At 32.8% G+C, this 143,616-nt stretch overlaps 12 protein-coding genes and 4 long non-coding RNA genes across 29 annotated transcripts; 9 read left to right on the forward strand and 7 right to left on the reverse strand.

The window, feature by feature from the left end:
- Positions 1 to 14,987: 14,987 nt before the first annotated feature.
- LOC121225696 (phytosulfokines 3) lies at positions 14,988 to 15,651 on the reverse strand. Its single transcript, XM_041110102.1, has 2 exons — positions 15,410 to 15,651; positions 14,988 to 15,280 (listed from the first exon to the last, which is right to left on the reverse strand). Exons 1-2 carry the CDS (start codon positions 15,554 to 15,556, stop codon positions 15,146 to 15,148), a joined length of 282 nt encoding a protein of 93 aa, XP_040966036.1. The 5' UTR covers positions 15,557 to 15,651; the 3' UTR covers positions 14,988 to 15,145.
- Positions 15,652 to 20,478: 4,827 nt separating this feature from the next.
- LOC121225697 (uncharacterized) lies at positions 20,479 to 22,285 on the forward strand. The gene is made up of 3 exons (XM_041110103.1): positions 20,479 to 21,048; positions 21,140 to 21,212; positions 21,619 to 22,285. Exons 1-3 carry the CDS (start codon positions 20,677 to 20,679, stop codon positions 22,110 to 22,112), a joined length of 939 nt encoding a protein of 312 aa, XP_040966037.1. The 5' UTR covers positions 20,479 to 20,676; the 3' UTR covers positions 22,113 to 22,285.
- Positions 22,286 to 30,114: 7,829 nt separating this feature from the next.
- LOC121225698 (F-box protein SKIP22) lies at positions 30,115 to 31,856 on the forward strand. Its single transcript, XM_041110104.1, has 2 exons — positions 30,115 to 30,840; positions 30,958 to 31,856. Exons 1-2 carry the CDS (start codon positions 30,203 to 30,205, stop codon positions 31,622 to 31,624), a joined length of 1,305 nt encoding a protein of 434 aa, XP_040966038.1. The 5' UTR covers positions 30,115 to 30,202; the 3' UTR covers positions 31,625 to 31,856.
- Positions 31,857 to 45,603: 13,747 nt separating this feature from the next.
- Positions 45,604 to 49,257, forward strand: LOC121225699 (uncharacterized). Its single transcript, XR_005923565.1, has 3 exons — positions 45,604 to 45,847; positions 45,918 to 48,598; positions 48,687 to 49,257. It is a non-coding gene; the product is annotated as an uncharacterized lncRNA (long non-coding RNA).
- Positions 49,258 to 56,712: 7,455 nt separating this feature from the next.
- LOC121203169 (uncharacterized) lies at positions 56,713 to 59,823 on the reverse strand. Its single transcript, XM_041110105.1, has 3 exons — positions 59,450 to 59,823; positions 57,128 to 58,755; positions 56,713 to 57,026 (listed from the first exon to the last, which is right to left on the reverse strand). The coding sequence occupies exons 1-3, from the start codon at positions 59,628 to 59,630 to the stop codon at positions 56,949 to 56,951; spliced, it is 1,887 nt and encodes a 628-aa protein (XP_040966039.1). The 5' UTR covers positions 59,631 to 59,823; the 3' UTR covers positions 56,713 to 56,948.
- Positions 59,824 to 62,354: 2,531 nt separating this feature from the next.
- Positions 62,355 to 66,402, forward strand: LOC121225701 (4-hydroxy-3-methylbut-2-enyl diphosphate reductase, chloroplastic). Its single transcript, XM_041110106.1, has 10 exons — positions 62,355 to 62,745; positions 62,877 to 63,073; positions 64,202 to 64,381; positions 64,486 to 64,617; positions 64,708 to 64,782; positions 64,858 to 64,963; positions 65,056 to 65,150; positions 65,281 to 65,466; positions 65,555 to 65,641; positions 66,155 to 66,402. The coding sequence occupies exons 1-10, from the start codon at positions 62,490 to 62,492 to the stop codon at positions 66,218 to 66,220; spliced, it is 1,380 nt and encodes a 459-aa protein (XP_040966040.1). The 5' UTR covers positions 62,355 to 62,489; the 3' UTR covers positions 66,221 to 66,402.
- Positions 66,403 to 68,408: 2,006 nt separating this feature from the next.
- On the forward strand, positions 68,409 to 71,660 carry LOC107894195 (probable 1-acyl-sn-glycerol-3-phosphate acyltransferase 5). Of its 6 annotated transcripts, XM_016819427.2 has the most exons (5): positions 68,461 to 68,546; positions 69,259 to 69,959; positions 70,139 to 70,269; positions 70,893 to 71,134; positions 71,358 to 71,660. In XM_016819427.2, exons 2-5 carry the CDS (start codon positions 69,397 to 69,399, stop codon positions 71,457 to 71,459), a joined length of 1,038 nt encoding a protein of 345 aa, XP_016674916.2. In that variant the 5' UTR covers positions 68,461 to 68,546; positions 69,259 to 69,396; the 3' UTR covers positions 71,460 to 71,660. The 6 variants fall into 6 exon arrangements, with proteins under 6 accessions (XP_016674913.2, XP_016674916.2, XP_040966042.1 ...); XM_016819424.2 differs by having other exon boundaries at positions 68,409 to 68,546; positions 70,893 to 71,660; XM_041110108.1 differs by having other exon boundaries at positions 68,461 to 69,959; positions 70,893 to 71,177.
- Positions 71,661 to 72,672: 1,012 nt separating this feature from the next.
- On the reverse strand, positions 72,673 to 74,628 carry LOC107894194 (UPF0496 protein At4g34320). Its single transcript, XM_016819423.2, has one exon. It carries the CDS (start codon positions 74,051 to 74,053, stop codon positions 72,881 to 72,883), a length of 1,173 nt encoding a protein of 390 aa, XP_016674912.2. The 5' UTR covers positions 74,054 to 74,628; the 3' UTR covers positions 72,673 to 72,880.
- An 11,644-nt stretch (positions 74,629 to 86,272) lies between these two features.
- On the forward strand, positions 86,273 to 86,593 carry LOC121225484 (putative lipid-transfer protein DIR1). The gene has a single exon (XM_041109799.1). It carries the CDS (start codon positions 86,273 to 86,275, stop codon positions 86,591 to 86,593), a length of 321 nt encoding a protein of 106 aa, XP_040965733.1.
- Positions 86,594 to 90,090: 3,497 nt separating this feature from the next.
- Positions 90,091 to 93,821, reverse strand: LOC107894192 (dolichyl-diphosphooligosaccharide--protein glycosyltransferase 48 kDa subunit). The gene is made up of 13 exons (XM_016819421.2): positions 93,405 to 93,821; positions 93,163 to 93,299; positions 92,942 to 93,067; positions 92,609 to 92,662; positions 92,391 to 92,504; positions 92,191 to 92,246; positions 92,032 to 92,073; positions 91,638 to 91,713; positions 91,462 to 91,533; positions 91,248 to 91,373; positions 91,044 to 91,148; positions 90,709 to 90,792; positions 90,091 to 90,418 (listed from the first exon to the last, which is right to left on the reverse strand). Exons 1-13 carry the CDS (start codon positions 93,676 to 93,678, stop codon positions 90,371 to 90,373), a joined length of 1,314 nt encoding a protein of 437 aa, XP_016674910.2. The 5' UTR covers positions 93,679 to 93,821; the 3' UTR covers positions 90,091 to 90,370.
- A 1,511-nt stretch (positions 93,822 to 95,332) lies between these two features.
- LOC121203070 (deSI-like protein At4g17486) lies at positions 95,333 to 97,633 on the reverse strand. Of its 4 annotated transcripts, none has more exons than XM_041110110.1 (6): positions 97,421 to 97,622; positions 97,235 to 97,299; positions 96,823 to 96,899; positions 96,422 to 96,666; positions 96,055 to 96,342; positions 95,333 to 95,882 (listed from the first exon to the last, which is right to left on the reverse strand). In XM_041110110.1, exons 4-6 carry the CDS (start codon positions 96,624 to 96,626, stop codon positions 95,641 to 95,643), a joined length of 735 nt encoding a protein of 244 aa, XP_040966044.1. In that variant the 5' UTR covers positions 96,627 to 96,666; positions 96,823 to 96,899; positions 97,235 to 97,299; positions 97,421 to 97,622; the 3' UTR covers positions 95,333 to 95,640. The 4 variants fall into 4 exon arrangements, with proteins under 4 accessions (XP_040966044.1, XP_040966045.1, XP_040966043.1 ...); XM_041110111.1 differs by having other exon boundaries at positions 97,387 to 97,616; XM_041110109.1 differs by lacking the exon at positions 96,823 to 96,899 and having other exon boundaries at positions 97,421 to 97,633.
- A 10,118-nt stretch (positions 97,634 to 107,751) lies between these two features.
- LOC121225703 (uncharacterized) lies at positions 107,752 to 108,697 on the forward strand. Its single transcript, XR_005923568.1, has 2 exons — positions 107,752 to 108,104; positions 108,393 to 108,697. It is a non-coding gene; the product is annotated as an uncharacterized lncRNA (long non-coding RNA).
- Positions 108,698 to 109,973: 1,276 nt separating this feature from the next.
- On the reverse strand, positions 109,974 to 110,963 carry LOC121225704 (uncharacterized). The gene is made up of 2 exons (XR_005923569.1): positions 110,610 to 110,963; positions 109,974 to 110,417 (listed from the first exon to the last, which is right to left on the reverse strand). It is a non-coding gene; the product is annotated as an uncharacterized lncRNA (long non-coding RNA).
- Positions 110,964 to 113,328: 2,365 nt separating this feature from the next.
- LOC121225705 (dehydrodolichyl diphosphate synthase complex subunit nus1) lies at positions 113,329 to 117,096 on the forward strand. Of its 4 annotated transcripts, none has more exons than XM_041110114.1 (9): positions 113,329 to 113,584; positions 113,680 to 113,733; positions 114,478 to 114,745; positions 114,839 to 114,900; positions 115,347 to 115,536; positions 115,633 to 115,729; positions 116,066 to 116,148; positions 116,240 to 116,344; positions 116,873 to 117,096. In XM_041110114.1, exons 2-9 carry the CDS (start codon positions 113,686 to 113,688, stop codon positions 116,878 to 116,880), a joined length of 861 nt encoding a protein of 286 aa, XP_040966048.1. In that variant the 5' UTR covers positions 113,329 to 113,584; positions 113,680 to 113,685; the 3' UTR covers positions 116,881 to 117,096. The 4 variants fall into 4 exon arrangements, with proteins under 4 accessions (XP_040966048.1, XP_040966050.1, XP_040966047.1 ...); XM_041110113.1 differs by having other exon boundaries at positions 113,382 to 113,584; positions 115,630 to 115,729; XM_041110116.1 differs by lacking the exon at positions 116,240 to 116,344 and having other exon boundaries at positions 113,376 to 113,584.
- A 10,819-nt stretch (positions 117,097 to 127,915) lies between these two features.
- On the reverse strand, positions 127,916 to 129,094 carry LOC121225707 (BURP domain protein USPL1). Of its 2 annotated transcripts, none has more exons than XM_041110117.1 (2): positions 128,891 to 129,094; positions 127,916 to 128,803 (listed from the first exon to the last, which is right to left on the reverse strand). In XM_041110117.1, exons 1-2 carry the CDS (start codon positions 128,939 to 128,941, stop codon positions 128,021 to 128,023), a joined length of 834 nt encoding a protein of 277 aa, XP_040966051.1. In that variant the 5' UTR covers positions 128,942 to 129,094; the 3' UTR covers positions 127,916 to 128,020. The 2 variants fall into 2 exon arrangements, with proteins under 2 accessions (XP_040966051.1, XP_040966052.1); XM_041110118.1 differs by having other exon boundaries at positions 127,916 to 128,800; positions 128,891 to 129,062.
- Positions 129,095 to 135,257: 6,163 nt separating this feature from the next.
- On the forward strand, positions 135,258 to 137,710 carry LOC121225708 (uncharacterized). Of its 2 annotated transcripts, XR_005923572.1 has the most exons (4): positions 135,258 to 135,905; positions 136,779 to 137,067; positions 137,162 to 137,361; positions 137,492 to 137,705. It is a non-coding gene; the product is annotated as an uncharacterized lncRNA (long non-coding RNA). The 2 variants fall into 2 exon arrangements; XR_005923571.1 differs by lacking the exon at positions 135,258 to 135,905 and having other exon boundaries at positions 136,324 to 137,067; positions 137,492 to 137,710.
- Positions 137,711 to 143,616: the final 5,906 nt, after the last annotated feature.

Raw genomic sequence — 143,616 nt, forward strand, 5'->3', positions numbered from 1 at the left:
TGTGCTTTTAATTGATTATGAATTTATGGGTTGCTTCATTTTTAATATGGTTGTTTGTATAATATGATTAAAATCAATATTTGTGTTTGCTTATTATTTGTTTAATTGCTTCTAGTTTAAGTTCAAATTGTTATTTATCTTTTTACACTATATGTATTGTCATTCAATCATGTTCGTAAGCGTCTAATCTTATTAAAGCTTCATAATCGTTTTATTCCATAATCCTTAAAAAGGCTTGGCGTTCATAGGTTCTCGAGAATCGTGCTCTAACTTACCGAGCTTCGATTCTTCTCGATGAATTTAGATAATCAAGTGCCCATTTTATTAAAACCATGCAATTATTGAATAAATTTCCTAAGATTTCCAAATGTTTGATCCTAACTTATTGGATACGACATTTCGATTTCGAAATAAAGGCAATGTTGGTTGTTTAAGAATTTCGAGAGATCAAACCCTAACTTATTGGGTTCGAATTTCTCAATTGACTTAAATAAGCAAATCTCCTTTTTAAATCACGTGATTTTCTTAAAAAAGGAACAAATCTAATTTCGAAGATTGAATTGTTGCACCCTAACTCACTGGGTGTAGCGATTTATTTCTGCGAAATGAGTGCACCTTATCATCCAATATAGTTTATTCAAGTTTTCTCATTAAAGGATAGTATTTTAAAATCCTTTCAAAATTTCGACATTAAGACACTAAACAATCAATTCGGTACCAATTTTGGGCGTCACGAGGGTGCTAACCCTTCCTCGTGCGTAACCGACTCCCGAACCTGTCTTCTCAAAATTTGCAGACCTAAAATTATTTTCAAGGTGATCCGATCACGCCTCAATAAAAGATCGGTGGCGACTCCCCTTTTTTTTATTTTTTTAAAGTCGATCCTCGTTTTTTTTCCAAATTTAAAAATGGTTTCGACAATCGACACGTAAAATATGTACTTGACCTAACTATTTATAAAAAGAATAATGAGAGTCTAAACAGAATAAAAAAAATACCGATAAATAATATTTTAATAAAAAACACTACTCGTATTCTTATCACTATTGTACAAGCCCAAATATGCCCAGGCCCAAGAAAATAAATAGGCCCAAACATGCCCAACCCACTAAACCTAGCCCAAATAAAAGCAAAATAACAGAAACCCTAGGAGCCTATTTGCTTCAACGCCGCCGCCGCTCGTCCTCGCACGCCGCCGCGAATCTCGCACCACGACCCTCCCAGCGTGCGCCGTTTCATGCCACGTTGTACCTGCAACAACAAACAACACAGCAAAGAAGAGAAAGCAGAACAGAATAGCAAAAATCGGGCAATATAATGCCAACAAATAACATAATAGATTTGGTGGGATTTTCTATTTCGACTATAAAAGTCCGATTTTAATCTGTAAAAGGGGGCTTTTTTTTCAGGGTAAAAGATATACGAAAACAGAGAGAAATCTTTTGAATACTAAAGGTGAATTTTTTGTTTTCGTTTTATTCTTGGGTGTTCATTATTCCTAGGAAGGATTTTCTTTTTATTTTTTTATTTCTTTTCGGTTAAAATATAAAAAAGGGAAGAGGATCTTACCTGGTGCCGTCGCGGTGTCCCCTCTTCGTCGCAATCGGAGGCCGGGGCGTCGTCGGAGGCCGTGGGATGGCTTGAGTGGCGGCGGTGGCATAAAAAGGGAGAAACCCTAGCAGAGGGTTTCTCTGCTATTTAGAATGGAAAAGAAAAAATGAATTTTGAAAGGAAATTTTTGATTTTATAACAAGACCAAAACGGCGCCGTATAGGGCCATACCCAAGTGTGTGACCCGACCCGCCTGCGGATCCGCGCATTTCCACTCGGAATGGGATATTTTTTCAATCAGTCCCCCTGATTTTGATTCGTTTCCAAAATTGTTATTTCAAATATTTGCAATTTTAGACACGTTGTTTCTCTTCCGTTTTAATTTGGTCCATTAACCATGCGCATGGGCTTCACTGGTACGACGCCGTTCAACTGGAATGGGAATATTTCCCTTCTGGTCCTCCTTTCACGCGCGTTGTGAATCTGCCATCGTTTTTTTTTTTCATTTTGATTTTGGCCCTAAAACTTTGTGTAGTTTTCGGTTTAGTCCCCAATTTGTTATCTGTTATTTTTCAACTAATTATTTTATTATTGTCCTTGTTATTATATAATATCATTACTATAGTATTATTATTTTGTTATAATCATTACATTTGTGCATTTTTTACAATGTATGCGTATACATTTTTATATATATATTCATATGTATTTTATAGTATATATACATTTCATAATATTTATACATTTTCTATAATATACATACATTTTTATATCTTTTAAAATTATTATAAATATTTTTTTTATTTTATATATCTCATTATTTTATATACATATTGTACATATATATATATGTATTAGAATATATACGTATGCGAATTTTCATGATTTACCTATGTATATATACTTATACATTTTTTTTCCTATTCTGTAAATATATACACATACGCATATCTTTATACTTTTATTTCATTTTTACGATTTTCATATACATTTTAAATTAAAGTATTTGTATCATATTGTACATTAATTTTTAACATACCCTTTGAAAAATAAATTTTGGTTTTTTTTCGATAAATCAAAACCATTTTTCTTGATTCAAGGTTTATTTTGAATAAAAACAATATTCGAAGTTTGGGATTTTCGAGGAAATTGAGCCCTAGAGGAAATTGAGCCCTAACGTATTGGGTTCTGATTTTCTTTGTTAATCTTAAATAACTGAGGATATTCTTTATTCAAAATGCATGAGTATAAAAATCATTTTTGGGAATTTAACTTGTTGTGCCCTAACGCATTGGGTGTGGCATGCTACTTTCTCAAAATGAAGATTTTCACACAAAATAAAAGTGATATTCAAAGTTCGGGGATTATGAGGAATTGTACCCTAACGTATTGGGACTCGATTTCTTTACATGACTTGAACAATTGATTATCCTTTTTCAAATTTCATCATTTGAGTTGAATTTAAAATCTTTTTAACCTTCGACACTAAGACATTAAATGATCAATTTGGTACCGATTTTGGGCGTCACGAGGGTGCTAACCCTTCCTCGTGCGTAACTGACTCCCGAAACTGTTTTCAAAATTCGCAGACCAAAATAATTTTTAAGGTGGGCCGGTCACACCTTAATAAAGGATCGGTGGCGACTTCAGTTTTATTTTTAAAAAGTCGACAACTAAATTTTTGTTTTCAAAAAGCGGTTTCGACAGCTTGGCGACTCCACTAGGGACTTTAGAGAGTCGAGCCATAAACTGATTATATTTGTCTTTGTGTCGAAAATCAAAAGTTTTTTAAAAATTCATGAGTTCCCTTCGCATTCATTGATGTTTTATCATGGTATTTTGGCAACATTGCATTTGCATTTTACATTACATGGTCAGTTTTACCCTTTAAGTGGGAGCGAGAAACTAGTCCTTCGTGAGGTTTTCACCTCCGTGCAAGGTAGTGGACCGCTTCCGGGATACATCCGTACCTATGTCTTCGTGAGATTTTCATCTCCGTGCAGCCATAGGGAAATGTATTCCCCTGAACTTAACTCGATCCATATGAGCCTATAATAGGTGAAGATCGAGGACTCTGCTGGTTCGGGTACCCTTACTCTAGAAACTAAGCCTCATATAGTGAGCTTTAGGAACTTGCCCTAGGTAGAGCTATACCAAACCCTAATGGATTCCTGAATAAATGTTCTTGCTATTTTATGTTTGTATTGGATTATATCTTTTTGGTGTGATACTAACTTGGGTTTATTTTGTTTTGATTGCATGGCATCATGATTGCATTGCATTTTCATCATAAAAAGAGGTGTTGATTCACGTTCGGTTGTTAAATAGAATGCTTGTCATAAGGAAATGGGTTTCTTGATAAAGTGAAAAATAATACGGTTGCCCGAATATGTTCCGAGAAAACACAACAAGAGAAAGATAATAGTTTAATGGAGGACTACACAACCATTGCTTCGTTGCCCGAAGACTCAAGCTGACGAAGATTATTCGAGAGCCGCTGAACTTTTTTTTAAAGGGAAGCCAACGAGCATCAAGACGATAAAAGAGCAACGAGTCACGACCCGGATCAAGTAAAAAGGAGATAGAAGAGACATCCCATTTGAAGAGTTCGTGAGATTTATCTTAATGCTTGAATGAAGAAGAGGATTGAATGACTCTGCCTATAAGGGCAAAATCGTATATATATCTACTTTATGTAAAGAGATTTGTTTTCTAGTAAAGTTTTTCTAATAGAATTGATCCAAGAATCAACGTCTCTTTTTTCATTCACTTCATGCATTTGCATTACACAACATTACGTGCATTAAGGACCATTAAAAGACCCTAATTGAGTAAATTTATTTCAGCTAAAAAACCAACATTCCTGCGGTACCCAAACAGAAACTAAAAGAATGGACCAAAGGTTGGAGAGATTAGAGCTGATGCAATTACATATGCTAGAGCAATTGACCAAATTTCAACAAGATATGAAGGATCAGATGCTAGAAATCCAAAGAAATTTGATGAGCTAGTTAACCCAGTTATTGGATATGAGGTTAGGAAAAGGAAAAAACCCAGTGGTCCACTTTGGGAATGATAATGAAGGCCCTGTATATCTTTCAGGCTTTACCCCAACAAACATCCAAGCACAACCAAACACATATCCACAAAGGGTAACTGTTAACATTCGACCACAGTACCAGACCAATACCTTGACACCGGTGAATTTCGCGACAGACTCAGGTTCCAATCTTAGGGGCAATCTAACTAATCCTGTTGTCCTCGATGATCTAGCAGAAACAAAACATGCGAAAGTAGAGTTTTCAAAACAATTTGAAGATCGTTGCAAACAGAATGGGCAAGAGTGGAACTCCCAAGACAATACTTCAAAAGTCTTGAGGAAGAGGAAAAATGAGGTGAATAATGTGGGTAAGAATAACGAGAGTTATTCAAAGCCGATTACCGCAAACCAGCCAAAGACAGTTACTATTGGCCATCAAATTACCCCAAGACAAGAATTTGGCACAAAGCAAAACATTAAGAAGTCTCAATTTGCACCAATCCCAATGTCGTACCAGGAGCTGTATCAAAGTTTATTTGACGCACATGTTGTCTCCCCTTTCTACTTGAAGCCTTTACAACCTCCGTACCCCAAATGGTACGACACAAATGTGCAATGTGACTATCATGGGAATTACGGGGCATTCTATAGAAAATTGCACTGCCTTTAGAAAGTTGGTCGAAAGGTTTATCAATATTAGCATTGTCAAATTTGAGGATTCATTCAGTACAGAAAACCCGCTACTCAATCATACGGATAATGAAGGGACTGCGATGAATGAAGAAATGTTGGGAAACGTTCACATCAGTGCCGAACACGAAGAAACAACTGGAGAAGAGATCTTGTTAGATGTTCGCCCTTTATAAACCTGGGAATGTTCTAAATAGTTGGACTGCAGAGGAAACCCTGTAGTATTTAGAGTCTGTTAGAGTAATGTTCAGAACACACTTGTTGCTTTCAGTCTAGAAGCAATAAGAATTTCTTTGTGAGATAGGCTCACGTCTAAACATTATTATTTTAATGAAATACATTATTGCAATCATCTTTGAGCAAATGTTCTTTCATTCTTTATGTTTTTTTTCCATTCTTTCAAATTTTTTCTGCCAAATTATTCATTCATTTATTCATATTATTCATACATTCTTTTGTATATTCTTTGGTACCCACTATGGGTCCCCAAATATCAATGACATGAGTGACACTGTTACAGACCCAGAATCTCCTTTTGAGTGAGACATGTGTTTAGAGGGATCTCATAATTTTGAAGATAACATGGATTGTAGCTTATTTCTGGACTTATTAAGGATGGTAGAGCAGGAAGGAAATTTTACCTCATGAGGAGACAATAGAAACTGTGACCTTGAGGGAACATGCATGATCGAAAAAACAAAGCAAGACGTTGCTGCATTACTTCAAGCATTCAAAGATGCCTTCGCATGGTCATACCAGGATGTACCCAGTTTAAGCGCTATCATTGCAATTTGAACAATAGCCCGATATCAGAAATTTGCAGTATGTTCAAGGTGAATATCATGGTGCAGTGAAAACCCTACCGGGGCAATGCCACTCTTTTTAGTTTATCACATTTTTTTCATTAAGGTTGAAATTCCTTCTCTTCGAGTTTTGACTGAGCTGAAGTAGGATAAAGATCCAATCCCGACACGATTAGTTGAACTTAATTGAAGAAAAAGGCTAGAAACTATTCATCAGGGTCAGATGTACCAAGAAATGAATGATGCGAGCCTATAGCAAAAGGTTTGTCCCAGAGAATTCCACGATGGCAACCTAATGCTGAAGAAGATCCTCACTCTACAAAAAAATATAATGGATGCCAAATTGGGAAAAACATTATGTTATAGAGAAGGTATTTTCCAAAGGAGCTTTGATTTTGAGCGAGATGGATGATAAACCTGCAAAGTCCTGTAAACTCAGGTTTAGTCAGGAAATACTCCGCTTAAAGAATGAGATGACCAAGGTGAAAACCCACAAAGGGTGCTTTGAGTCCAAAAAAATAAAAATCAAAAAAGAGAAAAAGAGGAAAATGGAGAGGCTAACGTGAAAACCCGCAAAGGGCGCCTTAGACCAAAGGGGATTCGAGTTGAAAACCCGAAAAGGGCGGCTCAAATATTGATTATAATGGGGCATGAGATTATCGGAGTAGCTCAAATACTGATCAGAATGGGGCATGCAATGGTCTTACTATACCTGAATCAATAGGAAAGGGTAAGCGACATCTTGGGGCATCGACGAAGTATTGTAGATCTCCTAAACACATGTTAAACTCAGAATGGTCTTCAGAAAGTCTGTACAGAGAAGTTCAAGCTACGATATTTGGGGCACCTAATCCTTATGCTATTTTTGTTATTCTTGGAACACTTTATTCATTTCCAAGATACGCATTCCTAAATCAATGTCTTTGTTATTCATCTTTATTATCTCTGATAATTTATTCATTTCAAGTTATGCTCAGAACCAATTCAATTTTATCTATCATTTTGTTCTCTTTGCAAGTGTGTTGCATTAGAGTAATGATTAATAGACTAATAAAACTTTCACAAGGGAAGTTTTGCATATTACTCTAGAAGTTTCTAAATAATATAGGAACCTTAAACAGGACTATTGTTTAAAACGCACCAAGTTCAAAGGTTGAAAATCTAATAAAGAAGAGTCTAAATTAAGACTATCCCTTTGAATTTTGTTCTCTAAAACATCGATTGAACAAAATGGCAATATGTCGTGTTGGTGACAAAGCTTAGATGAACAAGCAAGCAATGATCACCGAATAATAATAAGAAGTTGTTCTTGGAGAAGAAAATTCTTCATTTGTGCATGAGCATTTGGTAGGACACCCTGGGAATGATGTAAGAGACCAAAGAGTTTCACATCCTGTATCATTGAATTGTGATAACAGAGGATTGAGAAAAGGCCAAATCTTTTTACTCTTGGGTTACAACGGGAGAAAGATGGTACAAATTTTGCGCCCCAATAGATCAAACTTGGAGGTTTACAGTGGGGGGCAATCTGGTCAAGTGTTTCTTTAGAGACACCAACCGAGCAAGAAGACACTATAGCACATTAGCGATGAAACTTTAACTTTGAGTAATGATAACCTAAGTGATAAAGAAGGATCATTCTCAAAACATGACATTCTACATTCATTCAAATGTCATTCATACATGTCTAGTTAGGAGCATTTGATTCATTCTGATCATGACATCCTAATCACTAGGCATAATTAGGTTCATAAAGTTTATTATACAGGTCATGTTCCCCAGAGAACAGATCAGTGATGATAACAGATCTTGCCTTCCTGCATCGATAGTGGAGCAGGTCAAAGATGACAGATTTTACCTCCCTGTGGTTACAGTGGAGTACATTGAAGCCAGTAATTCTACTTCCCTGGTCAGCAGTGGAATAGATTGAAGATTTTAGATCTTGCCTCCCTAAGCAGTAGTGGAGCAGATCGAAGATGGCGGATTTTACCTCCCTAAAGTTGCAGTGTAGTACATTGAAGCCAGTAATTCTACTTCCTTGGGCAGCAGCGGAATAGATTGAAGATTTCAGATCTTGCCTCCCTAAGCAGTAGTGGAGCAGATCGAAGATGGCGGATTTTACCTCCCTGAAGTTGCAGTAGAGTACATTGAAGCCAGTAATTCTACTTTCCTGGGTAGCAGCGGAATAGATTGAAGATTTCAGATCTTGCCTCCCTAAGCAGTAGTGGAGCAGATCGAAGATGGCGAATTTTACCTCCCTGAAGTTGCAGTGGAGTACATTGAAGCCAGTAATTCTACTTCCCTGGGCAGCAGTGGAATAGATTGAAGATTTCAGATCTTGTCTCCTTAAGCAGTAGTGGAGCAGATCAAAGATGGTGAATTTTACCTCCTTGTGGTTACAGTGGAGTACATTAAAGCCAATAATTCTACTTCCCTGGGTAGCAGTGGAATAGTTTGAAGATTTCATATATTGTCTCCCTAAGCAGTAGTAGAGTAGACTGAAGATGGCGGATTTTACCTCCCTGAGGTTACAGTGGAATAGATTGAAGCCACCAATCCTATCTCTCTGACATTGCAATGGAGTAGATTGAAGCACTAATTCCTATACCTATAAAGATGCAGTAGGAAGGAATAAGGCTACCTGAAGAAGAAAAGCACTGAAGAAGCCGAAGTTTAGTAAAATTTGGCACAATTGGGCTTTTAGTCTTTGCTATGTTCCCGTTACACGACAACGAGCAAAGAGGGGCAGCTGTACAAGCCCAAATATGCCCAGGCCCAAGAAAATAAATAGGCCCAAACATGCCCAACCCACTAAACCTAGCCCAAATAAAAGCAAAATAACAGAAACCCTAGGAGCCAATTTGCTTCAACGCCGCCGCCACTCGTCCTCGCACGCCGCCGCGAATCTCGCACCACGACCCTCCCAGCGTGCGCTGTTTCATGCCACGTTGTACCTGCAACAACAAACAACACAGCAAAGAAGAGAAAGCAGAACAGAATAGCAAAAATCGGGCAATATAATGCCAACAAATAACAGAATAGATTTGGTGGGATTTTCTATTTCGGCTATAAAAGTCCGATTTTAATCTGTAAAAGGGGGATTTTTTTCAGGGTAAAAGATATACGAAAACAGAGAGAAATCTTTTGAATACTAAAGGTGAATTTTTTGTTTTCGTTTTATTCTTGGGTGTTCATTATTCCTAGGAAGGATTTTCTTTTTTCTTTTTATTTTTTTATTTCTTTTCGGATAAAATATAAAAAAGGGAAGAGGATCTTACCTGGTGCCGTCGCGGTGTCCCCTCTCCGTCGCAATCGGAGGCCGAGGCGTCGTCGGAGGCCGTGGGATGGCTTGAGTGGCGGCGGCGGCATAAAAAGGGAGAAACCCTAGCAGAGGGTTTCTCTGCCATTTAGAATGGAAAAGAAAAAATGAATTTTGAAAGGAAATTTTTGATTTTATAACAAGACCAAAACGGCGCCGTATAGGGCCATACCCAAGTGTGTGACCCGACCCGCCTGCGGATCCGAGCATTTCCACTCGGAATGGGATATTTTTTCAATCAGTCCCCCTGATTTTGATTCGTTTCCAAAATTGCTATTTCAAATATTTGCAATTTTAGACACGTTGTTTCTCTTCCGTTTTAATTTGGTCCATTAACCATGCGCATGGGCCTCACTGGTACGACACCGTTCAACTGGAATGGGAATATTTCCCTTCTGGTCCTCCTTTCACGCGCGTTGTGAATCTGCCATCGTTTTTTTCATTTTGATTTTGGCCCTAAAACTTTGCGTAGTTTTCGGTTTAGTCCCCAATTTGTTATCTGTTATTTTTCAACTAATTATTTTATTATTGTCCTTGTTATTATATAATATCATTACTACAGTGTTATTATTTTGTTATAATCATTACATTTGTGCATTTTTTTTACAATGTATGCGTATACATTTTTATATATATATTCATATGTATTTTATAGTATATATACATTTCATAATATTTATACATTTTCTATAATATACATACATTTTTATATCTTTTAAAATTATTATAAATATTTTTTTATTTTATATATCTCATTATTTTATATACATATTGTACATATATATATGTATTTGAATATATACGTATGCGAATTTTCATGATTTACCTATGTATATATACTTATACATTTTTTTCCTATTTTGTAAATATATACACATACGCATATCTTTATACTTTTATTTCATTTTTACGATTTTCATATACATTTTAAATTAAAGTATTTGTATCATATTGTACATTAATTTTTAACATACCCTTTGGAAAATAAATTTTGGTTTTTTTCGATAAATCAAAACCATTTTTTCTTGATTCAAGGTTTATTTTGAATAAAAACAATATTCGAAGTTTGGGATTTTCGAGGAAATTGAGCCCTAGAGGAAATTGAGCCCTAACGTATTGGGTTCTGATTTTCTTTGTTAATCTTAAATAACTGAGGATATTCTTTATTCAAAATGCATGAGTATAAAAATCATTTTTGGGAACTTAACTTGTTGTGCCCTAACGCATTGGGTGTGGCATGCTACTTTCTCAAAATGAAGATTTTCACACAAAATAAAAGTGATATTCAAAGTTCGGGGATTATGAGGAATTGTACCCTAACGTATTGGGACTCGATTTCTTTACATGACTTGAACAATTGATTATCCTTTTTCAAATTTCATCATTTGAGTTGAATTTAAAATCTTTTTAACCTTCGACACTAAGACATTAAATGATCAGTTTGGTACCGATTTTGGGCGTCACGAGGGTGCTAACCCTTCCTCGTGCGTAACTGACTCCCGAACCTGTTTTCAAAATTCGCAGACCAAAATAATTTTTAAGGTGGGCCGGTCACACCTTAATAAAGGATCGGTGGCGACTCCAGTTTTATTTTTAAAAAGTCGACAACTAAATTTTTGTTTTCAAAAAGCGGTTTCGACAACTATGATAGCTTACTTTCTGGAATTGAGTATTTCATTGGGTAAGTAAGATACAGATACTATGATTTGAACTCTTCATCTCTTTGATGTGATTGTATAAGTCAAATGACATAATTAATGATCTTTATAATTCTCTGCTACCTCAATACCCTTACGGAACTGTTTCTTGATGAGTTAATGATAGAAATTTAATTTGAAAAAATTGAAAAAAAAGTTCGAATTTCGAGTTAATCGAATTGATTTATTCGAGTTAACTCAAAATAAGTGTTCGAATTTTGAGTTTAAGTCGAGTTGAATTTTATAATTCGATTAACTTAAATAATTCGAATAATAGATTGGTGTAAAGACCCCTTTGGTTCCTATCAATTTTGAAAATGAGCAAATTGTTCTCCCTCAACAAAAATTACAAAAAAAAATTCAAAATATATTTTAAATTTTTAAATATTTATAAAAATTCCAAAATTTATAATTTTTTTAAAAATTATAAAAATTTTAATTAATTAATTTTGAGATCTAAATAAGTTAATTAATTATTCAAGTTTATCATATAAAAGTATGGTTTCAAATTTATGTGCTATAACATGGAATTAGATATACTTTAACAAGATTTTAATTTAACATGTTTAATTTTTAATTTAACTCAAACAATTTCACTCGATCTGATTCGACTCAACTTGACTCGAATTTTGTTTCACTTGACTCGATTCGAAAAAAATTCAAATCGAGTTAGAATGATAAAATCAGACTTGTCAACTCGATTAGCTCGAAATTTTTTTACTTTATTCGATCGAACACTCACCCTAAGCATACCCTTCATTAATATTAATTTAATGGTTTTGTTGAAATTTTAAAAATTTTGAGATTTTGATTAGGAATATATAATTTTTTTTCCAAAATTTGTTCTGATTAATTAATTAGAATAATTGAGTTAATTATTGAGTAAATTATTCAATTTAGTGTTTATAATGATAAATTAATTAATTAATTAATTAGAATTGAGTTAACTATTCATTCCGATACTTATAATGATTGATTCTACTAGAATTAGTGCAACTTAAAAGAAAACATAAAAGCATACTATTTAAATTATATTCGGTAATTGGACGGGTTGAGCTAATTTTGAATTGAGTCAATTTAAATATGTTATTTTTAGGTTTTATAATTTTTGAGTTTTAAAATTTTTAGATTCGGATTATTTTATAGGTTTAGCTCAGGATATATTTTAGGTCATTTTTAGTTTGGACAATTAGGGTATGGGTCAATCGGACTTTTTATTCAGGTTTTTATATCGAATGATCTCGAGTTTAGGTCAAGTTAGGTCTTTTTTGGTCATTTCATATTTGAGTCATGTTGGGTATGAGCCATTTCAAGTTTGGATAATTTCTGATTTGATTTACTTTCAAGTCGAGTTGAATGAGTTTAAGTTGTTGACTTTTTATGATTAAATAGTGTTAGATTAGATTTGAATCCGAGTTTATTAGATCAAATTTTTAAATTTGAGCAAGAACCAACCGAATTAATTTAAATAAAGAGAAAAAATAAAAGTTATCTAATTATCAAACTCGAAACTAATATCAACCCACCTTACTACTATACCCGTAAACCAATCCAGGAATTAATAAAACTAATTTGAATGAGTGAATTTCATCCATTCCCTAACAGCTCCCACCATCCCCACTAGCCCCTCTTGGAACCATGCAATATTAACATCCCCATTCTACAAGACATCAGCAGTACCACATATAAAAAAGACAAAAAAATTGTGACTTGTCATTCCTTTATTTCATTACTAGAAATGGTTAGAGATTATGCTATTCGAATTCCGTAATTTGTTAAAGAAATAAATACAGTGATAAAATAAGGGAATCTATGGGAGCGAAGGGCTGAGGGCCGAACCCTCATGGTACGGACCATACTGCACAAGTTGAATCCGTATAGAACTATTCTTTTTCTATTTGACTTTGATTATTACAATATTTTTCAACCCTTAAATAGATGTAGTCGAAACAATTCTTGTATCATTTATTTTTCAATATTAGTGAATTTCTCCTCCTTTGCCCATGTTTTTTCTCGAAAAGATTTCCAATGTAAAATCTGTATATATATTTTTTCCTTATTACCTTGCGATCATTCTACCGCAATTATCAGTGTTTAATATAATAGATATGATATTTTTTCCTCAAAGGCAAGCATGCTAAAGAAGGTTAAAATTACTACCACCCACTTTATGGTTCATGTTATGTCCCAATTCAACATTAATTTCGATTTGCCAATTGATCACATAGATAGAAACAAAACCTTGAAGCACTTGAGGCTATGGTTGAAGCAGAAGCTAGCAAGGTTTCGGTTGTACGGCACTGCTCTCTCTTTGATATTAGATCTGCCCATTATTTTCGACGCTCTAATTTCGGTTTTAGTTATTTTATAATATTAAAATTGGAGATTTAATTTCTTTAATTTGACATAATTTCATCTCTCCGCTTTTATATGGTCATTAGTAGGTCCAAATTGATAGCACTGTTATTTGTTGTCAATTTTTTACTATTGTTTAATTACTTACTCAAGCTCATATGAAAGTACAGTTAACCATTCAATCAATGATAAATTTATATGTCACCCAGATACTTTAATTTTACTTTAAAAGAATTTTCACGCCATCCTTTTTTTATTGGTATAACCAATGTATCTTTCATGTCAACTTTACAGTCTATGGAGATTAATTTTTTCGGGATTTATGGCAATACCTCCCAATAATATCATCGTTCGAATTTAAATTTTATCCTTAGATGTGTAATGTGTCTTACCACTCTACTTAATTTTAACAACCATCACCACTCCGATCAAAAGTTTCTATCATTACAAATTTGGGAATACAGGTGTTAAGATTTAAATCTTGGCCATTAATGGTATCAACAAATATTCTTATCATTATCGCTGCTGTTTATTTAGGCGATTAGATGATGTCAAATTAGATTTTAAATTTTAACTGAAATTAAAAATAAAATAGATAAAAGAGAGATAATAGAGGTAGGTGTAGGCATGAAACATACTAGGAGTAAGAGGATGTGCAACTGCATTTATTATTTTGGTCAGTAAAACAAAGATTTAATTATGACAACGGTCCACCATAAATTCACATATAGATTGGTCATATTAATCTATTTATATTGTATATATGGTGTAGTCTTTGTTCTGGTGGAGCCCTTGAAATTGCCATCGTGGTGGCCATGAATCATGAAATTTTAATATTATATAACAAACATAATGTTGTTGCACCCAATTTGAAGTTTATTTTTGGGTTAATTGCAATAATGTATTTTTTTATTTAATGTAATCTGATTAATTAATTAATAGGATAAACAAATATTTAGTTTTTGAATTATATTTTTTATATTATTATCGATAGGATAAACAAAAATAACATTGAATGTGTGGAATTATATTTAAATAATTAATAGGGTAAACAAAAATAACAACTAATATCATTATCGATATAATACCATTTTACATTTACATATTAAATACACAAATAATTATATTTATCTAATATAAAAATAAATTTAAATATGTGGAATTAAATCAAAATCAAAAGTTTACGTATAGAATTGAACTGAAATCAAAATTTAATGTATATAATTTCACAAAATGAAAATGTATCAAATTGCACATTGAATCAAAATTCATGTATAGCTTTAATATTTATCCCTTACATTTAATTTTTATATTGTAAGTGTGATAAAATCTAAGGAAGGTGATTGACCAAATTGTTTGAATTTTATTACTAAATATTTGCATTTGAAGTTTTCTATTATTGTAATATTGTTAATTATTTTAATATATTTTAATTATATATTAACTGTTTAAATAGTATTATTTTAAATTAACTAAACGATATTAAAATATTTTATTTTAATAAATTAAAAGATAACTACATAAAATCATAATTAATAGAAATTTCACTAGTATTTAAATAAGACAGATATGTTACAGAACTGGTTTTATAACCAGAAAAAAAAAATTCTCCTGCATGAAAATATATTTGAAGGAAGATGATAGAAAGGAAGACACAAGTTTGTAAATATATATATATATATATTATAATTCAAGGTTTGGTTTTCTGGGTATAGATGTAATCAATATGAGCTGCAAGTGTTCTTCTCATCAAGCATTCTTCTTCTTCTACAATTCCCTCGCAGCTATCCTCCAACTCAACCTTCTGATCTGCTTCACCTTCACCCTGAAATAATATTTTCAATATAAAAAATAATAAGACCCTTTACTAATTTTTTAATGATAATTAAGAACAGAAGGTGAAAAGGATTTTAAGTTTTGGAGAAAATTCAATTAAGTACTGGAATAAGCATACCAGATGTACTTGAGTTATGATTGGAGTATTCTTAGAATGTTGAACTGAAGAATCAGGTTCTGGGAGACCAACAGCAAAGGGAGAAGATAATATGAAGAAGAGGAGGAACATGGTGATCATGCAAGAGAAGATGACCTTACAATACATTTTTCTGCTTCTTTTTTATTTTTTGGGGTTGAGAGATTTGGCAAATTAAGAGATGGTTGGGAGGCAATGAGTGTGCAAGGTGAGTGGTTCAATTTATAGAGATTGCCAAGATTCGAGGGAAATTATAAATTGTTTTTTAAATTTATGAACTGAAGATTTTTGGGAGATAATATTTGATGCATACTGATTACATAAGTTTTATGTACCATTAATGAATAATGGATGATTCGTAAAATAAAAAAAAAACTTGAGAAATTATTTTATGCACTCTTCCCACTATATTATTCATAGTCACTTTTCAATTACATAATGACATTTCAATTTTTTTTTCCATATTATTGACATATAATTTTGATAATCTTTTTACCTTGAACCTGGAACTTGGAACCTCAAACCCTTAACTCGAGTTTATGATTCAAGATTTAGGATTCAAGGTTTAAAGTTTAGGGTTTGATGTTCAGAGTTAAGGATTCAAGGTTTAAGGTTTTGGTTTCTTCGAGGTTCAGTGTTTGGTGTTCATGGTTCGAGTTCGAGGTTTAGGGTTCATGGTTCAAGGTTCGGGTTTGAGATTCGAGATTTGAGTTTAGGGCTTGAGATTTGGGGTTAAAGATTCAAGGTTCAAGGTTTTGGTTTTGGGTTCGAGGTTCGATGTTTAGGGTTCGAGTTCAAGGTTTAGGGTTCTTGGTTCAAGGTTTGGCTTCGAGATTTGGGTTCAGGATTCGAGGTAAAAAAATTACCAAATTTATGTATCAGTGACATGGAAAAATTGCTGAAATGTCATTATGTAATTGGAAATGGACCATGGATGATGTAGTGCGAAGGGTTCATAAAATAATTTCTCCCAATAAATTTATTTAAATATAATTCATATTTATAATCATTACATATTTTTTCGGGTTTTAGATTTCAAATCTATGTTTAAATAAAGTATGAATATAATATCATGTTATTGTTTAATAATATTGCATTAAATATTCATCCTATAAGTAAACGTGACTAATGAACCTTGGCTTGACGGTAACAAAGAGGTCTCAAATTTTAGTTTCGAAATTATAATTATTTGAATATGTCGTAATATTTATATATATATTTATTATAATTATCCAAAAGTATGGATTCAAATTACAAATTGCAATTTAATTTTAATTTCTTCTAAAAAGAATAATTAATAGGGTAGATATTTAATAAACTAACAAGGTATAAAAAAAATTATCATTTTATTTTATTTTATAGGGGATAAGATGATGAGGCAGTCATTAAAAATGAAGTCACTTGGATTTAATTTTAAAATATTTTGTTGAATTTTATATCATTATTTGGTTCAATTATTATAAATAGTGCATCAAATTTAAATAATTAAATATTAATAAAAATTCAGATAAAAATATATGACCTTAACCCATTCTTAATTAGTTTTAAAATTTTTCCAAAAGTAGCTATAGAAAGTGGAATTTTCTTTTCATTTCTTTTTTATAAATACTTGGTACATTAATGGGTTTGAATTAAAGGTAATAGTTTTATCAAATTAAAATTATTTATTTAGTTCTTTTTAACTCCACAAGTAAAGTTAAGAAATCATCATTTGTTTTATTTATTTAGTTTCTAAATTTTTCAATATCAACACATTATAGTTTTTAATTCCGCATATGGAGTTGAAAATTCCATTGCCTGTGTATCAAATAAGATATATATATGTATATATATTATATAATACTGTTGACTGAGTTGGTTTCATGAATTAAGAGATATGATAGAATTTACACAAATAAATAATCAAAACTAGGCATATATAACATGCGTAGGGATTGAATCCATATTTAACGTATAATATTTCCTCTCATCAAATTTGTGATTTCTACACACATATGCATGTGTTAAGATTTCTAGCATAAAGAAATTTTTTGGTACAAAGTCAAGTTGCAAATTAAGAAAAAAAGAATTACATCAACAAAATTTGAACCTTGATCGTTGAGGTATTAATAAGCCATAACCGGTGCTCCTTTATTAATATTTATTTATTTGGGTGGAGTATTATTTTCTTTTTCACATGTTTTAGTCATTGGTTAGCTATAAACTAATCATAATTGGTAACTTTTAGTAACTCACATGACTTGTTTGTGGCAAAGAGAAGGAGAACTTTTCGCTTATTTTAAAGAGGTCTTTTTTTATAGGAGTTTTTACTCATATTTCTAATTGCATGTTTAAATTTGCACTAATTATTCTTTATTTTATGCATAATGACTCATTTGACCCTCAAACTTTACAAAAAAAATCATTTTAGCCCTCCATTTAATTTTTCGCCTCTTTTAGCCCTTAAACTTGCGTTGTTTGTCAAATATTCCAAAATGGATGGAAAACTTAACGTCTATTAGCTTTGTTGATGTGGCATCCATGTGGCAGTCCACGTGTACGTCACATCAGCAATTAATTAATTTGTTAGATTTTAAAAAATATATATTTTTATAATTTTCAATAATTTTAATTTTAAAATTTTAAATTTTTAACAAATTGATTAATTGTTGACGTAACATACACAGGTATGTCACGCTAACAACGTTCGTTCATTAACTTTTCCATCCATTTTGGAGTAATTTGACAAACAACGCAAGTTTAAGGGTTAAAAGAGACGAAAATATTTTAAATGGAATGGTCCAAAATATTATTATATAACCCGAAATAAATTAACACCATGAAATTAGTATATCTTCATCTTTATATATAGATATATAGATATAGATAGATATCCTATAAACTTAGAATCCTTTAGAAAAAATACAATGTTGTCATAATGTATATCAATCCTTAGCAAATTTAGTAAAAATCTTGATAGGTTATTTTGAAGAAATGAAATAATGTAGTGAATAAAATTCAAGGAACCAACTTTGTAATGCAAATTTATCATGACTTATGGCATACACCATCCTTATTAATTTGTTCCCACCCAACGTAAGATCATTATAATGAAAGGGTGGACCATGTAATAATAAAAATTAAAATTAAAAAGAAAAATATGAGTGGACCATTCTCCTTTTTCTTTTTTTCTTTTTTCTCACAATAAATAAAAGGTGGTGTGGAATGGGTTGGAGTGGATAGCTAATAAATGCATAAAAATAAGTAAATTAAAGATAAAAAGTAAGAATATCTAAGCATGCATGAATGACAATCAATTAAGAAAGTATCAATAAATATAAAAAAAATATATAGAGAAATTATCAATGTTGTTCGTATCGATTGGTAAAAAATTTAATGTCTCTTAAATAAAGTCTTGAGTTCAAGTCTTGTGAATAGAGAAAACAACATTAAGAGAACTTTACTCGTTTAAGAGTCCAACCTAACTCGACTGGAGTTCAATGTTATTACCGGATGTCAGTTCACGATCCAAATCTATTTTATTTTTTAAAATCTTCACAAGTTTCTTCTTGCAAAGGACCACCGTGTTGGTTATTTTCATCTCTCTCACACCTACAAATTGCAGTTGAGCGTCCTGTGTTTGCATTGCATACGTATATAAATATTTGAGGTGGGTATATTTTGAAATAGTTGACTAATGCTCAAGGTGACAGGTGACAGTTGAATTGAGGAAAAGATGTTATTAATACAATATTGATATTTTGATGATAATAGTTTCAAGTTCAGAATAATATTACGATCGAGGATGAATGGTTGAATTAACCAGAATTTTTATTTATTGGGTTCTGGGGTTGATGGATTAATTGGAGATGATGAAATGGTGACTAAGTAGGGATTGGATGTTGGTATAAGGAGAGCAAGAGTTGATAGGTGAATTCAAGTTTTCCATTACAAAAGCTTAATGATTAAAGACCATTCATACCGTTAGATAGTAAATGGTGAGAGTAAAAGGATGTATCTCACGTACATATATATATATAAATATCAAGAATTGCTAAAGCATGATTTTCATTACATATGGCTCCATTTTCTTACCTCCACTTATTTTTCCTTCACTTCATGTTTGTTTTGGACCAGACATGATGATCGATTTGTTCAACATTCATGCATGGAAACAGGCAAAACCGGATAATAACCAAACAAAAGTTACCCCCTCTTTTTTCATTCATTATAGCTATGGCTAAAGACCACTCTCATTTATAACATACAAAATCATTAGTTAACGTATACACACACACCACATCTAACTCATACATGGTATTCTGGTTTTGAGTTTGACCAATCTTGACGTAATTGAGTAGACCTGTCAATTAGGAAGGTTGAGTTAATTTTGGATAAAATTATTCCGATTTAAGTAACTTTGGGTAAGAAAAATACAATGATGTTTATTTATAATTATTTTACTTAATAATATTATTTCTAGAGTAGGAACATAAACGCATCTCATTGTACAGCCACCAATTTGGAATATGAAACAGCATTTCAATTCATAAATAGTATTCCAAATTGGGAATATTTATGGTATGTGACTGGTAAGATATGCCAAATATTAATACATATTTTATTTGCAGGCGAAATATCATTGTCAGCTTCTTGCTGCATTGCAATTAGCATATACATATTTTTCATGAAACATTGAATTTCATTCTAAAATTGGTCTCCCTTAATGTCTCCCATGCACCTGCTTTGCTCCAAGAAACAAGATTATATTCTTCCATAGGGACCTACCCACATGCCACATGATTATAATTCCCATTATTTAATTAAAGTTTTACCATAATAAATTAGATGATAACACATTACTAAAAGTTTTATAAGATAATTTATAACAATTTTGTTTTTAATTAAGTATTATTATCTGATTCACTCACGACATATAAAATTATACATTAGGGTGGGAGAAAGAGATTATAAAACTTAATAATAAAGAGAATGCTGTGGATATTTTGATTCAAATCTTATGCTGTAAAACTTTAATCAGTCCCAAAATTTAATGTAATTTAAGCTTTTGAGATTGTAGGGTTCATCAATCAATAAGAAGATAGCACTGTTTAAAAGTTTCCAAGTTGTCCCCAATATCACAAATGATTGCCTGTTGGAGCCTATATGCTTGCCTTTCACTCTAACAAAAAGAAAAAAAAAAATCTCCTTTCAATTTTTTTTATCTATCTGTTTCCAATCATCAACTTCCCCTCCATCCCTTTACTTACATGTGCTCTCAAAATTTGCAGACTCCATTAATGGCTTCTTCTCCTGTAACATCAAAACAACTCAAAGAGCATCTTAAAGACAAACAAGAGCCTTTCACTTTAAGCATATACCTTTCTGAGAGAGGGTATTTGGTTAAATGCTCGAGCTCTAATGGTCGAAATGGTTGCTGCAGCAGTCAAATGAATTTGTTTAAGAACCTGTGGAACAAGAAGATGGTTTTGGTTCCAACAAGGGTGGTTAAGTCTAAGCTGCATAAACTTGTTTCTGGTAATAATGGTAGCTTAGAGCTTTCTTGTTGCAATAATGGCAATGAAGATGGGTTTCAGAGTACAGATTCTTCATCAAGAACTTGTAATGTGGAACCAGAAAAGGTACATAAATAATCTATGTTCTTTTAGCTGTTTTTTGTCGGATAATTACAGCATTAATAAAACACTTGTTGTATTGAAACATTGGTTGCAGCGGGAAAGGAAATGCATTGAAGATAAGCAACTTGACCTTATGTCAATGTTAAATAAATTGTCATCCGATGAAGGTTAGTATTTCTTTTTTCATTTTCAGTAACCCATGCAATTCTACCAACTTTAGCATACAGTAATTTTTTAACATTTTAATTTCAAGGACTAAATTTTAATTTTTTATCAAAGTATAACTATTAATAAAAAAATTTGATTCTTTATTTAGGTTAATTATATCATACATCTCCAAATTATGGTCTATATTTTAAATTGATCCCTATACTGCAAAAAATTTCTACTTAATTTTTCAATATATTAGTATTGTAACGATTAGGCTCTTCCATCAATTTATAATCCCAGCTTAAACATTAAATGCCAACTTGAACTATTAAAAATCTAGGTCATAGTTTAAGGACTTCTGTTTAAATTAACCCTTTTGTCCCCTCCTCTTCAATATATCAACCCTTTGTTTCTCGCATGAAGTGCATCACATCATAACAAGACAAGAAAGGCCAACATGTAAGAACTCCATTGATCCGACCGAAAATGTCAAAGCCAATAATTTCGTGTTGGCAAATTTTCCATGGAAGTTGCTTGGAAGATCACTAATGGAGAGATACACACTCATTGGCTTCAAAGAAGCAAAGGGTTCCATGATAACCGGACCTTGCACCCTTCAGTGGCGAAGCAACCAGCAGTTTGGGCATCAAAGGGAGCCTCTAATGAACCTATCGGCAATAAAATCCATGAAAAACAATGATGGAACCAATGTCAGAACCAAACAGAGCTATGTTCATTGGTTCATTGGGCTGAAAAATCTAGGGAACCTAATGCACGCATGCAGGAAAAGTATAGGTTTTTTTGACACATTTGAAGAATGGGATTATTGTAAATTGCAGAGGAAAATTGGGTTTGACATAGGAGATACAATCATGGATGAGATTATTGAGGAAGCAATTGATTTACTCTTACAGTGAAAAATAGGTCCAATTCTATAGAAGGGTCCGTATATTATGTGTTTTTAGCGGATTAGTCCCTCTACTGTAAAGTTTCCCTTGTATACACCTGAATACAAGTTAATGTATGTATGTGTGAACTTTCTCTTATTCTAAACTTGAACACAGCAAAAATAATACAAACTTGTTTTTCCATCCTTTTTATTTTTTATTTTTTTTTATGTTACATGATTTCAATCAAAATCAATTATTACAAGTACTAAATTAAATAACTAAAATAAATATAGGAAAACCCACACATTTATAGAGGATGAAACTACACACATAATTGAACAACACGGCCTGGCCACGTTATTTTTCTATTTGTTTCGAATTAGTCCATACTTGTTTTCAAATTGATTTTAGAGTTTCAGAACCTTGATTTAAGTCTTGTTTTTGAATGAACAATATGTTTATTGAATGTTTATCTATTAATGAATGATTAAATTGAATTTTTGGATTGAAATTACATATTCTTGACTGTTTATTTATCGTAGCATCTCGTAACCCTAATTCGAAGACGAAGATGGACGAAGGATGTTATCTTTAGTTTTTTAATTTATAGTTATCACAAACTCAATTTAATTATTAGTTATGGGTTAATTTTGTATATGCTTTATAACTAAACTTGTTAAGCATAAATCCTAAATAAATAGATTTAGATTTTTTTGGGTTAATTAGGTCAAACTTGAAAATTACCATTATATCATTTTAATTTTTGTCATTATATTTATAAACTAAAGATAAAAGTTACCATTATACTCTAATTTTATATTGAATTTGTTACTTTAACTTTGTTATTGATTGAATTTTCCACTAAAATTTGCTTTTTTACTTAATTTTGTTATTCAATTTTAATTTAAAATGATTTAAAAATAATTTAATAATTTTTTTTATATATTTTATTTTAGTACCGTTATTTAGGGCTATCGTTTGGCATTACGATTAGAGGTGGAAATGTATTTTTCAACCCCAAAAGTAATGCCAAACAATTGATTTTTAAAGTTAAAAGTAAGATAAAACAAAATGTTTTTCCATCCAAACATAAAAGTTGGGGTTTAAGTGCTTTGGTTTTTGCATTTAGTTTGATGATAAATTATATACATGACTTAGAGACACAGAACAGTTTCGAAAACAACCTTTATTTTCGGGTTTTTTTCTAGTTTTAGTTAAGTTTTCATGTTAGATTCACACACCTGATGATAGTTTTGATCAACCACACAACAACGCACTCCGAAACCTACATAAGGTATCAAATTGCATTGATTAACAAACTCGACTTAACCCAAAATTTCACTTAAATACACCCTATTTCCAAAAGAAATCAATCCCTAAAATCAGCATACGAGCACTTACTTCATAGAATAATAGTGTCGAAACAACAACTACTCCACCGGAGGATCTCGAATTTCGCACCCTTCGCCTAATCAAAAACCACCAGAATGCTTAACACAACGAAAAATGAGAATAAACACTAACAACTCACCTTGCTCAAAGAACGAATTAAACCTTAAAATCAAAAAATAAATCGACATTACTTACCTTTACTTGGATTTACGATCGCAAACGAAGAATCAAAAGTTAATCCTCAATAACTCAATGGCAGCAAGTAGGAAACAAAACAAAAGAAAGAAAGATGGAAAACTCAAGAAAAAGAAAGGAAAGAAGAGGAAAAAGAACCTGACAAAAGAGGGGGAGAAACAAAAGAGAAGAAATGTGAAAAGAGAGAGCGGGAAAAGTTGGGCGATAAAAAGGGAAGTGATTTTAGGGATGTGATAAATCTAAAATAATAAAAAAAAATAGATATTCTACTAAAATCCTAACCCACCATATTTTTAGAATTCAAATTAAACTCCATTTCCAACACATAGCAAGAAACAAAAAGTTTTCCACATTTGCGCACAAAAAATTCAAACATAAAACCTAGGGGTAAGTTGAAGCCTTACCACTGAACTAATAGACTCATCATTGTCAAAAAACCACAAAATCAAAAGATAAGTCCTAAGACTCTTAAAGCAAACATTTATGGCACTCAATCATCATACCAAATCAAATTACATGACAAAATTTAACAATCCAAACCTAAAAAATTTTTGGGCGTTACAGTATTAATGTAAATTATAAATAATTTTATTAAGTAATTTATTCGAATAATTACAAGTGTACTTAAACAAAAATACCACACTTAGGGCATCAGATCCAACAATTTTTTACACCACCTCCATCCTCAAGAGCATATTACATGCCATTGCCGTAAAAAATACCAATGTATTTGCCATTGCCTACAATTCTAGCATTCTATCCACAATTGGGTTATTCAACACCATATATTTCTCCACGAATAGTGTCGCAAACACCCTCAACATCAATGTTCTTTGGAGGTGGGTCATTTTCGCAACCACCTATTAATATCATCGACGATATAGGATGGATACCTAGAATGCAAATGGATACCTAGAATGCAAATGCATTCTAGCACGGGAGAACAATATGAGGATGAAGACAATGTTGGAGATGAAGATGAAGATCAAGATCAAGATGGAGGTGGAGGTGGAGGTGGAGGTGGAGATAGGATAATATGGAGGTGAAGATGAAGATGAAGATGAAGAGCCGGAACCCCAACACGACAAAATCCTCCTCGTAACCGACACCCACTAAGTTGTGGCATGCATTCGGGCCGAAGACGGAAATATTTTTTTCTTTTTAATTTTTCTAATGTAAATAATCATTTAGTTTGTATTAAACTTTTCCATCCACAAAATACTTACTCACATTTTATCAAAAAAACGTTTGTTTATTTTTTACATCAATAATATACTTATTTACAATTTACCCAAAAATGAATAAATGAATAAAATTTTTAATTCAATCATCTCCTTAATGTTCCCTCAAAGTGTGGACAAGTTGTCCTACCATGCAAATGATTCCTACAATAACTGCATAACCTCGGTTGGTCTATCTTCTCCTGAATATTCATATTGTTGTGTATCTGACTAGAATTTGGTCAACTTTTTGGCTTGTGACGCAACATAACATCCAGTAGCAACTCGAATGGAGCGCTCAAAACAGACAACCACATATTTCATTTGGAACTGGTGGGATTCAAATTTCTATACTTTATATATGTGTTTTAGTTTGTACACTTCATCAACATAGCTTATTCAATCCAGATTTGCCGAGGCACATGCAACAATTTCATATGCACATGCAACATAGGTCCTCAGTCTCAGTTATACACGGTACGATCCCCCGACAATACCTTTGTCGAGTCTAGGGAACTTCATAACCCAAAATATTTGATTTGGACGTGAGTTACACACTATAAACATGAAGTTTGCTCTTTCTGCATTTTTTGTAATATTTTGCTCTTTTCGCTCGCTTTGGAAACAATGTTGATAAGCGAAAATATGTTTCTTTGACCACCAAGGTTATCGATAAATGACACATCCCCTTCAATATGGAATTTATGTATTCCATTAGGTTGTTGTCATGTGTCCGTACCGTAAACCTTCATCATATGATTGAGTCTACTGTTCCTTGGGTATCCTATTGAGGTATTTCATATTGTTTTCATTTATAGCCCATAAGTTCTCCATGTAAAACCCAAATTCTGCCCGGGCCCGCACGCACAAAATAAACCAATAAAAATAATAAAAATGTCAGTCCATTTATAAAAGTCCAATTATATCAGCCCAAATAGCAAACCCAATAGCCCAATAAAAAACCCTAAGCCTAAACCCAATATTTTCAACAGCAAAGAAAAACCCTAGGCAGCAACTAGGCCTCAACCGCCGCACGCCCCAATGGCAGCCAAGCGCGCCCCGCCACCACGTGTGCCGCCATGTCACTGTACCTGCAAAATAGCCTAGAAGAATCTAAAAGCAAAAAAAAAGAAGAGGAAAAATAGTTTGTAAAATATGATTTTTGGGGCTATAAAAACCTCGTTTCTGTATTCTAAATTTACTTGCGAATGAATAAAAAAACAGAGAAAAATCAATTCAAATACAAACCATTTTCGAAGGTAGATCTTGTTTACTTTCTGATTTATTTATTTATTTATTTTCCTTTACTTGATTTTTTTAGAAGAAAACCGAAAATAAAAGGATAAAAATTGTACATTTTTGCGAAGGAGGTGCCGATTCTGATAAAAATTGATATTTTTGAGTCGGGGAGTCGAAAAAACCCAAAAAATGAGCTTTTTTTTAATTTTTTGGCCACTGTGGAAGGCAACGCCGTCGTCGGCGACCGGCGGCCGCCATGGTGATTCGGCACTAGAGCCATGGCCAGATTTTGGGAGAGGGAGAGGACTTTGAAAGGTTTTTGAAAGTTTTTTTTCTGAAGTAAAGAATAAAATGAATTTTTGGTAAAAAAGTTTGACTTATAAAGCTTTACAAAACGACGTCGTTTTGATTTAAAACACTAGGCGCAAAACAGCGCCGTTTCAGGCCCTTGACCCGCGCGTGACCCCACCCGAGGGGGGATCCGCGTGTTTTCAACAAAGGGTATATTTGCGCAAAAAGTCCTCCCACTTCTTCCACCTGTTTTAATTAGATCCTTTTTGTTTTTTTAATTCAGCCTGATAATTTTTTTCATCACATTTTAGTCCCTGATGGAACTGTGCGTTTTGGAGGGGAAGGGAGAATTTCCCTTTTAATCCCTCCATGTTATTCGTGTGTTCAAATAGGTCCTCTCATTTACCTTTTTATTTTAGATTTCCCCAAATTTCTGTTTTAAGACTCAAATTAGTCCCCTTTTATTATTTTTGCTACTTTATTAATTAGTTTAGTGTGGTTATTACTATAATTATATTTTCTTTTTATGCTTATTTATTTATTATTATATCATAACATCATTAATTTTGTATTATTATTACTGTCACTATTATATTTCTATTTACATTTATCTACCTAAATTTTTAAATATATTTTGTTTTATTATATATTATCATTATTTATTTGCTTATATCTTTTTTTTAACTTTAGATTATTTGCTATATTATTATTATTTACTTATTTATACCCTTTTTATAATTTCAAATTTTATTATTTTTGTTATTATTAATATTTTTTAGCCGTTTTATATACCATTTATTTACGTATTCGTTTACTATCGTTTTTAACCTAGTTTTAGCTTCTACTTGTTTTTTTATTTATTATCATCTTTTATTTATTTTGTTTTCGCCTTTATTAATATCGTTCATATCATCGCATCTATTATTTTGTGCATATTAACACTGTGGTTTATGTTTACGTTTTACTACAAAATCGCGTTACATTTTATCCAATACATTGAAAACGTTGTTCTATATAAGCAATATTTCGTATTTTGGAATTCGAAAAGGGCGTTCCCTAACTTATAGGGTCTCGATTTTTTTTCGATAAATCCAAATATACGAACCATTTTTCAAAAACACAATTTTAAAATTATCTCGGGAATTAAAAGAATCGTATTCTAACTTACGGAATATGATTTCTTTTCTAAAACTGAGATAATCAAAAATTTCAATAAAATAAATAATATTTTCGGTGTTTACTCTCGTTTTGAGATTTAAGATATGGTGTCCTAACTCACGGGATATAATTTTTTCTCGATTGACGTGAAATACGCCCTTTTTAAAATTTTTAAGTGATTTTGACAAAAGAATTGTTTTTTAAATCCCTTCAAAATTTTCAACTTTCGACAATAAGACATTAATTAATCAATTAGGTACCAATTTTGGGTGTGACGAGGGTGCTAATCCTTCCTCGCACATAATCGACTCCCAAACCCGTTTTCTCAAATTTCGTAGACCAAAATCATTGTTTTAGTAAAATCAAAACATTTTATTAAAACAATCAAATTGCGAGGTGATCTGATCACACCTAATAAAAAAGATTGGTGGCGACTCCAATGTTTTTTAAATAAAAAGTTGACCCCTTTTTGTCAAAAAATGGTTTCGACACTCCAACATTTCATAGAATTGATGTTGGACGAACTCATACCCTGTCGAAGAAAATAAAAAGTATATTTATGAATGTAAACAATGTATATGTTAAAGAATGATATAGAAAATAATATTTACTACGTACCCATGTTAATAGCATGTCGTTGCTTAGTAACCTTATGAAATTGGCCTATGTAATTTGACGCGATATAACATATACAATTCCTATGGTATGCACGATCCTATAGGCTTCCACGTTGATCAATTGCAACTTGTATTTCGGGTGCCTTATCAAAAATGATGCATATATCGAAAGGTGGTAAGCCTTTATCCAGGTAGCTTTCTTTGGACATAGTATGTGCATGTGTGGTGTGTAGAGATATTCATGGGCTGGGTTTAGCCTAAGCATGATATTAACACACTTTATGCTTGCCCAAGCCTGGCCTAACCCGAAATATGAGTCTAAAATTTTGCCTAAGCTCTCCCAGATTTGCAATGGTTAATCCAAGCCCATTCTAGGCCCACACATATTATTTTTTAAAAAAATATATATTTGTATTATATTAATTTACTATTTAATAAATTTTCATGTTTATTAAAATTTTATATATAATTATCTTAATATTTTTAGTGTTTACATATATTAGTATTATATATGGGCGGACTGAGCTCGAGCCTTGAATGTTCAAGCTCAAGCTTGACCTATATTTTGAATTGGCCTAATTTTTTTGCTCAAACTCATTTTTCGAACCAAATATTTTTGTCCAAACCCTCTTGAATTTCGGGAAGACCTTCGGCCCTAGACTGATAACCCGACCTATGAACATGCGTAATGTGGGTTTGCCCCTGGGTACTAACCTTAAAATTGTAGAGTACCAAAAAATAAACCAAATTTGAGTACTGAAATTAGCCACAACTTATGTATGATTCAGAGGCTAATAGTAAAATTTTGCCTATAATACAGAATTATTTAAATATATATATAAGGTAAGTTACAAGCTTAATCATTTATATATGCTTAAAATTAAGTTTTAGTCATTAAAGTTTTTTTTTTAAGATAGTCATTGAGTTTATTATGTTATGGCTACTGAATCGTTAATGATCCGAAGTGGCATGTTAACTTCACCTTTAGGATTTTAATTTTAGGTTAAATTGTTCATCTAATCCCTGTACTATTCCAATTATTTTTCATTTACCTTTTTTTCTTCTTCTTTTTCTTTTCTTTGTTCTCCTTTTAATTCTTTATTCCCCTTCACATTCTTTTTAAAATACTTGATACTTTGATGTCTGGTATGACCAAGTAGTCTGTGGTGGTGAGATTTGAGTGTGGGATTTTCTTGAATGAGCTATTTGTGTTCTTTATTTTGCAATGCTTGGTTAATTTCTACCATTCAAACCACAATTTTGAACATGAAAACCTTTTTCTTTTTCCTCTTCAAAAGCAGAAAAAATTAATGAGTACAGGGACTAGCTGCACAATTTGATCTGAAATTAAAAGGAATAAAGCAATACTTAGTCCCTGAACTTGGTAATTTTTTCCACCTTAGTCTTTGAACTTTTTTTTGTCTATATTAGTCTGGGAACTTGGCATTTTTCTCAATTTGGTCCATTAACTTAGATTGTGTCACGTCATCACTTAAAAATTTTTTTTTATTTTTTTATAATTTTAATAATTTTTAGATTTTATTTTATTTTTTAATTTTCAAGTAATAATAGAAATTTTGGGAGTGTGCCACATCATGATATATTAATAGAATCCAAGTTCAAGGATCAAATTGAGAAAAATTATCAAATTTAAGACCTAAATATTACTTTATCCCAAATAAAAACCTATAGGTGAAGTTAGCATGCCACCCCAAATTGTTGTAACACGATTAAAACAATTAACCGCTAAGTAACTATAACATAAAAATTAATAACATTATTAAGCATATGGTAATTTTTAAAACTTTGAAGAGAAAAAGATAATTTTAAGCAAACATAAATGACTAAACTTGCAATTTACCCATATGTATATACAGACAGAATCACAGGACAGGGGCATCTTGTGTTGCTTATCATCCAAGATAATCAAAATCCCCTTTTTCTTTGCAGCCTTTAGCATAATCTGGAGTATTTTCGAACCAAAAAAAAAGAAAGTATAACAACAATGAAACTGAGACTGAGAAATCATGAATCCAGAGAAACCCTGAGAATCCAACTCCCATCTCCTTGTTCTTTTCTTCAACTCCAGGAAACCCTTTCTCTCTCCCTCCCTCCGCCCCATCCTCCTCCCTCTTCCCTCCGTTTTTACCTCAACGACAACGATTTGCTCCTACCGCCCTCCCCTCACTCTTCCCTCCATTCCCTTGGCGTCGTCGCCGGCGACCTTCTCTATTTCTCCTCCAACCCCACCGCTTTTTCCGCTGTTTCAGTAACCCAAATGGATGACCCCAATCGGGTGCCGGACAACAACAACAATCAAGAGACCCAAATGCAAGAATTGCCTCAATTTGAAGAACCCATGTCGCAAGATCCCGAATTTTCTCCAGAAACTATGGACATCGATGCCTCTGCCCTTAGCGAAAGGTTGTCGGAGCCCTACTTCTTGAGGAAGGTTTTGGGGGAAGAGCTGGGTGATAATGGCTGCATTCACAAGCTGTTGGCGATTTCGGTCCACGCCGTTTTACTCGAGTCGGGTTTCGTGGGGATCGATCCAATTTCGGGGCTCCGAACCGATCGGTTTCATTGGCCAGATGAGTTTCCTTCTCCTGTCTCATTTCACTATTCCCTGCCTGAACTGTTGAGGTCTAATTTGACTGATTATGTAGTTTTAAAGTTTCAGACTTTAGGCCATTTCTTTCAGGTTTATGGGTCTTTGTTTAAGGGTTCAAGTTTATATAAATTGTCTCTGGATGAAACTAGGTTTGCTCCAACTCTGAATTTGGTGTGGGAAAATTGTGATAAAAATGTTGCTATGGATGATAAGAAAGATGGGTCTTTTGTTTCGTATCCTGAGAGTGAAGTTTTCGAGTTTTGGAAGATTGTTAAAGATGGGCTTGCATTGCCATTGTTAATAGATCTCTGTGATAAGACTGGTTTGGCCCTTCCGGTTTGTTTGATTCGTCTCCCAGCCGAGTTAAAGGTGAAGATCCTGGAGTCGTTACCCGGTGCCGATATTGCGAGGATGGAATGCGTTTGCTTGGAGATGCGATACCTGGCTTCCAACAATGATCTGTGGAAGCAGAAATTTAAAGAAGAGTTTGGGTGTACGTCAGGAACTGTAGCAACGGGGAACTGGAAAAAGATGTTTATTTCATGCTGGGAGAGTAGGAAGAAGCGAAATCCGGCGATTACAAGGTGGCAAGGGTTTGCTCGTGTTGATAATAGACCGCTATACTTCCCAATTTGGAGAGATCCCAATCCATTCTTTCCTTCATTCGGAGTTCCTCACATAATTGGAGGTGAGCACGATGCATCACCATTTGTTGCTCCTCATCCTTACATGCCCTGTGTTCATCAACATCCATTTCGAGGGCGACAGAATTTCAGACATCACTGCAATCACGGAGAAAGACAGAATGATGCATAGTAGCCAGTGACTACTTTACCACCTATCCCTTGTCGAGAAATCGAGATGTGATTTAGGTAAAAATCATAGAAAGATCATGTTTAAATATATGTTTCTTGCATTTGAGAACCAAGTCTTTAGCTAGAAAGGGAAGAAGCAAAATGTGAGTGTGCCAGGTTCTTCAGTTTGGTTTTGATGCTTGTAAGGTACCATGACTGATGTTACCAGCTAACTAAGCTACTTTGTTTGATGATATCTGTACAAGCCCAAATTTTCCCGGGGGCCCAAATAACCCTTACAATGGCCCAAACCCAATAATCCAAACCCAATACAACACAACCCAAACAAATTTAACCCTAAGCCCAAATGGCCCAAAAAAAAACTTAGGCCAATTTCCAGCTAAGGGAAAACCCTAGGTGCGCCGCACCTAGGTCTTCAGCCTCCAGCGCCGCAAGTCACGGCCACCTGCCCTTCTGACGTCGCTCCACCTGCTCCACCTGCAAAGAGAGAAACAAACACGTAACAAGGAGAAAAAGAAGCAGACAACACAAAACAATGGAAAATATTGAATCTTTTTCTTTCTTTTTGTTCTTTGGCTATAAAAGCCGAACATATTTCAAAAAAGAAAGGGGGGAGCCCTTTTGAAAAGAAAAACAAAGAAATAAAAGGTGACCCTTTTGGTATCCGAATCTTTCTCTGTTTATTTTATTGTTTATTTTTTATCTCCTACACTAAATAACAAACGAAAAAATCAAAAAAACCTTACCTGCGCCGCACCGGAGGAGAGAAGACGAGCGGTTTCCCCTCGATCTTCGGGTCTCCGGCTTCTTTTTCGGGGATTTGGCCTTAGATCCGTACCCTAGGGACGCTAGGCTTAAAAAGGGGACCGAAAAGGTCCGATTTTGGACCTCCGGCCGCCACACACGGTGGCTCTACGGCGGAGACTCGCCGGAAGCCTTGGCCGGGCCATCTCCGGAATCGGAGCCTGAGAAAATGAAAAAAAGAGAGAGTTTTCTCTCTGTTCTTCAACAAAATGATGAAACCGTTTTATTTTTAGCCTTTTTTTTATATTTATATTAATTATAAAACGGCGCCGTTTTGGTGGGGGTGGATCCGCGCGTCGACCCGACCCATTACCAGGAGGATCCGCGTGTTTTCCATTTTGGGGATATTTGCGCAGATGGTCCTCCCCTTTTTGTAGCGCGTTCAAATCAATTTTTTTATTTCTAATTTTCGCCCTTTAATTTGATGTCCGCTTCATTTCGGTCCTCGTCATAACGCTGCGTTTTGGAGGGTGGGAAATATTACCCTTTTAGTCCCCCATGTCATTCGCGCTTTTTAATTCGGACCTTCCCTTTTATTTATTTTAGATTTTTTCCTTTAATTTCAGCTTTGGTGTCAATTTGATCCTCTGTTTCATTATTATTACTAATTTTGTTTAGTTTATTATCTTTACTATTGTTAACATTAGTTTTATTATTTATATGTTTATTTATCTATGTACACGTATTATAATTTTATTATTTATATTATTACTTTGAGTATTATTATATCAATGGTTAATTTCATCACGTATTTTTAATGTAGTATTATTTTATATAATAAATAAAATAGTATTAACACTTTGGGTTTATTATACATTCGTTTCAAAAATTATTATGTATTATTGTTTAATCTTCATTATGTATACGTGCACATATATATATATATTATTTAATGTGTTGTGACTTATTCCTTATATAATATTTACTTTAAAACCTATTTGGACACTATTATTCTATGTAGTATTTATTTTAAACCATATTTTTAATTCCTTTCAAATATTCATTTATATATTATTTATCTAAAATGTAAATATAATTTCATTTTTATATATTTTTTAGTTATTTCAAAACTCATACATTGGGTCCGTATTTGCCTTAATTGACTCGTTTTCTTTTAGTTTTTGAATGTAGATATTGATATTAGCATAATGTACAATAGAGATTATTGTTGCTATGTTTGTTAGTATTAATTCATTATTTGTTCATTATTCTTTGATATGCATTTGAACTATATATTATCTTTTACGTCATACATCATTTTTCAATCATGTCATATTTGTAAAAATCGTGTTTTATCAGAGCACTACAATCACCCTATTTCATAATTTTCAAAAAAGCCTCGTTCTCATAGTTCTCGAGAATTGTGTCCTCACTTACTGGGCTTCAAATTTTTCGATGAACTTAGATAACCGAGCATCCTTTTTAATCAAAACCCATAAGTAAAAAGCTCGTTCTCGGGAATTCGACACGTTGTATCCTAACGCATTGAATATGACATGTTATTTTCTCGAGACGAGGATTTTAAAAATAAAGGCAATGCTCGATATTTAGAAATTTTGTGAAATCGAACCCTAACTTACTGGGTTTTGATTTTCTCATTTGACTCAGATAATCGGATATCCTTCTTAAAATGCATAGGTTTTAAAAGACGAAGAATAAGCTTAATTTTGAGGATTTGAAACGTTGCACTCTAACTTACTCAGTGTAACAATTTATTTCTTTAAAATAAATGAGCTTTATCTTCCAATTCATTTTATTCAAAAAGAAAGGATCGTATTTAAAATTTCGACATTAAGACATTAAGTAACCAACTAGGTACCAATTTTGGGCGTATCGAGGGTGCTAATCCTTCCTCGTGCGTAACCGACTCCCGAACCCATTTTTCTGAATTTCATGGACCAAACTTGTTGTTTTAATAAAATCAAACCGTTTATTAAAAACAACCACTTTTCGAGGTGACCCGATCACACCTCATCTAAAAAGATCGGTGGCGACTCCCATTTTTTTGTTTTCGTCAAAACCCAAGTCGACCCCGTTTTCATCCAAAAAAATGGTGTCAACAGCTTGGCGACTCCGCTGGGGACAAACACGAGAGTCAAGCCATGAGTTGATTACTTTTTGTCTTTTTGTCAAAAATCAAAAACCTAGTTTAAATATACGATCCTTTCATTGTATTTTTATTTATCTTTATTATGATCTTCGTCATTGTGATTCATAATTGCTGTGTTTAAGTTCAGATTTATTTTTGCACATTGCATTGCATGACCGTTGGTCATACCCTTTTAAGTGGGAGTGAGAAGCTACGCCTTCATGAGGTTTTCACCTCCGCATGGGATAGTGAATCGCTTTCGGGATACATCCGTACCTATGTCTTCGTGAGATTTTCATCTCCGCATGGCCATAGGGAAATGTATTCCCCTGAACTGAACTCAGTCCGTATGAGCCTATAATGGGTGAGGATCGAGGAATCTGCTGGTTCGGGTACCCTTACTTTAGAACCAACCCTCATATGGTAGACTTAGGAACTTAACCTAGGTAGAGCCACTCCAAACCCCTAGTATCTACCTGATTAGGTACTTTTTGTTTTCCTTGTTTGCTTCTGTTTTTTTTTACTAACCGATCTTGTTTTGTTTTGATTATGATTGCATTGCATTTGCATTTTAGGAAAGAGATATGGATTCAAATCCAATTACTAAATTAGAAAGCTTGTCATGGAATACGAATTCCTTGATAAAGTGGAAAACAATACGACTTCCCAAACATATTCTGAGAAACACAAGAATGGCGAGGGAAGAGTTCGTGACCGTGCTTGGTGGCCTGGGGATTCGAGACGATTGTCCAAAAGCCTTCAACAAGCTAACAAGCCTTATGAAGATGGGCAGATGATGGATCGCGACCAAGATCAAGAAAATGAGCTAGCAATGGCATCCATTGGTGAGATTACCTCAAACATGCGGAAAAAAAATCGATATTGTTTCTTGGAATATGAGGGTGAGGTCGTACATGTATCCGTTTTATGTAACGGAATTTGCTTTCTAGAAAAGTTTCCTAAATGTAATTGAATCAGAATCAACGTCTCTTTAGGCATTCATTTCATGCATTTGCATTACATCGCATCATATGCATTAGATTTTCACGAAGTGACCCTAATTATGTAAAATTATTTCAGCTAATCTGGAAAACCAATCAACCAAACATCCTTACAGTACTCGTCGCAAAGCCAAAGAAATGGATCAAAGATTAGAGAAACTGGAGCAAACGCAAAAAGAGATGCAAGACCAGTTACAGGTGCAAATGAAAGAACATATGGAAAAGATCCAGAAAGACATGGCACAAAAGATGAAGGAGTCTCAGGATGAACTAATGACTAAATTGACGCAATTAATAACCAAGGGAGTGGATAAAGGGAAAAATCATGTGGTTTGCGATGAAGAAGGAAACAATGATGAGCCACTTTTTTCTCCAGGATACACGCCTCCGCAAGCGCAAATTCAGATTGAACCACATCCACGAAGATCTTCTGTTTCGATTAGGCCTCAGCACTTTCAAGGTAACGCTTCAATATCGAAGAACCTTCAGGGCTGATCTGGTTCTAGTCCTGACGATAATCTGGTTGTCCCGGACTTCGATGAAGTAGCGGAGAAAGACAAGATGAAGGAGGAGTTACCAAAGCAGTTTGAGGAGAAATGGAAATGGATTGAAGAGAAGTTTAGGGCGATAGAAAGTATCGACGGCTATCATGGAATAGATGCGAAAGATCTGAGTTTAGTTCCGGATTTGGTATTTCCTTACAAATTTAAGATGCCGGAATTCGAGAAATATAATGGGACCAGCTGCCCAGAAACTCATATTACTATGTTCTGTAGGCGTATGGCCGGATACGTCAACAACGACCAACTGCTCATACACTGCTTTCAAGATAGCCTCACAGGGGCAGCGTCTAAGTGGTACAATCAATTGACGCGTATCCAGATTAGCTCTTGGAGGGATTTAGCACAAGCCTTTATGAAACAATACAGTCATGTAGCTGATATGGTCCTTGACAGAATTACCCTTCAAAATATGGAGAAAAAGCCTAATGAAAGTTTTAGGCAATACGCACAAAGGTGGAGGGAGGTCGCTATTCAAGTTCAGCCGCCACTCCTGGAGAAAGAAATGACGATGCTCTTCATCCACACATTGAAGGCCCCGTTCATCACTCACATGTTGGGAAATGCTTCGATGAGTTTTTTAGACATAGTCATGAGCGGTGAAATGATTGAAAGTGCCGTGAGAAGTGGAAAGATTGATGCTGGGGAGAATAATAGAAGGTCAGACTTAAAGAAGAAGGAAAATGATGTGAGCAATGTGAACACCTACAACAAATCGATTACACAGCCAAGAAAGGTGATTACTAGTCAGCAAGGTTCATCTAGACAAGAATCGTATGTGAAGCAAGGCACTGAGAACCTTCAATTCACGCCAATTCCGATGGCATATAAGGAGTTGTATCAAAGCTTATTCAACGCACGTGTTGTCGCCCCTCTCTACACGAAACCTCCACAGCCACCGTACCCCAAATGGCACGATGCGAATGCACATTGCGAATATCATGCGGGAAATACGGGGCATTCCATAGAGAACTGCATAGCCTTCAAGAAACTGGTTGAAAAGCTCATCAACATGGGTGTCGTCAAGTTTGGTGACTCATCTAATGCAGAAAATTCGCCACCCAATCATGATTAACAATGGGGTGAACGCAATATATGAGAAAGTGTTGGGAAGTTTTCACATCAATACCATATATGAAGGCATAATTGAAAGGGGATCTTATTAGATGTTCGCCCTTATAAACCTGGGAGTGTTCTAAAGAAACCTTTGTAGTATTTAGAGCTTACTCAGAGTAATATTCAAAACACACTTGTTGCTTTCAGCCTAGAGCAACAAGAAGTCTTTTGTGAAAAAGGCTTATGTCTGAACGTCATTATTCTAATGGAATGCATCTTTGCGATCTTTTGAACTAATATTTTTTTCATTGATCATTCTTTTATTCTTCCATCCAAATCATTCTTTCGTTCATTCATAATCATACTGTGCAGATACTTATTCTTAAATTCATACATTCTTTATATATTATTTTGTACCTACAATAGGTCCCTGGATATCAACGACATGAATGACACTGCTACAGACTTAGAACCTCCTTTTGAGCGAGATATGTGTTTTGAGGGATCTCATGACTTTGAAGATGACACAGATCGTAGATTATCTCCAAACTTGTTGAGGATGGTAGAACAAAAGGATAAACAGATCCTACCTCTCAGTGAATCATTAGAAATTGTGAGCTCGATGAAGACTAGAATTGACCTGCCTACAGAGACGAAAAATTCGAAGATGTCTTTGTATGATCATACCAGGGTATGCCTCGATTCTTATAATAAAACCTGCACAACAGCACGATGTCAGAAATTTACAGTGCGAACGATGCAATTCTTTGCCGGGGCAATACCGTTCTCGTCAATTCAGCATAGCTTTGCCCGTTTGAAGTCGAGTTTCTATTCCTTCAAGATGTTGCTGGATTTTATCCCGATGGGAGAAGAAGATCAAGAGTTTCCAGTTGTAGTTTTACCCTAAAAGGCTCTATAAAGGAAATTCGATATCAGAGAAGATCCTTTGAAGGGGATAACAAGGACTTGTCTAATCCCAAGAGTTTAGATCTGATTCAAAAACAAGGGAAAAGGAAAAGAAAAAACAAAATAAAAATCAAAATAAAAAATAAAAAGAAAAAGAGAAATCAATCAAAGTCAAAATAAAAATATGAAAAGCAAAGAAAAGAAAAGAAGAGGCCAAGGCAAAAACCAAAAAGGGCGCTTTGTGACCAAAAGTGGTTTTGAGTTGAAAACCCAAAAAGGGTGACTCAAATTTTGAGCAAAATGGGGTATGGACATCACCATTATCGAAGACTTCTAATGGGCATTGCTTCACTATTGAGATCATTAATTACTTCATCAAATGGATAAAGGCTACAGCATGCGTCAATGTCATCATATGCCAATATAGAATTCCAGAGACGATGGTATGGGAAAATGTATTGAACTGGAATGACAACATGATAGTTGAGGGCTGTAATCGGTTCAAAATCAGACATCATAGTTTGTCACAGTATTGTAAGACAATGAAGTTCAAAAAAAAAAAAAGATGAAGAATGAAAATGGAAAATGAAAAGAGTAAAAATGGAGAGGCTAAGGGGAAAACCCGCAAAGGGCACCTTAGGCCAAAGGGGATTTGAGTTGAAAACCCGAAAGGGGCGGCTCAAATATTGATCAAAATGGGGCATGAGGTGATATAAGCTGCTCAAGTTTTGTTCATATTGAGGCATGTGTTGATCTTGCCATGCCTGGATCAACAGGAAAGGATAGGCGACATCTTGGGGGCATCGACAGAGCATTGTAGATCTCCTAAACACATGTCCAACTCAAAAGGGTCTTCAGAAAGTTTGTATAGAGAAGTTCAAGCTGTGATATCTGGGGCACCCAATTCTCATGTTATTTGTTGTTCTTGGAATACTTTTTCTTTCTTTCCAAGATATACATTCCCAATTAATTCTTTTGTTGTCCTTCTTCACTATTTTCGATAATTTGTTCTTTCGAGCTATGCTCAGAACCAACTTTATTCTTATCCATTGTTATGACCTTTTTGCAAGCATTGGAATAATGATTAATGGACTAATAAAACTTTCACAAAGGAAGTTTTGCATATTACTCTGAAAAGTTTCTAAATAATACAGGAACCTGAAACAGGACTATTGTTTAGAACATGCCAAATTTGAAGGTTGGAAATTTGAGAAGGAAGAGTCTAAGTTTGGACTTTCTCTTTGGATTTTGTTGACAAATGCAGTGATTGAACAAAATGACAAGATGTCGTGTCAATGAAAAAGCTTAAATAAACAAGCAAGCAATGATCACTAGGCAATAGGAAGAGGTTACCTCGGAGAAGAGAGCCTTCATTTGTGCATGAGTCTTTGAAACGACACCCTGGAAATGGTGTAAGGGGGACCAGAAAGATTAAGATCCTATATCCTTGAATTGTGATAAAAGAGGATTGAGGAAAAACCATATTTCTACCCTTGGATTGTAGTGGGAGAATGATGGTACAAATTTTGTGCCCTAATAGATTAAACTTTAAGGTTTACAGTGGGAGGCAACCAGATTAAGTGTTTCTTTGGATATACCAGACGAGCAAAAAGGCGTTGTAGTACGTCAGTGATAAAACCTTAATAAGTTTTTACATGATGTTAACCTAAGCATTAAGGAATCATCTTCATGACATTTTGCATTCATTCAAATGTTATTCCTTCACATCTAGTTAGGAGTATTGGATTCATTTTGATCATGCCATCCTAATCATTAGGCATAATTATACAGGTCATGTTCCTTAGAGAACAGATCAGTGAAGACAGCAGATCTTGCCTTCCCGCGTTAACAGCGAAGTAGATCGAAAACAAAACCTTGCCTCTCTCGGTGGTAATGGAGCTGGTTGAAGACAAAAGATCTTGCCTTCCTGTATTGACAGCGAAGCAGGTCGAAAACACAAACCTTTCCTCTCTCGGTTGTGATGGAGCTGGTTGAAGACAATAGATCTTGCCTTCCTGCATTGACAGCGAAGCAGATCGAAGACACAAACCTTTCCTCTCTCGGTTGTGATGGAGCTGGTTGAAGACAATAGATCTTGCCTTCCTGCATTGACAGCGAAGCAGATCGAAGACACAAACCTTTCCTCTCTCGGTTGTGATGGAGCTGGTTGAAGACAATAGATCTTGCCTTCCTGCATTGACAGCGAAGCAGATCGAAGACACAAACCTTTCCTCTCTCGGTTGTGATGGAGCTGGTTGAAGACAATAGATCTTGCCTTCCTGCATTGACAGCGAAGCAGATCGAAGACACAAACCTTTCCTCTCTCGGTTGTGATGGAGCTGGTTGAAGACAAAAGATCTTGCCTTCCTATATTGATAGCGAAGCAGGTCCAAGACACAAACCTTGCCTCTCGGTGGTGATGGAGCTGGTTGAAGACAAAAGATTTTGCCTTCCTGTAATGACAGCGGAGCAAACTAAAGATAACAGATATTGCCTTCCTACGTTGACAGCGAAGCAGATTGAAGACACAAACCTTGCCTCTCTCGGTTGTAGTAAAGCTGGTTGAAGATAACAGATCTTGCCTTCTTGCCTTGACAGCGAAGCAGATCGAAGACACAAATCTTGCCTCTCTCGGTTACAGTGGAACATATTGAAACCAGAGATCTTATCTCCCTGAGATTACAGCGGAGTAGATTGAAGCTAGTAATCCTATCTCTCTGAAGTTACAGTGGAGCGGATTAAAATAAAGGATCTCATTACTCTGAAGTTACAGTAGAGTAGATCGCATCAGGATTTACCTCCCTGTGGTTACAGTGGAGTACATTGAAGCCGATAATTCTATCTCCCTGGTTGGCAGTGGAATAGATTGAAGATCGAAGATGACAGATTTTACCTCTTTGTGGTTACAGTGGAGTACATTGAAGCCAGTAATTCTATCTCCCCGACATGGCGGAGTGGGTCGAAGCGCCAATACCTATACTTCTGAAGTTGCAGTAGAGCAGATCGCATCAAATCTTATCTCCCTGACGTAGCAGTGGAGCAGACTAAAACCACAAATATCGTCCTCTTAAAGTTGTCGCGAAGAAGATTGAAACTGCAAGTCAGAACACTCTGAAGTGCAGTGGAGTGGATCGAAGCAACAAGACATAGTGGACTGGAAGGAGGCTACTTGAAGAAGAGAAGCGTCAAGAGAAGTCAAGACTCGACGAGACCGGACAAATTTGGTCTTTCTTAGTCTTTGCTCTGTTCTCGTTACACGACAACGAGCAAAGAGGGGCAGCTGTACAAGCCCAAATTTTCCCGGGGGCCCAAATAACCCTTACAATGGCCCAAACCCAATAATCCAAACCCAATACAACACAACCCAAACAAATTTAACCCTAAGCCCAAATGGCCCAAAAAAAAAACTTAGGCCAATTTCCAGCTAAGGGAAAACCCTAGGTGCGCCGCACCTAGGTCTTCAGCCTCCAGCGCCGCAAGTCACGGCCACCTGCCCTTCTGACGTCGCTCCACCTGCTCCACCTGCAAAGAGAGAAACAAACACGTAACAAGGAGAAAAAGAAGCAGACAACACAAAACAATGGAAAATATTGAATCTTTTTCTTTCTTTTTGTTCTTTGGCTATAAAAGCCGAACATATTTCAAAAAAGAAAGAGGGGAGCCCTTTTGAAAAGAAAAACAAAGAAATAAAAGGTGACCCTTTTGGTATCCGAATCTTTCTCTGTTTATTTTATTGTTTATTTTTTATCTCCTACACTAAATAACAAACGAAAAAACCAAAAAAACCTTACCTGCGCCGCACCGGAGGAGAGAAGACGAGCGGTTTCCCCTCGATCTTCGGGTCTCCGGCTTCTTTTTCGGGGATTTGGCCTTAGATCCGTACCCTAGGGACGCTAGGCTTAAAAAGGGGACCGAAAAGGTCCGATTTTGGACCTCCGGCCGCCACACACGGTGGCTCTACGGCGGAGACTCGCCGGAAGCCTTGGCCGGGCCATCTCCGGAATCGGAGCCTGAGAAAATGAAAAAAAGAGAGAGTTTTCTCTCTGTTCTTCAACAAAATGATGAAACCGTTTTATTTTTAGCCTTTTTTTTATATTTATATTAATTATAAAACGGCGCCGTTTTGGTGGGGGTGGATCCGCGCGTCGACCCGACCCATTACCAGGAGGATCCGCGTGTTTTCCATTTTGGGGATATTTGCGCAGATGGTCCTCCCCTTTTTGTAGCGCGTTCAAATCAATTTTTTTATTTCTAATTTTCGCCCTTTAATTTGATGTCCGCTTCATTTCGGTCCTCGTCATAACGCTGCGTTTTGGAGGGTGGGAAATATTACCCTTTTAGTCCCCCATGTCATTCGCGCTTTTTAATTCGGACCTTCCCTTTTATTTATTTTAGATTTTTTCCTTTAATTTCAGCTTTGGTGTCAATTTGATCCTCTGTTTCATTATTATTACTAATTTTGTTTAGTTTATTATCTTTACTATTGTTAACATTAGTTTTATTATTTATATGTTTATTTATCTATGTACACGTATTATAATTTTATTATTTATATTATTACTTTGAGTATTATTATATCAATGGTTAATTTCATCACGTATTTTTAATGTAGTATTATTTTATATAATAAATAAAATAGTATTAACACTTTGGGTTTATTATACATTCGTTTCAAAAATTATTATGTATTATTGTTTAATCTTCATTATGTATACGTGCACATATATATATATATTATTTAATGTGTTGTGACTTATTCCTTATATAATATTTACTTTAAAACCTATTTGGACACTATTATTCTATGTAGTATTTATTTTAAACCATATTTTTAATTCCTTTCAAATATTCATTTATATATTATTTATCTAAAATGTAAATATAATTTCATTTTTATATATTTTTTAGTTATTTCAAAACTCATACATTGGGTCCGTATTTGCCTTAATTGACTCGTTTTCTTTTAGTTTTTGAATGTAGATATTGATATTAGCATAATGTACAATAGAGATTATTGTTGCTATGTTTGTTAGTATTAATTCATTATTTGTTCATTATTCTTTGATATGCATTTGAACTATATATTATCTTTTACGTCATACATCACTTTTCAATCATGTCATATTTGTAAAAATCGTGTTTTATCAGAGCACTACAATCACCCTATTTCATAATTTTCAAAAAAGCCTCGTTCTCATAGTTCTCGAGAATTGTGTCCTCACTTACTGGGCTTCAAATTTTTCGATGAACTTAGATAACCGAGCATCCTTTTTAATCAAAACCCATAAGTAAAAAGCTCGTTCTCGGGAATTCGACACGTTGTATCCTAACGCATTGAATATGACATGTTATTTTCTCGAGACGAGGATTTTAAAAATAAAGGCAATGCTCGATATTTAGAAATTTTGTGAAATCGAACCCTAACTTACTGGGTTTTGATTTTCTCATTTGACTCAGATAATCGGATATCCTTCTTAAAATGCATAGGTTTTAAAAGACGAAGAATAAGCTTAATTTTGAGGATTTGAAACGTTGCACTCTAACTTACTCAGTGTAACAATTTATTTCTTTAAAATAAATGAGCTTTATCTTCCAATTCATTTTATTCAAAAAGAAAGGATCGTATTTAAAATTTCGACATTAAGACATTAAGTAACCAACTAGGTACCAATTTTGGGCGTATCGAGGGTGCTAATCCTTCCTCGTGCGTAACCGACTCCCGAACCCATTTTTCTGAATTTCATGGACCAAACTTGTTGTTTTAATAAAATCAAACCGTTTATTAAAAACAACCACTTTTCGAGGTGACCCGATCACACCTCATCTAAAAAGATCGGTGGCGACTCCCATTTTGTTGTTTTCGTCAAAACCCAAGTCGACCCCGTTTTCATCCAAAAAAATGGTGTCAACAATATCCTTTGGATTTTAATAATAATGAAAGGGATGCTTATGCTTTTGTAAATCTGGTAATGTGTTTTTGTTGTTAGTATTGTACATGATTTTGGCAATTTTATTTTTAATGTTGTTTTCTTCATATCCTTAGTAGTGCTGTCGGCAAAATTGGGTTGGCTTTTAATCTTAACATTCATCGGTAGCTTCAGGTATATAATCCTTAGTAGTACCTTTTTTTTAGTTTTTTTTTTGTTTAGATTTTATTCTAGTTTAAGTTCCATTATGTGTGGAGATTTATAATGTAATGGATGATTAGTACATATAATTGTTATTACACCTAGAATCTAAGCTATTGTGAGGGTACCATACGTATACGTATAGATATAATTAGAGTTTTTTTCCAAGTGCTTTCATGTTCGATGTTATATATCCTCGTATCTATATGTGTTAGACCCGAATGTTTAAGAAAAATGTTTTTGTGAAAGAAAGGGGAACTAAATTTTATTACACATAAATTTAAAAAGTTGTTCAATACATAACATACACTTGCTTATCAGCTACTACTAGGGGACACACCCTTGCTTATCAGCTGCTACTAGGGAAGGAGAAATCACCCAAGGGCGAGGTGGATTAGAAGGTGCTTCCTAACTAAACTAATGCATTTGCAGCAAACGTTCGCTTCCAACATCTTGCACTCATCGATTAAAGTGAATGATAATTGCAGTATCAACTTCAATCTCTTAATTGTTAACCGAAGTCCACAACTCAGCTTTCATGCTAGTTGATTTGAGGATATGTCTATAAGTTCTCATAGTGGTCGCGAATTAAAATTTTCATTTCTACTTTTTTCAGATTACCCAAGGATGATTCCTATTTTGTTTACATTCCTAGGAGGTGATTTCTAAGATATTGGAGTCACTATACTTTCAACTTCAATACTAATCACAAGGATCAATTTCTATAACTAGTTGGTGGATGGATTAAGTTTTTTAAAAATACATTTATGGGAGTGTCTTATTGTTTAGAGTATGGGTTTTTTTGTTCTTTAATTTGTTGAATACTACTTTTTTATTATTTGTAAAATTTATTAATAAGTATTTATATACCTATAAATAAAAAGAAGGTCGATCTTCCTCACGTGATACACATTTATCATGTATCCTTTTGCATTTTATAAAAATGATTGATTTTCAGTTTTTGGTCCTTTTAATATGCTTAAATTTGAGATTTAATCTTTATATTTTAATTTTTAACATAGTTTGGTCTCTATAATTTTACCAATTAGTTAAAATAGTTAATAGCGTTAACTTTTTAATTAAGAGATTACATGTAAGGGCGAAGCCATAAAATTTTGAAGGGGCCAAAATTGAATTACAAATTTTTGAGATGTCGAATATAAATTTTATCGCGTATTAATTTAGAAATAATTTGAAGTTCACCCTCAACATTTTGGGGTTTTTTTTCACTTCAGCCCTTAACGTTTGTTTGTATTTCAATCTCACCCATAACATTACAGAAAAATTGAAATAAGTCAACATTTTGTGGCACATGGCATGACACTTCAATTTGTGACATGGCTGAGGTGGCATGACACATCATCAATCATGTGATTTATTTTTTAGTTAAAATATTAAATATAGAAAAAAAAGTTCCCCCCCTAATTACCTGTAGCCGCCTAATTACATTGTTATATGTAACTAGAAAGTGGATCTTTATTTCGTTAGTAAAAACAAAAACAAAAAAACCATGGCTCATACATGTCTGGCCGCCATGGTGTCCTCCGTCACAGTCTCACTGCCCTATCTGACCACCACCTCCTACGCCAAACCGCCGTCTTACTTCTTCAGCAACCTCAAAATCCTCCTTCTCAAAGCACCCCTTTCAGCTTCCCGACGAAGAACCCCCAATATCACTAGGTATAATATGTAATTACGAGTTCCTGTTTTCTTGTGTTTATGATCGAGCTAGCTTCTGTATTTTATTCAGGTGACTGATAACCTTGTGGATGGCCCCATAATTGGAGCCTTTCGATCACTGTGAATTGCTACAACGATCAAGTAGTAGACGAGGATGAAGATGAAGAATAGGATCGGAGTTTGGATCTGTTAGTTAGATTTGTTCAAAACGTATTTAGAAAGATTTCTAAACGAGCAAGGAAAGCCGCTCGATCGGTTTTGCCTGTCTTCATCCCTAGGAATCTGGTAGGTATCCTTCAATCGATTTTATATTCCTTTTTTTTCCTTATGTAATTTATGAAGGATCCCTAGGTGGGATTATCCGTTAATGGTGTCCTGATACTGCCATTGTTGTGGGTTTTAACGGCATTTCTTGAGGTAATTCATCATTTGATCCACCTGTGTTTAAATCGAGTAGTTAGTCACTTTACACTTTCTACTTAATTCGCTAGCTTGGATATCAGCAATTCGACTATTTATACAAAAGTAATTAGCAAAAATCAGCAGCGTTTCAAATATTTATAAGCAACAAATTAGCAATTCATGTTCATGTGTTTACCAGCAACTAAACTAACTTTTCAGTTTTTGTGAAGTATATTTTGATAAACTAATGGGATTAGCTGCTTAGTTTTCATAAAGTAGAGGGATAGGATAAACTAATGTGCAGCTGTAATTACTTATATGGAAAATATTGATTTTAATAGTGTTAGAGTCGGATAATGTTAGACTGAAATGAAATGGAATAGGATAAACTAAGTTATAAACCAAAAGGGATGATTGGTTCAGTAGACTGAAATGAAATACTGTTAAACTGATAGAATAAATCTACAGCTATTGGTGGAAAACCTTGGCTGTTCTGGCTGGGAATTCAATATGCTTTCTTAAGTTTTTGTGTTCAAAATTTTTATTCTGGGTTGGTCTGGTTATTAGTGCTGTTAACTTGGTTGGAAATTTGGGCTTTTAGTTATTTACAGTAGGGATGTTTTGCGAACCAATCAGCAACTTTCAGTTAGTTATATACAGTGGGAGGGTGGATATGGTCTCCCTGATAGCTTTGAGGTAATATTAATTTTCAAGACAAAGAACAACCTTTTATAGATAAATATCCTAAGAAAATGTACATAAAAAGACATTAAGAAACAGAGTTGAAAGGTTCATATGTACTGAGATCCTTGACAATTGTAGCAATGGAGCCAGCCGCTGCAAGAACTGATACAATCAGGCAAAGCAACACCAAGAAGTTTAACCATATCCATTTCCAACTAAAGGCTCGGATCTGTTCTCTCGATATGTGCATTTGGATTGGGAAATACACTGTCAGTGGCCAAAACGAAGCGGCACCCAGGAGGCCGAGGATTGCATTGAAGAACGGTAGAAGCATCGCCAGCACGATGGTCAGTATCACGTAACCTGTTCGCCATACAACCCTGAAAACACTGAAATTGTAAACCCCAAACAATGGAAGCTTAATTGGTGGACTTTCTTTGATGAAACTGCTGTTTGGCCATCGGTTGAAGCACCTGTCTTCCACCTGTTTGAAAATTGGCTGACAGAATACCTATGAAGAAAACCATCAAGATTTTGCTGAAGATATGGGGATATTTTATTGTGTGTTGTTTGTAGGTGATGGTAATGGGGTGTTTTTACCTGGTAAGCTCCTATAAGATGTACAATGATGAATACATTAGCCATGTCGATAAGCCAGTACGGTTCGTAAAAGCCAAACCCTGTTAGGAAATTGCCTGGTGCATTGTTGCCGAATGCTGCGTAACCCAGAGCACCACATGAAACGTAGAATACGGTGGTGACCGAGACGCCCACCAAGGTTGCCTTCTTCATTGATTCATTTTCTGGTGGATTTGGTTTCAGTGTATCCTGCAATTCCATGCCAATTACATGAATCGAAGTCTTTCCTTTTCCCAATTCCATGCCAATTACATGAATGGAAGTCTTTTCTTTTATTGGAAAGGAAAAGGGTACCATTGAAACCAGGAGGACTTGCCTGTATCTCGACGAGTACAGTGGAGAAAGCAAAAGCGAAGGCGATGTCACCGATGGCTTCGAAGCAGTTCCAAGTCTTCTGCCAGCTGGTCACGTCAACTCCCACGGTTGTTCCTGTCAAGCTTGTCCTAGCCTGATTCCCTCCTACAGCTTTGGCTATCGAGAGGCCGAGGCCGATGGTAGAGTACCCGAAAGACATAACCGCGGCGACCGCGGAAAGCCACGAGAGCTCATGGAAGTTTGGGATTTGGCTTAATATGATCTCTATGATGCCAAAGATGATCATAAACTTGTTGTTTTTGACATGGCAGCCTACATTATGGCCCTCCTTGTGAAAGCAACCTGATCTTTCTATTGCCCTGGTTAATCAAAGGTACACAAGAGTTAAACCAGGGGATATATATTCCTACAAAAACATCAGCTTTAGCATATAAACCATAAATCCTTACGCCATACTAATAGCTGAAGTGATTGAATATCCAATTGTTATCCCTACAAGATTCACATATTGTGCTAATCCACAAAACTTGTTACTGATTCCTCCTGTTAGAAAAAAAAACCCAGGAACCATTAGCATTGGGGTTCCATGTCCTTGAAAGAACCAGTAGACATTCATATCGGACACTTGGATATGGAGATATGATTTTCAAAAATCCTCTAAATACATAAAAAAAACCGAACATCTGACAGTCACACCCCAAATCGAGTAAGGTAGGTTCAAGGTAGTAGAGTGGATTTTAGTCACCTAAATTAGATTTTACAGCATCCATGTAACAGCTACATCTTTTTCCTGAAACAGGGTCCCTGCAACTATCAGCTAGTAGAGTGGATGTAAACCAAGTGATGATAGAGAAGATTACAAGGGCCATGGGACCAGCAATCCACCCTAACTGAGCAATGGCCCATGAAAGAGATAAGACCCCTGAACCTATAACTGCTGTTATTATATGTGCACTTGCAGTCACCCAAGTTCCTGCAACAAAAAAACACAGATTTTTAACTTCAAAAAAAAAAAATGATGAAATTTGAAACCTCTCTTTGCAGAAGAAAAAAAAAACCCAGAGTTGAATATGGCTTGCCTGTTCTTTTTGAGCTACCATCATCACCATATCGGTTGCTAGCTTCCAGTTCCATGGCATGTAAAGATTGATCCTTGCTTTCTCTCTGTACTGGAAAGATGTTAGATTTGTGTCAAATTAAAGCCAAACTCCTTAAAACTTTAACTCTCAACCTAGACTGTTACGAATGGGAAGATTCTCTCAAATAAATGTAAAATCACCCCATTTGGCAATTCCAAACTGTGTTCCTTTATTATTCCAATACCAACTCAGAAAATTAATCTAATTAAGGTAGCTATTTATAATTCTATATATGCACAAAATTTAGTAAATCTGTCATTTTTTTATTAGAAATAGGTAATTTATGTTTCAATTTTTTGGATAAAATTATCGTTGATAATGTAGTAACCTTCCTGTTACTACTAGTAAATATTTATATAAAAATTATTTTCTACAGAAATCTTTGTAATTGGACATATTAGAGCTGGAGGAATGAAAAATTGTAATAAGAGGTTTACCTGTTGTTTGGACTCAGTCATTTTCCTTGAAATATTTACATCTGATATATAAATATGAGGATATGATTTTTAAAATTTCTTTAAATATATGAACAAAATTTAAAAAATATAACCATACCCATGTTGTATATATATTCATGTTCAACACTCACGCAAGAATGTGAGTAGAATAAGATTTAGCTATAGATTGAATGCCATAAAAGGGACTAAAGATGGAGTTTTTTTTTTTTTTGAACTTTCAGTTTCTTCAGAGTATGATTTCATTAAAATTTATGGATAGACATGAAAAAGGTGGCATTATAAGCGGAAAGGACAAACATTTGCCTTTTCACTCGCGGCAAGGAAAAAAAAGGGGTAAATTATACCTTCTCTCATTAAAATATTAGTAAATTTATGTTTGGATTACTTAACTTTAAAAAATTATAAAATAATCACTTAACTCTTCGAAATTTTTTATTTAAGTCACGAACTACTCGGAAGTTTTTATTGAAGTCATTGGATTTTTAAGTTTTATTTTAAAAAAGTCTAGCTAGCTATTCGAGGCGATGATTTGACGATTGGTACAATGGACCAATACTTATCGAAAAGTAGAAGAACATACCTTAGATCAAAATCGATTTGATGATCAGTGTCAAAAATCGAAGAAGAAAGTTATTTGGATTTTGGTTTGCAAATTGATGACGTTCAAAGCTGTTTCATAAAAAAATAGATTATAGAAGAGAAAGGGAATGAGAACTTTCGGTTAGTGCGGGTGGTGTGAACATATAATGCCATATAGTAGAGATTTTAACAACCCAATGACTTAAATGAAAACTTTCAAATAGTTCATTACCATTTTTGTAGCTTTTTGAAGTTGAGTGATCAAAACATAAATTTATTAATAATTTAATGACTTTTGATGCAAATTACCCAAAAAAAGCATATACATATTTATTATTGTGTAAATTCTAATATTTTAGCTTTACAAATAAAATAAAAATATTGTTGTGTTTTGAGTTTTAATTTAATTGATATTGTAGTTGTTGCAATAATTTAGAGAATGTGAGTTCAATCATCTTTAAGTGGGTTTAGGGGGATTATGAGTAGTTTAAGAAATGAATTTTTAAAAAAAATTGTTAATATAATTTTCATGGTTGTTAGAACCAGACCAAATCGATTGGTCAAACTAGTTGGACTGAGAATCAGTCGGCATACCAATCCGGACAAAGAGTTGAATCGACTTTTGAGTGAACCGTTCAAAATCGATTGAACCAATTTTCTCTATTTTAAAATAAATTTTAATTTTTTTATAATTTTTAATAATTTATTTAATTAAAACCGAACAATTCAGTGGAATAAAAAATTTGTGGTTTGATGAATTTAACCACATGTCTATTTTTAAAAATTTTGGTATTTTTTTGATACCATTAAGCCCCAAAAAATATATTTTAAACTTTACAAACATGATTCAAAAGGTGACACAAATCCCAAGATGTGCATGAGTCTCTGATTGGGGTCTTTGTGAGTCCAGTTTCCTCTGGTCTGTCCAACTGCGCTATGTATTTTTTGAATAAAAGAGAATATCTGTACTACAAATCCCAAGATGTGATTGCCTCCAGCGTGACCATACACGAGAATGTTAGTTCGGCATTCGCAGCATGTTTAGAAGCAGTAAGATTGGGGTTAGAAATGAAAGAGCATAGAATCTATGTTGAAGGGGACTTGATCTGAGTAAGAAGAAAATGAATCACAAATTTGCTCCATCGAACAGCAAACACTTTGGCAGACATCATAGCCACTGAAAGTCTGAAGCAAAGGAGCGGCACCAAGGTATGCAGTCAAAACACTAGAGGACGAATGGGTCAGAGAACCAGACTAAAGTTTTTGTGAGGAAAATGAAGGTTTGGTCCATGAAATCATAACATGTTTTGAAAAGATGATTCTTGGGAGCGTTGCTTTGAATGGGAAACGGCAATAGGATTTTATTTCCTATTTTTTCACAGGTTTCCCGAGAAAGTGGATTTTGTTTTTTTCATTTTGATGTCATAAGTTCATTTTATTCAAAAATATATATATTAATATAATATTTTAAAATAACAAAAATTCACTTATAATTATGTAATTTTAAAAAATAGGATGAAAATGAATTTAATAAAATAATTATAAAATTATAATTAAATCATCTATAGATAAAATTTTTCAAGTTCCTAAATTACAATATCTTTTGTATTGGAAAAGTTCCTCTTAATTTATTATGTTTTATGGATTTTATTTCCATTTTTAAGAAAAATATTTTTTTATTCTTTTTAAAAATTGAAAAACATGTTTAATAAATTAAAATAGAATTTTCTTTTCAATAATGAAATGATAGAAACGTGAGAAATAAAATAAAAAAATCATACATTTATTTATATGGATTCAAACTAAGGTACCCAATATAATATTTGAAAAACTATTGAAAAAAACGTTTTTGCATATATATATATATATATATGAATTTGAACAAGGATCAATTGATTTAACGTTAAAAACCGTTGTTTTCATCATTTTCAATTTTGCAAAACATTTTTAATGAAAATAATTAAGACAACTTTTTATTGTTTTTTTAATTTTCACATATTTTAATCTTCATTTTTCAAAAATCATTTTAAAAAATTTCAACCAAACACGTGCAATGTTTGGAAAGTCAATTAATAATTGGATTTTGGTGTAATTGCTTATAATTACATAAGGGTGACATGTTTGGTTAACCATTGTAATTGGTAGGTCTTATTGAATTGAGTGTAATTGAAGCATCCAAATTACGTTTTCCAATTTTTAGGGGGAATGTGAGAATTGAAGTAATTACGCAGGTAATTACACTCATATCCAATTTTTAAAAAAATTGTTTTTGTAACACCTCATTACCCGACCCGATCGTCAATTCCGAGTTACAAGGTGTTACATTCGTTGCTGGATCAACTACAATCAAACTAAATTCTATTTATACTATTAAATGATTAATTTCAACCAATACATGCATACAATACGATATACAACTGTTATCGGGTCTTAAACAAGTTTATGAAAGAGCTAAAGCTAACTCGAGGTCGAATTAGGACCAAATTGTAAAAATTTCAAAACACCAGGTTGACGTCGCAGCGTCAAGGGGTTCCTCGTCGTAACACAACATACTAAGTAGGCCTCATCACAGTGATCAATACTCGGCATTGCGTCATGGCATGGCAACTTGGTCTCATCACGACAACAAACGTTCGACATCGTGACTTGACATACTGTTTCTAAATGGTACCATTTTGACACCATCAAGCTCCACCTAAAAACAAGCCCAATTCAAATGCATACCATTTCAACTCAATTTTACCATTCTCAATTCTACATTTCTAACATATCTTACTATTCATTAGGACTCAAAAACACATGCCAAAGCTTTACACTTTTGACAATTCTTAACATCTACCACATTTACTTATTCATTCATTTATATAGATTACTAATAGAGCAACATTTTGAGCAATTTCATTAAGTACCAATCTCTAGTACAAGAATTCAAACCAATATGACATTCTCAAGTTACCATTCAAAACATCAAACATTCACAACTTCACATTTTATACCAAAACTGACTCCACCTAGGTACATGTTGTATAACGAACAAAAAGAGACTTTACGAACATTGATGAGTCAGAGATCTCTGGCTGGATGCTAGAGTCACTGTTCGGGACCTCAAGATGTACCTAAACCTATGCACGAGAAACAAACCGTACGTTGAGCAATAAAACTCGGTGATATTTCTATGATTCAAATCAATATAACATAGATCATAATCAACTGCATACAATTTATATGATTTCTAATGTCAACTAATACAAGTTCATCATATGCCACAATTATACCAAATGTTTCATATGAATCACCTATACATTACTTGAATTAGTCAAGCTAAATGATTATATTATAACAACATTTCAATGCCAATGAAATTCACACAACTATTCAATTTGCAACATTTGATCATACCACATTTCCTTACCAAATCAAATAAAATCATTTGTATTCTTACCATACCAGCCCTTAAGCTCGTTAACTAGTTCGCATGGTCTTTCATATGCAATTGATAATAAAAAATCGTATATAAGTACCTATAGTACAACTTCATGACATTTAATTCTTTTCAAATATCATTCAATCAATTCAAAATTTATATCTCCTATTAGCATGACTCAGACTCGAATGGATATACGGATCCCAACCAACACACCAATTTGGCACCTAGTGACTCATCGAAACATTCGAAGTAAATAGATTGCACCCAATGCTCATCGGTATAACCGACGTAAAAGTTTTGTCCTGCACTAATAAAAAACGTCCAAAGAAAAATGCACTCAACGCTCATCGATATATAGCCGAAGTAATCCGTACTCAATCTATCTTATGGCATGCCAATTATATTTGATTTTGCCCGAATAATTTATAGGGTAACCAATTTTCCGAATTCATTATATACCTCAATTAACAATCTATCAATCTCAATTTATTGTCAATTCATGAGTATGCAATAATTAAATTGATCTAAATCATAAAAATACAAACCGAAAACTTGAGTTACTTGTCGTCAGCTCTTACCTTTCTTTTCCCTCTCGACGGTCCTACGTTGTCTTTAGCTACAAATAATAATTTAACAATAGAAAATATCAAATTCCATATCAAATCACATTCAATTACAAAGTCACACATATTTTTATATTTATTCAATTTAGTCCCTAAACCTAAGACAAGCATAACTTTCAATCTAGACCTTGGGATTAAAATCCGATTCCACATATATTTATTAGAGACCTTCTACTTTCTATTCCTACCAAAATTTCATGACAATTTTTCATTTTATTTAGTTTGGTCCTTAATATACAAAATCAATAATTAAGTTTTACAATTTAGTCATTTTCTTAAACTAAACTTAATTTCTATCAAGTTCACACCTAAATCTTTAAGAAATCAATGATGACAACTTTCTAGAACTTTAACAGTATCACAACTTGATACATGGGTTAGCTAAATCAAACTCTCATGACCTAAAAGTTATATAAAAAAGAAAAAAGAAAAATGGCTAGAGACTTGAATTTTTGGTTGAAAGTTAAGAAATATTGAAGCTTTCTTTGTTTCCTTAGCTATGGAGGATGACAAGGAAGAAGATAAAATGTTTTCGTCTTTCCTTCCACTTTCTTTAGTTTATATGTTAGGATTATAACTTAATTAATCATGTTTTTATCTTAATTAATCAAAATATAACATTACCATCCACTATCTCTTATTCATTAAGGGTTTAATTACCATTTAGACCTTTTTATAATTGTAATTTAAGTCCCCAAACCATTTTCTGATTAAAAATCTATAGCGGTTTGGACTTTTACAATTTAGTCTTTAGGCATTAATTAACTATAATTAAAGCTAAATTACTTATCTAAATTTCAATTTGTTTATACGCTAACTCCATAAATATTCTTATTTAATATTTACAGAATCAATTTATGAAAATGAAGTCCTAAAACCATATTTTTTGACACCACTAGAAACTGGGTCGTTATAATTTTTATACAAGTTATAAAAATTATATTATAAGCATGAACATGTATCAGTGTTTGGATTGGTTATGACAAAAAAATTATATTATAAATCCTAAAAATATTGTTTTATAAAAGTAATCTGTGTATTTTATAAAGTTATAAATAAATCATATTATTTAAATCCTAAAAAATTTCTAAAATTATGGTCGAAATATTTATTAAGAAAAATAAGTTACGTATCGTAAAAGTGTTATAATATATTTATTTATAAAAAGTTATGGTCAAGAAGTATGAACATAACTTATTTATGTGTCCGTGCAATATATTATAAAAATAATATATTTATCCATAAAAATGTTATTATTATTTTATTTATAATTTATTTATAAAAAATAACTTTCTAAAGTTATGACAAAATATATATATTATTTATAAAAAGTGTTACAAAAGTTTTGTACAATTTATAAAAGTTATATGTTATAATTTTTTACTTAATTTACGTATTATAAAAAATAATATGATCTAGCATAATTCTTTCTCCAAATTAAATTTATACAAGCCTTTTTTATTAAAAATAAAATATAGACTATTTGGACTATGAACTCAAATATTATAAGGTTGATGCTAATTGTACAAATAGAAAAATTTTCTTGAACTATATTGTGAGGTATGATACTATTTAAGAGAATGGTACCAAACACAAGCACCATCGACAATTTGTAAACTTTTTAATTTGAGACAGTCAAGGCTTCAGAATATGGTTGAGAAGACATTTGTTGTTCTAAAAAAATATTTCTCATATTAACAATATCACCTTAGTATTAAAAAAAAAAAGGTTGGATTATATTAGCATATTGCATATTTCATAACTTCAATTATAGGATTGAGATGATTCATATTTCGAAGACCATATGGAAGAAGAAAATGTTAATAATATTAATGATTCAAATTCAAATGATGACAAACTCGATCAATGACTAACATATGATGATATGTTGAACATTAAAAAGGGAATAACCCGAATAAATATGCACTAAAACAATTAGATAAAATTACATATGATGCTTATTTTTCTTGATAATTTTATTAATAATCGTATTATCAACTATTTTTTAAACTAACATAATACATATAATAATTTTATTTCAATTTTATTACTTATTTAATATAGATATTCTATTATTATATTACAAATATGTCTATTATTATATTACAAATTATAAAATGATTATTTTATAAATAAATACTTAAGTTTGAGTCTTAGCTCAAACGCCATAGACATTGTTGTTAGTATAAGAGGGCTCGGGTTGAGTGCGCTGAAGATAGCCAATCTGACGTAATCATCCGATTCGATTAAATGAATTATTAAAAAAATTCATAAAAAGTAATTTAAAATACATGATTCAATTGGTTCATACCAATTTTCAAATCAATCGATTTAACATCACTCTCTAAATCAATACCCTAATCGATTCTTAGTTCAATTGATTGGTCTGGTTCAAACAACGATGACCGTAATATAAAAGTATAGGATAATGTATATTAAGTTCCTCTATCATAAATTGATCTATTAGTAAAATTTGATCTTATCCTTATAATAGGACCTGTTAAGCAATTTCACCTAAAAATAAAACAAAATATTAAAGTCTATAACCATCTATATTTGAAGCCAATTTGGCAAGGAAATATGGTATAGAAACCTGTAATTTCAGACCAACCAATTTTGTTATCCTTCAAATTGCACTCACTAAAAAACTGTAGAAGATTACACATAAAAAAGATTTCATATTAAGAAAGAAAAGAAAAAAAAGGAAATTAGATTAGATTGGTAAGAATCAGAGTTGATGAAGCACTACCCTGTGTCAACAACCTTCCCAAGAACAGTGGTTCATTGCACAGCAGTGCAAATTGTAACAACTAACTACACAAGCTCTTTCCATCATCATGGAGAAGTCATGACTTGGTTTCGGATTCGGCTTGAACGCCTAACTGGGGTCACTATCCCTTCTTCTCTTCCTCTCTTCAATTCAAAACAAACAAACACAAGCACAGTGTTAGTAAACAAGTTCTCTGTCTGGTTTGTCAATGACAAGTATATATAATGAGTATGTTGTTACTTACATGCTTTCTGGGTATCTTATCGTACGTGGTAACACTACCATAGGACGACGAACCCGTGGAGTAATCGGATAAAGCCGTAGATTCTCTCCTGTAAGTAGTCTTCCTCCTTTCTTGGCTCTGATTATTTTCATTTAAACCTGCTGCCACTGAAGGCTTTCCTCTCTTTGTGTAGACTAAAGCTGAAGCTGCTAATAGACACAACACAAGCAAAGCAAAACCCGTCGTATTCTTCACGAGAAACCGGTCCTCTGGTCCATTGATTGTGGAATCATCTACTGAAATTTGAGAGCTGTAAGTGGAATCTTCCTCAGGGAACATTGTTTCAGCAATGTTGCTCGATTCATCACCCTCAGGGCCCCAAGTTTTGGATATATCATGTTTAATTTCAGTAGCTTTACGGTCCACATTGCACCCTGCATCTAATTGATCATCAAGTTCAATCATCTCAGCTTTGATCTCTTGCTCCGTTGCATCAGTTTCAGCTTCTGGAACCAGATCCGAGCTTTTAAAATCTTCTTCTTCATCATCTTCACCTGCATCGGTTTCTTCTTCCATCTCTTCTTCATCCTCATCTACTGCCTCATTGGCTTCAACCTCTCCCTGATCATTTATTATTACACTGTGATCAAACATGAGACAGTGGTGGTGCCCCTCATCAACCATATGATCCTCATCCTCTAGCAAATGACTCAAGTTAGCATATTCAAAGAGACTGAATTTGTCCCCTTCTCTCGAACTGGAAAGATTTTCAGTGAAAACCTCAAATTTAGCTTTTGCAAAAGCGGTGATTTGAGGTGGCACATGGAATTTTAATAGGCTTAATTCTTCCAATCCACTAGAAGTAAAAGCTGGAGAATTAGCTGCTAGAACTGAAAAGTAAGCAAAGGCCAAAACCATAAGCAAAACAATGAACTTTGATTTAGTGCAAAAACGTTGCTTGGACCTTCTTTTGGCCTCAAAACTCTCTTCAACCGTGGCAGCAGCATCCTCAGATTCTCTCTGGGAACCTTCGGACTCTGTTTCTCCGGTGTCGTAATAGCTTTCCGTTGCTAAGCACTCCTTGAGTTGCTTGCCATCTTGTTCCTGATAAAGCTCGATTCGAGGATTTGGCCTGTAATGAAGAAACTGAGGCCTTGGAGAAAGGTAATTGGTTTGGGGGTCATGAGGAAGCATCAATGGATCTGCATCAAGTGGTGCTAAAATTGAAACTTTAGGACTAATCTCAAAGCTGGGAATCACTTGAACCGAATTGGCATTGCCTTCCAAAGGCTCCTTACATTCATTATCTTCCATGATCATGCTTTTAACATCAGAAAATGAAACCTTCTTCGGCTTCAAAGCAATCTCCGATGTTGATTCATTATGTTGCATGATTAGACTTTTGACATCAGAGAATGAAACAGAAGATCGAGCCAGCTCGTTTCTCTCTACCAAGATTTTCTTTCTAGGTGACGCATTGATCTTCGAAGCAGCCGAGATTGTCGGTGCCATGAAATTCTTTTTACCCTTTGAAACAGCTGGTGATCTGAGTCTTGTTGGTTTTGGATTTTGGTCTATATAATTCTCCTTGTTGGGATCACGCAAAGAAGCTACACTTTCTCTGTCAGTTGAATGCCTTCGAGAAAAATCTAGAAAAGGAAAATGATAAAAAGTACAAATACAAATATCAGAACCATAATTCTTACTGTTTGGTTGCTAGGAAAATCTCTCACCATTGCAAATAAATAAAAGCAACATTCAGTACTTGCAAGTTTGCAACTTTTATCAACTTGGTCTGTAGACCTTTTTTAGTCTGTCTTTGAATTTGAATTTTTACAAACAATTTAATTTTTTAACACCTTTAAAGTCATGTTATCACCCGATTTTTTTAAAAATATATAATTTTTAAAGATTATTTTATTTATCTTAAAACCTTCAGATCATGACATAATATAATCTTAAAATGTGATATTATCACCTCTTAACGAGGTTAAAAAAATTAAATTAATTTATGAAATTCAAGTTAGGAAATTAAATCCCACTAACCAATAATGATTTAAACTTACAATGATAAACCTGGAAAATTGAAATTTCTAAAACAATTCAAACTCAAGTGTGAATGTTCATTTTCTACCCAAACAAGCAGATCATTATTTTCTAACAAAACTAACATAAGACGAAACAAAAACACGAACCCAAATTTCCTTTTCGATATTCCCTTTAGAACCCAGATTAATGTCTCAAATTTTCTTTACATTTGTTTCATACCCTTAATTCCTTTTGCCAGAAACAGATAATTAAAACTCTAAAAAGAACGAATAGAAGAGTGAAAGAAAATGGAACCTGAAGGGCTATTAGCCGGAGTGTTGAGGTTAAATGCTTTGGGATTTGTGATAACAGCCGGCATTGTAAAAGGGCTTCCATTGAAACTTCTCCTTGTGGGATCGCAGAGTTCGGATTTTCTCATATTAGCGTTCGTTCTACATGGAATCGACGATGAAGAAGTTCTGGAAAGTGATGTCATTATTGAAAATTTTTGTTTGCTTTGTTTCGTTTATTGTTAGTTTGATTGAATGTGATGCGGGTTTAGGGTTTTAGAATGGAAAACAACAAAATCTTGGATGGTAATGGTAAAAGATTGTGATTGGGGAAATGTGAAAGAAAATTTGATGAGCGGATGGATGGGTAATGTAAAAATGGAACACAACGGCTAGTTTGTTTCAAAAGCAGAGATTCTGATTCTGGGATTTTGAGTTTTGACCGTTGGAATTTGAAAAGGTCTTGGAACGAAAGTGAACCGTTCGATTCATTGTTTCTGCTGCCGTTTGATACCGCTGGTTCTACATCGTCATTGTCTTTACGGTAAATTCCAGTCACTCAACTATAAAAAATTTTTATTTTAAGTATTTAAAATAAAAAAATTTACAATTTAAACAATCTCATTTTTTTCTGATTGAGTCTTAGCTCAATTGGCATCAGTATTGTTGCCAATACAAAAGCACATGGGTTCAAGTGCACTGAAACACATTATCCTCTTATTTAAGAATTATGGAGAATTATAGATAATTCTAAACATTATATTAAAAAATAAATATTAAGAATCATGATGTTACACTCACGTGAAATGAAGTAAATAAAAAAATCACTTTTTTTGTCACTTTCCTTTAAGATAACCTGTCACTAACCTTTTTTGAACGCACTAACTTTTTTTATTTGAGTTAATATTTATCTATTTAAATTAAATGTTGACTGCTAATTTTTACTATATTTCTATATTATTATTTTCCCATTTCAAGGTATTCCATAAATGCAATTGTACCATTACCACATAATTTTCAATTTTTGAGATTTTATATTGATATTTTTTAAAATAAAAAGTCATTTAAACTTTTCTTTTTCATATTTTTCTTTCTTGAGTTCTTTAAAATTCTCCATATTTAGTTCTTGTTTTAGCCGATTAAGTCTTAGCTCGATTGGCATGAGTATTATTGTCAATACAGGAGGATGTGGATTCGAGTGCGTTAAAGTGTATTATCCTCTTATTAATAGGTTGGGGAGGGGTTATGAGTAGTTCTAGACATTATGTCAAAAAGAGTAGATATTATCATAACTTATAATGAGATTATTCAAAAAAAAAAGTTCATGTTTGTGTTTAGTTTTCTTTTCCTAGGTTTTTTAATCTACTGATGGTGACACTGATAAGCTAAGAAAACAAGAACCACTTATGAATCAGGCATCGGTCATAGGCTCTCCCATTTATTTATTTTTTTTCTTTTTCAACGATTTCTTTTCATTTTCACCTATTTTGTTTTTAAAAGTTACCACCGTTGTTGCTTCATACACGGCGACACCTATTAAAAAATTATTTTTTGGTTGATTTCAACTGACATGATTTTTTAAAAAAATTGACCAATGTTGTCTAACACACATACGACACCCATTAAAAAATACTCTCATTTTTTATAAGTATTTCAAAAAATATATACAGGTATCGCCTGACACAATGATGGCATCAAAATTTTTTTTTTAAATCTAACGATTGGATGATAATTAAGAGGACAAGGGGTGGTACCACTAGTATGTCAAGCGACACCGACGAATACAAACCGTTTTTGTAAATAAATTTTTCATTTTAACACATTTTCGTAAATAATTAATATTTTTATATTATTAAAAAAAAGCGAATATAAATCCATAGGACTGTGTAAAAGGCTAAAACATGCTTTTGGCACAAAATTTGAGTGGATTGCATAAATCACATGTAGATGTGACTTCTCTGAAATTTCTACATGGAAGGTGGATTCATTCACTCATTCTAACACGTTAAACATGCCTGCCTAACTTTCCATGTCACCATCTTTAAATTTTGGGTCAATTATTAAACAAAAAATCTTCCAACGACTTAGTTTATTTATCCATTTGGTTATTAAATTTTTTAAAAGTTTATTGCTTTATTTACTAAAGTATTAATTAATAATAATTTAAAAATTATAAAAAATGATTGAGTTTTAATTTAATTAATATTAACGTTATTATTAATATATAAGAATGTGAATTTAAGCACGTTTAAGTGTTTATTATCATATATTTCTATTTATATATTATTGAAAGTAAATCAATCTCTATTCTTTAAAAAATCCAAAAAAATCAAGTTTTTCTATTACTTTTTTATTCTCGATTTTTTTTGAAAAAAATATTAGATTGGTTTTCTGATTTTCTATTAAAAATACATTTTATAACATTGGATCGATTTAATTGCTGATTGAATTTTAGTTTGATTGTTATAAGCATTGCTGCTAAGAAGACATTGTTCAAGTACTTGAAGTGCATTATCCTCCTATTTATGAATTGTAGATGTGTTATAAGTAATTCTAAGTATTGTCTAAAAAAAAACCAAATATGACCAGAATCTATAAATTTTTATCTTCTTATATTTTATATAAATCAATAATAAATAATAATAAATTTTAAACATATAACTTTACTATTTTAACTAAAATCTCGTTTAATTTTTAAATCAATTTTTAACAAATATATTAATTTGATAAACTTTTCACCATATTCATTTTAAGCATTTTTCTTCTTAAAGAATATATTATTTACATGGTGTTAATAATATGTGCCTTATTAGTGATCCAAGTGGACATCGGTAGAGTACCAAAACGAACCATCCTTGCAAATAAAACGACACAAATAATAACAAACAAATAAAAATCGTGAAATTAAATAAAAACCAGTAACCACGACATACACGTGGAGCTACTAAACTTTGTCCGAAAATTAATAAAACGCGCACTGCACACTCCCACCATAAACCTTACAGGAAATTTTCCTACTATATTCGCTAACGTGCGCTGCTTTTCCCTCCTTATTCTCTCTCAAAATGGCGATTTCTCTGCAACTGTGTCGTTTCTCCATCCGCATCGGTTCCGATAACTTTGGCGGGAGATCGGAAGCTCTCCCTTTCCGGAAACCTATCTCCGTCAGATGCTCCACCGATTCCACTTCTGTTGTGGTGGATCCCGATAACTTCGACGCCAAGTCTTTCCGACATAACTTGACGAGGAGCAAGAATTATAATCGGAAAGGATTCGGACGCAAAGAGGAAACTCTCGAGCTCATGAATCGAGAGTATACTAGTAAGAAAAATTCCGCTTCTTCTTCTTCCTCTTCTTTTTAAAAAAAAATATAATTCATGTTTTAGTACGATGTACAGTAGGATTTAATTTGAATTTTGTCAAAAAAATTATTGTTTGGAAATTTCTTTCAGGTGATATCTTAAAGAAATTGAAGGAAAATGGAAACGAGTATACATGGGGAAATGTTACTGTAAAATTGGCAGAAGCGTACGGATTTTGCTGGGGAGTTGAGAGAGCTGTTCAAATTGCTTATGAAGCGAGAAAGCAGTTTCCAGATGAGAAAATTTGGATTACCAATGAAATTATCCACAATCCTACTGTTAATAAGGTACTCTATGCTTACTCTTTTCCATACTTTTTTCTTAATATACTCGTTTCCATACTTAGTACAGGCAGCAGACCACCGGATATATGTAATCTTTATAAAATTTGAATTTGACTCCGAATCTGCTTTAAATCCGAATTTACTTATTATTTGCATTAAATATGGATATTACTATCCGAATTTAAATTATCTGTTAATATCTACATCCGCTCCAAATTTGCCCTCAATAGTAATTAGAACATGCAAATCCAAATATTATCTAAACGTGTAATACCTTAATCTACGACAAACAAATGGGGTTTCAGTAAATATTTGAATCCGCATTATTGCCGTTGTTGAGGAATGCTTTTTGTTTCAAGTAAGCTCTTATATATTTTTTAATTAAATATACCTTTATTCTTTAAATTTTATTGAGTTTAAGTAAAACTAGAAATACTTTTATCTGTTAAATTAATTGATCTTTGAAACTAAATTACTAATGTGGATGATATAGTAAAATTTTATGATTTGGACAAACATATGAGAGAACTTTTATCTGTTTTTGTTTTAATTTGACAGAATCTCTAATAGGTGATGAAAACTATTTTAAATTTATTAAATTAATAAGAATACTAAAATTGAATATTTACATGTTCATATATCAAGTATTATTTGTAGCATGGCTAGATGGATTTCTCAGAAGTATTTTTATCATAAATAAAAATCAAACAACAAGGGCTTATGTAATTAAAAAAGAAAAAAAAACATAATATCTTGCATGAATAAGTGCATTAGTTAAGGTTATTTTTAATATATTAACATTCTTTTTACTATTTTATACTTTCTATAATGATTATAATAAATTCATGGGCCGAGCACCATCGGCACTAGCTGACCTTGGTGCTTGAGCACCATGTGGATTTGGTTTTACTCTATTATTATTTTTTACATTTTATCTAATGCATGTTTAATTACTGTTTACAAATTGACTTTCACATATAATGGATGAGTCTTACAGATTTGAATTGTGATGATTATTTTATTAGATATTAATGGATGAAAAAGGAATAGAGTGTATGAAACCCTGTCAGACACCACTGGGACTGGACCTTGTTAGTTTCTTTACGTAGTTCTTTTCTTTTTCAAATTCAGCGGTTAGAGGAGATGGAAGTTAAAATCATCCCTGTTGAGGGAGGGAAGAAACAGTTTGATGTTGTGGATAAGGATGACGTAGTAGTTTTGCCTGCTTTTGGTGCTGCAGTTGATGAGATGTTGGTTTTGAATGACAAAAATGTCCAAATTGTTGACACTACTTGTCCTTGGGTAACCAAGGTATCATCTTCCACAACTTGTTTTTTTCCAATTCGTTAGATCTTCGCAGCTTTTTGACATTCAGAACAACGGGTTTTCGATACTGAAACCTTTTTCATATGTAGGTATGGAACTCTGTAGAGAAGCATCAGAAAGGTGATTACACTTCCATCATTCACGGTAAATACTCTCACGAGGAGACGATCGCGACCGCATCTTTTGCTGCTACATACATTATTGTGAAGGATATGACTGAGGTGTGTCCTAGAGTGGCTAGTATCCTTTTTTCCTTTTGATATCTTGTAAACAATAAGTTGTTGATTTGTATGATGTATGATTTGTGATAGGCAATGTATGTTTGTGATTACATTCTTGGAGGTGAACTTAATGGAGCTAGCTCCACCAAGGAGGCGTTTATGGAGGTATAGTCTTCATCTCGTTTCTTCTTTTCTTTATATGTCAAATATATGCTCGCATGATTGTTGGTTCTTTTGCAGAAATTTAAACATGCTACCTCAGAGGGCTTCGATCCAGATCATGACCTGGTAAAACTTGGCGTTGCAAATCAAACTACGATGCTGAAGGGAGAGACCGAGGAAATTGGTTAGTGGCACTTTATGCACTTGCTATACATCATTATTCTTCTTTGCCAAGTAATTACTGTTTGATACACACGTTACATTTCGGTTTAACAGGGAAATTAGTTGAGAGGACAATGATGCAGAAATATGGAGTCAAAAACATCAATGATCACTTCTTAAGCTTTAACACAATTTGTGATGCAACTCAAGTAAGTTGAATATTTGCGACCGATGCAATGATGTGCAGTCCTTGTTGTTTTCATCCCCTTAACTGATTGGATATTGAAATGATTGTTGTGTTGGTCATTGAATTTAAGCCATTTTATCATCATTTTTCAGGAGCGCCAAGATGCTATGTATAAGTTAGTGGAGGAAGATTTGGATCTTATGTTAGTAGTCGGCGGGTGGAACTCGAGCAACACTTCACACCTCCAAGAAATTCCTGAGGATAGCGGGATCCCCTCATATTGGATCGACAGTGAACGGAGAATTGGTCCGGGAAACAGGATAGCTCACAAATTGAAAGTAAGCATGAACTTCCTAGAGAAAAAAAAGGGGGTATTCTAGTTGCAGTTCTTAATATTCTAATTTATGCAAAATTGTGTTGTACCAGCATGGGGAGCTTGTTGAAACAGAAAACTGGCTACCAGAGGGCCACATTACAATTGGTGTCACTTCTGGTGCCTCCACACCAGATAAGGTAATTCTAGTGTTATATGTGTATATACACACACGTACACACAATGGCTAATAGGGCCTAAATTGAATAATAAATTTTGGGGTCAAATAATTTTCGAAAAAAAGACTTAAAAGTAATTTTGACATTTAAGGGAGCCGTGGCCAATGTCTACCTTCTAGATTCACTATACACAATTATATACACATCCACGATTTGTGTGGAAAAAGAAATATTAAAAATTTATGTAACAAGTAATTGAAATTTTAGTTGAAACCGTAAAGTTGAAGATCTAATTATCATAATATTTTAAGTTCAAGTTTTACTATATGTATTTTTGTGTTTATGTCATTTTATATAAAAATATAAAAAGACAACACACTTTGTAATAATATAATTTATTTTGTATATAAAAAAAGATTTTTTAGTTATTTTTTAATTGAGTTAGTGTTTAGCTGACTTGTAATATGAATGTAAGTATAATATATATATATAAACACAAATAATACTATTGTTTTGTGAAATTGGATTAATTAGGCTGTGGAAGATGCCCTCGTCAAGGTGTTTGACATAAAACGGGAGGAGGCCTTGCAAGTAGCATAAAAGTATGTATGTATATATGTATGTAGGTTTACACAGGTGGGTCAGCCATTGGTGCTCGTTTGGTACTGATAGTATAATGTTGTCAATGTATAGTTTAAGTGAAGGACTCTTTAATCTTTAGGATCTGCGCGTACTTGAAATCAGACAATGTTGAGTAATTATGTATCATGAAATGGTTTTTATTTTTGGCTTTTCTTTCTATTCACCACTAAATATGACACTCGACCCAGTTATCATATTCGAATATAAGACATTATATTATGATGCTAAAGCAACTTTGACTAATTTGATGTAATATCACAAAGTTCAACGTGTAAATATTATGTAATTCAAATTAATCGTCATTCACAATCATTCATGTATATTATAGATGTCAACTAATTTTATTTAACAAGTCTATGATTTGATCAAGGTAAAAAATGGAGTTAGAACTCAAATTTCATATTTTAGTAGTGTCTCGAGACAAGACATTCATGTCCCAAGACCTATTGATTTTTATTGTTGTTCCAATGTTGGAATGTCTCGAAACTAATGTACCTTGACTAAATCCGGAATTGAGCTGGATAGGATCTCTTTCAAAAGGCAAAACTTTTCTAAAACTTTTCTAATATTGTTTTTGCTATTTTCAAAACTCAATTTTGAAACCTCTTTTTGGTTGAAATCAAGGTGTTCATTGTTTATAGTAGTGAGTAATCATCCCTTATTATGAGTGTTCTAAAAGAGGTAAACAACTAACTATGAAACGTGCTCTATTGTTATAGGTGAGGATCGAATCTCTAACCTCATGATTAAAGGATAAGATAAACAACCATCACACCAATGATTCAAATTCGAAACCTTACCGTAATTCAATTTCGAAACCTCACTCAATAAACATTAAGCGCTTTATCATTTGATACAACAAATATTGAAGAAATGTTTGATATTTATAGATGTTTTTATAAGTTTTTAGTACTTTTTAACTGTCATCAAATTTCAACCAACCGTGAAAAGGATTATAATTGATAATATTCGAATGTTATATTTGATAAATTTTATTTAAAAAAAATAAATTAGTTAAACTAAGTTTTGGATTCATCAGCCATCCTCTATAGAGAATTAGAGATCGAAAATGGTTCGGTTTTTGAATTTTGTGAAAGCCATGTTTAACTGCCAAGCTGTCTACATAAGAAACCTTATAGTTTTTATTCAGGTACAATAAAAAGCACAAGGACTTTACATAGAAAAAACAGAAAGTTCAGGGTCTCATTTTGAATTTAGCCAAAAAAATCAACAACCAAGCGTTGCTTGATATTTCGAGTTAAGCGGTCAATTTAGTTAAAAATTAAGAAAAGTTGAAATAAAAATGAACAATGAAGATTTTTAAATATAAATATTAAAAATAAAAATCTAGAAAAAATGTTTTTACTCTTTTATTTATTTCTTTTTAATACATATTGTTTACGGAATTACTCTTCTATTATCAAATAATTACACCTCTATTCGTATACATATATTTAAAAATAAATTGATGTATTTACCATTTTGGTCCTTATCAATGTTGAAAATGAACAATTTAGTCTCTCCCAAAAAAATTAAAATAAATTTTAAAATTCAAAATATTTATAAAAATTTCAAAATTTATATTTTAAAAAAGATAATTTTTTTAAAAAAAATTCTAAAGAATATATAAAGAAATTTAAAAAATTTAAAATTTTCTAAAATAATAATTTTGGGATCTAAATAAGTTAACTAATTATTCAAGTTTATCATACTAAAGTATCTTATTTTTTTATTATTTTGCTTTAAATTTTTTTCAAATATACATGCTTTCAAATTTACATGATGTAACATGAAAATAGTTATATTGTAACAAGATTTTAATTTGACATGTTTAATTTTTTTAATTTAACTTGAACAATTTTGATTCGTCTCTAGTTTTATTTTACTCTACTCGATTCGAAAAAATTTTAAATCTAATTAAGATAATAAAATAAGACTTGTCAACCCTATTAATTCGAAAAATTTCCACGTAGAACTCCGATCAGAGATAAGTCAGGTATCAAGTTAGATGCATATATTTATCATCATTTATTATGTATTTAATATTTTATTTAAAATTATTATTTTTTAAATTGAAATTTTGGTTCTATTTTAAAAATAAGCCATAAATAGTGGCAGGATCTGTAATTTAGTTTCAATTCTGTGTCCATTTCATTAAACCCTCCACCTCTTAAGCTCAACTCTTCATAAATAGACCAAAATCCCAAATTCTCCGATTTTTCCGGCAGATTCTTTTTTTTTCTTTTTATTTACCGTTAAAAACCTGAACCCTAACTATTTAAAGGTAAACACTCACTTTCCCCATTTTTTTATAAAAATTTTCAGATAATTTTAATCTTTTTTGAAGTGTATATATATGTATAAGTATGTGTGTATATGGTTGATGCTGATAAAATGCCGCCATGGAATTTGCTTTATTTTCCTTTTAAGATTCCCGTTCTTAAAATTTTCCGAGCAACCAAACAGGATCTTTGAGGATATTTGCTTTATTTGCGTGGATTTTGAGCAACATCTTATCCAGCATTCAGATCCGTTTCTTTATTTGCAAGATTTGTAACTAATTATTCTACTTATTATTTATTCAGTGATTAGGTAGACGACGAGCTTTTGTCTTTTTTGTATCTGTTTATTTATTTATTTATTTGAACATGCTTTGGAGAGTTTATTTAACTGAATCTTAGTTAGCATTATCTGAATGTAGAAATTTTTTTATTTTATAAAAAAGGAAAACATTGTTAAATGCTTCGATGGTATCTTCTTGACTTTAGGAGTGAAGTAATAATGGCTTGCTATTTTTGTTAAGAAATTAGAGGTTTATGCTTAGGAAGCAAGCATGCTTTTCGAGGAAGAGCATTTGATGCTAAGTTGCCCTTTTGTCTTCGTCCTTTTAAATGCTGGTTGAACTTAAGTATTTGATTAATCTTTGCTCTCCGTATGTTGTAGCTCGCTTTTCAGGGCTTGAATTATTGCACTAAACTTAACTTTGTTTTCTGCAGTGTCTTGATTTTCAGTGTTTTCTGCATGTTCGCTTGGGGCTAGACATCCTGTCGGTTAGTTTCTAAGTAGATAAGTTCATATTATAGAGTCTGTGCAGTTTGTTTTGTTTGAAAGGTACGGATTAGGAGTTGTAAGGTATGGAAGTTCCTAGTGCGAAACATGAAACAATGCATCGTAGGTTGACCCCGCTTAGGGTGTTAAGGGGTCTGATATGTTTGCTAGTGTTGCTTTTAACAGCTTTTATGATGATAGTGTATTGTGGCTTTTTTAGTACTGTTGTATTGAGGCTTTTCAGCCTTCATTACAGCCGAAAAGTAACAGCTTTCTTCTTTAGTTCTTGGTTAGCATTATGGCCTTTTCTATTTGAGAAAATAAACAAAACCAAGGTCATTTTTTCTGGAGATGATGTTCCTGCAAGGGAACGTGTTTTACTTATTTGCAACCACAGAACCGAGGTTGACTGGATGTACTTGTGGGACCTTGCATTGCGGAAAGATTCCCTGGGATACATAAAGTACATCCTTAAGAGCAGCTTGATGAAATTACCTGTATTTGGTTGGTCATTCCAAATTTTGGAGTTCATCCCTGTGGAAAGGAAGTGGGAGGTTGATGAGGCAAAAATGCGCCAGATGCTTTCAAAATTCAAAGATCCTCGAGATCCCCTTTGGCTTGTTCTCTTTCCTGAAGGAACAGATTTCACGTATGTTCCTTTTCTTTTAGCTGTCATATCCCCACTATTGTCTTTTTATTTTATTTTATTTTGGAATCGTCGCATTTTATGCAAACATCACGACGCTGGAAATTTATCGCTAGTTTGCCTTGAGTTCTTTGCTGATGCACTTGCAGTGTACTAAGCCTTTAATATTCTTTTCCTTGCAGTGAGCAGAAGTGCTTAAGAAGTCAAAAATATGCAGCTGAAAATGGCTTGCCTATCCTAAAGAATTTGCTGCTTCCAAAATCAAAGGGTTTTAATGCCTGCTTGGAAGATTTGAGGAGCACTTTGGATGCAGGTTGTTTTTCTTCTATATGCTCTTCTGTTGTTTTAAGCAATTGGTTGTCTGTGGAGGCTCTTCTAGCGCATTGATAGGTAGTTGTAGAGCAATAGGTTTTCTCATCATGAGATGGAGTCAAGAGCAGAAGAGACCGGTTTCTCATGTAACTACAACTTTACAAAGATGATCAGTTTCTTTTTCCCCCTTTGCTTCCTAGCGCACTACCTAAACTAAGGTCACTAGCTGCTATAAATCAGCCAAATGTGGCACAGGTTAGAGAAGAGTGATAACCTTTCTTAATGTAGAAAGATTTGAACTTTCCCTATTTACGATAACCCTTGCTTTCTTGTCTGGTCTAGAGCTGATCAAGAATTTTAATTCAGACCTATCTTGTTTCCTTTTTTCAGATTCAAGAAATGGAAGGATAGGTAGAGTTCTTAACTTTGCGTAATGAAAAATAATTTTTTTCTCAAGGTTTCAAATAGGCTCCAGTAAGACTGAAATTTAGGCTTAGGATAAACTCGATTATTCCACTTCCTAATCTGTTTGATTGCTAGGAGAATGCTTACTTTTAGTTTTCATCTGATAAACCCAGTTTAGCCACTTCGACAAATTTCCATGACCTATTGGTTTGTTTTCAGTTTACGATGTGACCATTGGATATAAGCATCGCTGTCCTTCATTCTTGGATAACGTCTTTGGGGTTGACCCTTCTGAAGTTCATATTCACATCAGGCGTGTTACCCTGGATGACATCCCGTTGTCCGAAAGTGAAGTAACATCTTGGTTAATGGATACATTCCAACGTAAGGATCAATTGCTTTCTAATTTCAATTCTGAAGGTTATTTCCCTCTGCATGGAGCAGAATTGAACCTCTCTACAGTTAAGTGCCTCATAAACGTCATGCTGGTGCTTGTCTTTACTGGTGCATTCTCATTTTTAACCTTTTTCTCTTCCATTTGGTTTAAGATTTTTGTATCGTTATCTTGTTCCTATATGGTTTCGGCAACTTATTTAAACATCCGTCCAGAACCGATCTTCAACTTTGTCAAAACTAGTCTTTAAACCTAATTTCTTCCAAGTTATTATTTTGCAACTTCGATAGGTATTCATTCACAAGCAGCATCAAGAAGTGCTTGCTGGAAAAACTTCATTTGACATGACTTCCAGCATCATCCAAATGGGGAGGTTCATGTCGGGAGCTTAAATAGCTTGTGGCCTAATGGAGAATCTTCGGAGCGTCAAAATCGCCTGTATGTGCTATTTTCAGATATCAACTTTGTTTTAAGGTTTATGTACTATTAAGTAGAATTTTGGGTTCCAATTCTCAGAAACTGTATGAAATCTCTAAATAAGGTTTGCCATTTCGCACATTTTATAGAAGCATCAATCAACGCCCATTTGTTTCTATTTGTCTTCAGAGAATTTTCTCTGGTTTAATGATATCCAAAGTTCGAATCTCGTTTTGTGTAAATCTTTAGTGTTATTTAAGTCTTATTATGTGTGATTTTATTCAAATTTATTATCCGGTTATCAATTTAATTGTGCTTTGATAGTGATTGATTTTATTTATAATTATCGGATTTCTACCAATAATTGATAAAAAAAATGGTGGTCCAAATCTTGTGGCAACTGGAAATGTCATTTATCCCTCATTTGATGATACGATAGCGCTAGTGGATCATATGTTTGACGTGTCCGACTGTCACATTGTTGTATTCACTATGTTGTACATGAGGACATGGTGCATAAAGCAACGGAGGTGAAAAGGCAACTCAAAAAGGTTGAATCATCATAAAGTTTGTTGTGGTGATTGCTCATTTATTTCTTTTAATCATGTTGTTAGGGGTTATTACCGAATGTGAATACTTTGATTTTCATCAAAAAGAAAACTGCCAATTTCGATTCAAGATGGTAATTGGATTGGGGTAAATTCGAACATGACAAGGATTCTTCAACATCTAAAATTAATCAATAGGACGATTTGGGGTTTAATTTTTAATCTTTAATGTTGAGTTTGATTTTTATATCATTTAGCATTGATTCAATTGTCAGTTTTAAGACTCTATTTGGTAGAGTAAAAAAGAAAATTGAAATGATAGAAGATTTAAGGATAGAAAATTAAAAGGATGGAAATCATAAATTTTCTTTCTATCAAGTTGAAAATTGGAAGGAAAGAAATAAAACATTTAAAAAAAAGTATAATTTTAAACTAATATATACATTTTCTCTCGTCTCATCTTTTCAATTTGATGGGATATAAACATCTTTTTTTATTTTTTTCTTTTCATTGTCCTTTTCCTCTACTTTTCCACCCAACTAGCACGGCGTTAGTGCACCTTCAAATTGACGACTATAATAATAATATCATGAGAAAATGAAATCAAATAGTGAATAAAAAATTGAGCAAATTTAGAAAATAGTAAAAATAGTATTCAATAATTACATAGAATCAAAGAAACATTTCCCAAATGGAAAAGATCAATAATCTGTGAGACCTGAAAAAACATACATAACAAGGATGTGGCAAATCAATCAAATTTTTCATCAAATTTTTGTCAATATTGTCAGCACCAAAGATGAAAAGAGGTCAACTTTCCCAGGGTTTGAAATGATCTCGATAGAACATCAATTGTTAGGATATTTTATGATCCTTTGAAGAACAACAGTCCTTGCCCTCCTTATGTCACGGCTACAATTATCGGCTTGTTGCCCTAAATCCTCCACATTCTTCATGAACACCCCTAGCTTCTTCTTGATCTCATCGATCCCGATCCTCACGGCTTCTTCTTGTTCTGTCGCGAAACCCGCGTTCTGCAACAGGGCTTCGATCTCGATCTCCAACCGCTCCACAAGAACCCGAATGTTATCCAAGTCTTTAATGGCCACATAAGTGCCTGCTTGCATTGAGGTGATCACTTCCTTTTGCCCTTTCAACACGTTTTCGTAGTTCCTCCACAGGGAATCGATCCATTTCCCCATCGAACCCAATGGGATGGACGTTGCAGCGGCGAGTGCAGCAGCCACCGGAGGAGCAGCCATGGCGGCTGCCACAACCGAACAAATCAACACTGTGGCGAACGTGGCAACGAATATCATGCTCGATACCTTACGCCACGTGTGGATACACTTGAGCTTCTTGTCAAGCTTGTTCTTCCTCTGATGCAGCTTCTCAAGCATTGCTATTTGTTGCCTATAAACAGATTGAAATATTTGAAAGAATTCATCAGTGAAAGGGTTCCCAGCTGCCTTGAAATTCCTCAGTTCTTCCAATGTCTCCACATATTTGCTGCCGTTAACCTCGCTTTCGTCCTCGAATTGTTGCAGCGCCATTAGGATCAACAACTGGCTATCCCGAGCTCGTTTTAGGCACTTCTCCAACGCGGAGCAAAAATCGAGTGTTTGCAGGCTGTTCTCAAAGTACTCTTCAACTAGCTCAAACAATTCTTGGCTCTTCCATATATCTTTCTTGCAGTCCAAGATAACTTTAACCACCTCTTGGTTCATCTCTAAGAGACAACCTGTTACCTCTTTGAGCGAATCGAACGAAAGGGCTCGAACCTCGACACCCATGGCTAGCGTGTTGATGACTCGATTGGTTCGAGCTTGGACATTGGTGTCGAATGTTTGCAGCTCTTTGTCTAGCTTACAAGCTGCTTCATAGGAGCTTAATTCAGTTGTGTACTGCAAATTGCTGCTAAGACTGATAGATGATGTCGATGCCGATGAGGATGATGATGATGATGATGATGATGACGACGACGATGGTTCTGATGTTTTCTTGCTACCATGATTTCCCATAGCTCTGTTTAGATCAGATCTAAGCAAAGAAAACAAAAAGTTATGAAAACCCAAACCCAAATTCAACACCTTTCACAAAACCCAGAGCTTTAAATCTGTTCAAACACACTTTATATCAAACAGGTTATGAACATATGCACTGAAATAACCAAAATCATTGAAATTTTGAACACTTTCAATGCTTAAAAAAAAACCCAGATAGAAAAAAGAAGATGAAGATTGATGGAATCTTATCCAAACAATGGCGTTAACAGGGAAAGAAAAAAAAATGAGGGAGAAAAGGTTTTATCTTCAAAACAAAGAAAGGCAAAGGCATACAACAAGACGCAATTATTAAGGTGAAGTTGAAAGCTTTAAAAACAAACTTAGAACAGTAGAAGAATCAAGGAAGAAAAAAAGGGAAATTGGGAAGTGGGAATGTTGTTTTGGTTTAGAATTTAAAGGGATTAGAGCATAGCTTGCACGCATGAGGAAATGAGAATTGGGGGTGGCATGGAAAACGCGGGAAGCAATGTGTGTTCTTCTATTTTCTCTTTCTATCTCTAAAAACTCCATTTTTATTTTTACAGTTTTAATGCGCAAAGCAACTGTTAACTTCAGAAAGGATAAAATGAATTATCCCATTTAAATAGTTTAATATCATCTCACTAATTTCATATTGAAATTTTAACGTCACATTAAATTATTGAAAATAAATAATATTATATTTTATATAATCTTTTCTCCTGAGTTTATATTATTGTTATTGTAATAAATTTTGTAATAATAAATGGATATCGTTAAATTTTATCGTTAAATTATTACCTTAAATATCAGTTCAACAATTTATATGTACAAAACCAACAAAAATTATGAGTTTGTTAATTTATATTCAATGGAGTAGGAATTGGTAATATATTTGTTTTCCTATAATTGGATTAATATGATGGGTAAATTTTGATAAATTAAAATAATAATAATAATAAAAAGACTTGGCTTTTCAATTTTTTTTAAAATTAAACCAACAAAATAAACAAAAACTTTGATCTTCTAAGAGAAAAATGAGGGAATGTTGGGGGATATTATGCTTAAGCTCCAAGATTATTGAAGGTGACGTTTAATATGAAAAAAAATTTTTTTGTTAAAGTATTAAAAAAGTCCCTCGAAAATAATTTGAAAATCAATTAGCCCCTGATTAAAAAGTGTAATCAATTGGACACTTGATTTAAAAATAATAATCAATTGGGTCTTTCGAATTGTCATTTTTATTAAGGCTCTTGATGGATGGTTAAGTACTGACGTGGCAAGTGATGTAGCGGCTGACATGAAAATTTTGATGACATGACAACTAATGTGGAAAAACGCTAACGTGGAGGGTTTAATTGATTTTTAAGGATCATATAAAAATTCTCAAGAAATTGTAAAAAATATTAAAATATTTTAGAAATAACTAAATGAAAAACGAAAATATTTAAATTATTATAAAAATTTTAGCTAAAAGTTATTAAAATATTATTAAAAATTGAAAATTATAGAAAATCTATCAAAATTATCAAATAACATAAAATTTTTAAAAATATATAAAAACTATTAAATATTATAAAATATTATTAATATGTTATGAGAAAATGAAAATATTAATAAAATATTATAAAGAAATTAGAAATGATAGAAAATTATATCAAAAATTAAAATGATAAAAGAATATATAAAAATTAATAAAAAAAAGGTTATAAAAACTTATTGAAAGTATAAAAAGTTGTAGACTTAGATGAGGTGTTGAGTAAAGGACCCGAGAAATAATGGATTTAGTATTTGGTGGTTGAAGGTGAGTGATGAGTAATGGTTTTGGGTGAGGAGAGATGATCAATACACGTTAATAAGAATGATTTATAGTATGATGTAGGTTAACATGTGTCCGAAAACAAAAAATAAGCAGGAAAATATTATAAATTTTTAGAAAATTATAAAAAAAATTATATAAATTATTAAATGTTATAAAAACTTAAAGAATACTGCTTTTTTTTAATATAATTTTTTAAAGATTTTATATAACCCTTAAAAATCAATATATCAAATTTAATATTTGTAAAACCATTGAAATAAAAATACAATTTTACCCTTTATATGGATTTGAACTGGAACATTTAAAGTTAAACACCCTCATTTTCATCCTTTTTTAAATTTACAAATTATTTTTAATAAAATAAATATTTTATTATTTTCCAATTTTTATATAAATATTTATTTTTATTTTTTAAAATATTTTAAAATTTTGAACCAAATATATTTTTTTCAGTAATTTTCATTTTCCAAAATAAGGAAAACAACAATACGTTTGGCTTTCTAAAACCAAAAGGAGTTTTAGCTGCTTCTTTTTTCTATTGACATATCACTACTTGTTAAAAAGTTTCTGCTATATGAATTTTATGCCAAACAACTGCTTTTTTAATAATTTTATTATAAGTTTTTGATTATATTTAAAATTATTTATAGCCCCTTTCCAACCCATAAATAAGAATATATTGTGTTTCAGCACACTCGAATCTACATTCTCCTGCATTGACAACAATGCTCATACCAATCGAACTAAGACTCAATCTACAAGTTTATTATTACTAAGAACCAAATAATTACCTTATTTGTTGGGTTTCTTTTCATAGTTTGATACCACCAAATGAACAAATTTTGCTAATCAAAGCAGCTTTTTAAGAGTTTGCTTCATTAGCCTCAAAACTTGAATCAAACTTGCTCTTTTTCACGCTTTTATACCTTTATTCATATTTATCTTTATCTCAAGTTTGCAACACAAGCTTTCTTTCCAAGAAAATCATTACCTTTTTTTTTTAAATTGCCACCTATATCATTTTTAGTTATTACTGTTGAAGGCTTAACAAACATACTTAATCATGGGCTAAGTTCGAGCTAGGTCAATATACAGTTTTAGGCTCATTTTCTAGACTCGGACTCGACCTAGTTCGAAAATGAATTAATGCTAGTTTAATTCTAATATGAAGAATAAATGGTAAATATGTATATACCTACATATGAATAACTTGGATTAAACGCGTTAAAAAGATAGATAGCGAATTAAAATTTACAAGGAATGTTTTTAGCATATTAAATCCGAGACCAAATTGTTTATGCGATAAGTATATGTGGTTTTTATAATTTAATTTATATGTTTTAGATATTCTTAATACTATATTTTATATTTGAATTGACATTTAATATTTTTAAACTAATAATAATGAATACTTAGTATGTATTTATTAATCAAAAAATTTTATTGAACACAATAATTTGCAAATTTTGGTTAATTTCATCTCTAAATACGAAATAAAATAAAGGAATGGCAATGTTGTGAATTTTAAGAAGAAAAGGGGGCGTTTTTGGAAGAGAGAGACTCGTCGTAGAACCTGGGACAGCCGAGCGAGTAGGAAAATATCGTTACAGAAGCGCGTGACGTTATCGGCCGAATTTTTTTTTTGGTTGCCAGCCAGTTTTGGAGATGCCGCGTCATTGAAAGGAGACGTGGCAGAAACATAGCGGTTTCGGCCATTTGGGAGAGTTCAAAATTGTTTCCACGCCACGTCAAAGACGAGAGATATAAAGTTGTCGTCACGTGCTCTATAACGGCCTTTGCTTTGCTTTGCTTTTCTTCTCAAGACACGTGACTTATATAAAACGTATTTTTGGAACCTATATATATATAATTTTCGTGTTTATATAAATACATAATTATAAATAAAATCTGAAGTTTGCGATTTATTTATTTATTTATTTTACTCAATTTTATAATAAAAATATATATATTAATGGGATTATTAATAGGGTTGAAGTAAAAAAAAATTTAAGGGAGTCGAAATTAAATTATTAATTTTTACAATAGTAAAAATGTAATTTTTAAAATATTAAATCAAAATTTTATCATTTTTAGAGGGTCAAAATACAATCTTACCTTGAATAATTTAAAATTTTAAAAGACCAAAATGAAAAATTTGTTCATTAATCTTACTAAATTTGATTGTTGCTTTTCTCTTATGAACCAATTCAAAAATTGGTGGGGAGACGGTGATTTTTGGCAAAACTTAGGAGACCAAAAATAATATAGACTTGTTCATAGGTTGAGCTATTTATCCAGGTCCGAAGGTTCGCTCGAAATTTGAGAGGATTTTGACAAAAATATTAGGCTTGAAAAATGTTTTTAAGCAAAAAAATTAGACCCATTTAAAATATGAGTTGGGCTTGGACTTAAACATTTAAGGCCTAAGCTTAGCTCGACCCAGCTTGTTTACTTGTTTAAGGCCTGTTATTTTTATATGTTATGTAATTTAGAACACATTAAAAAAATAAACATATACTAAATATAAAATACTACTCTAATATAAACATTAAATTAATAAACAAAAAATATAAAATTTAACAAAAATGAATTAATAATGTAATAATCAATTGGATTTTAATTTTTAAACCGTATAAAATAAATAAAAACTTAAATTAAAAAATTAGACCTAAAATTTATATTTTTAAAAACTAAATTTAGGCGGGTTTTAGGGTTTTCCCCATTTGGTCATTTAATTAGTTGGATTCAATGTATCTATGCTTTTCATGAGTTTTCACTTTCTCATGCAAAAATTGAATTTAGAAACAATTAAATGCATATTATTATTATTTCAGTTTATTGATTGATTGTTTTTACTTTCTTTCTCTGCTTCATATATTGCATGTTAAATTAGATTTTTAGTTAAAATCTTATATTAGAGTTATAGTCCTAAATTAAACATACGTGATTTTCCTAAACATGCTACTTTCTTCAAAAAAGTGAAAGTTATTTTCTCTAAAATTGTGACTAATTTAGAAAGTAAAAATTACAAGACTCGAACATTTCAACATATCAATAGATGTAGGTACACTTTTTTAACTAACTTTTATTTTTGATTTCTGACATTACAACTCTTAATTTATTAAAATTTTACGGTTTTAATAAGTGACATCCGGACGACTTGCTATGGTAATATATATAAAGATATTTATTGATTTCTGCTATTAAATTTTAAATTTAAATATAGATATATATTTTAAAATGATTCAATCGATATATAGATATATGTTTCTGTTATAGTGGAAATTGTTTTGTTTTAAAATATAAACGATCGTATGAATGTAATTTAAGCTGTGTTAATATTGACTGATCCAAAGAAAGGTTAATATTTATCAAAATTATATGTACAATTGTGGAAATAAACAGTGATGATTGATTGGTTTTACATGTGACCAAGAAATTGACCCAAAGGAAGATTTATTGTTTAACGTGTTTTTATTGTCAATGTTTGATTACTACATCAAAATATCACTTATAAGTTAATAGTTTGTTTAAATATGAAATATTAATGGAGTGTCTGATATCTTGAGATGAGGTTTACCTTTTATTGAATTTATTTTTTTGGTTTATATTTAAAGTTTTATTTGAGTTTGTTTTATTTGATTTAGCTATTATTATGCCCACCAACATCATTGCATGCATTGATTATATTCTCATGTTAAATGGTACAAACTTTAAATCATGATATAAAAGAATCTTATGATAATTTCCGGAGTCATGAATCTCGACTTTGCGTTAAGGGTTATACTCTTCCATTGCTTATGTATGAGAGTACCTTTGACCAAAAGAGGGAGATGGAAAGTTGGGAGAGATCAAATTGCATCTATATAATGATCATGTAGAAAACTTCTAGAAACATTCAAGGGAGCTATATCAAGTAAGATTACCATAGTTAAAGAATTCATGGCTGACATTGAAAAAAATGTTTTTTTTTTAAAAAAGGTTGAAACTAATACATTCTTGGCAAATTATTTGAAATTAATACATTCTTGACAAATTTAACTTCAATGGGTATACAAAGAAAAATAAGGATGTTGCGGATAGGTCATAAAAAGAAACCAACTAAGGATGTTTGTTTCTCTTGTGATGCGATAGGTCACAAAAAGAAGAATTGTACCAATTGTCACGTTTGTATTGGAAAACTTGTTTATGATCAACATTTTGTTATATAGTGAAATTTTAAAAAAATTCATAAAATCGAATCCTTGTGTTATTTATAAAAATATTTTTCTTAAAATTAAGTACATGTGTTTTTGAGCCTACCAAATTTTAGTTTTCGACCAAATGATATTCTCTACTATTCTCGATCCTTCGATTGCTAAAAAAGTGGGCTCTTATTTAAAACCAAACACAGGATGAAAATCATAACTTTCCAGTGAGAACAATTCACTTTCTTTATGGGGAATCAAAACCAAAATATTTCTCGTGAGTACTCATAAAAATATAATTTATTAGAGGCTAAAAATATTTTCCCTAAATTTTGACAGAGTATCCACGTATGACTGATGTGTATTTTTGACTACCCTATAATCTCTCTATATAGGAAAGAAATCACGAGTCTAGTAGAACATGGGGGAAATAATATTTAATAAAGAACCCAGAGTCCCCTTGCAACTCTATGTGGTGGGCACAGCGTGTTGTCTACCCCTAGTAAAACATAGGCTCATTATGCCATTCATATATTGGATACAATTATATGTGCAAATTAGTTTTAATTTTAATTAAAATAACTTCATACAATTATTCAACCCAAATAACCAGTTTGTATTCCCCAAACATTATTTTATTTAATTAAATTATTTCTTAACTCAATTCTAATTCTTTCAAAATCATGACAATTTTACCGTATTAGAATCGATGAGTTAATAAATTCAACTATCCTATTCATTAAAACTGCAATGACTTAATTAATTTAATTTTCTCTTCCAACTCAATTATTCAATTACAATATATTAAAGAATAATTCAAAGAAATTAAATTAAATTTTAAGTCATCTATTGTTCCTTCCAAGAAAATGTATTTAATGTGGATAATAATTCATACAATCTACTTCTCTTTCGTTGTTTTAATTCAATTATTGTATCAATTCAAATTTGGGTATGGATCATTGGGAAGCAACCAAACGAGTCATGCAATATCTTAAAAAAATTACATGCTCAAATATCGAAGATCTGATAAGTTAAAGATCGTCTGAACTCTGATATACAGACTCCAACTTTGTTGGATGCCAAGATTGTATGAAATCTACGACAAGCTATACAAATATGCTTGCTGTAGGAGTTGTCTCTTGGAAGAGTGTTAAGCAACTAGTCACAGCTTCTTTGATCATGGCAACTGTGATTATAGCATGTTACGAGACACCTAACCATAGAATATGGATGCAAAATTTTATTATTGGGCTGCGAATTGTGGATGGAATAGAAAAACTACTTAAGTTGTTTTGTAACACCCCTAACCTGAACCCGTCGCCGGAACAGGGTTACGGAGCATTACCAGAGATTTCAGAACAGATAATAGACATTTCACATCATACAATGTTTATATCAGAAATCAATCATAAAGTCCCTTATAAGATCCTTCGGGGCCCAAAATACGCATTAGAATCGAGTCGGGACTAAATCGGGAACACAGAGAATTTTTCGCAAAATCTCAAAAATTTTCCAATGTGCAAGGGACACACGCCCGTATGGCCGTGACACGCCTGTGTCTCAGGCCGTGTGGGCATTCGATGTGAGGCACACGGCCGTGTCCTAGCCCGTGTCTATTTTAGGTTGTATACTGACTTGGTCACACGGCCAAGCCACACACCCGTGTGCTAGGTCGTGTGAACAATTTAATTTACAATAATTAGGTGCAAGAGTCACAAGGCCAAAACACATGCCCATGTGTTAGGCCGTGTGCCACACACGGTTGAGACACACGCCCGTGTCTCTGCCCGTATGGGAAATTCGGAGCATTCTGTTTCTAAATTTTTAAGAAGCAGAGGACACACGACCAAACCGCACACCCTTGCACATGGCCGTGTGTCACACATGGCTGAGATACACGCCCGTGTCTCTGCCCGTGTGTACAAAAATAGGTCATTTCCAAGGCCACTTTTCTCACCCAATTTGTCTTCTACCTACACAACATTTAATCACATTCACAAGTCAATTCATAACCCTCAAATCAAGCCAAAAACCAGGTCTTATGCATGCTATACCATCATATTTATTCAAGTATCCAACTTACCAAATTGTTCAAATACTCTTTTAAGCATGTTTATACCTAGTATACCAATCCAACCAATTCAAGCACACAAACACCAAACATAATATAATTTCATATATGTGTACATCAAAGCATACCATCATTAGCCATTCCAATGGTTAATTACAACCAAAACATTCATTTGTCAACATTGGTTTATTAGCTTATACATGCCATTATGCCCAAAGAAAATTTTGCTATTTATACCGAAACGAGCCGATGGATAGCGTGATGTATCTCTGACCAGCTTCCAACCTTTACAAGCTTCTGAGTACTATAAAACAGAGGAAATAAAACAAAGTAAGCTTTTAAGCTTAGTAAGTTCGTATAACAGGAAATTAACTTACCATTCATTTACATTTAAAGTAAGCATACAAAGTACATCCAAATCAATTTAATCAATAACCTAAACACTCACATCCTCATCAAACATGTTAGTCATGTATTTCATATAAATAACAAGAACAAGAATGAGCTCATAAAATATCATATTTCCATGTGTTTTCAAGTAAATACAGGTAACGATTCATTCGAAATTCATTTTAACTCATATCAGAATTTCTCCCGTTGAATCATTTAAAATTTCAATGGATACATGGGTAGTACACATAAAGTGTACAAATCTGTAAACTGTCAATTCATATTCGGGAGTGCTCACTAGAGCACATAATCGGGAAGCCCTCTCTTGAGCCAAATAACAGGAAGCTCTTCTGAGCCATATAATGAGAAGCTTATCCGGGCTGTATAACAGGAAGCTCATAAGAGCCATAATCGGAAAGCTTATGCGAGCCAATAATGGGTAGCTCCGAAGAGCCATATATCGGGACGCTCTGGATAGCCATATATATTGAAGTTTAAGCGAGCCATATCGGGAAGCTCACAAAGAGCCTTTAATCAGGAAGCTCACGAAGAGCCATATAACGGGATGCTCATAAGAGCTACGGTGTGCCCACAACACATGCAGGATCACAACTAATCGGGATGATCCGAAGAGCTATTATCGGGAAGCTCACAGGAATCATATAACAGAAAGCTCAAGAGGGCTTATAACAGGGCGCTCTTTCAAGCTATGGTGTGTCCGCAACATATGCAGGGCCACAACCAATACAGGAACCCTGTATCCAATCAAATTTCATTTATTCAAACAAAACTTAATATTTGTCGGGCATTGTCATATATGTAATCAATTTCATGTACATGGTAATTACACAATTCATATATATACAACATTCAATTCAACATATAAATATACACAATTTAGTTACACGAACTTACCTCGATAATCGTTCGTGTATGTAGGCTACTATTCCAATACCTTTTGTTTCTCTCGATCCAATTCCGAACTAGGTCTATCCGGTTCTATACGAGTAAATTTAACTCAACTTAATATAATTCATATTCTATTCAATTCAATTCACATCTTAGGAAAAATTACCATTTTGCCCCCATATTTTTATTTAATTATGATTTCGTCCTTAGGCTCGGAAAATAAAATTCATGCAATTTAATCATTGTTCCAAGCCTAGCCAATTTTTACATATAACATTTACAGCCCATTTATTTCACAAAAATTAGAATTTTTCCATGAATTTTACATCTTTTCAATTTAGTCCCTAAATCATAATTTCATCAAAATTCACTTTACAAAAGTTGTTTACCTATCAACAACATTTCCATTTCTACCATAAAACTTCATAATTCATGCATATTCATCGATGGAAAAACTTTAATAATTTGATAACTTTGCAAATTAATCCCCAAAATAGCTAGATTAGGTTATTACAATCTCGAAAATATAAAAATTACTAAAAACGGGACAAGATTACTTACCCAATTAAGCCAAGTAAGTTTGCTTGAATGCTTTTCTCTTAGCTAGGGTTTCCATGAAAATAATTTGGGGAAAGATGTTGAAAAAGATGATATTTTGTTAATTAATTAATTATCATCTTTTATTATTTCCACTTTCCAATTTAGTCCTTTTCTTTACTCAAATTTCCATGGATGAATCATCATAATTATCTACTAACTCCTCTTAATGGTCTATTTGCCTTATAAGGACCTCAAATTTTGAATTCCATAGCTATTTGATCCCTCTAGCTACTAGAATTCAACTTTTGCACTTTATGCAATTTGGTCTTTTCTAACAATTAAACATATAATCGGTAAAATTTTTCTTAACAAAATTTTTATATGTTATTCCTATCATACAGTAGATCATAAAATAATATTAAAATAAATTCTCTTTTGGACTCAGATTTGTGGTCCCGAAACCACTATTCTGATTTCACTGAAAACGGGCTGTTACATGTTTAGTGACAATAAATCTGCAACCCTTTATTCCAATAAGAATAGGAGCACATCAAAGTCGAAGCATATGGACTTTAAGTTCCTAATTGTTAAAGAAAGAGTTCAAAGTGGTCATAAGTCTATTGAGCATATCGATATAGACTCCATAGTTGCAGGGCTGCTTACTAAGGAACTATCACCCAAGGTTTTTCATGAGCACACTGCTGATATTGGTGTAATGACATTCAAGGGTATTCGATTTTAGTGGGACTTTGTAATTTTAAATGCTTTTCTATTATAGGCGCATTTTTTGTTATTTCAGTTTACGGATATCTTAAGGTTATTTTCTGCAAAAATAAATTTTATTTGGTTTATTCACACTCTAATTTTGATAAGGTTTGATCTCACTAAGGTTTAAGGATGACCAATTGGAAATAGACATGTTTAGATCACATTGCATATGATTTCCATGTCATACATCCATACTTCATCTATACCATTTGGTTGTGTTAGTATAAGTTATTAGGGGTGGATTTAGTTAGAATATATGTAACGAAAGTCATCTTGGTTTTATGTTAACATAATTAATGGATGAGATTATTCAGAATACCTTTTGAACATGATAGTAAAATTTTGTACTCATTAAATTATAAAATGACATGTAATTATAAGGTAATTAGTATATATATGTCGCCCAAGTGGGAGATTGTTGGGTTATATGAATGTCACATATATAATAAAAATAATTACATGTTATTATTTACTATCATAAAAGGTTAGCCAAATTAATTAGTATATATATGTTGGCTTCTATTATTAAATAAAATACATGCCAAATATGTTTAGATACTCTAGTAACTAATTTCTACTTGATTATGGACTAATTAAAAATTAAGGTTAATGTACAAAAGTTATATATTAAAGTTATGATTCACAGCACATACATAACTTTTCTAACATCCCATCTTTAGAATCAAAAGATTAATAAGTTTTACTATATCAATAAATTCAAATATACTTTCGCATCTAATTTTTATTAATGAACTGATGAAGTCACCTACACCCATATATCCATCGAGAAAGAGCCAAATTTTGACATGGTCAACTTTTTTTGATATTTGGAATCACATGCTAGCTAGCTTCTTCCTATTATTTAAACTATACAAAACTTGATTAATTTTGGATCGAATTTCCCACACCAAACCGACCCTTTGCACCTCCAATGTGTGCCCGTGATCCACATATAAATATACATACATATTAATTAATTATGTATAGTAATGCCAATTTGCCAACTCTTATATGTCACGAGAGCCTTATAGCATCTTCTACTAATTCATCAATCCCATAAATACCATATGTGCATAGAATTTCATCACCAAATACCAAGCTGTCCTTTTAGAAAATGGTGCAGTGGTTTGTGGTTTGTGGTTTGATTCCAAGTTAACTTGAGTTTAGTAAATGCGGATTTAGATATTTGTCGAGGATTTTAATTATTATTTATCATGATTTAAATCCATATTATTTTTGCGGATAATAGATATTTAAATCTATTTTCTTTTTTAATTTTTTTTAAAAAAAAAGTTGTACCTACTAAAGTATTCAAAAACTAATTTAATTAATTCAAATTTAAATAATGATACTTAAATTTAATATAAATAATAAATATATTCAAGTTTTAAAATAAACATGAGAATTCGAATTACAAATATCCAACCCACTTTCATCCAAGTCCTAGTTTTCTATATAAAGGCCTAACTCTCTTTCTCTATCAAAGCCATTCCAAGCAAATTACAAGTGTTGTTTAAGCTCAAAAAGAAATGGAAGGATACGCTAAGCTTATGATCGTGACAATGGTGGTAGCTGGTTTAGCCCTTGGGTCCGGACCCATGGTGGCAAATGGTCAGAAAGTTTGTGGCATGAACAAAGAAGGTTTCAAGGCATGCCAGCCGAGCGTGACTGCCGGGAACCCCAGCCCTCCGCCGCCATCGGCCTCATGTTGCATGGCTTTAAACGAAGCCGACCTCACATGCCTTTGTTTCTTCAAGAATTCCAAGTTGATGAATGATTATGGAATCGATTTCAATCGAGCTAAGGACCTGCCCGTGCAATGCAATTTGACCAAATCTTTCAATTGCTAGATGTGGGATTAAAATGAAAAACCCACTAATTTCCTTGCGTTGAATGATTAACTAATTATTTCTTTTGTTTTGTTGTTGTTATTGTTTGTGTTCTGCAATTTGTTTTTGTGTGTGTTGGTGTTTTGTATTTTGTTGTTTGTTTTTATTCCAATTTTGCAATAATCATATGTAAGTTTTTGTAGTTTAATTCGAACAATTTTAATCTCAGTCCTTCTCGAATTGGCCGATTTTAGTTTTTTCGAATTTTTAAATTCCACTCTTGAACCGAATTTTAGTAGTTAAATCCATTAGGAAAAATTTTATTATTGGTATAGTAAGTTGTGGGTTTAGTCCATGTTTTTTAATTTGATCATGTTTTCTCCCCGTGTTAAAGATTAATCGTTAAATCTATTAATTAAATTACGTGACCCTTTGTCAATTTTAGCCCATATACTTTTCAAAACTGGTTGATTTTAGTCCTTATATTTTTCAAAATTTTAAATTCAATCCTCAACCAAATAGTAGCAATTAAATCTATTAAGAAAAATCTTGTTATTGGTCTCATATGTTGTGGATTTTCTCCTATTTGATTGTTTTTAGTTCACATGCTTTTCGAATTTTGAAATTTTTATCCTAGCTCAAATGATAATAGTTAAATCCATTAATTAAAATAATGTTAATTTTCTATGAGTATTAGGTGAAATAACGAGCTAAGAAGACGTTATACGTGTGATAGGAACTTTGATGAATTTAACTACTAATTTCAAATTTTAAAAAGTACATTGACTAAAAATGATTAAATTAAAATATATGAACTAAATCTACAACTTATGTATAATTTATACTAATAACAAAATTTGACTTCTTTTTTGCTAACTCTATTATGTTGAGATGTTATACATGAAAATTGAGTATTCGACCTAACTAATTTGTTTTTTCGTACAATATCTTTAAATAGGCTTAATACACTATTTAGTATATGAGTTTGACATTTTATTCTAACATTGTATGTGTATTATTTTTGGTACAATATGATACATGTAGTGGTGTATCTAGGGGGCTAGCACGGGTCTTGGTCCCCGAAAAATCCATTTAGATTTTTTACAAATTTTAAAATTTTAAATTAGTAAAAGTAAAATTACACTTGGGCCCCCTAAAAATAATAAAATTTTGATTTAGTCCTTTAAAAATTATAAAGATATAGGCTATTAAAAATTAGAATTTAATTTTAGCCATCCTAAAAAAATTTTCTGGCTTTGCCCCTGGATACATGTATTTGGTAAAAGTTATACATTTTGGTCAAATACATGTACAATATTGAATAAAGAAAATAAAAAAATTTATCAAATTTAAGTTGCAAATGATATATTAAGCCCTTTGAATATTCATAGTGTGAATTAGATCTGTCCAACGGCTAGGTAGCCTGTCGGCTCGATAGGCCTGACCTGACTTGGGTCAGGCTTGGGCAAGGATTTTTGTACATCGTGTTGGCCCAAATTCAATTTAAATAATAAAAAATATTTTTTAAAAATTTTAAATTTAATTATAAAATATATAAAATATCAATTAAAATTATTTTTAATATTTTATTAAGTTTTGAACAGTAAAATGGGCTTATTGATCGGGTCAGTCCTGCCAAAAAATGGGTATGGACATTAATTTTTTCTAAAATCAGGCCTCAGTTCGGTCCAACCCATGGACAACTCTAGTTTAAATATATATATTATTTTATTATACCCTAAAAATAAATGGCATCAACCCAAACTCGTTTGTAGAGTTTTTTTACTCCACTGACAGTGTATAAGATAATTATCCTCCATGGTCGAAATCCTTGGCTTATAAAAGTATTTCCATGACGCCCAAATGGTTTGTTGAAGAGAAAACAAGGAAGGCAATATGCATCATTCTTGGTGAAAACTCGAGCCAATCTGGGAATAACTTGTACCAGGATGGAAGAAATTGACGTCCATTCTTGTTAATATATTGAGGAGATGTTAGAGCCTCACTTGGAGTAATTGGTTGATATGGCCCAAACTTAATGTAAGCTCGACGGATTTCGTCCTATTGATTTGGAGGGTAATCGCAAATAGACTTTCGAAGTCTCAAATCATGCTCTAAAGAAGAAGCATCAAATTCCTTTGTTTCGACTCTCAACGCCTTACAAGGATGTTTAGTAACTTGAGAAGACTCGATATCTCGTTTAGGATCTTGGGATTGAGAAGGCTTGTTATCTTGTTCAAGAGTTCGGGAAGACTCGATATCGCGTTCAAGAGCTTGGGATTGAGAATATCTGATATCTCGTTCAGGAGCTTGGCAAGATCTGGTATTTAATTTTTCTCCACTAATAACAGAAGGTTGAGGAACCAATTGATCATTATTACTTTCTGACACCCTTTTCTTGAAAAAAAATTCGATTTTTTATTGACCATAATTTAATTGAAAAACTTGAAGATTGTAATAATATATTAAACAACAACATATTAGGAAAAAGAAAAAAAGTAAGACAAATAAATAAAGAACATAATTTATGCAAAAATATTTACCGAGTGATTTTTTGCATAAGGAGCCAAGAGGGAGATAATTTGTATTTTTTTACTCTGTGCTTTCAGTCTTGACATCAAACTCCTTTCTTTTTCTATCGGCTATGTTAATATCGTACCAGCGAAAGATAATTCCTTAGCAAGACATACAAATCAAAATATAAGAAAGTCACTAACCTAATATGTATGGGTATGGCCGAATCAATTAATTTTAAATTTTGGCTTTAAAGTCTATATTAGACCTCTAAATTTAGTCTTTTAAGGCCCATCATATATTAATATTTGATTATTATTAAAGTTATATAGTTAAAAATTGAAAAATACTTTGTTAATAGAAAGTATAACCTTATGACTTAATGGGACAAATTATATAAAATACAGTTTGACGAGGGAGAGAAATGCTATACAATGTGAGCACAAAATTTTTAGAATAATTTATATATAAAATTTAAAAATCTGAAATTTTGCAAAGGGATGACTACCCCGCCCCCCTTGGAACCCTAGTGCAATATGCTCCCTCAATAAATAATAAAAGAAGTAAAGTTATATAACAAATAAACAAGAGGAGGAAAAAAGATAAATATTTCTGACTCGTTTGATATTTTATGAACATATATTAAATATTTTTCTAAAATATCAAAATATGCCAACACAAAGCTCCTTTTAAGTTGATGACACCATCCTTCTCCATGGTAACAGACTTTCAAAAACCCACCATCACTACCTAATTACGTCTTAATTGCATATTGCTTCCTTTTACAACCCAAAATGAACTCAATTAAAAATATGTACACAACTTTCACAGCATAAGTAATACATTAAAAAGGTAACTTAATTCATTTTAAAAATAAAATAAAATATATTCTCCTAATTATTTGAACTTTGAGTGACCACCAGAAGCAAAATCAAATCAACAAAATTATTTACATTTTTTAATTACTATTATTTTTCAAAAAAAAAAAAAGAGCTGCTCAAATATATTTTTAATAATTTTATATTTCTTTCGCCCAGACCCTGTAGTAAAGTCAAATACATCCAGGGTTAAAATAAAGTAGATGTAACTGCGAATGCACCTTCTGTATCCACTCAAAATCATGGTGCATCAAAATCCTTTTTTGGAGATCTGTTAGGGTTTGATTTTCATCATTGATACTAGAACTCAAAGTCTAAAATTTCTACGATACATTTATGACTACCATTGTTGGCTAGAAATTGTAATCCCACCGTCCGAGGCAAAGCATACTAGACATGCCACACTTTACTTGTTATATAGATGAACAAAAGAAAAGATGAAGAATCCTGCCATCTGCATCAAAAACCCATACCAATAAGTTAAAATACATCACCCGCCATTTCTTTCAAGGGAGGAAACCACAAAGACTTTTCATTTTTCTTAAAGCACTCATGTTTGATACTTCATCCCCATCACATATTTAGATACCGAGACCATTAAGTATGATCCTCCTAATATGTGGAATAACTTAAAAAAACAAAAAAGTAGGCATATCTATGACGGACATATATCCATGTTTGACACTTATTTTTTGAATCCGGATCATATAGAAGTAGTTTGAAAGGAGAGTGTAAGAGTCTTACCGTAGAAAATGCAGCTCCGTAGTAGGGATAAGCAGTTGGTATGAATCTTTCATATTCATTGTGTCTATATGGCCTGACTGGAATCTGCAAAATTCGAAGTTTTGATAGTTTATTTGTAAAATAAAATATTCCATGAGATGTGATAAACCCCAAAAGCAATTACGAAAAACAATATTAGTTAGATGAAAATAACTAGACATAAATCACTATCAGTTACTCTCCTATACTGATTTTTGAGAACTTCTATTTCTATTGCAAGTTTCTTCCAGATAACTAGTAAGAGAAGTCTCAAAGGAGAAATTGTATCCAGAATCATGAGAAACAAAATACGATACCTGCTTTGAAAGGGATAAGCTTGTATACCCAAGCTTTTGGTACTCAACCTTGAACTGGAAAACACCATAAACATCCGGAACCTTAAATGACGCGGAATAGAGACCCTGCAGTACAAGAATGGACCAGTATTTTATGTGGATGACTTCCTACTAAGAGAAGGGTGATTTCGCAAACCATATAATCTAAAGAGGCAAATAAAGAACCTTTTTGTCATTCGACAAAGTTTTCAAAACATAGGGGCTCATCATGTAAAACTGGACTTGGACATCGTCAGTAACGTATGGCTCCCAGCTAGTTCCAGACCACTCATAGATCTCAACCGAGTATTCCTTCATAAAATCACATCCATTTCTTTTCAGTTAAATTTCTGCAAAATGGTATTTACATTAAACAAGACATATAGGGAGGAAGAATTACCAACTCATCATTAATCCTGTACAAAGCAGGTTCATCTGTTTCTCCGACTTTGTGGTGTTTTACATTCACAGCCTACAGATCAAAATGAGTTAAATCAGCACCACACATGTGACATGCCCATAATTTTTTTACAAGAAACAGATATTTACAATGATAAAGTTGATCAATATGCCCACCTTAAGATGACCTCTTTCATGGAAAATCCATTTGCTAAGTTCAGTCAAAAATTGCTCATTACCTGATTTCTCATATCTGCCATCAGAAAGAACATTTCTCACAAGCACGTCAGTTAGTAAACAACAACTAGTATGCACTTAAGTGCAAGGGCAAAGGCATAAATTTGAGTATAAACTTGGCAATGCATCTGGTTCCCTCCTTCAACGAATAAGAAGATACATATAAAGGATAAAGGTTTAACATGGACTTCAGATGATGGTTTCAGGACCTAAAAACTTGTTTAGCTTTAGCTGTTTCCTTCTATGTATTGAAAATCAGTTGCTGCTGACTTGTTTTAACATTTCCAAGGTCTTATATTGAAAGGGTAGTTTAGAGAGTTAGAATTTCACTCACTTGGTTGAGCTCCCAGATTTCTGGACACCAGATCTAAAAAATCTGAAAATATTTTAACAATTTATCAAGACATGTGACATGTTTATAAAGTTCAAAATCAAAAGGAAACAAATTCATCAAGGAAGCTCGGTTAACTTGAAATGTTAATATACCACATACCGATTGCTGAACATACTTAGTGAACCAGTAATCAGAATTCGTGCATTGTTCCTTGCCTACAAAATAAAATTAAAAAAAAAAAAAAACCATCACAGAAAAATAAGTTTCTTTCATTCATGCAAAACTATCTTAAAATAAGATGGAACAGACAGAGGTTCAGGATCTGGCCGTGCAGAAGATATATGAACAGTTGTTTGTACCTGGACAACTGAAACCAAGGAGATTGCGGAACCCGTCAATAATGGTGGAGTTGACAGCTTGGACAAGGGATTAGCTGAATAGGCAGATGGAGAAGCTGAGAGAACCTTTAACACCTAAACATAGGGCACATTTTAAAGGGATCAAAAAGAAGCTTCTGGTTTTAATAATTGAAATACATGTTCCTTAAATTCTTTGAAACCGGATGCAGGCAGCTTACCAAGCTATTGACAGGATTAAGTGAATGGCCAATGCCCTGGAAAAGTACAGGAGCCTGTGGAAAATTTATTAAAACTATTGTCACTGTAATCACAACCACTGAATAACATACAATGAGCTTCAAACAACTTATCAGAATTCAATATAAGCTTGTAAAATGTGTGGCTAGCTTATATATCAGAGAAATAACAAGCATTACAACCTGAAAAACGTCTAAAGAAAAGTGAACTGATATGTACTACTTTATCATGATCGGAACAACCTCAAATTAGCAGATCAAGACCGATACCCTAATGAGCAGAGTAAGACTGAAAATGCAGGCATTAATACTTACCTCAATTTTCTTGCTTCCTATAATCACATCAGATTTAATATAATCATCAGATGCAATCAAAGTATGATCTCCTTCTGTTTCCGAAACTGCATAGCCAGTGTGATCGATAACCATAGCCGAAGGATCCTACTCATCGAACAAGGAAAGATTCTATACACAATAAAGTAAAGCAATAACATAGCACGAAAGCATCAAATTGGAGAATACAAACAACATCTGACCTCATCGAAATCAACTCCACATTCGGTGGCAACTTCCCGGATCAAATCAGAAGCATTAACATCCGCCGCAATAATTAAATCATGACCAGAATCAACAAAATTGATAATGGCAGCAACATCAACAGATCCTCCAAATCCTATTTAAAACAAGACAATATTAATTACTACTTCAACGAAAAACGCGTTAACAAAAAAAAGAAGAGCAAATGACAACAATTCATTTAAAATGAGAAATAACTGACGTTCAACAGAGGGGCAGAATAGGATCAAGGCATCGTAGAGATACTGGCCGTAGCGCTGCAAGGCGATCTTAGGATCGTCGGCGAGTTTGAAGTCAAGGTCAAAGCCGCGTAATTTGAGAGAGTTGAAGTATGAGGAGTGGGACGACTTGACGGCGAAATCGTCGAGGAGGACCAGGACTCGGCGATCGGTGGGAGTCTCGGGAGAGAAAGAATTGCATAGAAATGGAAGAAGGATCGAGATCGAAGCAACAAAAATCACCCAAAATTTGCCCATTTTTGGGGATTAGGGTTTTAGAGTTGAAATGACTGAGGATTTGGGAGATTCAAGGTATCTACTATCTAATATCACACTAGTATTCCCCACTGAGCGAGCCGGCCCTTGAAGTACGTTATAGATGTATATGGTCCGAATCGGATCCCTCGGTCGAAACTTGATTTTACAACCGTTAAAAAGCGTTTACCATCGAAATTGAAATTATGATTTAGGTTAAAAAATACTTTTCGAATGGATGTTAATTCAAACATTCGATTAAGGGTTTGATGTTTGTTCTGGGCATAAAATAATTTTAAAATTTATGACTAGCGCCTACTTTTTTTTAATGGACTTACCGAACGCAAAAAATTAAACATTAAATTCGTTCTAGTGGTTATTTTAGAAAAGAAATAAAAAAAATTTAAAATTAATAACAACTTACAATAAGAAAAGTGAATAAGGCTAAATTTAAAAATAAATTTAGCATTATATGTTTAATAAACTAAATAAATTTATGAGGAAAGAATATCGTAATTTAACTTTGTCAGCGATTAAAATGATCTTTCATATTTTTCGGTAATGTTGTCCTTTGAATACAACTTGAAATTTCCTCTTCGAGAAACCAATACTTAATAATCTCCATTTTTTGTAGTATTATTTAGATGCTATTTGTTTGAAAATACTTAAGTGTTGAACAATATTGTTTGAACCGGACCAGTTGGTTGGACTGATTGAACTAGACAAAAATCGGTTGAACTAGGCGATTGAATTGTAATTTTTTAATTATTTTTAAAAATTTTAATAATTTTTTAATCAGACTGGTTGGACCAATGAACCAATGGCCTGATTAGTTCAGCCACCGCTCTATTTAAAAAAAAACATGCGTGTTCGATACTATTTATAATGATAAATCTTAATTTTAATCAGTATATAATTGTAACACTAATTAAATGAAAATTAATTTAAAATAATATATACTAATAATTAATTAACATACTTAATTGTGTAGTTCAATCCAATAAAAAATTTTATGCGAAAAATAAAAATTGTTATTAATAAGATTTTATCTGTTATTAATAATTAATATTATTTATTTTTAATATGGTTAAATTAAACTTCTTGGTTAAAATTCTATTATTTAAAAGTAAAAATGTTTTTATTATTTTGAACAATAAAATTGAGATGGCCTGATGTTAAAAAATTTAAGTCTAAATCCGGCTCAATGTAGGCTAGACTAAACTAGTTGTACAGATCCCTCGACACATTAATACTTCTTATTTCGTTGTTTAGTTTAAATATTTTATATATTTTATATACTAATTTTTAATAAAATATTTTGGTAGAAAATAATAAAATATCATAAATATATATATGAATCAAGAATGGAAATATAAATTTTAAAATAATTAAGTATAATTATGAAATTCAATTCTTATATTTTACAAAAACCAAGAAGCTGCTCAGTATATTATAATTTATTAAAATTTGGTTTTTGTACATTGTAATATAAGCTAATTTAGTCATTAGTAAACAGATGAACTTTAGCTATTTTTGCTAATACATTACATATAAATTAGAGAACTGTTGGTTCTACTACACATAAATTATTAAGCTGTTGATTTTAAGTTTTGCGATTAATATTATTGTTATTCAATTGGATTAACTTTCTCGTAAATTATGAAAATAGCTCAATGCCTTCTAAACAATTAACCGGAAAAAGTCCGGTGGCTCAGTTGTTTCGGTACAGACTTTGCATGGGCAACATCTGCAACACCAGAATCAATCAGACATAATAAATACATTAACATCAACAACAAGCTACTCCACGAGCGTAGTTAAGAATGCAGGGAAGGAAAAGAGCAAACTTGTAAAGATTTTGCCCCTTCAAGCGACTTGGATGATCCGGTGCTTCAAAACCTTGAAGGGGACAAACAACAATCCGTTTTCACCGTGGAAAAGAGATACTGAAGTTATAAGCCTGTCTTACAGTTGCTTCAACGTGCAGCTTTTCAGTCGCTTTAGTTCCCATGGCGGTAAACAGCCTTTGTAGTGAGAGTGCAAAAAGAGTGAAGACATTGATACTTCCCTCTGAGGTATTGAGATCGACGATAAGCAGCTGAAGGCACTTCTCAGCCTCTTCTTTTCATTATCAGCTTGGAAGTTGGGGTCATGGCAGACCGCAGTAGCTTTGAGTGCCTCCGGAAGTATGCAGTTACATAATGAACCTGCAAAGATGATAAATGGGCGTTGAAGTAGCGTACTTCAGTGCGTGTCTTAAAGCATCGGAAGTGAAGTTAGGGACAGTGATGAACTAAATGACATGGATACTTAAGAATCCAAGAAAAGCTAGACCTAAAAGAACTTTAAGCTCAATAAAGCACATATGGGATATAATACCAATTCTTGCAAGTCGATTGACCCATTTTGGCATCCGGTTCCCGGTTAACTTGTAACATATATCCTCGCAGAAATGGTTGCAGTTCTTAAAAATCAAGTGGTATGTATCACCATTGTAACTCCCAGATTGCCGCTCTATGAACTCTCTTAGCTGGGCAGGGTCCAAGCATGTAATCCCCATGAAAATTGATTTCCTAAACTTGAAGCCAGGGCACCGTCGAGGTTCGACCTCAAAGACACCGCTTGTCGGGTAGTCATGAGCTCCAAAGGCATACTCTACACCATAAACTGTAAAGCAATGCAATGAAATGTCAAATGTGCTTCGATTTTCATGAAAATTGCTCTCAAGGAAAGAAACTCATCTAACCTTCCACTCCAGAGTGAAATATACCAAAACCTGCCCAATAAACATAGCCATTAGCATTTGTCAAGTCATACACATTTAGGTAAACCGGAGCTTCACACGGACTGCAGCCCGCGGACTTTACTTTCAGAAACATGCAAAAGTTAGCGGCTGGATTCCGAGACCGAAGAGGCATAATCGGGTGACTGCCGTTCTTTGGTTTCATCATCAATGATACCGGAAAAACTCAGTTAATACCTATCTCCAGCCTGCGAAAGATCAATATAGGATCTCACATATATTATGCACAGATAGTTATACATTTGCAAAAGGGATTTTAGTTCATAAAATTCAGTCTCATTGTAGAATACTTGTTCAATAAGATCCAATAATCTCATCGAGATATTAAAACTATGTTGCACAACCTTTTTATTTTTCTTGAAGCATTTGTGTCCAACATTCATATCCAGCACATGGATACGGAAATATGCTTTCAAGGATCCTTAAAATACATGAAAATCATTAGAAAAGTCAATTATAGACCCATATCCGACACTCACACCCAAGTCCAAGCAACGTAGTGTTAAAATACCCAGTTGAATGCAACAACCAAAATAATAATTAGTCTAAAAATATATATATAACCCCCAAGTTAGAAACCCAGACTCCTTAGAATTAGACAAGTCAATTCTGACTGGAACCTGAAAATCTGAATTGATAAACTTGAACCCGAACTTGACACTACTTGATTTGATCATGACAAGCCAGCAACTCGAATCAGAATTGACCTGAACTTAAAATGATGTAACAATAGAGTAATCTACCAAGTAAACTTACACAAAGTTACACTGAGGAGCAGTGCAGGTAAAGTTCCAGGTAAAGATGCCAAAAGAAATCAACAACTGCAAAAAAGGAAAATGAAAATGAACCAAACCCATGTAAGAAAACATCCAAAATAAGCACACATTATAGGGGAAAAAATGAAGTACCAAATTGAACACAAGGATATCATGGGGCTCTCACCCATCAGTGGCCAACATGCAGGGCAAAGATATTGTGATTTCCCAGAGTAAAAGAAAGGAGCTGAGAGTGAAGGAGCCTGTGCTATGGCTGATAGCCTGAAAACCCACACATTTGACTCTGTTTGTTCTGCTTTTTGTTTTGTTTGTCTGTTCCTTTTTTTACTGACAACAATGAAAGCTGGAGCTGGAGTAAAGAAACAAGCTCTTCTTTCTTGGAAGACTGATTGAGAATTATAATTATATTAAATAAAGAACAAAGGGTTAATTTACCTGTAAGTCCTTAAACATGCTTAAATTCTAAATTAGTCACCAAACTTTAAAATATCAAATCAAACTGTAAACATGTATGTACTTATATACTGTTTAAATATGATATGTTAAAATAAAAGGAAATACTCCTCCTATATTTTAATAATATTGTCTAATTTTTAACATGTTACATTCTATCCATCCATAGAATAGATATACATGTGTTACAATAATTTTCTTCACGTGTTTTAAAAATGTTCCACATCCTATTTGAATTGATATTTAACATCTGAAGTGATGGTTAGGTTGACGAAAGAACATTATTGATATGATATTGATTCTGTAAGGACTTAATTATAATGTTTTGAAGCTTTAAAACCAATTTAAAATTTCAAAAGTAGTTTAGGAGTGTTGACGTAATTAATCCCAAAAGTTAACAGTAAACTTGTAGTAAAATCATGTTTTGTTAAAGAGAGGAAAAGGAAAAGTTAAAAAGAAAAATGTGGGACTGGTATGCTTAATTGCTTATTGACTCACTTTAGACTTCAAAAAATAATAAAGAAAAGAGAATATAAAAAAAAATCTGTACAAATTATTTATTTATTGGGGTAATTATTACTATTTATATAAAATTTTTGAAATATAATAGGGAAAAATATTAAAATTTAAGTAATATTAAAAACTATTTTATATGAGATGATCATGTATGTTAATTAAAATATTTTTAATTTTTATTAATATTTTAATAAAAATATAAATGTCGAAACCATTTTTTGAAAACAAAAATTTGGGTTGTCGACTTAAAAAAAAAACTGGAGTCGCCACCTATCCTTTATTAAGGTGTGATCGGCTCACCATAAAAATAATTCTGGTCTGCAAAATTTGAGAAAACAGGTTCGGGAGTCAGTTACGTACGAGGAAGGGTTAGCACCCTCGTAACGCCCAAAAATCGGTACCAAATTTGATTATTTTATGTCTTGATGTCGAAAATTTGAAAAGAGTTTAAATAAAAAATTTTAACTTGAGGATGAATTAAAAAGATAAACATTCCTATTTCAAAGAAATAAAATATCACACCCAGTTAGTTAGGGCACAATATTTTTAAATCTTTAAAATTAAGTTTGTCTTTTGATTTTAAAAATTCTTATTTCGAGAAAATAAAATGTCATGACCAGTAAGTTAGGACCCGACATTTTTGGATTCCCGAGAATAAGCTTTCATTTGAAGATTGTGAATTTATTGCAAACTAAATACTTGGCTTTCTAAATTCGTCGAAAAATAATCGCAATCCAGTAAGTTAGGACACGATTATTTTCTCGAGAATCATGAATGCCAAATATTTAAAAATTTATAAAATATGATGATTTAAGTATTTTTGAAAAAATTAAAATATATTTTTCTTTAAAAGTATGATAAGAGATTGATGCACATGTATACAAAAATAATAAAATAATATAATCAAAAAATATATAAAGTTCACATAAAAAAAAGAAATGTAAGCATAATATATTAGTAATTATAAAAATATGAACATATATGTATATATAAAAAAGATTAGAAAGATATATTTATAAAAGTTTCGAATAGTGTATATACATATACATTATAAAATATATATATATATTTGGATTATAAAATATATAAAAACTATAAAAATGTTATAAAATATAAATATAGGTGCGTATATATATGTATACAAAACTAAGAAGAATAAAATAATAAAATAAAATATATGTATATGTAGTTAAAACCATTTAAAATGTATACGTATATATATAATAAGATACATATGCGGGTATATATATAGGTATAATAATAATAATATACAATATAATATTAATTAATAAAATAAAATTAATAATATAAAAACAAAAACAACAAATTAATGATTAAATGAAAATAAACGAAATTTTAAAGCTAAGTTAAAAAATAGAAAACACAAAAAAAAAAGACCGAATTAAAATGTGCCCAACAGGAGGAGGATCAAAAGAGAAATTTTCGCAAACTACCCAAAACGCTGTGCAACACATGGATTAAATTGAAACAGTAATAAAAGATATAGCAAAATTTAAGAGAAATAAAAAAAGTGATTTAAAGGCATTGTAAAACAGGAGGACCAATCATGGAAATAAGCCATTTTGAACCCTATAAAACCCCATTTTAAAACCCTAAAATCATTTCCCTTTTCAACAACAGCAGCCACAAGGACTGCTTTCTTCCCCTCTTTGCTCCTCACCGAAATCTTCTTCCCTACTCAACTCCGATTCAGACGACGCGCAGCAAGGGTATTGACGGCGCACCACCGCTGGTAAGCCTCCTTTCCTTACTCTTTTTTTTGTTTATTCGTTTTAAGAAACCAGGAAAAAAAAAGAAAGAACAAAGCAGTAAAAAGAACAGAAAAATTTGAGCAAAATCGATCACCTTTCCCAAAATTGCTTTTCTGATTTTTTTCTCTTGTATTTTCTTTTTTAATTTTCAATACAAAATTTTGGTAACCCTTATTACAGATTCGATTTTACTTTAAATAGCCAAAATAACGAAAAGAAAAACCCCTGAAAACCTCTTTTCCACCCTTTACAGTTCGTGGTTGTTGCAGGTACGAGCGTGTGGCGTGCGTGGAGTGTTGAACGTGGGACGGTGTGGAGGCTGCCAAACGTGGGGCATGTGGCGCTACTAATTGCTGCTAGGGTTTCTGCTGTTTTAGGCCACTTGGGCCCTGTAATTGGGTTTAGCTTGGCCCAAGTTTTATTGGGTTTAGGCCCGGGCATATTTGGGCTTGTACAGCTGCCCCTCTTTGCTCGTTGTCATGTAACGGGAACAGAGCAAAGACTAAAAGCCCAATTGTGCCCGGTCTTACTAAGCCTTGACTTCTTCGGTGCTTTTCTTCTTTAAATAGTCTCATTCCTTCCTACTGCTATCTTTAATTTGCTCCACTGTAACCTCAGGAAGATGAGACTTATAGCTTTAACTTGTTCTGCCACAACTTAAAGATAAATCTGATGCGATCTGCTCTATTGTAACTTCAGAGAGATAAGATCTGTAGTTCTAATCTACTCCATCACAACTTCAGGGAAATAAGATTAGTTTCTTCAATTTGTTCAACTGCAATGTCGGGGAAACCAGATCCGCCGTCGTTAGTCTACTCCACTACTGCCTAGGGAGATAGAATTACTGGCTTCAATGTACTCCACTGTAACCTCAGGGAGGTAAAATCTGCCATCTTTGATCTACTCCACTACTGCCTAGGGAGATAAGATCTGTAATCTTTAATCTATTCCACTACTGCCCAGGGAGATAGAATTACTGGCTTCAATGTACTCCACTGTAAACTCAGGGAGGTAAAATCTGCCATCTTCGATCTGCTTCGCTATCGATGCAGGAAGGCAAGATCTGCTATTTTCACTGATCTGTTCTCTGGATAACATGACCTGTATAATGAACCTAATTATGCCTAATGATTAGGATGGCATGATCAAAATGAATCAAATGCTCATAACTAGACATGTGTGAATGGTGTTTGCATGAATGTAAAATTTTACTCTCCGAGAATGATCCCGCTTAGGTTGTCATTACTCGAAGTTTATTAAGGCTTTAACACTGACATGCTACAACGTCTTCTTGCTTGATCGACTTTTCTTCAATCCTCTCATATCGCAATTCAAGGATATAGAATGTGAAACTCTTTGGTTTTTTACACCATTTCCAATGTGTCATACCAAATGCTCATGCATAAATGAATGCTTTCTTCTCCAAGGAAACCTCTTCCTATAGCTTGGTGATCATTGTTTGCTTATTCATTGAAGCCTTATCACCTGACACGACATCTTGTCATTTTGTTCAATCAATGCCTTGACAACAAAATCTGAAGGGATAGTCTCAATTTAGACCTTTCCTTCCCAGATATTTCAACCTTTAAACTAGGTGCATTCTAAACAATAGACCTGTTTCAGATTCCTGTATTATTTAGAAGCTTCTAGAGTAATATATAAAACTTCCTTTGTGAAAGTTTTATTAGTCCATTAATCATTATTCTAATGCAACACGCTTGCCAAAAGAACAAAATAATGGATAAAATAGAATTGATTTAAGAGCATAGCTTGAAATGAATATATCAAGAATATTGAGAATAAAAGAGGAATTGACTCATATCTTGAAAAAGAATGAAGTATTCCAAGAATAAGTAATTCAATATAAATGGTATAAAGATTAGGTGTCCCAGATATCGCAGCTTGAACTTCTCTGTACAAACTTTCTGAAGACCATTCTGAGTTTGACATGTGCTTAGGAGATCTACAATACTCTGTCAATGCTCCAAGATATCACGTACCCTTTCCTGTTGGTTCAGGTATAGCAAGATCACCGCATGCCCCATTTTGGTCAAAATTTGAGTTGCTCTGATTACCTCATGCCCCATTTTGATCAAAATTTGAGCTGCCCTTTTTCGGGTTTTCAGCTCAAATCCCTTTTGGTCTAAGGCGCCCTTTGCGGGTTTTCACCTTAGCCTCTCCATTTTTACTTTTTCCATTTTTCATTTTTATTTTTTCACATCTCATCCTTTTTTTTTTGCAACTCAAAGTGCCCTTTGCGGGTTTTTACCTTAGTCATCTCCTTCTTTAAGCGAAGCATTTCTTGACTAAATCTAAGTTTACAGGATTAGATAAGTTTTTACTATCCATCTCACTCAAGATTAGTGCTCCTCCAGAAAATGTCTTCTTTACAACATAAGGACATTCACAATTTGACACTCATTTTTCTCTAAAATCCTTTTGTAGAGGAAGGATCTTTTTCAATACCAGGTCTCCCTCGTAGAATTCTCTAGGACGAACCTTTTTTGTTGTAAACTCGCATTATCCGTTTTCGGTACATCTGACCGTGACGAATAGCTGTTAGCCTTTTTTCCTTCAATTAAGTTCAACTGATCGTATCGAGATTGGATCTTCATCTTACTTCAGCTCAGCCAATACCCGGAGAAAAAGAATTTCAACTTCAATGGAAAAATCGTGATAAGCTAAAGGGAAAGACATTGCCCCGGTAGAGGTTCTTTTTGTTTTTGTTTTTTGTTCTTTTTTTTTGCAATAAATCTGTACTCATAGTATTAGGCAAGTCCTGATCATTCCTTTCAATCAGAATCAATATTATTACAGGTAAGGTATTCTCCATAAGATCTTCCACTTTCAATTTGTATGCGAAAGATCTTCTTTGGCATCAGGTTTCTCTCATAGAGCCTTTTGGGGTAAAATTTAACTGTGATGAGAAAATTTAGATCTTCCTCTTCAATAAGGATGAAATCTAACAAAAATATGGAAAAATGACAACTTGACTTCAACGGGATAAGCCAGAGAAGAAGGTATTGCCCCGGCAAAGAATTTTAACTGCATCGTTCATGATGTGAATCTTGAACATACTGTAAATTTTTAACGTTGTGCTATTGCTCAGATTACAATATCAGTGCTTAACCTGGGCATATCCTGGTATAACTATACGAAGACATCTTTGAACTCTTGAAGTAACTTAACAAGGTATTGCTTCGTTTATCCGGTTATGCATGTTCTCTTAAAGTTACAATCTCCATTGTCTCTTCAAGAGGTCAAATTTGTTCTCTTCTTGCTCTACCATCCTCAACAAGTTCGGAGATAGGCTACGATCTATGTCATCTTCAAAGTCATGAGATCCCTCTAAACACATGTCACGCTCAAAAAGGAGATTCTAAATCTGTAGCAGTGTCATTCATGACATTGATATCTAGAGACCTATAATAAATATCAAAGACTATACAAAAGAATGTATAAATTTATGAGTAACTATTTATACAATTATGATTATGAATGAATGAATGATGTGGAAGAAAATCCAAAAGAATGAAAGAATAACTATTCAGACAGACTGAAAGAATATTGGTTCTAAAATAATCGCAAGGATGCATTTCATTAGAATAATGATGTTCAGACATGAGCCTATTTCACAAAGGAATTTCTATCATTTTTAGGCTAAAAACAACAAAAATGTTCCGAACATTACTCTAAATAAGCTCTAAAAACTACAGGGGTCTCTTCCGCAATCCAAATTGCTTAGAACACTCTTAAATTTATAAGGGCAGACATCTAACAAGGCCCTTTCTTCAGTTGTGTCTTCATACATGTCATTGATGTGAACGCTTCCCAACATCTCTTCATACATCGCATTTTACCTTATTGTCAATCATGATTGGGTAGCGGATTTTCTGCATTAGATGAGTCACCCAACTTGACAATACCCATATTGATGAATTTTTCAACTAGCTTTTTAAAGGTAATGCAATTCTCTATTGAGTGCCCCGTAATTCCCGCGTGGTAGTCACATTGCGCGTTCACATCATACCACTTAGGATACGGAGGTTGTGGAGGTTTTAAGTAATGAGGAGTAACAACATGCGCATCGAACAAGCTTTGATACAGCTCCTTATAGGACATCGGAATTAGTGTGAATTGGAGCTTCTCAGTACCTAGCTTCACACCTGATTATTGTCTTGATGAACCCTGCTGATTAGTAACCACCTTTCTTGGCTGATTCACCGTAATCGATTTGCTGTACGTGTTCATGCTGTTCACCTCATTTTCTTTTTCCCTTGGGGCTTACTTTCTGTTATTTCCTCCAGCATCAATCTTTCCGCTCCTAATAACACTCTCAATCATCTCACCACTCATAACTATGTCAGAAAAGCTTTTTGTGGCACTTCCCAACATATGTGTGGTGAATAGGGCCTTCAACGTATTTATAAAGAGCATCACCATTTCTCTTTCAAGGAGCGGTGGTTGGACCTGAACTGCAACCTCCCTCCATCTCTAAGCGTACTGCCTGAAACCTTCATTCGACTTCTTCTCCATGTTTTGCAAAGTAATTCTGTCAGGAACCATTTCTGCCACATGACTGTACTGCTTCATAAAAGCCTGTGCCAAATCCCTCCAGGAACTAATCTTAGCACGGCTCAATTGATTATACCATTTAGACACTGCCCCCGTGAGGCTATCCTGAAAATAGTGTATCAATAACTGCTCATTATTGACATACCCAACCATTCGTCTATAAAACATGGTAATGTGGGCCTCAGGGCAACTAGTCCCATTATACTTCTCGAATTCTGACATTTTGAACTTGTGAGGTAGCACCAAATCTGGTACCAAACTCAGATCTTTAGTATCAATCCCACCATATCTCTAAGTACTTTCCATTGCCTTGAACTTCTCTTCGACCCACTTCCACCTTTCTTCCAATTGCTTTGGCAATTCTTCCTTTGCTTTTTCCTTTTCGACCACTTCATCGAAGTCAGGGACTACAAGATTGACGGGGATATTCTCAGGGCTAGAGCCTGATCCAGTTTGGTAATTCATCGCCTTTGAAGCATCGGCCTGAAATTGCTGAGGCCTAATGGTAACAGAAGATTTACGCGGGTACATTTCCATTTGGGGCTGTACATCTGGGGGAGTAAAGCCTGGAGGATACAGGGGTCCGTTATCACCTTCCTCTTCAACATTGGCCATGGGGCTCTTTCCTTTATCTTTCCTTTCTGTCAACAACTGCGTTAACTTTGTCATCATACTTCCTTGAGATTCCATCATTTTATCCATCATTTTCTCTTGAATCTTCTCGAGCTGCTCCTGCATCTGCTGCTGAAGTTGCTCATGCATTTCTTTTTGGAACTGCTCAAGCTTTTCTAATCTTTGATCCATATTTTTTAATTTCGCTCTTGTACCGTAACGGGGCTGGGTTGGCTGGTTGGTTTCCAGGTTAACTGAGGCATGATTTTAATCAGTTAGGCTCTTTCAATGGATTTTAATGCATATGATGTCATGTAATGCAAATGCATGAAATGAATGCATAAAGAGACATTGATTCTGATTTAATTCTATTTAGAAAACTTTATTAGAAGATAAATTTCTTTACATAAAGCGGATATATATACGGCTTTGCCCTCATACTCCAGGCGAAGACATCTTCTCCTTCTTCATCTGGATGCTAAGATAAATCTTGCGGATTCTTCAAAAGGGGTATCTTCTTTACCTCTTTTTTGCTTGATCCTGGTTATAATCCAACGTCTGCCCATCCCCGTAATGCTCCTCAACTTCTTTAAGGCAGTTGAAATGTCAGAAACTCTTGAATAATCAGCTTGACCTTGAGGCACGAAGTAAAGTCGTGTATTCTTCCGTCACCCTTTTTGCGTTTCTCGGAATATATTCAGGCGGCCGTATTATCTTTCATTTTATCAAGAAACCCATTTCCCATGATAAACTTTCTGTCTAACAACCGAATACGAAACGCCTCTTTATAATTGAATGCCATGTAATTGTAATGCCATGCAATCAGAGTAAAACACAAAAAGTCAGTAACAATTAAATACAATACAACCAAGAAATAGTAAAAACTCCTAATTAGGTATCTACTAAGATTCAAAGTAATTCTACCTAGGGTGGGTTCCTAAGGTTCACTATATGAGGTTTTGGCTTCTAGAGCAAGGGTACCCGAACCAGCAGATTCCTCGATCCTCACCCATTATAGTCACATATGGACCGAGTTCGGTTTAGGGGAATACATTTCCCTATGGCTACACGGAGATAAAAATCTCACGAAGACATAGGTACGGATGTATCCCGAAAGCGATCTACTACCCTGCACGGAGGTGAAAACCTCACGAAGGACTAGCGTCTCACTCCCACTTAGAGGGGTAAAATTGACCATGAAATGCAAAATACAAATAAACTAACGGACTTAGATCAATCAAGCAAGCATATGATAAAAACCAATGAATGCAAAGGGGAAATCATGATTTAAAACAACTTTAATTTTCGACAAAAAGACACAAAATAATCAATTTATGGCTCGACTCTCTAATGGTCCCCAGTGGAGTCGCCAAGCTGTCGAAACCATTTTTTGAAAACAAAAATTTGGGTTGTCGACTTAAAAAAAAAACTAGAGTCGCCACCGATCCTTTATTAAGGTGTGATCGGCTCACCATAAAAATAATTATGGTCTGCAAAATTTGAAAAAACAGGTTCGGGAGTCAGTTACGTACGAGGAAGGGTTAGCACCCTCGTAACGCCCAAAAATCGGTACCAAATTTGATTATTTTATGTCTTGATGTCGAAAATTTGAAAAGAGATTAAATAAAAAATTTTAACTTGAGGATGAATTAAAAAGATAAACATTCTTATTTCAAAGAAATAAAATATCACACCCAGTTAGTTAGGGCACAATATTTTTAAATATTTAAAATTAAGTTTGTCTTTTGATTTTAAAAATTCTTATTTCGAGAAAATAAAATGTCATGACCAATAAGTTAGGACCCGACATTTTTGGATTCCCGAGAATAAGCTTTTATTTGAAGATTGCGAATTTATTGCAAACTAAATACTTGGCTTTCTAAATTCGTCGAAAAATAATCGCAATCCAGTAAGTTAGGACACGATTATTTTCTCGAGAATCATGAATGCCAAATATTTAAAAATTTATAAAATATGATGATTTAAGTATTTTTGAAAAAATTAAAATATATTTTTCTTTAAAAGTATGATAAGAGATTGATGCACATGTATACTAAAATAATATAATCAAAAAATATATAAAGTTCACATAAAAAAAAAGAAAAAAGAAATGTAAGCATAATATATTAGTAATTATAAAAATATGAACATATATGTATATATAAAAAAGATTAGAAAGATATATTTATAAAAGTTTCGAATAGTGTATATACATATACATTATAAAATATATATATTTGGACTATAAAATATATAAAAACTATAAAAATGTTATAAAATATAAATATAGGTGCGTATATATATGTATACAAAACTAAGAAGAATAAAATAATAAAATAAAATATATGTATATGTAGTTAAAACCATTTAAAATGTATACGTATATATATAATAAGATACATATGCGGGTATATATATAGGTATAATAATAATAATATACAATATAATATTAATTAATAAAATAAAATTAATAATATAAAAACAAAAACAACAAATTAATGATTAAATGAAAATAAACGAAATTTTAAAGCTAAGTTAAAAAATAGAAAACACAAAAAAAAAAGACCGAATTAAAATGTGCCCAACAGGAGGAGGATCAAAAGAGAAATTTTCGCAAACTACCCAAAACGCTGTGCAACACATGGATTAAATTGAAACAGTAATAAAAGATATAGCAAAATTTAAGAGAAATAAAAAAAAGTGATTTAAAGGCATTGTAAAACAGGAGGACCAATCATGGAAATAAGCCATTTTGAACCCTATAAAACCCCATTTTAAAACCCTAAAATCATTTCCCTTTTCAGCAACAGCAGCCACAAGGACTGCTTTCTTCCCCTCTTTGCTCCTCACCGAAATCTTCTTCCCTACTCAACTCCGATTCAGACGACGCGCAGCAAGGGTATTGACGGCGCACCACCGCTGGTAAGCCTCCTTTCCTTACTCTTTTTTTTGTTTATTCGTTTTAAGAAACCAGGAAAAAAAAAGAAAGAACAAAGCAGTAAAAAGAACAGAAAAATTTGAGCAAAATCGATCACCTTTCCCAAAATTGCTTTTCTGATTTTTTTCTCTTGTATTTTCTTTTTTAATTTTCAATACAAAATTTTGGTAACCCTTATTACAGATTCGATTTTACTTTAAATAGCCAAAATAACGAAAAGAAAAACCCCTGAAAACCTCTTTTCCACCCTTTACAGTTCGTGGTTGTTGCAGGTACGAGCGTGTGGCGTGCGTGGAGTGTTGAACGTGGGACGGTGTGGAGGCTGCCAAACGTGGGGCATGTGGCGCTGCTAATTGTTGTTAGGGTTTCTGCTGTTTTAGGCCAATTGGGCCCTGTAATTGGGTTTAGCTTGGCCCAAGTTTTATTGGGTTTGGGTCCGGGCATATTTGGGCTTGTACAATAAACATATTAAAAAATTGTTTAATGTGTGATAAAATTATGAAAGTTAAGAAAGTATTGTAAAAAAATATTTTTTTACTTTTCATGTAAAATTTATAAATATACTAAAATTTAAATAGCATTAGATTCTTGTTAGTACTAATAATATATAAGTTATAAAATAAATAAATTTATATAAAGTTTAAGCCAAAAATTAATAATATAAGTTTTATATTAGAAAATTATTTAATTTCAAGCAAATAATGCTTAAATAAATTAAAATATTATATAAAATATAAAATTTAGACACTATTCAGACAATCATTATAATTTTATTAAATTATTTAAAATATTGTATGGGATTTATTATATTTGTAACAAAAATTTGTATTGTAAAATTTTGTTTAAAAAAAATTAATTTTTTTTGTAAGTTGTTTGTCTAGATTTGGTGGATTATTTTCAACTTTAACAATATCAAATATCGTTTAAATAAATATATATATATAATATTTATATTTAAAAGATATTTTTATAATAATTTTTTTAGAAAAAAAATAGATTATTATATATGATCGTTAGCTGTAATTATATTATTTTACGATTTATGATAAGATTTTAGTTTTAAATTCAAATTATAATTTAATACAGGATGTTTAAATATATTTATTATTTAAAATATTATTATTAAAAAATCATATTTAAAATTTAATTTTAAAGACGAGACCCGTTTTAAATATAATTAAAAAATTAAATATTTTAGAACATTAAAAAACTATCTTAAAACTGAAAATTTTAAGCTTTGATAATAAAAGCTTTGATGAAATTCGAAATTGTTTGTGATAAAAGCTTTGATGAAATTCGAAATTGAGTTGAATCGAATTTTATTTTAGAGAAAAAATTATCTTAAATGTTTATTTATCTTATTACATAAAGTATTTGATCGAGTTAGTGTCACAAATTATAAGACACTAACTCAATTAATAAAAAAATAAAAATTAATATTTTTTTAAAAGTAAAAATATATTTACCTTTTTATATTTTTAAAATTTAAACTCAAAATAATTTGAAAAAAAAAACTGATACAATTTAAATTTAAGATACTAAAAAAGACTTCATTAAAATTTTACAAAATAAATTTAAATAGTAAACTGGCACAATTATATATATATAATTTCTTTTAACTGTTGGTCAACTGTTCCCTGCTGTTTTAAGTTCCAAGAATATTTTCTTCTTTCCTTGTGACATGCCACCTTTTATTTTATCAAAAAAAGAGAAAGAGACTAAATTACTATTTAGTTTAATCATTTAATTTAAAAATAATTAAAAGTAACACCTAAAATTTATAATTACGATAATACATCATCTAGATTGTAATAGGCCTAATTTGCCCGGCCCGTTAGTAAAATAAAACCAAATGAAAAAAATAAAATTTAAAAGTCTAATAAATAGTCCAATTACAATGGGCCAAATTCGGGTTGAAGCCTAGTCACTAAACCCGATTATAGACCTTAACTTGGTCCTACCCACCAAGCCCAATTAACCCACTAGCCTAAAAAAACCTTTAGCCCACTGAGCCCAAAACACAAAACAGGAGCAATGAACCCTAGCAACTTTCGGTTCCTAGCGCCGCAGCAGAAGCACCTCTTCACGCTCCCTCCGCACGTGACAAGACTCCGTACGCGCGCGCCCTCGTCTCCGTGCACGCCACGTCCCCCGCCGTACGCCAGGCCTGCAAACAGAATGAAAACAACGCAGCAAAGATAAACCAATGGGGGGTTTTCTATTTTATTTTTGTTTTTATTTTTTGATTCGATTTTTCGGGTTCTTTGTCGAATACAGATATAAGAACCGAAAAACGCCTGTAAAAAATGGACGCATTCAATACACACATTGAGAATACAAAAAAAAGTCAAAATATTGAAAGGTGACTTTTGAGTTTCTTTTACATTTTCATTTTGCTAGTATCAGTTTTTTCTTTTTTTCTTTCTCTTATTTTGTGTGTTCAATAGTCATTAGTTAAGAGATAAAACAATAAAGGAGGGAAAATGTACCTGGCGATAGGATTACGGCCTTCTCCATCGTCATTAGAGAGCAGGTTGGAATTGGAGACTATTTGCATGCCTTTGGTACGCAGAACGGCGCAGAACCTTTTTTTAGTTTAGGTTTTGTTTATTGTAAATGATAGGTTTTAGGGTTTATTTTAGTTTTAAATGCTGGAATTAAAATGTCGCCGTTCAGAGCCAATACAATGGCACTGAAACGGCATCGTTTCGTAAACCCGATCCGAATGGTGACCCGATCCGGGAAGGATCCGCGCATATGGGTCGATTGGTCTATTTATTCAATAGGTCCTTCCATGTTTGCTGGAATTGCGATTTATTTTCTTTAATCGTTTGTAATTTATATCGCACATTTGATATTGTATTCATTTAGATCCAATTTAAACAGCGTCGATTCTGTGATGACTTGGATTGTTATGATGTTTGTGCTTAATTGCTAGTTTAGTCCTTCAATGTTGAAACAGGTTTCGATTTAATACAAATTCAGTTTTCTATTTTAAATTCCACAATATTTTAATTAATTAAATCCTACTTTTATATATCATAATATTTAACATTACTTGTAACATTTATTTTATATAGTGTTTAAATTTATTATAGTTCAAAATATAATAAATTATTATTATTTTGTTTATTTTTAATTCATTATACACCAATATTTGGAGTCAATTGTATTTTAATTTTGTCTTAATTTATTATTATTCTAATTTTATTTAAGTCTCGATTTAAAATTTGTTGATTATTGTTCTAAACTTCAAAAAATGTTTTACATATTTAATCCTGATTTCAAAAGTCTTTTAATAAATCAAATTTTACAATAATTCATATTTTTAATATCATTTTAATATTGGCTAATATTATCATAATTGTTGTTATCGATTTTAAATTTTTTCTCATATCTAATGTTGTCTTCAAAAGTTTTCTTTAGATAAGTTAATTCATATTTTAATTCATCATTTTTAACCTTATTTTAATATTTAATTTATTATTGTATTTTAAATTTGTTTTTAAATCTTCATATTAATTATTATTTTTATTGTCTAAATCAACGTATCCTTAGGAATTTGATTATTGATTTATTGGATGTTTAGTTATTAATATGGATGAATTATATGTTTGGTTGCTCTTTAATGTAAATTTAGATTACTATTTATCTTTTGCATTATATATTGCTATTCAATTATATTGTTTGTAAGAATTGCATTTCATTAAAACATTATAATCGTTTTATTTCAAAATTCCTAAAAAAGGCTTGGTGTTTAATAATTCTCGAGAGAATCGTGCCCTAACTTACTGGGCTTCAATTCTTCTCGATGAATTTATATCATCAAGTATCCATTTTACTTAAGCCGTAAAATTTTAAAAATAAAATTCTTTAGATTTCAAAATGTTGGATCCTAACTTACTGGATACGACATTTTGTTATCTCGATTTTAAAATAAAGGCAATATTTGATGTTTAAGAATTTCGAGAAATTGAACCCCAACTTACTGGATTCTGATTTCTCGATTGACTCAAACAATCAAATATCCTTCTTAAAACATGTTTAAAAAAAATAATTTTAAAACAGGGACGAACCTAACTTTGAAGATTGAACCGTTGCACTCTAACTCACTGAGTGTGGCGATCTATTTCTTTGAAATGGGTCCGTCCATTTAACCAATTCAATTATTTAAGCTTTCATTTCATGGGAACGTATTTTAAAATCTTTTCAAAATTTTGACATTAAGACATTAAACAATCAATTCGGTACCAATTTTGGGCGTCATGAGGGTGCTAACTCTTCCTCGTGAGTAACTGACTCCCAAACCTGTTTTCTCAAAATTCGCAGACCTAAAATTTCTTTTGGTGAACCGGTCACACATTGATAAAGGATCGGTGGCGACTCCAATTTCCATTTTTTTTGGTCGACAACTAAACTTTTTGTTTTCAAAAAAATGGTGTCAACATAGATTAGAGATGCTCATGGGCCAGCTCGGACTTAAGCATGATATCAACTTACTTTATGTTTGTCTAAGTTTTGCTCAACCTGAAATATGAGCCTAAAATTTTGTCTAAATTCACTCATGTTTGCAAAAGATTAATCCAAACTCATTTTAAACCCGCCTATTTTATTTTATTTTAATATTTAATAATTTTATACAATTTCTATTTATTGAATTTTTTATATAATCATCTTAACATTATTTTAATGTTTACATTAGAGTAATATTATATATTTAGTATAAGTTTTTTTTAATGTATTCTAAATTACATATATATAAAAATAACATAATATAAGCCAGAACCCAATTCATATTTTAAATAGCTTAATAGTTTTACCCAAACTTATTTTTCGGGTCTAATAATTTTATCTAAACTCTTTTAAATTTCGAACGGACCTTCAGGCCTAAACAAATAACTTAACCCATGAATAGGTCTAATCTAAATTTATTCTTGGATTATTCAATCCAATTCATTAAATGTGGTCCATGTAGTTCAATTTGGAATAATATGTTTTAAGTTTAATTTTGTTATTAATGAATCGTATTTTAATTTAGTCATTTTTAATATAAAATAAACATTAAAATTATATATGAATTTTAAAAATTCATTTTGATAATAATTCTTGTCGTATTGTGTAAAAAATGAATACGCATATTTATTTTTATATTAAATTGATATAATTATTTGGGTATATAATATATTATCGTAAAACTATGTTAAAACTAGATAGAGAAGATTTACTTATAGTATATTTTAACAATAAAATAAAATAAAATAAAGAAAACCAAGGCAAAAACAATGTTTTTCATTCAGTTCTTTCTTACACGTTTCTCTGCACCAAGTCACAGTTTTTAACCTGCTTCCTCTCTACTTTCCGTCCTCTTTTCCAATCTCCAAAATTTATTTTAATCTGTTCTTCTTCTTTTTGGTTTTTTTTTTTAAATTTCTCGAAACCCCTTTTTTCTCGATTATGTTTAAATGTAAGTTCTTATTCCACTTCCTCAAGCGGTTCCCTTCCCTATCAAACAATTTACTTTTTTTTTTTGTTTACTGATTGGGTTTTCTTCGTTTTCAGAGATCAATGGATTTCGCCAAGCTAAAGCGGAGGTTGTATTACTGGATTCATCAAGTACGTGATGTCTGATGTTGGGTTTTTTCTTTTCTTTTGAAAATGTTTCACTCTTGAATTTTCAGTAAATAATTTATATGCAATAATTACTCGTGGATCGTCGAATACCCAATGCTTTCTAATTGTTTAATGTTATGAATTGTTTACTTCTTTTGTTGGATGGGATTTTAGCTCTGCTCGGACTGACTGTAAGTGTCCAATGGGGTATGTTGTTTATACTAGTTTGGAGTTGGAAGTTTGGGGACGGTTCAAGGCCATAAGACCGAATAGTGTTGGAAGTATGGTGGAAAAGGGGTGAAGTTTGTAGGAGAAGATGGGTTCTTTTTGGTGTTCATGAAATCCCAAAAATGGAGTTCTTCCAAGATGGAAAGTGAGGGAAGGGTCCTCTCTTTCTTTATCTTTAAGTGGGCCTCTTGCTATGATGCCTTATTACTTATGGGTGGCGATATGGTATATGGAGGATGTGATAGATGAGACTTAGAGGTATTTATGTATATACATAGAGTTAGGTTTTTTAAAGTCCGAGGATTCCTAGAGTTCATATCCCTATATCCATGTGTTGGAAGAGTCCGAATAGTATAGTGAATTAATATTTTTTTTTCAGTGGAATTTAATTTTTAACTAAGGGTTTTAAAGATTACTAGTGATGGATTTGCTGTTGAATTATCATGGCTGATGTGGTGAGTGAAGTTTATCTCTTTGAATTAAATTAGATTTTCATTTTGGGTTTAAGGTTTTGTGCAGATTGTGAATATCCTACTTCGATTAATGTGGCATCTCTTACATGTCACTATCCACTTATGCTACTTTGCGATCAATATTGCAAATGCGCTCGAAAGCCATCTTATATCCAAGGGATTACTTAGGAGATACAAATCCCTCCATATATCCAAGCTCCAGTATCTGGCTATTGTGATAGAAAGCGAAGATTGCCGAACTTCGAATGTTATTGAGCTTTTGCAATGGCTGGCAGATCTTGGTGTCAAACATGTTTGCCTTTATGATATGGAAGGTAAGAATTCTGGATTCAAACTGTTGCTAGATTGATTGGGTGAAGATGTATCCGCATTTTTTGTAGTATTGGGTACTGGGTTTTCTGTTGTAGGAATACTGAAGAAATCAAAGGACTTCATCTTGGAGAAGTTCGATGGTGCAACATTATTTCAGGTACTATCCTTTCTGCTCGTGGCCGAATTAGAGTTTTTCATAGTTTGCCGTGACTGGTTAACGTCATATACTCGGATAGAAATTGGCTAAAAGGCTGTCAGTAGCCAAAATCAAACTATCATGTGGCTCTGCATCGAATTTGATCTTTTATAATCTAAGGCTCTTTATGGTAGTATGCAATCAAAATATTGTATTTACATTACTACTAAACCTTGAGACTCCTATAAAAAGTATGATACAATGTATTGGTCTCATTCTCGACTGCTTGTACATGATTTATTCTGTTTGGTTTTTTCACAAAACCTTAGTGTATGGAGCTATTCTATGCACCATATCTCCGCTTAGGGTCCAATTATGTGTCGAGTCATTGGATTATTTTTGTGACGTAAATTGATACAAGTAGAACGGTATCGAATGTGCTAAACTACTAGCAAACTTTTGCTCAGGAAAATGATGTGCTACTAGATCAACCACTTATGACTCTGGAGTTTGCATCGCTTTCCGATGGGAAAGAAGCGGTGGCAAAAGCAGCTAATGTACTTTTTATGAAGTACTTGAAATCAGGTTCCACCAGCTCATATCAGGGAGAGCAAATCTTCACCGAATCTCAAATGGGGGAGGCGCTCAAAACTGTTGGTTTGTGTTACTTGTCTGATCTACTCGGTATTCATTATCACCAGTCTTGCTTGCTATGTTAATTTGGCTTTTGGTAATTGATTTCTCTTCAAGTAGGCGGCAACGGGCCAGAACCTGATCTTTTATTAGTATATGGACCTGCCAGGTGCCACTTAGGTTTCCCTGCCTGGAGAATTCGATACACCGAGATTCAGTGAGTATTCTCTTGACCTAAATTCTTCAGAATCAAGGAAAATACCTTGTTGTTTCGTCATCTGCCAAAGGTGATAATTCGGGATTCTGATGAAAGACTTTACAACTTTCTAAATGGTCTATTCTTCTGTATACCACACAGCAAAAGCTAATTCACGCTTAGAGAATTTTCAAAATTCTGTCTTGAGTGCTGATTGCCGATGTAGTGTTTGCGTAGGTTCCACTTTATTAAGAGCTGAAAGTTAACAGTAACCGCCATACTTTAGACCCATTTTTTGTGTGAATAAATCTGCTATAATGCACTGAGTTATGTATTTCTTGTCATTCTCTTTTGCAGACATATGGGACCCTTGAAGTCTATGAAATATGGGTCACTAATTAAGGCAATTTACAAATTCACAATGGTGCAGCAAAACTACGGTAAGTAGTTAGCGTTCACTCCCTGTTTTTCTCAAGTACCAATATGCAAGTTAAAGTGTGGAAAAAGAACAAACCAAAATGATTTTGATAGTAAAAGAAGAAAGGCAAGGGAAGACAATGGAGTGGGGCAGGACGGGGGTAGATATTGCCAAATCTACCACCGCTCCACTATTGGCATGCTTTGCTCCCCGCTTTGGTGAGTGTTTAAAATTGATTGTTGCTACCAATTCCATGGATTTTGGATACATCTATAACCACTCCACCCCATCCATTTGATTTATTAGCTCTTTCTAAAAAATTGTGTGTGCATTTGACAGAGAAAAATTTATAAATATTTCACTTAAATATTTTAAATTTTATTGTATAGGGTAAGCTAATTAATACCAGAAAAACTCCATGCCCGTCTTAAAAAAAGAAAGAAAAATGTTTTAAAATCCATTGGAGAGTTGGGGTTTTGCCATCCCTGCTACTACTATCTGTAAAGCTCCAAGTTTGTCTCTCTCTGTTCTACCTTAATCTGCTTCACAGGTAGTGTTGTTCAAGAACTAACCTAATTGTCCTTTTATTTAATTAATAACTGAGCTATTCAAATCAATCTAATGATATGATTTTGTGTTGATGAAACTGGTAAGAGGTTCTTGCTAATGTTTTTGGCAAATAAATGTGATTAAAAAACAATTTACATAATGGTGAATCTGATCCTGAATTTTTCATATTCCAACAGGCAAATGAGAGGCTGCAATTGAAGATCATTTTCCTGGACAAGTTGAGCCATAAACTATATATAGAATAAGTTTTACTGTTTCAAGTTTGGTCAGCATTAACTTAAACATGATCCATATACAACATAAATAGCTGATAATTTTCTTGATGCTGTAAAGCATTTTCTCCAGAGTTATTTATTTGTAGAATCATCAGTGTTTGTTAATTATAGTAGAACTTTTATTATTGTGGCCCAATCTGGTGATTATATGTATGGAAAAACTGTGAACTTGAGAAAGATCAAGTGGAAATCAAATGAAACCTTCATTCATGGAGGTTATTAGGTTAATAAGGCAAAAAGAAAACTTAATATATGTGACCTAAGATTCTTCCATTTTGGTTTTTCATATTTTATAATTTAGTCTAAACCAACCAGTGAAGAATTAAGCAACAATTATCAGTCATTCTTTAACTGTGATATTAGTGTAGAGAAAACTAAAGAAAATCATTGACCATCAATATAAATTCCTTTAACAGAGATTAGGAATAATCAGGAGCAGATCATATCTCAGTTTAGCACTAATTAGTGACTAAAATATTGCACATATATTTTATCGAACATTCCCTCAACATATGAATTTCCAGGATTTTTACAGTGATTGCTTTGAGAAAATTAAAAAAAAAAGTGTTTTCTTAACGGTATGTAAAAATATATAATAAAAGTGTTGACTCATATTTTTGGTTAAAAATATTTAATGGTGTTTGTATAAATGACTTAATTTGAATGATGTAATTTAATTAAATTAAAGAATTATAATCATGCTAAGTTCAATGATATAAAATGTGAATTACCCTATATTTTTATTAGTACTTAATTTTTTTTTCATTGGTTGGATATAAAATATTTACTTTATGTTATAAAAAAACAAATTTTATTATAATTTAAATAAATTTATTGAATTTTATTAGAATAAATAAGATTTTTAAGGAAAAATTTATTAATTCGTTCAATGAATGAGATTATACAATTTGGGAAAAAAATAAACATCCGTCATTGGCGGTGAAACAAGCTACATCAACACAACAAAGGCTTCAGTCTCAGCATGAAAAAAACATTATGGCACGTTGACAACTAGCTCTGTCACAACTCAAACACGACATATCTGGAGTGATTGCAAACATTTAACACGATAAGGATATCAACTCGGATGGTCCAAAGCGATAGACAAAATCCGTAAAAGAACCAAACATCCACCAAACTAGAGAGGAGGATAACAAAATCATTCCTAAAGTCACTTGCACAAGCAAGACTACATGCATAAGCAATATTAAAAAACTTTACAAAATAAGACAAAAATTTCCAAAAGTGAATACCTATTAAATAATGTAAAAGAAAAAAAAAACATATAATACTTAAAACAACACGGGTCTAAATAGACTCATAAAATCATTTATTATTTTAAAATACTCTCAAAATAGAAACAGATTAAAAAGTCGACGAAAAGCCACCATTCTGAGTATTTATGACCAACTCACAGTAGAGATTTAGCTACAACAAATTCCGTTATCTATCCTTCATAACTTGTTAAAATAGTGAATATATCCCCAAAATGAAGGCGGAGTGAACGAGGAGAACAAAGAAAGAGAGGGTTGCTGAGAGGAAGGAAGAAAAAGATGAACATAAATAACTCGAAAACTAACATTATCGCTGGACAAAACAAGAGAGAAATAAAAAAAAATTAGAATTTTTTTTTGAAAAATTAAAATTTTTAAATTTGTGAATTACACACTCGAACTAAAATTGATTTGAATAATATGATTGGAATTAATTTTTTATTTTATTGTTGAGACTTATTCATCGATTTTTCTTTTTGTAAGTTAATATTAGATATTAAATACCTCATTAAGTTAACATCATGAATCAGTTCAGCTTAATGACAAAAATTTGAACCTTAATCATGGATATAACTACGAGTTACCCACGGTTGGCTTCAGCTTCTAAAAGGCATGATAAATAAACATAAATTATCTCAGGTGTCGGTAGGCCTAGTACCATTACCACCATACAGTCCGTTGTAGCTTCCTGGAACGCTTTTTCACAGCGGTCCGGTTTGACAATTAGCTGATAGCTAATTACTGATTGTAGTGACTGGTTTGATCAACTGGTTCTATTAACTATTTATTTAAAAGTGTTTGGTAAAACTTAATTAATAGCTAAAAGTTGATATGTGCAAAATGACAAATAAGGGCATGACAAAATTTATTGTTAAGTATTTATTTATAATACTTTAGTCTTTATTGGATTTTTTACCCTAATAATACTAAAAAATAATTAAATACCAAAATGATATCCCCATGACATTATTTACCAAAATGGTGTGAAATGTGCAGTGTCGAGGGGTGGTGCCTGACAAGGTGGTGGCACCACCCATTTTTTTCTGAGCCCATAAATTTTTTTAAAAATAATATCTAAATGGTGGAGGGGTCTTATACGGCGGCACCAATATGATTCAACAAGTTAAACAATGTCAAAATACGAGTTAAAAAAATAATTTTTTAATCGATGGAAGGTGGTTCATTGGCGACACCACTTTGGGAATAAGAAAAGAGACCCCCCATGACTGGATAGTCATGAGAGGTCTCTTTTCTGATTCTCACTCACGGGATCCCAAACTCCATTTTCATTCCCCTCTTCTCCCCTTATCCCTATATAAAATAAGCTGAGACGGGGACCGGCTATTGTTTGAGAAAGGAAAAAAGAAGTTGTTGAGGTTGAAGAGAAGAGGAGACAGAAGGTGTGTTTAGGGTTTTAATTTTTTTGTAGTATTATTTATTTCTATGTTTGTCACTTAATTATAAAAAACTAAATAAATACTGAAATGGTATATTTGAGAAGTTTTTTTTGTATTATTATTTATCTGTATGCTTCTTAATTAGTATAAAAAACAAATTAAATACTAAAATGGTATGGTTGAGGCGGGTTCTTTTTTAATTATTACTTGTTTGAGTTTTGCAGCATTAATTTTTATGTATTTTTACTATTTTTTGTGTTGAAAACTTATTGTGTGATGTTATTTGAATGCATTAGAGATATATGTTGAAAGGAATATATTTAGAGATACATTGTTTGAGATATATGTTATTTGATATTTTTTTATGTATAATAAAATAATAATTTCGATCTATATAATAATAATTTTTTTGTGAAAAATTAATTTAGTATTTTTGGGAGAAAAGTTTGAGTTGAAAGGAACTATCAATAAGCATGTATGTGTTTATTATATATATATTTGTAATATTAATTTTGAAATTTTGATTTATATATGTACATCTACATGTTTTTCTTTGCATTTGTAATTAATTTATTATTATTAGGATAAAAAAGATGTTTCCGAAATAAATAAATAAAAATTAAGTTCTTTGTTTGAAAAAAAAAACTATATATGTACATGCATGCTATTGTATGCATTTTTGTGATATATCATATTTATGTATTCGTTGTTAATGAGTGGAAATGTTTTTTTTATTATGTAATTGGAGATTTTAACCAATTTTATGTTGGTTGTTAAATTACAAATAAATTATAAACGGTAGAAAATGTATTTTCGTTATTTGTATATTGTTTATTTGTTTAATTGATGATTAAATTTTATTTTTGAAACTACATATATTCAAATGGGTTCTTTGATTAGAGAAGACAATCACACAATAAATATGATTAATGAGCCGGTAAAAAAATTGTTATTTATTATTCACGGGTCCCCTTATAAAGTTGCATGTCATTTTTTATTTAATTAGAAGATTTTAACTAATGCGGTGTTTTAATATGGTCAATGTGAGCACCGCATATTGAGGGTCCATGTTAATGGTCCACGCAATCGGCCGGGTGAACATATTATGCTATACTTGGAGGAATCCAGATTCAGATCAACAGCATTGATTTGCATGTTCGATTTGAGGGTTGACTTGATATTCACTTTGGTTGAACGATGGCGCCCGAAGACCCATACATTTCATTTGTCGTATGAGGAGTGCACCATCACTCTAGAAGATGTCGCACTGTAACTCGGGCTCTCAATCGACGGTAGTGCGTTCACGAGTATGAATAAAGTGTCCAAACCGACGACACTTTGCTATCACTTACCAGGACGCTCGCTTGATGATGCTGGAGATAATTTTACGAGTCTGAGATTTTCATGGTTGAATACAAATTTCAAAAATTACCAAGTAGTGCCACTAAGCGGGAGATGATGTGTGCTACTCGAGTATATATCATACATCTGATAGAGGGTGTACCCATGCCGGATGCAAATAAAAATAAGGTCCACTTGATGTACTTGCCCCTATTATCTGATTTGATGCTCACCCGTTCGTACAGTTGCAGCTTAACAATACTAGCAACATTGTATCGTGAGCTTTTTCAGGTGGCAAAGCACGCAATACAAGACATAGGCGGGTGCCTGATATTGCTGTAGTCCTAGGCACTGTACAAGATACCATTTTTGGCATCGATTAGTCACCAAACACATGTCTTCCCACTTGTAAATAGGTAATAAAATTGTAGCATTACATCAAGAAAATTTTTTTATTATGAAATTTTGTTCTAACAAGTTTAATTTTGTTGTAGATGGTATACTTATCCGGGTATTGGGAGGTCCTATATGCTTGCGATTTACTGACAGATGATTGAAACACACGTCGGGGAATGGGTAGTTTTTCCTAATATTCATGTCATGTAATTGCTTTATTTATATTATTTGACTCATGTTACTATGACCATGTTATTAATTGTGCAGTTCATCTGGATGTCATATTTTTCCTTAAACATTGCGGTTGTTATTCCCTCATCTGCTTGCATCCACTCACACTTGTGGTGCACTAGCGCACCCTTGTTGAATTTCTCGATAGTAGAGTGGTACAACAAGGATCGAGTTTTGCAATAGTTCGATTGTAAACAAGATGTTCCGAATGTTCTACAGAATTTTGACAATGTCCATGGAATTAACAAAAGGGAGAAAGAATAAAAGAATTGGGCATTAAAGCATCAATAATATCTTACATCGTGGAACGCCCGGATAAAGTAAAGACATCGGATGAATTTTGCTCTTAATTTGTGACCCACAGTCGAGTACCAAATTTGGTACATCGAGAATGGGAAACCATTTTTATATGGTGGGCAATTGATGGTACTCCCTTCACACATGCACCTTCGAAGGCACCAACACCATCGACGAGGCATCCGCCTTTTGCACCGCAACCTGAGCCCAAACCTAAGCGGTCTTATACACAGTTTGGGGGTAGATAATTATTTTCTGAGGTCATCTAGCTAAGCATATAGGTCAAAGATTCCTGATTCCAGCTCTGATCATCCGAATCTGAGATCATCAGTGATGTTTGATATCTTCAGCCTATTATCACCCCAATACTCCACCCCTCCTAGGAAAAACTTTGGGACATTTGATTTTTCGAGTATGTTTAGCACACCCCAAGGATGTTGTGAACGATGTGTCGGGTGAGGGTGACAATGACCGTCATGAGTACCCTCAACGCCAACATCCGATAGCACAATGGTTTACCCTACGGACAACATCGTCGAACTATCAATTTTAGCACGCTTAACATTATCTTTATTGCATGTGTTTTGTAATCGTAATTCAAATTTTCAAGTTTGTATAATATATAGCTCAGACATTTTCTCCGTATTCCAATGTAATATTCATCGAAGTGAAATCTTTTTATTTTATAGTTGAACATGTTTAAGCAATATCAAAATTCCATCATAATCAAATAAATTTTAATAAAACTAAAAGTATACACAAATTGTAAAATGAAATATTACTTCAATTGATAACAACATTTCACATACATTTGAACATAGAGTACATTAATTCATATTCCACTCGATCGAGATGGTTGTCTAATATGGCAGGTTCGATGCAGACATTTAGTTTGATTATGAACAATTGTTCTGCAGAGACCACAAATTTTGGGGTCACTTTTCTCCTTCATATCCATTTCACCATGGATCCTGGTGACGTGTGGGCGACCTTTCGACTCCCTACGTAACCCATTGTTTGGGACAAGTTCAAAAGTCAGTGAAGACATTTTCCATGTAGACAAATCATGCAAGACAGGGAATTTATTTTCCCAAATATGTAATGTGCGTTCCAGAGTATACACCTCATCGATGTATTGTTCAGCATTGATCCGGACACGAGCACAAGCTGTAACGACGTGCGTACAGAGGTAACAAAGTGTCTGGAACTTCTCGTAATAGCACCGTTTGTTTCGGAGATCAACTCTGTAAGGCCTAGGTAGGATATCGGGTCGACAGTCACTGAACTCCGTAACTCGAAAAGTTTCAACTTGTCAAGAATATATTTCTACATTATCAACCTCGCTCTCTGAAGGTTCACATCTATTCCCTTTTTGACCTTCTCGACAAAAACGTGTCCTGCCTCCATTTGATTTACTTGTTTCGGCCTCATTCTTGGCATCAAGGTTGCCAGCCTGTAGAGCTAGCTAAGAAAACAGATGAAATTGGAAGATATTGTGTTTGCTTCAAGACAAAGTTAATCACCCCTGCCAAGTTGGTGGTCATATGACCATATTGAGACTCTTCATCGAAACTCTGAGCTTATTGCCACGACTCCATAGTACCCAACCACTCTCGAAAACAAGTATTCATTTCACGGTGCATATCACCCTCAAACCTGGTCAGCTTTTACCTGAAACAGTGTTGTTTTAGCTCGTACGCTGCGTATGTATTTTGAAAAGACACGTTACCTTTTCGAATTAATTTGTGGAAGTATTAAGAATATTTAAAAAACATATTGAAACCGAAATTTATCCATGTTCACTACTTATTTCTGCTAGTCTGCATTCTTGTAATCTCGATAAAAGTTGGCGGCGATGTAACACCCTAAACTCAGCTTAGACGTTATGGCCAAATCTGGAGTTGTTATGTATCACGATTGAAAATTTAGTTTTTGTGTAACTAGAAAATCATCATTAACTTTCAAAATCCCGGATTATTCAAAATCATATCTTAGCGTACCATTTTATTAAAAATGTTGATTGTTTTAATTTCTGAAAACTTATAATTTTTACAACGGAAACTCCTTTAAAAAGATTATTTGAGAATTATGGTTTGTTGTTTGAAAGCTTTTAATTTTTGCAGAAAAAGCAAGTTTCATCGTCTAAAACATTTAAACAATATTAAGCAAATACTGAAATAATGTTTAAAAATCTAAAACAATTCAAAAAGTCCAGAGAGTCCAAATTTTACAGAACCCAAGTCCCAAAATTTAAATAAATCAAATTTAAATAGATTATGACATTAACCGAGCTCCTGATTGCACCGTCCCGCCTAAGTCTGAGGATTACCTGAAAATATCAGTCAAACAGAAAGTGAGTTTTGGAAACTCAATGCATAACGAATAGCTTAAAACTGTTAATGCATGTCAGGCAGATTTATTAGAAACAAATACATAACGTAGCAGAACAGATACAAATATATAATCCTACCCCCAACCACTACACACCAACTCCGACTATCCTAACACATCATATGGGTATAAAACACCCATCCAACCCCACACATTATTTAGTGTCGATAGGACACTTTACAGAATAGTTGCAGCTGGGCTGCTAGATAAATAGACGAGTTATTGCCTTTTATAGAAACACTTCCTCCATATATCATAACCCATCCCAAATACAGATACAAATTATAATAGATGTCAGACATGTTTCTAGAATACATGCATAAGATAACAGATACTGAGCATATATAACAATTTCTCGGATTTCACATAACCAAAGTTTACTAATTATATATTGTTTTGAATACTTAACATATAATAGACTTAGTACTAACAAATGATTGAATTCCATGTTTTATAGCTTATCAGATCACAAACAGACCCCACAGAAGGCTTACGATTAGAATGTCATATATGGCTTTAGAGGAAAATTCAAAACTTTACGCCCACACGCCTGTGTGGCCCACACGGCTTGGCAACGGCTTGGCACACTTTCGTGCGGTCCACACGACCCAAATAGCTTAGACCGTGTGTCACACGAGTCTAGCACACAGTTTGTCACACAACCATGTGTCACACACAGCTTACCACATGGCCATGTGGCGTCGACAGTGAACTTTTTCGGCTTTCGTCGGTCATTTTTTTTCGTATTTTTCGATATACACCTGGTCCGATTTTGATACAAATTTACTCCCGAGAATCTAGAGCCTAAATACGGTATAAAAACATCCATTAAAAGATTTATCGAACCTAATTCATCATAAATGACAAAACTAACTTCTGTGTATTACTATTAATATTTGACATTAAACCTCAAATGCACTTCTCACATTAAAAAAATAGTAGTTCACCAACAATTCTAAATTGCCGAGGGATCAATCGCCTGTCCAACCTCACCTAAAACGCAATCGATTAACATACAAAACGCTTCCAACCCAAAAATTAAACGAGAAAGGAAAGAAAGAAAAAAAAAACGAGCAAAAACCCCCACTTACAATACAAAACAAGATTCAAGAGTACCCATACGAACCACCGACGCCGAGAACGAAACGTACAACAGAAGAATTAGGAGCGATGTTGTGAAAAGAAAGAATGAAAGAACAAAAAAAAACAAAGAACAAAAAAAAACAAAACAAAGAAAATCCAAGAACAGATCTAGAGAAGAATGGTGGCACGGGGACTTGGAAGAAAAACAAAACAAAAGAAACAAAGAACAAATTATGAAAATAAAAAACAACAAAACCAGGAACATGGAAAAATGGTTTTGCTAAAATAAAAAACTAACCCCTTAATTTACTAATTAAAATCTAACAATAATTAAACCTCAACAAATGAAATGGAGTTCAACTTAAACACTAACTTTCTAACTAAATAACTCTCAAAGATATTTAACAAAATAAAACACCCCCTTCCCACGTAGAAACTTGAACCGGTGGCCTTCAACCCACATTGAAGACACTGAACCACTGAAGCAAGTGCTAGCTAACAACAAAATTGAGCCAAAACAAAAGTTGAAGATTTTGGGGCATTATAGGCGATGTGTCGGATGTAGTAAACGGATCTCCACGAAACATCGGAACATCTAATTGCGACAATTTGTCTTATCAATGTATCAGATATGATGCAAATATTGTCGTATCTAACAACATACATCCGCAAGTTCATCAGGAAGAATTCCCATGATTCTATGTTCTTCGACTCCACAATGGCAAATACATAGTCTTCCTTAGTCGCGAATTTTTGGCCCACAAACAACTCACGTTTGGGATCTGTGGTCAATCGGTGAACAGATAGTATATCGGGATACTCAAGGAACTCGGATGCATGTGCCGCATCGGGATCTACGATCGACATATGGGCCCCAAGTTCATTGCGTATGACAATACCTCGACTCGGGTTCCCGACTGAAGATGCATAAACATTTTCATCGTTATTCGCTCTTTCATTGTCGATATCATCTAGATCGGAATCACTATAATCTTCAACCTTGTGATCAGAATGACCATTATTATCATATTCATCTTCACCATTCGCATTAATCTCAATCATCACCGGATGTATTTGTAAACAAGAACCTGGGTTAAGGTTCTCAGACGCAAATGGAGCATTAAGATTGATGTTGAACCCACGTACAAACGATTACCTATCAACAGATGCTCTCGAAACCTCCGTACACATATCTTGAACTCCATGTTGTTCACTTAATGGAGTAAAATCTTCAGCTGGCTCCACATCAGCTAACTTAACAAAAAACTGTTAAACATTCAAATATACAACCAATTGTTGTTAAAATTACTCTATCGAAATAAACACATACGAAGAATTGATTATCCATCTTCAATAGTAAATCTATAAACATAATTAAATATAATTAAATTTCTCAACATTTATTTGAAAAACAAAATATAATAACAAAAATTAATCACTTTACAAACCTTACAAATCTTTGTGACTTTTCTTTTCTTTTTCCTCTTCAACAAAAATTTTTCTTTACTTTTTCTTATCGGTTAGCTACTACAATCATTCAACAAAACACAAAAATTACTACAATTCAAGAAAACAAAAAAATTCTACTGGTGCCGCCTAATAGTGCCCTTCCTTCTACTGTGCCGCTTGACAGACTCCCTCCTCCTATTGGTGCCGCTTGACATGTGCCCTCCAACCTTGGTGCCTCCAGTGAGTGCCCCTCACCTTTTTTTACCCGTATTAGAAACCCATATTTTGCCTAGTATAAGTGCATGATATTGATGCCGCCGTATCTAACCCTCCACCATTTAAATATTATTATTTTTTTAAAAATAAATTATGTGCTAATGATGGCTATATGATTGGGCAAAAAAATAGATGGTGTCGCCTCTTGTCAGGCACCACCCCTCGACACTGTTCATTTCATACAATTTTGGTATTTAATTATTTTTTAATATTATTAGGGTAAAAAAGTCATTTTTATTGGATGAAATTATTGAAATAAAACACTACTACTAAGGAATTAAAGCATCTATTATGTAAATTAATTAGTGAATATTTTTGAAATTTTAAATAAACATATTTTTTAAGTTCCTTATTTGCAAATATTAACCTTGTGAAAATTGATAAAAATATTAATAGTGTATTAATATAATTGTAAACTATATTCTTAATAATAATTATATCATGTTCTTAGTATGTAAATTAGTGATAATTATGTCACACTCTGAATAAATTTATCAAGTAACATATTTCAATTAATATTAAATTGCATAAGGAATTATTTTACGCAAGTAAATTGAAAATAAATTAAGAGTATAAATATTCAAGAAATAAATACATGTGGCAAAGAGTAATTTTTGAACAAACATATAAAGAAAATAATTTTTTAATAAATATGATCAGATATGACATCCCACGTATCTCATTTGAAAAAATCACTCATCCCAAAAAAATTTTTATTTTGGAGATTTTAGTTCTTGACTATTAAGTTTTTCATTTGAACCCAAGTCAATTAAAAAAATCCAAAATCTCTATATAGGAAACGGCCATCGTAAAACAAACCCACTGAATTATTGCAGATTTACAACATAATTATTATTAAACCAAAGAACACAAAACGACACCACAAAAGTAAAACAGAATCACCGGAAATTTCATTACACGGCAGCGACACCACCACCGGAGGTTTGCTGCTGAATCCATAAAATATCACCTTGTCGAAAAACATGGCAATAAGAGCTCCCTTTCTCGACACCCAACATTCGAAACACCAAATGATCGGAGCTCAAATTCTTGGAATCCAAATGACAAACGATGACAGCCTCCACTTCGTCCCCACTGCCGTCGCCGACAAGCCGGAGTTTAAAAGCTCTGGTTTCATAGTTTAAATCCGTATGGCAAAAATAAATGGCATAAAAATACGGGAACGGATGGCAAGGCACTTTCTTCACCGATACAATCTCCACCGGAGGTTCCAAAACGGTGTAGTTCTGGAACACCGGAGTCGTTAACGTCGGGTGGGTCGTGGTGATGAACTTGAAATCAACGTCGGGTCCGAAAGCTTTTTTAACGAAACCGAGCATGGAGTCCAAAGAGGTGGCGCAGATTTTGGTGGTTTCGCCATTGATGGAATCGCATGAGTATAAAGTACCCAAAAAGGCTTTACCTTTTGGGGAAGACGGTGGGACCTTGAAGAGGTTGAACATGGCAGCGGGTTTTATGAAAGGGATGATATTTTGGTATTTTGGGGGCAAAAAGAAAGGTGGGTACAGTGAGAGGTTTCGGATGGGGAAGAAGATGGGGAGTTTTTGACCAACGTGAAAATTAAGGAGTTCATCCATGGTGAATAACCCAACCTCTGCGCTTTTAATGTGATGGGAAATTTTCGTTTCATTTTCCCGGAAAATTTCGTCCTTCACTGCATATCCCCAGCGGCCCTGCTGTATGTATGCACACATTTAAAGAGAGCATAGCGTTAGTTTCTGAAGCACAATTAAATTGACCAAAAGAAGAAGAAGAAAAATTACCATTAAAATCAATATACATAACAGGACTGGATAAGTGTATCGAAGAACCATCTTTTTCTTTTCTTTTGTGAATTCTCCCCTCGTACAAACTTCTGTTGATATTAAGGCTGAATCTTACTTGGATGGCGGATGCGTGTTTGTATAATTGTATTGGTGTTGAAAAAGGTTTTTCTTTCTCCTAGTATTACTTTTATTCCTTTATTTGAAAATTAAGTATACTTTTTCTTAGTTTATTTTAATATTTCAACTTGGTAATTAAGTTAATTTCAGTGTGTGAACTTGATTTTATCATCACCTAAAAATTAAAATATATGTATCAAAGTGGCATAACACAATCTTAAAACAATCTCAAATGTCACGTCATTAAATTTTTGACAACACGTCATCAAATTTTTGCATTTGTCAAGTTGAAGGATAAAAAAGGACTTAGTCATCAAGTTTATGTAAAGGAATGGACAAAAAAAATATAAATACTGAAATGGACCTTTCACGGGCTGCGAATCAAAGCCTGTGGTGAATGTACACAAACCGTCCCGTGAAGATCAACTGATCAAATTGGGCTCATTTAATCCACTTAAACTGACCCGATTCGTGGAACATAAAGAGAAACCCATCTACTTGAAAACTTGGTGGTCCAATTAAACGCTCCAATTAAACTATAGTTACCATAGTGAATATTGTAAACCATAAGAGATAAGATTATATAGAGTTTAAATCTCTTAGGACTCTCATATTGTAGATAGACTTTAATCTTGACCGTCGAAGTAATTTAAACTATATCATTAGATCTAGGATAGCTCAACTAAATAGAGGCCTTCCCCCCTCATTTGTAATCATCTATTGTATTACCTTCAAAGTTATTAAATAGAATTGAGATCATTTACTCAAACACTCGGTATACTATTATTTTCTTATGGCTTTGTTGTTCAATTCGAGTTCTTTTGTCTTTTGAGTTTGCTTCCATTTTATTTTGCTACCTTAGAGAATTTCCCTTGTAAATTCTCATTTTTCAAGAGTTAGGCTAACTTGAGCAGATTTGAAACAAAGAAATCACCTAAGGTCATGTGGTTTGCTAGATTAAAGTTCTAGCCTCGTGATAGTTGGTATTCGAGTTAAGGTTCGAAGGGGTCGGTCGAGATGACGAAATGAGTAAACGATTAGATTGAGCTTATAAAGACCCATGGGAGGGGCGAAAAAGCTAGCAAATCGAGAGATATGTTGTCGACTTTAGAAAGTTGAGTGATCAATCTTAAAGAACTCATGGGGGATGTGAAGGACACACTCGAGGTAGTTGAAAGATGCATCGATGAGCTAGACCCAATGAGGGAGCAACTCAAGGAATTTGTGATGAAATCTCTTAGTTACAATGTGAACGCAATGCAAGGAATACTTAATTCCACTGTGGATAATCTAACAGTGAGGGATGATGCTCTGAAGCCACGATGACGACCTTAAAGGAATAGATTGATGAGTTCAATGGGGAGCTCACTATCTACAATGTTGCTTTGGGTAATGGGATGTTGGATGTGGTTTCATAGAAACAAAAGAATGGATGTTCCTAAATCGAAAGAGTTTAAGGGGATGAGGTTCGCAAGGGATGAGGACAATTTTCTCTAGGGGATGGAACAGACTTTCGTGTGATACGTATTGAGAATGATGTCACTAAGGTAAACACTGCTTCAATTTGTTTTACTTATATAGGTCTGTTATAGTGGTTTTGTAGGTCCACAAATAAGAGATGAGGTTGTATTGAGATTTGGGTGGAGTTCCAATGTAACAGCCTGTTTTCAGTGAAATTAGAATAGTAGTTTTGGGACCACAAATCTGAGGTCAAAAAATTTATTTTATTATTATTTTATTTCCTATAGTATGATAGAAATATCGTATAAAAATTTTGTTAATAAATTTTACTGTTCACATGTTCAATTTGATAAAAAGGACTAAATCGCGTAAAGTGCAAAAATTGAGTTCTAATAGCTAAAGTATAGGCCCTTATTTGGTATTTAGCCCATTAATGAGATAGTGGAGAATGTTATCTTGGCATTTGGTGTAAATATGAATGTTTTTAATGGTAAAATAGTAATTAATAAATTATATGTTAAATTAAAATAAAACCAAATTTGCTATAATCTTTATCCATCTTTTTCAACCTAATATTGAAGGAAGAAAGCCATTTTTGTTCAACTATGGTTCGACTACTTTGAAGCTCAATTGGTGAGTGATTTTTGTCCTATTTTGAATTATTTTTATGTTTCTGAGATCATTGTAGCTTAATCTATCTAGCTTGGGGACTAATTTGCAAAACTATTAAAGTATTTAAGTTTTTCCATTGATGAATATCTTAGGGTTTTGAAGTTTCATCGTAGAAAAAGAATGGTTGTTGTTAGATAAATGACTTTTGTAAAGGAATTTTTGATGAAATTATCAATTAGGGATTAAATGTGATAAATTGTGTAGTAAAAGTGTGAATTTGTGAAATATATGGGCTGCTATATGTATGTTTATAAATTGGCTAGGCTTGGGTAGGGATAAAATTGAATGAATTTTATTTTTCGAGCCTAGGGACTAAATAGTAAAGAATTAAAAGTATAGGGGTAAAATGGTAATTTTACCAAAAAGTGCGTTGGACTAAATTGAATATGAATTATATTGAATTGAGTTAAATTCATTCGCTAAGATCCGGTTAGACCTCGTACGGAGCTAGATCGAGGCAAAAGAAAAATATCAAGCCGAATCTACGTAAACTCGTTGAGGTAAGTTCGTGTAATTAAATTGTGTAATTATATGCTTTGATTGAAGTTAATGTATCTTAATTGTATTATCATCATATATGAGTACCGATCTCATATCCGATGATGTACGACGAATACCGAGCCCCGTTTGAACCCTAGGAATTTGTAGAAAACAAATGACATGTCATTCGGATTACCGATTTCAGCTCTTATGAGCTTACCGATACTCAGCTCGTATGAGCTTACCGTTATTCAGCTTGGAATAGCTTACTGTTATTCAGCTCGGAGGAGCTTACCGTTTATAGCTCGTATGAGCATACATGTACAGGAATTGACAGATTACAGTTTAACGATAATCTAAATGGTTCATTGGGCATTGTTGTGTTACGAGATTACATGAGTTCCATACGAACTACCACAGGTATTTACATGAGATATATGAAAATGATTTGTACATGATATATAGATATATGATTTGATAAATTAAATGTACATAGAAGTTTGATTATTGTTGAGCTCATACATGTTTCTAGATATTTATATGAATTACATGACTAATATGGTTGATGAGGATATGTGCCTAGGCTTTGACCAAATTGAGTTTGGATATACTTTGTTTGCTTACCTTAAATGTGACTAAATGGTAAGTTAAATTCTTTGATATACGATCTTACTAAGCTTAAAAGCTTACTCTGTGTTATTTTCCGTGTCTTATAGTGATTCGGAAGCTTATTCGGGTTGGAAGCTTGTTAGAGCTATATCACACTATCTATCGGCTCTTTTGGTACTTTTGGTTATCTAATTTTGGTTATAATGGCATGTATAGGTTATTTTGGCTAATGATAGCCTAAATGTTTTGTTTTGTTTTTAGCCATTTGAATTGGCTTGTGTTTTGGTATATTTTGCTATGTATATATAAATGGCCTTATCATGCTTGATGTGAGGTTTAGTATGGTTAACATGTAAATGATTTATTTTGTGAATTGGTATTTTGGATACATAGTTGTCATTTGAAGTGCCTACGGGCATATTGGTTGTATGTGATGATATTACATGTTTTAATCTTGATGTTGGTTGGTTTTGGATGCCTATTTATGACTTGGCTATATGAAAATTGTTGTGTTTAGGTTGGTACCAATTTGGATGAGAAATATGTCTTGAAAAATGACCTATTTTCGTCCACACGGGCGTGTATCTCAGCCGTGTATGACACACGGCTAGGTGACATAGTCGTGTGTCCCCTGTATCTTTTAAAAGAGTAAGTCAGTATGCTTATACAGCCTAACACACGGACGTGTGGCTTGGCTGTGTGACACAAGTCAGAGAGTTACACGGGCACAGACATGGGTTGGGACACAACCGTGTGTCCCTATTTCGAATGCCCACACGGTCGTATGACCCCTACAGTTTTGGTAAATTATATAAGTTTTTGAAAAATTCTCTAAACTTCCAATTTAGTCCCGATTTGTTTCTAAGGTGTATTTTGGGCCTCGAAGGCTCGTATTAGGGACAATATGTACAAATTTGATTGGTTTTTGACATGAATGCTAAATGATATAAAATGTTTGAAATTTGTATCTTTTTGATCTGTAAATCCGGTAATGCTCCGTAACCCTGTTCCAATGATGGATACAGGTTAGGGGTGTTACATTCAAAATGAATTTAAAAAGCAAATTTACCCATAATATGTCGAGGAGAAGGCTCGAGCTAAGTTGTGTCGACTTACGCAACAAGGCACTGTTCGGGAATATGTTCGGGAGTTCACTGAGTTGTTACTCCAAATCCTTGATTTGAGTGAGAATGAGGCATCCTAATGATTCAAGATGCGCTGAAGCCTTGGGCAAAGCAGGAGTTGCACCGACAAGGCATCATTGAACTTACCGTAGCCATGGTCGAGGTAGAGTCCTTCGTCGAGTTTGGTTCAAGAAAAGACAAGTTCGAGTCTTCCCAGCCTAAAATGTAACATCCCTAAATAGGGCCTAAATAAAATAGTGGTTATGAAACCATAAATTCGAAATAGAAAATTTTATTATGATGAATTATCATGATTTACCGATTGATTGGATGCATGTGTTAGACTACCGATAAGAAATTTTATACATTGCATGTTTAATTTGTCTATTAGGGCTTATTTGCAAAAGTTGCAAAATATGTGTTCTAGTTCATAAAGTACTTAATTAAAATGGGGGTTTAAAGTAGAGGTCCTTAAATAGTAATTAGATCATTAAAGTTTGATGGACAAAAATAGACATGGTTAGTAAGTAAGGTATTTAAGGGCATTTTGGTAAAATGCCTTAATTAATGAATAAAGACAAAATAACATGAAATAAGCTATCATCTTCTTCATTTCTTTTCTCCATGGTCGAATGTAGTAAGGGAACACCATGGCTAGGGTTTTTTCATCTTCCAAGCTTCATAGTAAGTCCGTTCTAGCCCCGTTTTTCATGTTCTTTACATTTTTAGAATCCCGGTAACTCGCTTAAGTTAATTCTACCATTAATTCGAGCTAGGGTTTATATTTGGAAAATTACCCATAGATGAAAAGCGTGTATTTTTATGTTTCATGATAGAATATGAAGCTTATAATTATGTTAAACGATTTTTGCGAAGCGATTTTCAGTGAAAACGAGTGAAATAACATAATCGGTAAAAAATATTATTGTTCATAAGTGCATGTTAGAGCAAGCATTTGATGTTTCCATAGAAGGGAAAAATGTTCAGCATGTCATAAAACATAAGAAAAAGGAATAAAGTTTAATTTCCGAGCCTAGGGAAAAAAATCGTAATTATGCAAAAGTTTAGGGGTAAAAATGTAAATTTTGTCAAAATATGTTTTAGGTCCAAAATGATCAGTAAATTGATTAAATAAGTGAAATATGATGTTTTAGATCCCGAAAAATGAGATTTGGACCTAGAACGGGAGAAAAATCGAAAATCGAGAAAGTTGATCAAATGGCCGTTTTGGTATCAAGGTAAGTTCATGTGTTTAATATGCATTTAATTAAGCATGTTTGAATGCTAAATTGATATATTAGTTATAAATGCTTTAGTATTGATTTTTGAATATAATGATAATAGTTGAGAAATGTTTGATAATGATTCGACATTAAAAATAAGAATTCAAATAAGTTTACATATAAGACCATAGTTGTAATGTGGCTTTGTATAAGATCAAGAAAGTATTGAATAGCATAATTTGAGGAGAATAAGATAAATTGAGGATATGATGAGATTGAGAATATAAGTATGTAAGTTGAGTAGCATTTTATTATTATGCAATTGTTGCTATTATTATTATTGAGTTATGTGACTGACCTTGAGAATTTGAGCAAGTATGTTTCAGCTATGATTTGTCAAGGCATTGATATCTCAAGGTCCATGTTTATAACATGGAAATTAAGAAAGAATTGACGGAAAAAACCATGGTTGGACCATGGCAGTGAGTGTGCCAGTGTAAGACCATGTCTGGGACATGGCATCGGCATAGTTCGAGGAGTGCTAGTGTAAGACCATGTCTGGGACATGGCATCGGCTCGAGATGAGTGCTAGTGTAAGACCATGTCTGGGACATGGCATCGGCACTGATATGTGATCCCATGTAAGACCATATCTGGGATATGGCATTGGCAGTACAGGAAACATCCTATGTAAGACCATTCCAAGGCATGGCATTGGTGAGTTCATAAGGCAAGGATACCACGTAAGAACATGTCAAGACATGGCAATGGTAAGTTTCAAAAGGAAAGGTACTTGAGTAATCCAAAGAATAATTCAGAGAGATGACAAGGTAAGATCATGAGGAAAGAGTACAGGTATGTACATAAGGCTTAATAATATTGAGTTTATAAGTCGATGATATTAAAAGTATTTTAATGAGTATATTCAAGTATTTTAAGTAAGTGATAAGTTTTCAGTTATACTTATGACGCTTTGTGACATGATTGGCAATATGCCTATATTATGGAAGAGTATTAATGTGTTAAATGAGATGTTGCAAGTACGTAAGCAATCTATTAAGCAAGGTGCTTTATTTTTTTTGAGCTTTTGGTAAGGTTACCGATGAGTAAGATGGGAAAGTATGAACTTAGCATTATTTATGCAAATTATGAAAGCTTAGTAATAAGCTAAATTCATTACTAATGATTGTTATTTTACATGTGAACTTACTAATCTTTATAAGCTTACCTCTTTCCTTTCCTTTTTTCCAGAGTCTTATCAAACAAGCTCGGTTTGGAGATCGTGGAAGATCGCTTCACACTATCAACTATCAAGTTACCAATTGGGTATTTTCATTGACAAACGTTTTAAGTTATGGCATGTATAGGGACTTAGTCATTTTGTGTGTATGTCTTTATGTTATGGCTAATGAATGACATGAAAATATTCAATAACAATTATCTATTGAAATGGCTAATTAGGAGTATGTTTGATGTTATGTATGCCTAAATGATAGTTAATACAAAGAAATAATAAAAGAGTAAATTTGCAATGGTATAGTTTTTGGACAGCCGCAATGATGTGATTTTGAAAAATCACCAAAATTAGTAGAAATAGAATTAGAGAGTGAATAAGATATATATTAAAGCTTATTGAGTCTAATTTCATATGAAAGAAACAATGCAGGCAAAGAAATTTTATATTATGAGATATTTGAATTTTAGTGTGACAGGGCCAGAATGGTTTCTGAAGTCCCCTGTTCTAAATTTAGAAAATCATTAAAAATTGTACAGAAATAATTATAAGTTATAATTTATATGTCTTAATTCCTTGGTGAGTCTATTTTCAGTAAAAACAAGTAGAAGTACCATATGAAATCTGTAAAATGAGAAAATTAATTTTTAGTGACGAGAGGTCAGAACTGTCGAATAGTGAAATAGGGGAGACTTTAACTAATAAACTGTACTAATTGGCCAACCCAAAAATTCTGAAAATTTTATGATAATTAGATATATGAGTATAGTTTTAGGGAAAATTTACAGATTTAAATTTTGAGTTTCGTAACTTGAGTTATAATTAATTTAGCTACTACTGCGCAGTTGGATAGTTTTATTGTGAACAGTGAAATAAATTATTTTAATTTGTTTAAGTATTTGGAAAATTTTTAATGTTCCCAATTTGGTAAGTTAAGTTAGGTAACGCATCGTGCCTGATTCCAGCAACGGTCTCGGTTAAGGGGTGTTACATAAAAAGATGAGGAATAGTGGGGGAGACCATGAGGAAGAACATGATAATAATGGCAATAGTGACAATGGTAAGAATTATGGTAATGGGAAACCATAGAATGGGAAGATGAAACCCAACAATCCTCCGAAGGTCAAAGAGAATGAAAAGAAGTTAGTGAAATGCTTCTTGTGTTGTAGTCCGCATAGGATGCGAGACTGTTCAGAGCAATCCAAGCTGTTTGCGACCATTAAAAATGAGAAAGTAGATCCCGATGAGAAAAAGGTATTAAAGCTTAGATCAATGATACTCAATTCTGTGAAAGCAAAAAAGGACCGCAATTAAAAAGAATTGATATTTGTGGACATCAACATTGCAGGCCAAAGGAAAAGTTCGCTTGTTGATACGAGGGCATTCGATTTGTTCATATTGGAGAAAGTCGTGGATAAACTTGGTCTCTCAGTTAGCAAATTGACTAAGAAGATCAAAACTGTAAATTCCAAAGAGGTCTCAACTATGGGAGTAGCATAAGAAGTTGAGCTACAGATTGTTTAGTGGAAAGGAAATGAAGACTTTGAGGTAATTCATTTAGATTATTACAACTTTTTTCTTGGCTTGAATTCTCTTGACAATATTAATGCTTTATTGGTTCCTTTTTTCGATTGCATATGTATCTTGGATACTCGTCATCGATAATGTGTTGTGCTAGTGAGTAGTGATGAGAAAGGTGGAACCAATGTATTATTGGCAATTTAGCTAGCAAAGGATGTTTATTGTCATAAGTGTTGGATCTGGTGCCCTGAGTGTAGTATATTCGTTTGTAAACTTGTAATTTTTTCGAACAAATTGGTTAATAAAAACAAATTCATTAATTACATTATTATACTTTGTATGATTTTCCTCATATGATTTTTGCACGCAAAGTAAAATGAAAGCAAATGTTGCTCATTGGTTGTCTAATGTTTAAACTAATATTAAGCGGTATTACGTGGTCGGATCGTAATACGGAAAGATAACTTATATTAGTCGACGAACCTAAACATGTCCTTAGTCTAATCAGAAATGAGCAAACCGATTGAAAGACTAATATTCCTTGTGAGAGATTGAACCTTTGTATGTGAGGTTTTGGGTGATTGGGTGTAACAAGTTGGGACTAGATATTGGGGTTGCAATTGCTTCTTTGTGTAAAGGTAGATTAGGCTTTAGCCAATAGGTGGTTGGGTCAATTGTGGTATAGAACCATTCACTGAGGGAGGCTAAGTAGAGTAAGGTTGTTTCCAAATTGAGCTAACAAACAATTGTGTGCAAATCTCTCCTTACTTTCTCTATTTTAGTTTTTTTTTATTGCTTGTTCAAACTTGTGTCTGAACATGTGTTTAGGAAGTAGTTTGAATTTGTAGAAAACTGACTAGTTTGTTCAGTACGTCAATGGAGGAATAGTTAATATATAATATTAATAATGCTGAATAATTTACAGTTGATCTTGACAATTGGGAGTGTATGTTCAGAGCACTTTGCTGGTGTCTTTCGAAGCAATGTAACAGTAACATTTTTAGTCAATGACTTCTGGGTCAGGCGAATGTAATTCATAGAGCCTATCAGATGTGTGAAAAGAAGGTTGTTGTTTCATAGAGGTAGAATACTTGCCATGGTCACCATAAGAATCACAGAACCTAGTTATCCATTGGGCTCAACCGAGGATTAGTTGGCTAAAGGTAAGCACTGATGGTGAGGAGTGTGAATAATGGTTATGCGGCTACTAGTGGTTTGGTTAAAGATTACGACAGATTTTGGAGAATTGACTTTATTCAGAATATTGATATTTGCTCAATGTTAGAAGTTGAAATGTGGTGGCGCTTACAATGTGTGACATCCCCAATACCCCCTGATTCAGGAATCGTGGTAAATCGAGAGTCAGTATGTTAGAACTTGAGAAGGTTATAAAATAGAAATTATTAGTGTTAGTAAAGAGAGAAGATAGAGATTAAAGGTGTAACAGTCCGTTTTCAGTGAAATCAGAACATGGTTTCAGAACCACAAATTTCAAGTCAAAAAACAATTATTTTAATATTATTTTATGGTCTACAGTATGATGGAAATATCGTATAAAAATTTTGTTAAGAAATTTTACCGTTTACATGCTTAATTTGATAAAAAAGACTAAATTGCATTAAGTGCAAAGATTGAGTTCTAATAGCTAAAAGTATTAAATAGCTATAAAATTTTAAATTGGAGGTCCTTATATAGTAAATAGGCCATTAAGGTGGTTAGTGAATAAGTATGAATAGTCATCATTGGAATTTCATGAGATATGAAGGTTAATTTTAGAAATTAGTAATTAAAGTTATAATAAATAAAATAATCTATTCTTGTCATCTTCCACAAAAAATAAAGAAACAAGAAAGAAAACCTAGACATGGAAGCTTGAGTGTAGTAGCTTAATTTAGCTAGCTCGGGATCAATTTGCAAAACTGTTAAAGTATTATAGTTTTGCTATTGGTAAACATACTTGAGTTTTGAAGTTTTATGATAAAAAATGAAAGGTTGTTGGTAGATAAACAACTTTTGTAAAGAGAATTTTGATGAAATTATCAATTAGGGATTAAGTTAAAAAAGATGATAAATTTATGGTAAAATTTGTAATTTTGTGAAATATATGGACTGGTATTAATATGTATAAAAATCGGCTAGGCTTGAGTAAGTATTAAATTGTATGAATTTCATTTTTCGAGCCTAGAAACTAAATTGCAAAGAATTAAAAGTATAGGGGTAAAGTGGTAATTTTGCCAAAATATGTGTTGGACTAAATTGAATATGAATTATATTGAATTGAGTTAAATTCATTCGTATAGATCTGGTTAGACCTCGTACGGAGTTAGATCAAGACAAAGGAAAAGTATTGTATTAGTCGCCTTAGTATCTACGTAAACTCGTTAAGGTAAGTTCGTGTAACTAAATTGTGTAATTATATGCTTTGATTGAATTCAATGTATTTTAATTGTATTACCATCATATATGAGTACCAATCGTACATCCGACGATGTATGACGAATACCGAGCCCCGTTTGAACCTTAGGAATTCGTAGGATACAAATGACATGTCATTAGGGTCACTGATTTCAGCTCTTATAAGCTTCCCGTTATTCAGCTTGAAAAAGCTTACTGTTTATAGCTCGTATGAGCATACATGTATATGAATTGACGAATTACAGTTTAGTACTCCTCGTTTGTCCTACCTATGTATCCAACGATATTCTAAATGGTTCAACGGGCACAGTTTTGTTATGAGATTTTATAAGTTCGATATGAACTATAATTGGTATTTATATGAAAAACATGAAATGTGATTATTTGATGAATTCAACCATGTGCGTTGGATCTTATATGTGTTTTTCATGGCTAATATGTTGGTGATAATGTGTTTAGGCTTTTGGCCAAATTGGTTGAGATATGCTATGTTTACTTACCTATTGTAAGGATATATGGTAAGTTAAATTCCGTGTTATTCGAACTTACTAAGCTTAAATGCTTACTTTGTTTTATTTTTCTTTGTTTTATAGTAATTCGGAAGCTCGTTCGGATTGGAAGCTGGTCGGAGTTATTTCACACTATCCATCAGTCCTTTTGGTACTTTCAGTAAATTAGTCTCGAATATAATGGCATGTATAGGTTATTTTGGCCAATGTTGGTATATAGTTTTTTTGTTGAGACTAGATATTTGAATGGATTGAGTTTGGTATATTTTGATGTGTATATAAGTGGCTTTATCATAATTGTTGTGTGTTTGATATGGTAGAATGAAAGAAAGTAAATGGGGTTTGGATATGCATATATGTATTTGGTCATTTAAGTGAGTTTGGATACTTGGTTGATATGATTTTTAAGTTTTCATTTGAAGTGCCTAAGGGCATATTGGTTGTATGTGGTGATATTTCATGTTTAAGACTTGATTTTGGCTTATTTACAATGCCTTGTGATGGCTTGTTAATGTGCAAAAATGTTGAGTTAGGTTGATGTCAAATTGGGTAAGAAATGTGGCTTGAAAATTGGCCTATTTTCGTCCACACGGGCGTGTGTCTCAGCCGTGTATGACACACGGCCAAGTGACATGGTCTTGTGTCCCCTGTACCTTTTAAGTTTCACAAGTCAGTATGCTTACACAGCCTAGCACACGGGCGTGTGGCTTGGCCATATGGCACAAGTCAATGAGTATCCGATCTAGTCCCGACTAGTTTCTAACGCGTATTTTGGGCCCCGAGGGCTCGTATAAGGGAAAATATGTTTGGTTTCGATTGGTTTCTGACATGAATGTTATATTATATGAAATGTCTATTTATTTGATTTGTAAACTTCGGTAATGCTCTGTAACCCTATTCTGGCGATGGATACGGGTTAAGGGTATTACAAAAGGTAATTGAAAAGGCTCGTATATTGTGAGAAATAAATCTGAGGTATTGACTTAATTGTAAGAGAGTAAAAAGTATTGGGGCAAAAGTGAAAAAAAATTAAGAGTTGGAATGATTAGATTGAATTAAAGGAAAATATAGAGGGACTAGAAGTGAACTTTTACCAAAAAAAATGACTCATGAATGGTGTTGTAGAGAAAGTTAAGCAATTAAATGGTCAATACTTAATTTAGATAATTATGAATAGAATAATTATTAAAGACTAAATTGGTGTAAAAGTATGATTGGTGGAAATATTTTAATATTTTTTATTTTAATTATTAAATTAATAGATATTGTTTTAGAATAGTTTAGAAAAATGATGAAATTCATTCATTTTTTCCCTATTCTCACGCTGCTCTCTTTTCTCCATCTTTACCATTTTTGTTTTTATTTCAAGTAGGTCTTTTTGACCAATTTCAAGCCTTTCAAGTTTTATTCCTCCAATTTTTTTCATGAATCTTTAGTGAAAGTAAAGGAGAAACCTAGTAGTTATCTTAGTTTCATGAGAAGTGTATCTATATTTATCCTTGAGGAGAGAGAAAATAATAACTAGGGTTTGATCATAAGAAATTAAAGTATGATAAACTTCTCATGAATTTCATGTTAGTATTTGTTTAAAGAACATATATGTTATTTGATCAAGTATGATAAGTCATTTTCAAGCATATAGGTATCAATACTCTTTTAAATAGTGTTAACAACACTTTCTAGAGGGATATGATATTGATACCCAATAAAAAGGTATTGATACTTAGGGATGAGCAAAACTCAATTCGATTCTAAAAAATTGAAAAAGAATTTGAATTTTGAGTTAATCGAATTGAGTTATTCGAATTATTCGAGTCAACTCGAATAAGTAATTCGAGTTTCGAGTTCGAATCGAGTTGAATTTTATAATTCGAATAACATATTGGTGTAAATACCCTTTTAGTCCTTGTCAAGTTTGAAAATGAGCAAATTGGTCTTTCTCAACAAAAATTACAAAATAGTTCAAAATAAATTACAAAAATTCAAAATATTTATAAAAATTCCAAAATTTATATTTTAAAAAAAATCTAATTTTTTTTAAAATTCTAAAAAATATATAAAGAAAGTTAAAAAATTAAAAAATTTCTAGAATAATAATTTTGGGGACCTAAATAAGTTAATTAATTATTCAAGTTTATCATACTAAAGTATTTTTTTTATTTTGTTTTGAAAAAGTTTTCAAATATATATGGTTTCAAATTTAACTGCTCTAATATGAAATTAGTTATACTATAACAAGATGTTAATTTGGCATGTTTAAATTTTAAATTTAACTTAAATAATTTCACTCGATTCAACTTGACTCGAATTTCATTTCATTCTACTTTATTCGAAAAAATTTCAAATCGAGTTAGGATAATAAAATAGGACTCGTCAACTCGATTAACTCGAAATTTTTTCAATTGATTCGATTCGACTCGATTTGACTCGATTCGGTCGAACGCTCACCCCTATTGATACCTAGCCTCTAAGTATAGATACATGTTTGGAAGGTACTGATACATTGGAAGCTAGTAGTTGCAACACTATCTAGAATATATGGTATTAATACCCTCTTATGAGGTATCAATATAGATACCCAAGCACTTCTAATTGCTATTTTTCTTCACGATATCAATACCCCTACTTGCAAACTGTCATTTATTGTGCATAATTAATGCTCCAAATGGTTAGAAACTCTCTCCAACAACCCCGAATAACTACAAATCAATGAGAGAATATAAATAGGATCCAAGAACACTTAAATATAGACAAGAAACAAGCTTTCAAATATTAAAGTGCAAAAATATCATCTTGCATTTGTTATACTCATTTTCCTTTAAAAACACTTGTCATTTTTATTTGTAATTAATTCACTGTACAAGTGTTTTATTATATTTGTAAGAGCTAAATCATTGTATATTCATCTTTAAGAGGTTTTATATTCTTCTTATTTCATTTTTGTTGTTTGAAAGGTTATTTAAATTTTTAGGCAGAAATCCTTAAGAAGGTGGTGGTGTTATCTGTTAGAGAATGCCTAAAGACCAATCATGAGATGATTGTAATCATATACTCGTTTTACCTTATTTTTTAATATAAGGCATTGTCATTGTTATTTCAGTTTCTTTTTCTCTGTAGATAAATAAAGTGATTAATTAAAAAGTCCTGAGAATAATATGATTATTCTTAAAAGGTCTTTAGTCAATTATTATTATGGGCTTGAACAATGATAATGTATTGAGGTTAATGTGTAGTTGATTGATGACAAAGTGTTGTCATTGACATAGGAATGCTAAAATTGATACATGAGTATGTGTAAGAGAACAACATACTGAACTGACCTGTTATGATTATGTTTCTTGGATTATTATGTAATACT

Source organism: Gossypium hirsutum, chromosome D13, assembly GCF_007990345.1.
Source record: "Gossypium hirsutum isolate 1008001.06 chromosome D13, Gossypium_hirsutum_v2.1, whole genome shotgun sequence".
Classification (NCBI taxonomy): domain Eukaryota; kingdom Viridiplantae; phylum Streptophyta; class Magnoliopsida; order Malvales; family Malvaceae; genus Gossypium; species Gossypium hirsutum.

What these genes read in the sequence shown, in the direction of transcription:
- LOC121225707 (XM_041110117.1), bottom strand. Translation starts at nt 128,941, where the DNA reads ATGGTTCTTCGATACACTTATCCAGTCCTGTTATGTATATTGATTTTA. An exon ending in TATGTATATTGATTTTAATG is followed by an intron (nt 128,804 to 128,890) that starts GTAATTTTTCTT and finishes GCATACATACAG; the next exon opens with CAGGGCCGCTGGGGATATGC.
- LOC107894195 (XM_016819424.2), top strand. Translation starts at nt 69,397, where the DNA reads ATGGAAGTTCCTAGTGCGAAACATGAAACAATGCATCGTAGGTTGACC. An exon ending in CCTGAAGGAACAGATTTCAC is followed by an intron (nt 69,960 to 70,138) that starts GTATGTTCCTTT and finishes TTTTCCTTGCAG; the next exon opens with TGAGCAGAAGTGCTTAAGAA. An exon ending in GAGGAGCACTTTGGATGCAG is followed by an intron (nt 70,270 to 70,892) that starts GTTGTTTTTCTT and finishes GTTTGTTTTCAG; the next exon opens with TTTACGATGTGACCATTGGA.
- LOC121225698 (XM_041110104.1), top strand. Translation starts at nt 30,203, where the DNA reads ATGAAACTGAGACTGAGAAATCATGAATCCAGAGAAACCCTGAGAATC. An exon ending in TCCCTGCCTGAACTGTTGAG is followed by an intron (nt 30,841 to 30,957) that starts GTCTAATTTGAC and finishes GGATGAAACTAG; the next exon opens with GTTTGCTCCAACTCTGAATT.
- LOC107894192 (XM_016819421.2), bottom strand. Translation starts at nt 93,678, where the DNA reads ATGGGCAAATTTTGGGTGATTTTTGTTGCTTCGATCTCGATCCTTCTT. An exon ending in CCTTGGTTTCAGTTGTCCAG is followed by an intron (nt 92,247 to 92,390) that starts GTACAAACAACT and finishes TTTATTTTGTAG; the next exon opens with GCAAGGAACAATGCACGAAT. An exon ending in AAATCTGGGAGCTCAACCAA is followed by an intron (nt 91,714 to 92,031) that starts GTGAGTGAAATT and finishes TTCTGATGGCAG; the next exon opens with ATATGAGAAATCAGGTAATG.
- LOC121225701 (XM_041110106.1), top strand. Translation starts at nt 62,490, where the DNA reads ATGGCGATTTCTCTGCAACTGTGTCGTTTCTCCATCCGCATCGGTTCC. An exon ending in CATGAATCGAGAGTATACTA is followed by an intron (nt 62,746 to 62,876) that starts GTAAGAAAAATT and finishes AATTTCTTTCAG; the next exon opens with GTGATATCTTAAAGAAATTG. An exon ending in GTGCCTCCACACCAGATAAG is followed by an intron (nt 65,642 to 66,154) that starts GTAATTCTAGTG and finishes TGGATTAATTAG; the next exon opens with GCTGTGGAAGATGCCCTCGT.
- LOC121225705 (XM_041110113.1), top strand. Translation starts at nt 113,686, where the DNA reads ATGGATTTCGCCAAGCTAAAGCGGAGGTTGTATTACTGGATTCATCAA. An exon ending in TTGCCTTTATGATATGGAAG is followed by an intron (nt 114,746 to 114,838) that starts GTAAGAATTCTG and finishes TTTCTGTTGTAG; the next exon opens with GAATACTGAAGAAATCAAAG. An exon ending in AATGGTGCAGCAAAACTACG is followed by an intron (nt 116,149 to 116,239) that starts GTAAGTAGTTAG and finishes TGATTTTGATAG; the next exon opens with TAAAAGAAGAAAGGCAAGGG.
- LOC121225697 (XM_041110103.1), top strand. Translation starts at nt 20,677, where the DNA reads ATGTGCTCTCAAAATTTGCAGACTCCATTAATGGCTTCTTCTCCTGTA. An exon ending in GTAATGTGGAACCAGAAAAG is followed by an intron (nt 21,049 to 21,139) that starts GTACATAAATAA and finishes CATTGGTTGCAG; the next exon opens with CGGGAAAGGAAATGCATTGA. An exon ending in TAAATTGTCATCCGATGAAG is followed by an intron (nt 21,213 to 21,618) that starts GTTAGTATTTCT and finishes TCTCGCATGAAG; the next exon opens with TGCATCACATCATAACAAGA.
- LOC121203070 (XM_041110109.1), bottom strand. Translation starts at nt 96,626, where the DNA reads ATGATGAAACCAAAGAACGGCAGTCACCCGATTATGCCTCTTCGGTCT. An exon ending in ATTTCACTCTGGAGTGGAAG is followed by an intron (nt 96,343 to 96,421) that starts GTTAGATGAGTT and finishes ATTGCTTTACAG; the next exon opens with TTTATGGTGTAGAGTATGCC. An exon ending in CAATCGACTTGCAAGAATTG is followed by an intron (nt 95,883 to 96,054) that starts GTATTATATCCC and finishes TCATCTTTGCAG; the next exon opens with GTTCATTATGTAACTGCATA.
- LOC121203169 (XM_041110105.1), bottom strand. Translation starts at nt 59,630, where the DNA reads ATGACATCACTTTCCAGAACTTCTTCATCGTCGATTCCATGTAGAACG. An exon ending in TCCGGCTAATAGCCCTTCAG is followed by an intron (nt 58,756 to 59,449) that starts GTTCCATTTTCT and finishes TTCCTTTTCTAG; the next exon opens with ATTTTTCTCGAAGGCATTCA. An exon ending in ATAAGATACCCAGAAAGCAT is followed by an intron (nt 57,027 to 57,127) that starts GTAAGTAACAAC and finishes TTTGAATTGAAG; the next exon opens with AGAGGAAGAGAAGAAGGGAT.
- LOC121225484 (XM_041109799.1), top strand. Translation starts at nt 86,273, where the DNA reads ATGGAAGGATACGCTAAGCTTATGATCGTGACAATGGTGGTAGCTGGT.
- LOC107894194 (XM_016819423.2), bottom strand. Translation starts at nt 74,053, where the DNA reads ATGGGAAATCATGGTAGCAAGAAAACATCAGAACCATCGTCGTCGTCA.
- LOC121225696 (XM_041110102.1), bottom strand. Translation starts at nt 15,556, where the DNA reads ATGTATTGTAAGGTCATCTTCTCTTGCATGATCACCATGTTCCTCCTC. An exon ending in TCATAACTCAAGTACATCTG is followed by an intron (nt 15,281 to 15,409) that starts GTATGCTTATTC and finishes ATATTATTTCAG; the next exon opens with GGTGAAGGTGAAGCAGATCA.